The following is a 144,179-nucleotide window of genomic DNA, read 5'->3' as shown; positions in this document are numbered from 1 at the left end:
CGTTACAGAAAGCATCGAATGGATCTCGTGGTTGAACGACTAATGTCGTGATGCTCATTAATTTATGTTAGCAGCAAATAAAAAAAAAATCCAACGGATCATAGGTATATGTTCTACATCTCATTCGTATTTTACAGTTTATCTCTCCATTTTGCTAGATATATCATATGACCTCACAAACACAGCAGGTTATATCCGCTGCCAGACAGAATCATTTCGTCAAAATAGTATGTTCAGTTGCCGTTTGCTACTCAGTTATCGAGTAGATGACTATGGATTATAACTGACGTCATGATGATATATATAATATATGTAATTACCGAGATAATGTTTCCAATAGATAAATCCAGCAGCGGTATAATTCGTATGGTGGTAGCTGAGCACTTCTTCCGGATTTATCGATAATTGTACGCAATCCAAACGTATTTTATACAGCTTTGTAAGGCACGCAAGCTCTATTCGTAGTTATGTGAACTTCCAGTTTTCATGGAATGTAATTCTCACTGCGTAAAATCAACACACCTGAAAACCTGAATTTCTGCTTCAACTTTTTCGAAATTATAGGCCACTTTCACTACCCTGTCGTTCGACTTCACTTCCTACCAGCGAAATCCTTTCTGTATCGCGGTCACTAAACTATCAGCACGCATCACAGCCAAAAATGGTGACATTGATTTCTTAGAAACAAAAAAGTCTCCCTCGCCCCACTGAGCACACATTAACCTGGTTCAGCTATGCCACATCACCTACTAGAACAGATTCCCCATAAAGCACCGAAATACATCGTTTTACTACCGTTCATGCTCGAAGCGGAATAAAAGTAACCTGATGCCAGTCCCGCCGCGTCTCGATTATTATACCACGATTACTACTGGCTTCAGAGACTAACTCTCACATAAACGCATGCCGGCTGACTGAACCGAAGACGAGAACAAGACCGAGGACGACATCGCTGATGACGGAGACACCCGAAAAAGTCCTTCCGACATCCTTTATGGAAGAGACTCTCAATTTCGACTGAGATTACAGTATACAATTCACTAAGAGACACTTAAACTTTTCAATGTGTGCTGCAAAGCTATACACAATAGTCCAGCAAATTTAAATATTGTCCCAGCGGTAAACGTGCAACTATTCGACAAGACCAAGCTAAGGGTGGTGGGTTCGAATCCCACCGGTCGAGGATCTTTGCGTAATCGAAAAGTTTTAGACTTCTCAGAATTCTTTCTATTTTTCTGTCTTTTCAGTGCTAGGTTTATATGAAAGATAGGACTTTGGAGAAATTGAGAAAAAAAGTTACAAAAACATGGTTGTGCTTTTATGTTAGCAGAAATTTATTATCTGTATGAAAAAACATATACCTTGAACCAAATACAAGAATTTTTCTGAAGCTATTCTATATGACAAAGAGGAGAAGAGATGTCCATCATTTTGTGATCTACTTTTGTTTACTTTTACTAATTCCTTTATTAGTATTATTTCAAACATTACATTCATTCCTTATATCAAGGTGTTTTGTGTTAAACAACACTATCATACTAATTTGGTAAAACAAAATTAAACTTTTATTACATTTTTTTTAAAAAAGTTCAGGGATTGAATCTTGAAAAAATTGAGAGAATCTCTCACGTATCGCTCTCTGTAACTATCATAACATGCTGCACATTATGACTGTTTATTGTATACTGCTACAACTTCGATCAAATTGGGGGGATAGTAGTACATGATAAAACCCCTCTGAACATGTTCCAAGCCTGGGGGACACTATTGCTATTGGAAGTTAGGAAAAAACACCTATCCCCAACGGTAAACAAGCGAAAAAAATGGATTTTATCATCGCTCTCTCTTTGGGGCTCTCGCTCGCTGCTTCCATTTATCAGACTTGTTACATCTTGCGATACAATGACGATCGTGGACCGCAACAGATGGGATGTTTTTCTTTGCTTGCTTTGATCGTGCTTCATACTCAAAAGAGAGCGAATTCTGCAATGCCTGAATATATTACATTTCATTTACAGGTTGTGTTGATTTCACCAGATTATAAAAGAGAAGAAAATACTCTTAACTTAACTTAACTTAGAACAGCTTATTTTAAAGGAATATATCCTGAAGGCATTTACTAAAGTAAATTCTGCTATAATTCTAATCAGGAATTTTTTTTTCTTTTATCTTCTTGTATTAAACCAGACGGGTTTCTTATGGATTTGCTCATCCCTTTCCAGCCATCATCATTTTTCATCGTCTTGAACCTAAAAAAATGTGTTTGTCTCACATAAATTCAAATTAATGCTCCCACAAACCAACGAAAGTTCTTACTGTAGCGACAATCAGAGCAACACTTGCAGCGACTATCTCAGGGTGAACTACCATTACCATCGTTTACGAAAAATAATCTTCAAGAAGATCTTAATGCTAGTAGCAAAAAATAGCAAAAGGAAGTGTGTACCGACGTCCAATAAGACTACAGTCAGGTCTCCTATTAGACACATGGATGGGGGGCGTAATAGGAATCTGCGTTATAGGAGACCCAGGACTTATGGGATTTCATCACTTTGGGGGTGTCGTTGAATATCTCGTATGCCAAAAGAGATAGCACAGTACTGTCTTCGGCGAAGTTTCAGTGCTAAGTTCGTTCTACCTTTAGGAGTTGAGGATCATCCTCTTAGTTGAGAACTAGGCCGGTAGGGGCGCTTTTTCTGATTTGTGCTATATGAACCATGAGGGGATAAGAATGTAAAATTTTGTAACAGATATCTCTAGATCCTGATGTTTTGGAATGTTGATGTATTCGGCGCTAGTGAGCAAAGAATTCTTGTTTCACGCATAGCTCAGTAGCCTGACCACTTAGAAATATGGCGTCTTCGGCAAAGTTGCTCAGTATCACAAGGGCTAACATTATTTGAGCCGAAAGTTTAGAAATGTGGCCACTAGGCGGCGCTAGTGAGCATGGAATTTTTGTTTTGCGTATGGCTAAGATGGAGGAAGAAACCAATACAAAATTTCTCTACGTCACAGTGAGCCGAGATTTTGCTGTCACGAACTGTCACTGTGAGCCCGGATCTTAAACAATGGACAACATGATAAAAGCGCGTAATTAGCCTAAGCATATTTTTGCATTCCATCAAAAGTAGCAAAAATCGAATTAGAATCAATAAATGCACATTCAAAAGTAACGTCACGAGAGCACCGTTTATTCTAATTTAATGTAACGTATTGGAATGAGGCTCTTTTTACTGTTTTCATTAAAACTGAAAATTAAACGCATAGAAAACTATGGCCCTTTTTCAGTGTTTGTCCAGAAAGATCGAAGACACACAACAAATGAAAACTAGCTATTTTCACTAAGCCTGCCTTGATTGTCGTTGGCAAACTGGAGTTATCTTGCAATTTGAAAAACAATTGTATCCAATTTCGTGTGTAGTATCGGTGCCTCCCTCCCAGGTATGAAGTACAATGCAGTTCCTTGATTTGTGGACAAAACATGTTGACCATACTGTTGTAAAAGATTGACCATTCATGTATGCGTCTCTAATGTAAACTTAATGGTTCTTTTTTTCTGGTACAGAACCTGTTTCTTAGCTTAGTGAGCACTCACCCAATTCAATAGTCCAATATTCATAACACTAAAAATTGCCATTTTCGACACCCATTTTTTGTGTGGAAATTCAACAAATTTTGTATGAGCTGTAATATTTTGACAATCACCCCTTTGATCGTTATAAAATTTGTGAATGGGGTTTTAATAAAATATGCCTTTTATTTACTGACATCTTTCCTTGTCAATTCACAATTCTTGTACATGTGCCTCTGTGCCCAGAGATGTCAAGGAAATTGTCAATGCAATCAATGTCCTCCGCCACCAGTGGAATTCTAACCCATAACATATAATCTTAGTGAACAGCTGCGTGCTCACCGGTATTTCGAGTCCTTGCTGGTGTTCTTGTTTCAATTATGTTTTTTAACAAAAATTTCCCTACACTCTTCCAAAAAATCATTTAAATTTACGTCTTCTCAGATGCACATAAAAGAAGCGAGCCGTTTGACATGAAACTACATCTGGTCTGAAAATTACATGATAGTATAAAACCAAAAAAAAAATTACACGCCGGGACGTAAAAGTCGTGATCACTGACTTTTACATCATGGCGTGTAATTTATTTCGAATCTTTTCATTTTTCCAGAGCTGGGTTGTCGTGTGCGTACTTGGGTCCTCTAAACCACTTACCTTTCTTTATGAGGCATTTGCTGATAAAATCAAATCCGGTGGGCAACAACTTGGAGGAATCATTGGTCACTATTCCTTACCGCTTGCTGTTTGCATTACATGCACAAAACTCAATTATATGCACTTTTCTACGAACTTCGAGGACGGGAATAATAATTTAAACAATTGCTTCCTTTATAAAAATGCACAACATATTGTGAAGCAATGATTGCACGAGATAGAGTTCAATTTGGTTAAACAAACCAGCATTTCACTGAACACTGTTGGCAACGCGATAAATTTAACTTCATGAAACCAACGCACAACCAGCCAACTTTCACAATGCCAAAGACATTTCTTCCAAACTAGTGGAGTTCCACGTCAAATTTTACACACACTCATGGATCGAAACGGCCACTTTTTATAAGCAACTTTATCTTATGGTTCATTAAAACAAGAACATGTTGATATTCTTTATTTTTCAACTGTTTTCCTACATAATCACAAACGAATAAAATCGCGACGTACAACACCGGCCATATTTGAAAACAAAACGCAATGATGCCGATCCCAGATCCGACGGCAGAGTCAAATACCATATAGATTTACGTCTATTAACATGTAAATTCCAGTTTAAAGTTCGTATTTTACGAATAACTAAATTGGAGATTATAGCAATGACGAAAACGTTATAAGATTTTGTAAAGATACAGTGTTAGACGGAATACTCAATCTATTTCTATTTAAAATTATGTTTGGTTGCACAATTTTGAACAATAAGTCAAAATAAACATAAAGTTGCGTTATAAATGCGATCGCGTCACAACATATTTCAGTGCTGGCTAATTTAGGTCACATGTAAATTTCTAATTTTTTAAGAGTGTATCTTTTGAATACATTAACAACGTGACTCTATGCTACAATAGAATCACGTTGTTTAAGTGTTGTTATAGATGCAAGCACTTTGCCAGAAATTTGCTCTTCTTTCTTAAAAAGGCTGTTCTTTCAAGTTTTCGTTGGATAAGCTAGTCACTAATATTTTCGTATGAAACAGCTAAGTTTATTAAAAGCAGGATATCCTTAAGGCATTAATTGAAGTTAATCCAGCTTAAATTTAATACAAGAAGATAAAAGAAAAGAAATTCCAGAAATTGTCCCTTCTTTTACCTTCTTGTATTAAAACTGTTAAGTGTCTTGTGAAACTGCTCATCACTTTTCTGCCATCATCATTACTTCATTGTCTTGAATAAAACATGACTATTTTTTGTGGTCATCTTATCGAAATTCAGCTGAATGACCCCTAAAACCAATGAAAGTTTTTACTGTAGTGGCCATCGTTTTTCTAATGTATACAAGTATATGAGCGTTCATATGCCACAGCTGAACAATTGTCTATCAGGTTGGTCTTTAAGCGGGTTCTATAGAACAACACTTGTAGCGATAATAACAGAGTGATATTTCATTGCCACAAAATCTTTTGGAAGATTCTAATGCTAGAAGACTGACATTTAAAACATTATTAGTAAAGGAAGTGGGTAGCAGCGTCCGAAAGAAGACTTTACTACATCCTATTTTTTTTTTTTTTTTTGCATATTATAGCTATCCTTTTCATAATAAATTCACCCTTCTTTTGAAATACCCGCATAAACCGGAACAATACAGTCACAGTTTCCGAAACTATCCGCAACTATTTGCGACAATTTATGAACAGTTCTATATAACATCCAAAATAACAATAAACCAACCGTACCATGAACGATTTTTACAGTTCGGGAAATGGTATTTGGGAAAATAACAATGTGGGAAATAGGCGGTTAAGTTATGTAACCATTTGAAAACGACGATTTTCTCGAACAAAATTTTTCATTTACTGTTTGCCAAGATGTTGAAATACTATCTATTTATTGGCCAATTTACTGTTATCAAAACAGTCGTGATAAAGTTGAACAATAAAGTTTAATTAGAAATGTACACTATACGTTATGTTGTTGATGTATAGTATGGTATGGTATTTTTAACGTATGCTGTACTGTTCTGTTGTGGTTATATCATATGAAAATAAATGGTGGATACTGATTCGCATAAAAAAAATGATAAATCAAAGTGCAGAAAGTCAATTTTTAACTACTTTGCCACAATGCAGTGCTTTTTACAGTACTATTGCAAACATTAAAAAAATCAATCAAACATAAATTTTCACACTTTGATTAATCCATTTTCCTACGCGAATATTTCGAACTAAATCAATAAAACATACATATAGGTCGAAAAAATATCTATCACAATTTAATTATCCGATCATATTAAGTACATAACTGCAACCTGAACCTAATAATCTGTCACACGTTCCGAACGTAGCAATATATAAAAGTAGCAGTAATTAACTGACCGACACTGTCACTATTTTAATTTATATTACACTATTTTCACCACTCTGTAGTGATAAAAACATCATAAACACTATTATTCATCACATAATTCTAAATTTATCATGCACCAGATGCACCATCACTGTAGCTCTTCGTTCGAGAGAAAACCTTCCGCCGGGCCGGGCTGACATGTAAAACTCTTGCCATACATCTCAGGTCGATGCGCGCATAAAACTTCCAGCTGAGCCGTGTGGCGAGATGAGCTTTGAACGACATCCGGCAGAATACATCACAAAAAGGTTTCCAGCTGGACCAGTCCTGCGGATTCGACAGATGGTCAGTTGTTACAAAAATCTAAGTTACCAAAGTGATTACCTGCCACTGGTTTTAGTTGGTCCAATTCCATTTTTCCTATCAACGATCAATTTTGTTGCTGACAGAGCTCATGCAGACGACAACACAAGTCATTTTGCAGGCTGGTTTTGCAGCAATTTGTTTGCTTCCAACGGTGGTACCTGCGTTGCATTTGAGATGAGGAATTCAGCAAAATACTGTTTGTCACGTAATCGTCCACAAGGATGTATTCAAATAACTTTAAAACTTATTAATTCCATAATTCTACTAGGATTTGTAAAATCGACCGCAAAAACGTTCAAGCGGTTGATGTTTTGTTTTTTTTTTCACAGGCTGTCGAAAACATACACCCGCAAAACAATTAACACAGTTTCATATTCATTAAATGCATGAAGTTTTTATTGCATATAACGATTTTTTTAAAGAAAGAAGAACAACGCATATTATTAATTAAAGCAAATGTTTTTTTATTGTTCTGAAATTTACACAGCCAATATGCATGTCATAGTCGTAATAATAATGATAATTGGTTGGTGAAAATTTTTAAGCGTCACATTGAACGCAATAATGTATGTAACAGTTTGCCAAACTGTTGCAAAAAAGTAAAATATAGTTAAATGTCCCTGAATTAGTATGTAACGAAAAATCAAGCCCAAACCGTTAGACAAACTGTGATCTTACATTTCAACTATACTTCGCGAATGTTAAGCTCCATATTATCCAACAATAAATGGACATTGCAACAAAGGATTACTGTTTGGAATACGTTATAAAAATCATTTTATACAGTCAAAAGCTTTTGGTTCTATATTGTTCAACAGAAGAGCAACTGCTTGTGATACATTAACATTTACAGTTAAAAGAAACATACTGTTTGGAATGAAAGGCAAACTGTATTTTTCTATGCGGGTAGGCTGTTCTTTAGAGCATTGCAGTGTGGCTGTATGAATCTCACCAAAATTAGAGGACAAACCAAACGAAACTTAGTATGTAAACATTATTGGACGAATCTAGCATCATTTTTATCTCATAATATTTGAAAAATACATTGTTAGGTTGAAATCGTTTAATACTCTGTACAATTATCTCTCCATCTTCAAATCAGAATTAGTCTCAAAATGTTATGCATTCGGGGTAATGGCGTTCGAGGTAGTGACCCATTCGGGGTAGTGGCGTTCGGGGTAAGGACCCATTCGGGGTAATGGCTTTCGGGGTAATGGCGTTCGGGGTAATGGCATTCGGGATAGTGGCGTTCGGGGTAGTGTCATAGAGTCGCTTTTGTATTTTTTAATATTTGAAAAATACATTTTTGAGCCAAACTCGTTAAATACTCAAACGGAATCGTACAATTATCTCCCCACTCTCTAACTAGAATAAGTCTCAAAATGTTATGCATTCAGGGTAATGGCTTTCGGGGTAATGGCGTTCGGGGTAGTGGCTTCGGGGTAATGGCGTTCGGGGTAGTGTCATAGAGTCGATTGTTTTATATATTGCAAGGCAGTGACTGTTTCAAATAAAATAATAAAATAAAATGTCAAAAAAGAAATGCAAACTTCTTCATATCCGAATTGAAAATGATTTTAGATAGTGTTCCTCATCCATTTTATATTTTGGGTGACTATAATGCTCAAAATTATTCTTGGGGTAGTGATAGAAGTGATGCTCGTGGTTCATTATTATTGAATAAATTGATGAATATAATTTAAATATTCTAAACGATGGATCATTTACCAGAATTGCTGTTCCTCCATAAAAAAAAAATCATGTATTGACTTATCTTTGTGTTCAACTGATTTATCTTTCAAATCTACTATGTTCCAAGTAGATTATCCAAATAATAGTGATCATCTTCCAATTTTAATTCACTTGAATCATTTAACGCAAAATAGTAATAATGTAAGTTCCTCTTTTCCAAATTATGCAAAAAACGTTGATTGGAGTAAGTTTTCGGATTTAATTTCTGTTTCACTAATTAATTTGCAAGACTCAAATTCCCCAATTGGAAGTTATATTAAATTTAATAAAATTATGATGGATAGTTTACTTAAATCACAGAAGAAGAAAACTCTTTGTAATATTGAAAATAAATATTCGTCCTACGTTTTGGTGGGATAATGATTGTTCAATAATCATTCAATGCTTTTACAAATAAATCGGAAGCTTTTAAAAAAAATCGTCGTTTGGGTACTAGAAAAAAAATTTACCAAATTATAAAGCAGAAGCTTGGTTTACTAGTACTACTAAACTCAAGAAACAAAATTCTTGGAAACCTTCTTTCGAGAGTCTTGATAGTGACACTTCATTATCTACGTTATGGTATGAAGCAAGAAATTCAAGAAATTGTGATTATGATTATAATTCTTCTATTGCTCTATTGTGATATTCCGAATATTTCGATTGATCAATTCACATCAAAAATTTGCCCAGAATTTGTTCCTCAATCTATTAATTTTAAAACCAAACAATCAATCAGTAGTTTTGTTAGAGATTCTAAAGGTTGGGAACCTCTGTTGTTCCCACCCAGGCTTTTGTCCTGGGCCTCAGGGTCGTTTTGCGGGCTCCAAGAGGAAATTGGGAAATGGGCGGAACGACTTCCCTTATAAAAGATTACTTGGCGTAGTCCTACGTCGGAAAACACCGTGGTCAAAGTGGACCGAACAGCGAAGAGTGAGAAATAAGGGCTTAGCGATTCAATAAGAAAAAAAAGAAGGTAGCTAGTATTACATTTTAGACGTTCGTTTCATAATTTCATTATTTTAAATTCCACAAAAAGTGATAGGAAGGGATTTTGATTGGATTACACACCTTTTACTGTTGATTGGTGGCTGAAGTCGGCGCTGGACAGCGCAGGGATCGGGCTCCTCCTTCCATCCAGTCTATCCTTGAGACGAAGACGAACATCATCCGGTCAATCGTGGTACTTCCTCAAAACTGGGCACCCCTTGGAATGGCGAAGAGGGATCTGCTGGCACGCCGGCTTCGTTCGGAGAACTCCGATGGGAGGGATCTTGTTGTGCAGGGGCAACTTGGACGTCACACACCCTGATGGCTTCCGTCGCTCACACCGATGGGACCCACGGACCACTTATGGCCCACTGGAGACTTGTGGCACTTCACTTCCCCGGCTGGTTACGGCGAAACCGGTGCTTCTTCGTGGCCTTCACTTTTTCCGGCGAGTAACGGTGGAACCGGTGCTTTATCGCGGCAAACACCACCGACGGAGTCACGGCAACTTTTCACGCGGCACAACTGGCACTACAATGGCCGATTTAGGCCCGACTTTTGGTTCACTATGGAGAGAAATCAGAGCGGTTAAAAACGCGCACCACTTTCGGTGATGAAAACTGTTCACCTTCTAGAGGCAGATCCATCGGTGACAAACAGTTTTATCTCGTAGCCGTCTTCGTCATCGTCATCGTAGTCGTGTCCCGAGCGTTCACCAACACAATGACGCGGACGGTTTTGCTGAACTGTGGCTGTGTGGCTGGATGTGACAGCCGTTACGGGAGGTGGGGAATAGGGATGTTCAAGGGAAATGGGAATTGGAAAATCGATGTTGTTTTTATTAATTCAAATTCTTGTTTTCTTTTAAGTTCTTAAATTCATTTTCTTGATTATTCTTGCTACCTTATTAGTAATAGTAGAAATGATAATAATAATAATAAAAATAATAAAAATAATAATACCAATAATAATAATAGCAATGGTAATAATCAAAAGAAAACTATTTACAAGGAATATTTACAATAAAAAACAAATGTAACCTTTTTGGGAGGTCACATTCATCCCCCACTTCGGAATAACAAAAAACTTGTAGTTTTTTTTATAAGAGAAGTATGGAATGGGAATTTAGGATAATGGATTTTAGTGGCCCTCCTTTCATTGAATGTAATTTGATTTTGCGAAATGATTTTTCCGTACAGGAGCTCTTTTCCGCGAAATCACTTTACATTCAATAATAGAGACTGTCCACTAGAAGGAGAAGGTCAAGTAAGGAGTTCTTATTTTGGCAGCTCTCTTTTAGCTGAAGGTTATTTTGATTTAGTGGAATGATTTTTCCGTGCAGAGAGGAGCTCTTTTCCACCAAATCACCTAACTTTCAACCATAGAGTCTGGCTGCCAAACTACGAATCTTATTTCCTCTTAGGGTAATAAGTTCGCAGTAAACCTTTTCCTCTTGTTGGTGACTTCCAATCTGGAAAAGTGATTGTTTCCTCGGAGGGAGCTCTTCTTTTCGAGATTAGTAGTCACTGTTCAAGATCAAAGGAATTACCGGAAGAGGCGAACTTTCACGATCCATGATCGAATTGGAGAAGAAGGAATCCTTCTTCTCGAATTCGCGATAGATTCTCCGAAAGCTAGTTCTCCTACAGTGGCTCTCTCCTCTGCAATTTAAGTGATAATTTGAAGCAATGATTGATCACAAAAGGAGGCTCTTTTCCTTCAAATTACATAAAATTGCAGAGCGAGCCTGACCACTGTACTCGCTTATTACCATAAGCTGAAATAAGAGGACAATGATTGAGTTGTATCGAAATAATAAGTGTATTTGGTAAAAACAGCCTTCCAGAATATAGGTTCGCCAGAATAAAAGCGTCCTTATCCATCCTCTCACCATCAAATCTTCATAAATTAAACTTTTATTTTAAATTAACTCCATTATAGCCTATCTTAAAACTAATCTTCTATTAGGAGAGAAAATAAACTTTTCGGAAATCTCTTCCTTAGAATGGTGATAATCACCGAGATTCTCGGGATAAGAAAATACGCATTCACTCACACAATCATTCCCCCCACCTTTCATACAAATCCTTTTATACGTTCATCTCATTCATACAGTTGTCTGGGATAAAACTTTATTTCCCAAGACAACATACAATTCACTCACACGCTATCTACACTAAGTTAAGATTCTAGGGTACCCTATTCTAAATCATTTTGAGGAGGCTTAGCAAAATCGCTGTAGACCCCTCGGTTGGACCGACGAACAAATCGATCGAAATTCGCCACTTGGGAGGCGTTACGAAAAAGGAAAACATTCCCCTTAGTTCGACCCTGGCAAAAAAGGTAAACATGGGGAACAAAAAAAAAAGAGGAAAATGAAGTAGATGATGCGAACAATGTCGACGAGGAGGAAAAACTAAATACTATGGTTCTGACGACGACGACGGACAGGCATGATGAATGAGAAACAAAACAAAGCAAACACGATCCTTTTCTTCGAATCATTGATTGAATCCTTGTTAGGGAATTCGAGAGTTGATGCCAGGGAAGAAAGGCGATGCAGATGCTCACCCGGGTTTTAGATGTACGGCTGGCCAAACTCCCAGATTTTTCCCACTGAGGTCTTCCAGCTCGTAGGAAGACGAGCCAATCTTGGCCTTGATTTTACAGGGTAAATACTGCCGCCCTAATTTGGCATTGTAGTTTTCCGCAGCCGAAGACTGCTTCATGTTCTTACGGTAAACTAATTGACCTACCGTGAACGACTTGGCAAAAGTACGGTTTCGCAGGTTATAACGATCCCTGGAAACCTCGTGGGATTTTTCGAGGTTTTTGCGAACTATCTCATGGATTTTGGTGAACATCTGCTTGCGTCTTTCCTCCCTGTGTTCCGCAGAAAGTTCCTCACCGTGTCGAGAAAGACGATGGTCGGATCCCTGTTCCGCTAGCTCTTGTCCATGGGTAATGAAATACGGTGTGAATCCCGTGGAGGAGTGAACACTAGTGTTGAGCATCAGCTCCACCTCCGGGATCTTGGTGTCCCATATTCGCTGGTCCTCTCGGGCGTAACTGCGGACGGCCGCGTTTATACTGCAGTTCACGCGCTCCACGGGATTCGACTGGGAATGGTAGCGGGAGTTCAGCCAGTGTGTGATCTTGAAGTGGTCTATAAGTTCCTTGAACTCTTTCGAAACGAAAGAGCTGCCGTTGTCTGTGATTATGATTTCAGGGACAGAATTTCTATAGAACCACTGATTTTTCAAAATCACACACATGGCTGAACTATCCAGCTTCTTCACCGGCTGAATCATTACCCACTTGGAAAAATAGTCACAAATGACTAAGATATGCTGATTTCCCTTTCGACTACGTGGCAGTGGACCAATGAAGTCCATGGAAATAATCTGCCACGGTCGGGAAGCACAGCGCATTTTACCCATTTCCGGGGTAGTTTGGACATAAGAGGGCTTGACCTCCTTACAGGTTGAACAGGCCTGTATATAGGCTCTAATATCTTTGGCCATTTTGGGCCAGTAGTAGCGCTGTTGGACAAGAGCTAGCGTTTTGTCGAAACCGGGATGAAACTTATCATCATGAGCTTGTTTAAGCACTCCGGAAACTTCCTCGGTTGGCAGAACTTGCTTCCACTCAAACCGAGAGTCGTATGGCACATTTTTGACGGTAATAAACTTATAAAGTTTACCGTCTTCGACCTTGAAGTCGACATAGTCGTCAGGCCGGCGGGTAACCTTCTCCATCAGAGAAGTGTACCATACTGAAGTTGGTGAATCTTGAACTACAGCAATGCTACGCGACAGGGCATCCGGAACGACATTCTCCTTTCCTTTCCGGTGTACCACTGTCATATCGAATTGCTGAAAGTCCAAGCTCCACCGACTACACCGAGAACCGACTTTCCACTTCGTTTTGAGGATGTGGGTGAGGGCGGACGAATCCGTCACCAACGTGAAGTGGTAGCCCTCGATGTAGCCCCGGAATGCTTCGATGGAGAGGAGAGCGGCCAGAGCCTCTTTTTCAGCAGCGTGGTAGTTCTTCTGCGGGGTGGTGAGCTTTCGGGAGAAGTAGGATATCACCCTCTCACCATCCTCCTGCTGCTGAGTGAGGACTCCGGCGACAGCTACATCGCTAGCATCCGTCTGGATAGTAAACTCCCGGGAGAAGTCCGGGCTACCCAGAATCGGTGCACTGATGAGCTGCTCCTTGATGCGACAGAACGCTCCCTCTGCGGCTTCATTCCAGCCGATGATTTTTGTTTTCGACTTCAGGAGATCCGACAAAGGCCCACAAGTCTCGCTGAAGTTTGGGATGAACCGCCGGTAATAATTCGCCATCCCTAGGAATCTTCTAAGTTTAGTGATCGTGGTGGGCCTTTCGTACTCGACGATGGGTCGAATCTTGTCAGGATTCCCACGAAGACCCTCCGAACTCAAAAGATAACCCAGGAAGGGAATTTCCGGCACCCCAAACTGAGACTTCTCCAGGTTAATCATAAGGTTGGCTCTGTTTAATCTGCGTGCAATTTCCAGAAGTAGCTGGACGTGATGCTCAAATGTCTCCGTTACCACGACGATATCGTCGAGGTAAACGAAGACATAAGGCTCCAATACACCGTGGCCCAGAACCCGGTCCATCAGTCTAGCCAATGTGGCCGGACTATTTACAAGGCCAAAGGGCATTCTGGTGTATTGAAACAACCCCTTACCTTGCACGCTAAAGGCCGTATACTTCCGCGAAGCCTTTTCAAGTGGAACTTGAAGGAAAGCTTCCGACAAATCAATCGTAGATAAATACTTCGCTTTTGGAAGTTGGCCTAAGATTCGACAGGGGTGTGGCAAGGGGTAAGCATCACGAACAGTTCTTTCGTTAATCTTGCGCGCATCCAAACAGAGCCGAACCTTATGAGGTTTGACGACTGGTACACAGTTTAGTGACCAATCAGAGTTACTAGGTTCGATGATACCCGCGTCGAGCAATCTTTGCAGTTCTACGGACACCAAACCTGGGTAGCAATTTGTGGGCTTCGTAGCCGTGCGGTTAGTGTTACCAGGCATTTAGCCGCATCGTTCTAGGGAGTGTGGGTTCGATTCCCGCCTCAGGCCGGTAAACTTTTCGTGAGGAATGTTTTCCGACTGTGCCACTGGGCGTTGCATGCTAGTCCGTTGTCTAGTGTGGTGCTTCCTTCAAAGGGCATAAATGCCCACTGGAAGCATTAACGTGTCAGTGTCTTTAACCTTGTGTTTTTGGAGACATGACATACGGGAACTGTCTAACCGGAGGCTTCTTCCGCCATTCTTCGGCGAGCTCAATTTTGTGCTCCGCCAGTGGAGTGGTAGACAGTTTCCCCGGACGTGCGGGAATGAAAAGAGATTTGATGTGATCGATTGTCTTCTGCTCGGAAGCAGAGAGGACAGATGGTGTACGCAACGGAGACGGAGTGATTTCTGCCCCAGTATATTCAACCGTAGCGCACCCTACAACGGTGGGTTGGATCCGGAAGGTCTTCCAGAAATCCATTCCGCAAATGCAATTGATGGCTAGGTTTGGAATAACGAGAGTCGGCACAACCCGGACCACACCGTTCCATGAAAATGGTAGATAGACCTTCCCACGGACCGTGAGCGCTTCTCCGCTCGCCGTTCGCAGGTTGGGTGGGTCTCGCAGTGGAAACAGTTTTTTTTGGTTTGACCGTATTGTACACTGCATCATTGATGAGAGTGAGATTACTTCCACTATCTAGTAGGGCAGAAACAGTAATCCCATAAATGTCAACCGATATGTAAGAACGGTTATCGTTTGCACGTGGGTACGTTATGGTGTACGACGCCGGAGTCTCCGAATAAAGATTCTCCGAAGCCGGTTGAAAATACGAAGAAGAGTTTACGCTTAGTAGTTTGGGTTCAGCGGGCGGCGGTTTTGGCTCGCTGCCAACGCGTTTTTTACGCAGTATGGACAGTTGTTTGACGGATAACCTCGAAAACCGCAGTTTTCGCACAGTACTCCTCTCGGGAGCCTGCATTGGTCCATCCGATGCCCAAACTTGCCGCAATTGAAGCAATGTCGGCTTGATAATGGTTGATGAGACTCGATCAAGTCTTCCAAAGTGGTTGCTGCCCGTGCTGATCCGCGAGGAGTATCGGTTCCAGTTTGGGAACCCTTACGACTCTGATTGGTCTGTGTAGGAGGAGTGTGGGCCTTCGAATTTCTCGACGAGGCTTGTTGATGTGGAGTGGGTGGCTTGTTGGGATTATCCTGAGATGAGCCCTTTTTCGGTTCAGAAAAGTCAACCGTATTAACCGACTTCTCAGGTCCAAACACTTTATTGTAGACTGAGAAGTTTACGGCATCTATTTTCTGGCCTGCGGACACAAGTGTCGGAAGGTCAGCAATAGGAATGAAATTAAGTTGCTTTTTATAATCAATCCTCATATTCTGAAGAAGGATTTGGACCTTTTCGTGTTCCGGCAAAGGAACACTCATTGTCCCAAAAAGCTCTTCCATACCGTGGTAGAATTGAAGGAAGGTTTCATGGCGTGCTTGCTGCCGCTGATAAACCTTCATTTTTATTAAGGTGTCTAGGTCGGGATGCGTAAACGTCCGCCTAAGCTCTAGCACCAAATGCTGCCAGTTGACTAACCGGCCTGTTGCGCGCATGGTCATGTACCATTGCAGTGCTGGACCTTTGAAAAGGTGAATAGCTGAATCAAACAGTTCAGCTTCCGAAGCATGTTCAGCAACAGCCATCGCATGAACCATTCCAAGGAACTGGTTCAACTTCAGCCCTTGATCTTCACCATCATATTTAGCGATTGTCCACTTGGACACCGGCAAGGTGTGACGCACCTGATTGGCAGACGGAACTGGATTGAAAGAAACGAAGTTGGATGAAGGAAAGGCAGTTGAGGTTGAAGCCGAAGTTCCTAGAGGATTGTTCCATGAATAAGCTGGCTGACTGACGCTTGGAATCGGATTCCCTAGCCACGGATTCGAAAACTGCCCACTATTCAAGACCGAAGTCCCGAAGCTCGGATTTGAAAATGGTACAGAACTTGCAGCTGGATGTCCTAACCACGGATTGGTGATTTGCGGATGAATGGAAGGATTGTTCTGCAGATAGCTATGCCAGGTTGAAGGAGGCTGCGGCTGTGCAGACAGATGGCTTTGCGGTAACGAGAAAGTTACGCTAGTGATCGGCCTAGAAGGATCGACCGCCCCCGAAGAACTCTGACCCTGTGAAAGGTTCGAGTATATCGGAAGAGAGGGGAAAGAGGAATGAATAGTTGGAGGAGCTTGACTAGCCAGCGGCACATTCACTACTGGCTGCCGACTTCCACTAGGAAGCTCAGATTGTCTGCGTTGAGACTCTTCCTCGCACTGTCTTCCCATTCTAGCCATTTCCGCTTCTAACTCTTTAATTCGTGCTAGTAAAGAGCGCACACAATCACTGCCTTCAAACCGGGAGGCCACCGAAGTATTTTCTGAAGTAGTATTCACACCAGAAACTACTGTACCTGAATCTGTAATCGATCGGGGATGGGCATCAGGAACAAGCTCAGTACGGAACAAGTCCATTAAGGTTTGATCCTCCAGTCCCTCTCGATTATGAGATTCAGGTTCAGTTGTTTCAGTGTGGAAATACTGCTTCAGAAGATTCACCACATCAACAAGCATTTCCTTGAGGAAGCTTTCTGTTTCCCCCGAATCCCTAACCTGATTCAAAAGAAGGACTATCCGATGACCGAAATGCAAAAGCTTTGCTTGTCCCCTCACCCTTAAGTTTTTGTCATTCTGCTGTAGGCCTGCCGATAATTCGTCGAAATTTTGTCGACAGAACTGGATTGTCTCCTCCCAGTTCACCTGTAATTCTACTTCAATTTGATTTTTGTCCTCTTTCTCTATTTTCATCAGATCCCGAAGGCTCCTGCGTCTTCGAGAGTAGGTGGGATCATCCCGAATAACGATCGAGCGAATTTTTAATTCAAAGTCCAACTCCTCAGGTGACAAGTGGTCCACCCTTAAGCTGTGGTACCACTCCCGAATCTTTTCCACAGCGTGTGTGAATTGGATTTCAAGTGATTCAGCCATTTCTCACTTGAGAATAAACAACAAAATCGAAAAAAAATGATTAAAAATAAAAATTCAATCAAAAAATATTTACAAAAATTCTAAACCTACCATAAACTAATTCAAAAGCTACTTTTTGCTTAAAAATGCAAAAAAAAAGTAACAATGAATCAAAGCTTATTCCTAAAAAAAATATTTGAAAAAATGTACAAAAAGCAAAAAATTTCAAATAAATTAAGCATAAATGTATGCTTTATCACTAAACTAGACACCAATAAATTTAAAAATAAAAAAAATAAATAAAATAAATATTAGAAAATAATAATTTTGAGCCACTGTGTAAGTAAAGATACAAAATAATTAAAAAGAAAAAATAATAAATAAAATAAAAATTAAAAAATAATAATTTTGAACCACTGTGTAATAATGAAGATAAATTTCACTTATTATTTATTTAACTCTACTATTCAGATTAATTTATTCTTTAGCTATAAAGAGATAAAAAGGTTAATTTGTAAAGATGAATTGAAAGGAAAAGAACGACTTACAGCAGCAGTTATCATCATCCGAACGATTCCACGAAAAGAAAACACTTTCACTTATCCCTTTCTTATCCCGATACAACTCAATACAATAAATCCTGTATAATAGAACAATTGGAATAAAGGATTCCAATTCCTCCCGGAGCTTATCTGAAAAGGGTTCCACTTCAGTATTGAAGTGGAAACCTTTTCTTATTGTTTATGTTGGGCGCCAATTGTTAGAGATTCTAAAGGTTGGGAACCTCTGTTGTCCCCAACCGGGCTTTTTTCCAGGGCCTCAGGGTCGTTTTGCGGGCTCCAAGAGGAAATTGGGAAATGGGCGGAACGACTTCCCTTATAAAAGATTACTTGGCGTAGTCCTACGTCGGAAAACACCGTGGTCAAAGTGGACCGAACAGCGAAGAGTGAGAAATAAGGGCTTAGCGATTCAATAAGAAAAAAAAGAAGGTAGCTAGTATTACATTTTAGACGTTCGTTTTATAATTTCATTATTTTAAATTCCACAAAAAGTGATAGGAAGGGATTTTGATTGGATTACACACCTTTTACTGTTGATTGGTGGCTGAAGTCGGCGCTGGACAGCGCAGGGATCGGGCTCCTCCTTCCATCCAGTCTATCCTTGAGACGAAGACGAACATCATCCGGTCAATCGTGGTACTTCCTCAAAACTGGGCACCCCTTGGAATGGCGAAGAGGGATCTGCTGGCACGCCGGCTTCGTTCGGAGAACTCCGATGGGAGGGATCTTGTTGTGCAGGGGCAACTTGGACGTCACACACCCTGATGGCTTCCGTCGCTCACACCGATGGGACCCACGGACCACTTATGGCCCACTGGAGACTTGTGGCACTTCACTTCCCCGGCTGGTTACGGCGAAACCGGTGCTTCTTCGTGGCCTTCACTTTTTCCGGCGAGTAACGGTGGAACCGGTGCTTTATCGCGGCAAACACCACCGACGGAGTCACGGCAACTTTTCACGCGGCACAACTGGCACTACAATGGCCGATTTAGGCCCGACTTTTGGTTCACTATGGAGAGAAATCAGAGCGGTTAAAAACGCGCACCACTTTCGGTGATGAAAACTGTTCACCTTCTAGAGGCAGATCCATCGGTGACAAACAGTTTTATCTCGTAGCCGTCTTCGTCATCGTCATCGTAGTCGTGTCCCGAGCGTTCACCAACACAATGACGCGGACGGTTTTGCTGAACTGTGGCTGTGTGGCTGGATGTGACAGCCGTTACGGGAGGTGGGGAATAGGGATGTTCAAGGGAAATGGGAATTGGAAAATCGATGTTGTTTTTATTAATTCAAATTCTTGTTTTCTTTTAAGTTCTTAAATTCATTTTCTTGATTATTCTTGCTACCTTATTAGTAATAGTAGAAATGATAATAATAATAATAAAAATAATAAAAATAATAATACCAATAATAATAATAGCAATGGTAATAATCAAAAGAAAACTATTTACAAGGAATATTTACAATAAAAAACAAATGTAACCTTTTTGGGAGGTTACAGTTTTCCAGAACTGTGGTCAAGTTTCAACACATGAATTCAATTTAGCATTATCTATTAGGTACCAATAATACAGCGCCAGGTATTGACAATATAAAATTTATCGTTCTTAAAAATTAACCGCACGAAGGGAAAGCTCATTTACTTTCAATTTACAATTCATTTCTTTTGCAAAATGTTATTTCACTAGGATGGCGTTAAATTAAAGTAGTAAGTATACTTAAACTAGGAAAAGATGCTTCATTGTCTGATAGTCATAGACCAATAAGTTTTCATGTCTTCGTAAACATATGGAAAGCATGGTTTTAAATCGTCTTGAGATATGGGCTGAATAAAATTATATTTCATGTCCTAGTCAATTTGGATTCAGAAAAGGTTGTGGTACTCGCGAATGCACAGCACTTTTGGTTTCCCAAATTCAGCTTTCTTTCAACAAAAAATAGGTCACTATTTCGACTTTCTTAGACGTGTCTGGAGCGTATGATTATTGATTTACTTTTTAAAAAAATAAATAGTTATGAAATTCCTTAAATTTTATCCAATATTTTATAGTTTTCATATATTCATTGTTTAAGAATTTGTTTGAAATTAGTTAATTTTACTCATACTAAATCTGTCGGATTCATCTGGAGTTGTTCCCCTTAAAATTCGTTTTAATGAACTAAATTTTAAATTCTTTCTAAACTTTATTGGTATTTTTCGGTGACGGGTAATTATTTCCGATATAGAAATTTTACGTTTCAACCTACTTTATTTTAAGAGATTTACACAAAATATATCCTTCTAGTAAAATGTTGAATTCTCTCGAATTATGTCATTTCAATTTTAAAGCCCATTATTTCATTTTATAGTTAAAAACAATATTATGTGATTTGCATTCTCGAGCATTTATTATTAAATTTGTTTGGGTTCCATCCATAGTCATATATTTGGTAATGAACAAGCTGATTGTTTAGCAAAATAAGGACCTACTTGTGTATTTTTTTTTTATAAACGAGATGTTGCTCATTCGGAATAGTATGCTAAATTGAAAAAAAAATTCTTTGATTTCTTGGCAAATTGATTGGGATTCTAGTGACAAAGGTCGATGGTATCATTCCATTTTACCAATTGTGGATAAAAAACCTTGGTTTAAAAATTTATCTGCTGGTAGAAATTTGATTTGCGTGTTTCCAAGACTTGTTTCTAATAATTATACTTGTAATAGTCATTAATATCATATTAACATTATAGATTCAAATTTATGTGATTGTGGTGAAACTTATCAAGACATTGATTACATAGTTTTTTATTACAAGTATTATATTTTACCTAGGAAGAAACTCAAAGATAACTTCAAGAATTTAGATACTGCTGTACCTGTATCTGTTTGTGATATTCTTGGAATTAGATCATTTCATATGATTAAAATTTTATACGATTTTTTCAATGATGTTATGTTGTTTAATACTGCTTTGCGTTTTATTTTATTTCGTTTCAGAAATCAAGAACTACGCCTTCCTTGAACTCCTCTATCATCCCCGTTTTTGGTTACTGAAACTCCTTCTCGCGAGGTTTTGTGCCCTTTTGAGAAAGATTTCAAAGCAAATCACTCTAAGGCGTTTTTCCCTCTTTAGCTGAATCTGTTGAACACCGAACCCTAACTGTTGAACCCAGTTCTCTGCATAACAACCTCTAGCACATTATTAAACTACAGGCATAAAAGTCCATCACCTTGTCGTAGTCCCCGGGGGATTGAAAACCCAACTGTAATGATGGCTGTGTAATGGCACTACCCCATTTGGCATAACAGTCATGTGGCACAATTTGAATAACACATTTTCACACATTATTTTTCTTATCTTTGGACTCGTTACTGATCTACTTATATCCAGCCCTGTCGTCCTGCTTAGTCACGCTTAGTCGACGACTAAGAAGCTTTTCTCGGATTTTTTCTCAACGCCGTTTGGGACATCAGTTGAAAATGAAAGCTGTATTATCGACCTGAATTAATTTAATTTTGTTGAATATTGATCCGGTGCAACTCACCGCCCTGTGTAACATCAATCGAAATTGTCAACGCCCTGGAGTCTCAAATAGAGCCGTTGCATTCAACGCCCTGTACAATATTATTTAATAATTACAAGCTATATAAACGCCCTGGAGTAGTTTGACCTTATTCTATGTGGATCAGGTGCATCTTAACAGTCTGAAGACATCAATTCCTAGTAGAATCAACGCCCTGAAGTATTTTGACTTTGTCCTATATAAACCGGGTACATCTCAACGCTCTATTGAACATCATTTGAAAATTCCAAGCTTTGTTAGCGGCATAGGGTAATTTGGCATTTTTCCGCGTGGAACAGATGCATCTTAACGCCCTGTATGACATCAATTGACATTATTCCACACAGATCTTTGCGAGATCGGGAAAATCTTTATTCCCTGTAGAAAATCAATCTAAATTTCTGATCTGTATCAACGCCCTGTAGTTATTTGACCTTATTATGTATTTTGCAAGCTCTTGGGGTTTTCAAACGCCGAGTGCTAAGGACGATCTTCGGCAGCGTACAGGAGAACGACGTGTGGCGGCGAAGGATGAACCACGAGCTCGCTCAACTCTACGGCGAACCCAGTATCGTGAAGGTAGCTAAAGCTGGAAGGATACGCTGGGCAGGGCATATTGCAAGAATGCCGGACAACAACCCTGTAAAGATGGTGTTCGCTACAAATCCGGTCGGAACAAGAAGGCGTGGGGCGCAGCGAGCTAGGTGGATCGAGCAGGTGCACCAGGACCTGGAGAGCGTGGGTCACAGTCGAGGATGGAAAGAAGCGGCCATGAACCGAGTGAATTGGCGAATAATTGTTGGCGAGGCTTTATCAAGATAATTGATGTAAAGCCATATAAGAAGATGTATTTTGACGCCTATCTTGACGCTCTGTAGGACGTCAATCGAAATTTTTAAATTGTATCAACGCCCTAGAGTAGTTTGACTATATTCCACACATATCTTTGCGAGATCTGGAGCATCTTTACGCCTTGTAGAAAATCCATTAAAGTTTCCGAGCTGTATAAACGCCCAGGTGTTTTTTGACTTTGCCGTAGTAGATCAGGTGTATCTCAACACTCTGTTGGACATCAATTAGAAATTTCAAGTTTTATCAAAACCGTGCAGTAATCTGATATTGTTACACGTAGATCAGATGCATCTTAACGCCCTGTATGACATCAATCGATACATATCTGTGTCGATGCCCTGGAGTAACTTTCACATAGATCTTTGCGAGATCTGGAACATTTCTACGCCCTGTAGAAAATCAATCTAAATTCAATCTAAATCAATCTAATGCTGTAAATTTTCATGCGTCCTGGAGTAATTTGACCTTATTCCATGCATTGCAGATCAGTTGCATCTCGACGCTCGGTAGGAAATCAATTGAAAATTCCGCCCTGGAACAATTTGGCTTTATTCCACACAGATATTTGCGAGATCTAGAGCATTTGAATGCTATGTCGAAAATCAATCGAAACTACCGTGCTGTATCAACGGCCTGGAGTAATTTGAGCTTATTGTATCTTATCAGATACAACAGATGCCCTATAGGACATTAATTGTAAACTCCAAGCTAGATCAACGCCTTGGATTAATTTGACCTTTTGATGTAGATCAGGTGCAAGTGACCGCCATTTAGGACTTATTTGATAATTCCAAGCTGTATCAATGCCCTGGAGTAAGAGTCTACAAAGATCTAAGCGAGATCTGAAGCATTACGCCCTATAGAAAATCAATCGAAGTTTCCTTGCTGTATCAACGCCCTAGGGATATTTGATTTTATCCTATGTAGATCAGGCGCACCTGATAGCCCTGTTTAACATCAATCGAGATTGTTAAGCTGTGTCAACGCTCTGGAGTAATTTGTCCTTATCTTCTGTTGATTAGGTGCACCTGTAGGCGTTAACTGTAGGACATCAATAAGTAATTCCACATTATTCCAAAGAGATCAGGTATATTTCAATAACCCATATAACATCCATCAAAATTGTTAAGCTATATCAATGCCCTGGAGTAATTTGGCTTTACTCCACATGTATGTTTGCAAAATCTGGAGGATCTTAAAATGATTGATTTTCAATCGAATTTTCCGTGCTGCTTCAACACACTGGAGTTATTTCACTTTTTATGTACATCAGCTGCCCTGGTTAACTTCAGCTGCAAATTTTAAGTAATATCTCGGCCTTGGACAAATTTGACTTTATTCTATGTAGATTAAATGCACCTTAACGCCCTGAATCAATTAAAAAATCCAAGCTGTATCAACGCCCTGGAGTTTTTTGACCTTATTTCAAGTAGATTAGGAGAATCCTTTCGCCCTGAAGAATATCAAATGTAAAATACAAGCTTTTTAAACTCATAAGAGTAATCTGGCATTATCTTATGTAGATCATGTACATCTTAACATGTTGTATCAATTGAAAATTGCAAGCTGTATCGAGGCCCTAGAGTAATGTGACCTAATCCTACATAGATCAGCTGCATATTAACGCCCTTCATGACATCAATCAGAGGCCTTTCTTAGCCAAGTAGTTAGAGTTCGCGGTTACTAAGCAAAGCCATGCTGAAGGTGTCTGGGTTTGAATCCCGGTCGGTCCAGGATTTTTTCGTAATGGAAATTTCCTTGACTTCCCTGTGCATAGAGTATTGTCATTCAGTATGATGGTTCTCATCATGTTGAAATGGAAAAGAAATTGAATCTTGTTTCAATTCAATACTCTCTATTTCGAGAATCTGTGTGAATTTTGATCATCGTTCACCTGGTTTTGAAAACATTCCGATGTTTTTACGGGGCTCGATACTATGTATCCATTTATATTTTTTTTTTTAATTTTTAAGTTTTTCTTCGTTTCACATTTTAATTGGTCGGCGTTAAGTCAGAGGGGACTTGTACAAACTTGGGAAAATTGTATTATTCTTTCATTTGATACGAGATAACCTTACCTTCATTTCACAACATTCTCAAAGCACACCAAACCCGTTCCCATAGGGGACGATAGCCACAAGGAAGGACGTTTCAAGTAATACTGTTTCATATGGTATGCCATCTTCAACATCTAATCCAATTTCTCTCGCCGTTCCCTCACGGTACCTATCCATCTAGTATTCATTGCTTTCTCCTCCATGCTCCCTCTTACTTCGAGCAAAATAGACCGATATGCCGATAAACAAATTCAAGGTAATTCTATGGTGTATGTGTGGAATGTCATAAAATCCGCTTATTGGACCAGCATATTTTGGCCGGTACTCAAGATTTTAACTTGGTCCACTCTGACTGAACGCATATTTGAATATTTCTGGTCTTCAATGCTCTGACCCTGAAAAACCTTAATTTTCAAGCTGTCGTAATGTCTCTGGTTTCTGGATTGACGATATGGATTATTGAAGAATCAACGATACTGGTGTCGAAGGGTCTTGATAATCTGTTTAACTTAGAGATGCGCACCCAGTTTGACAGAGCAAGCATCAAATGGTTGTTATTTTCCTAGAAATTGTTCAGTCAGACTGAACCAAGTACACATCATCGATCAGAAAATCGTTTTATCAGAGCTTTGGATTGTGATTTTTCATGATTATCACTTAACGTTATATAATTTAAAAGTAACACAAAGATGTGTAGAAATATTCAACCAAAATTTTACCGAGTTAAAGAATTACAAAGCGTTAGACTTTACGCCCATTTTTCTCAAAATATGAAAAATGTCACTTAGTCCATTCTGACTTAACGACGACCAATTGGAATGAGCATAGAAAACAAACTAAGCACGTGCAAATGCATATTAGGACTCATGTGTTTGAAATACATATTAATTTAAGACAATTTTCTCATGAGACTCCCTCATTAACGCCTAGGAGTACAACCGCCCTCTGGGCTATAGCAACGCCCTTCTCAAAAGGGGACGACTAAGAAGCTCAAACTTGACGACAACAGGGCTGACTTATATCGAATGTATGTCATTTTCGATTCTAGATAGCAGAATTGAATCACTTTACTAAGGAGAGTATTATTCGGAGTATGAAATTGTGCACTGAAGAATAAGCTCGTTCAAATCAATTTTCTGTTGCTCTTTGATCATCTGTCTTCACTTTGTGATAATGCATGTTATTTGCAATATTTACTTGAAATCTGACTTTTTTTAAATCCTTGAGAGAGCAGGAATTGAATATGAAGAAAAGCTAATGATCTAAAACTGATTCCAAAAACCAGTTGATACAAGTTATTAACCGTCCAGTGTTATAAGTTTCACTTTGTTTCGACCATAAGCTGTTCTTTTGAGTTTCTAGTGTATCGAATCATAAGCACACCAATAATGATGTTCATTTACATCAGATTGCCATTGTAATAAAAGTCATGATTTGCTAAACTGCAAATTCAAAAGAACAAATCATTTAAGAAAGAGGGTGAAATTTAGTAATTTGAATTAATTTAAGTGCACAAATAAAATGCATTTGAAAACAAATTTTCATTCCAGGAGAATAGGAGCACTTCGACTGCCAAATTTTTTAGGTTGCAGTGCAAAGTTAAGAGGTTTACTGCTGCCACTACAACTTCTTCTATATATATGCTTAAAAAACGTATACATTCCCGTGCATAAGTTTGGGTTCACCCCCTAAAAAATATACAAAGTGTTTTCAGTCCATATCTCTGGGATTACACGTCCAATTGAAACTCTCTAAGCCACATTCAAAAGGCAGAGAGTTATTCTCACATATGGTGAACCCAAACTTTTACACGATTTGCATCATACTGAGGGGTGAACCCAAACTTTTGCACGATGACTTGAATGACTGTTTCATTGATTTTGAATAGTTTTCTGATTTTTCCGCAAAAATTTCGTGAGCGCCCTTCAAAAATATAAGATTAAGATTCTATTCCTCAGAATCTAGCAATGTTTTTTTAGTGAGTTTTTCGGAAAATGTCACAACTTTATGTAAAAAATTAGTATACAAAATTCAAAAAATGTTTTTGGAAAACTACAAACAAAGTGAGAATAACTCTTTGCCTTGCGGCTTAGAGAGTTTAAATTGGACGTGTAATCCCAGAGATATGGATTGAACACTTTTGTATGTTTTTTAGGGGGTGAAACTTATGCACGGGAGTGTACGTGAATCTCTAAAAATTTCAATTAGGTATGTGCCTGCACACATGGTGTGTTGAACTGCACACATGAGATTTAAATCTATTATTTCTTATAATCGGTTTAGGGACACAATATCGAAAGACAGAACGTCGAATGCCAAAACGTCGAAAGGGACAACATGTCAAATTACACTGCAAAACACGCTTCAGTTTCAAGCATCAGAATGCCACTCTTTATTTAAATAAATATTGGTGAATCCATTGCCGTTTTCAAAAATATCATAGCAGTCTATGTTTTGTCCCTGCAATGCCATAAAAAAAGATTAAGATATCAATTTTCGGGGTATCATTCAAAGCCTATCGATTTTTAATCACCCTAATAGAATGGCGAACGCCAACTGGCCGACTAACTTCCTGAATAAATGATCCAATTTTCAGAAACAAATCGATTATTGATCTGTATTTGTGTCCCAGTCGAATGCCTTAGACTCAATGATTGCCGTTGCCTGCTGACCGGCATGGTCGGTAATGGATATAGGCACTTTATCTGTACTCGCGAAGACTAACCTAATAAACAAAATTAAATATTAAAATTTCAATTTAGGCACCGCGATGAATAAGTAAACAACAAACAATAAAAGTAGTGCGGAAGCTACTATTTTTGGTATGACATTTGAACGCAACGGAAGAGAAGGTTTTTCTGGGTATTGAAGGTAAGGAAGATTCTGGGAATTTAAAAGAAAAACTTTCTTATAACAAGCATGACTGCTAGAAAACCTGATAGGACTGAGGTGTCGGTTTGTTTCTGTTAGTAACAATTATGAGCTTTACTATATTGAAAGAGGAACCGCACAAATAATATCAATGAAAAAATTGATTTGTGATTTGATGTGATCAAAAACGACAAATATTCTAAAAGTAGAAGAATGCTTGTTGTCGCAATTTAAATATTTTTGTGCTAAAATATACCCGAGCAGGCGTAAAAAGCTAAGTAGTAGCAAATTTTGATATGGACATCAAAAAGTGATATTAACTTGATAGATATCTTCTATCTATATATATGTCACGAAATAGCTTACTCATGGGTCAACGTATTTTAATGATAATTTCTCCGTTTTGTTCCTCAAGGGCTCAAGTAGGGAAAACGAGAATGAACGGAACTGTCATTTTGTATGGGACGATCCAAAGCGTTTTTCAACAGCCTACTTTATGGCAAGACGAAGTTTGCCGGGACCACTAGTAAGAGATAAAAGATATGTGAATAATTTCTAAAATTTATTCCTGGAGTACCATTAACCTATCATATTTAGCTTTTGTAAGATCTAACCAATATCAGCAAGCTATTCATTAAATCTGCAAACATCAATTTTTGCTATTTCACAGAAGTTCCAGGAATAAAACTTTGATAATATCTTCAGATCTTTTATCTATTATGTCAATGAAATCAATATCTCGATTTAATAGTCAGAACTTCGCTTCTGCTCGGGTATGCTACCGATAAAGCGGTTAATACACAACAAGAAATAATTAATGCACACCAACTTAGTTTTTGACTTTGTATCAATAATCTAACGTAAGCGAATTAGATCACATTAATTTACAGCCATATTCTAATGAAATAGAAAAACCGTCTGGTTTAGATATTAAAAAAAAATGACAGATATGGAAGGCAATGATACTGTTTAAGAATTTATCAGTGGAATTCGGCAAAAAGTTTGTAAACTCAACTAAAAAGCTGAGAAACAGTTATTCTTGTATGTGTTACTCTAAGCTTAATTAAAATGCGTTATTTTAATAAAAAATTTAACGTTTTTTTAATTTTGGAGAAATCTATTTCATGCAGCCAAATTATTTAACGCTCAACGCTCCGTCATCGTAGTCATCGTCATCATCGAAATTTCAAAAGCAGTTTTTCTGTTCAAAACTAAAAATTATTCAATGAAAATGTATTCACTGCGGTTCGGTTGGAGAAATGAATACAGTGAACACATTTTCATGTAAATTTTGTTGATTTTGAACGAAAAAACTGCTTTTGAAAATTCCGAAATCAATGACGGATCCTGCCCCCTTAAACGGGAATATTAGCTTGTATGTGTCCTAAAGTTCTCAACATCGATTTGGCCAACGGTTGAGCTTGAGGATTCGCATTTGTGTTCACAATAATAGTAGCAAAGGCCGATTTTCATACTAAATCCTCAATTTTGTATGATTTGTCATAAAAAAAACAAAAACATTTTTTTTGGAGTGCCTGCTAAACAGTGAAGCATCTGGTGAAATTACTCTTAGAAGTATTCTGCCTCGATTTTTCATAAGGGTCTATCTGCATTCATCGATTTCTCTTCATCGTTGCTCTCTTTGCGTTATTTCAGGAAACTTATTCTCCTTTCGTAACATATTTTTGCTGTAGGATGAAGAATCACTCTATCTTGCATCATTAACAAGAAATATTACAGATTTATCTAATTGTGTAAAGTTATTAGCAAAAAAGACGATCGAAGAAGAGAAATCGCTCTTGACAGTTAAGCCCTATTGAAGTAACAGCACAGAATTTATAAGGTGGTTCAAAATATCATTGTTTGATAAATGCTCAAAATGAAATTTTGGTTCGTTTGGATCAAAACTGAGACTGCAAAATTTGTATGGGAAGACTAAGTGATTCATTCAATAGTTTTTGTCCATGTGCCAATGGGAGTTAGTATTGTGCTGATACTGTTAGATACATTCATCAGCTACAACTTTGTCTAAGACCATTTTCAAATCGAACGTCTCTTGTGGGATGATAAATTCCCAATGAAATCTCAGCCTAATTTTCTGAGATATCACTCCGAAAGATTAACAGAGTTTCTGGGGAAATAATTGTTTTACCAAGGCGCCCAATCGCAAAGGGGCGTTAGAAGCGTTTTGATCGGTTTTGAATTAAGTGTACTGAAGAATTCCACTGTTTCCAAGCTTTCCAACGGTATTTTTGGGTGAATTTTCCGTTCAACAAAAGAAAAACCTATTTCGTAGAAGATTGCCTTGGTTTTTTTTTGTTTCCCTCCAGTTGTAACTAGTCTGATACATAGGAACAGCGAACGAGAGCCCCACAGAGAGAGCGATGATAAAATCTATTTTTCTAGCTTGTTCACTGTTGGGGATAGGTGCTTTACTTTACTGGCACGATAAACAATCCCCGAACTTCCGAAAGCAATAGTGTCCCCCAGGATTGGAGCTTGTTTAGTGGGTTTTTATCATACATGTTATGATAGTTATAGTTATAGAGAGCGATACGTGAGAGATTCTCTCAATTTTCTCAGGATTCAATCCCTGCTTCCAGGCATTTCTCCAGGAGTTAGTGTTCCTTCAGATATTTTTTTCAGGAATTTCATCCGACATGTCTTTAAGGCATGTTACCGTTGCGAAGATCTTAATTTGTTTATTTATTTTTCAGAATAATTGTAAGTATTTGTTGTTAGTTTGTTGTTTAGTTAAATTAAAGTAATTATTAGAATTAAGAAGAAATGTTAGTAAAATTGTTATATGGTTGTTATTGTGTGGTTAATAATTGTTAATTAAATGTATCATTCCGGAATTAGTTATAAGGAACAAAATTTGTTAACACACGAAACACATTGAACACGTCTAACACAAATCATGCACGTAGTGAGCCAAAAAGGGGAACACGGTCAGCCATAAGGTATGCCACGTCAAAAAGGGAATAACAGAAATGGTACGGAAAGGGAACAGGATGCGCAGGCTACTGGATTGAAATGCACAAAGCAAAAGGTCTATCTATTCCAATCTAGATCTCAGCGAGACCACACGGAAATATTTCTCAGTTAAAGTGACCGTTATTTTCTAGTGCATAATTGCATATGTGCAAATACAGTTCGAATCAGGACCCGTTATAGTTTGCCTGAATAATTAGGCAGAGACTCCCACGACCCGTCCAAACCCGTGGTGAACCCCTGTAGCTGCCCTGAAGGCCCGCCTAAGCTCCAAGGATCACCAAGGACACCAGAAGCCGACCATTGGGAAACCCCGACGCCCTAGGAAGCTGGCGTAACCTCCAACGCGGAGACCGTTGGGCCACACCAAGCCATCCAAGCCCCGTATACTTCGGGTTCAGTATAGAACGTGCCGATCAACCCCCACGTGCTCCACTTCCGGCCGGCCGACACACCTCACACCCACACAACACCCAGTAAGTGATAATAGAAGAATTATAGAAGTTGAGTGCGTTTTACTTGAACCCTTGACGAGCTTAAGCCGACCCTAAGAGTCTCTGAATTTGAGCCAGGTCCCTCCGACCGGCCGGGTAACAATTGGCGCCCAACTAAATAAAGCTCTGGTCAAGGATTCAAGCAGCCACTCTTCCGGAGTGAACAGAACGATAGGTTATCAAATTAATGAAATTCACGTTAAATACGTGGTTGTGAAGAAAATTAGGTTATCAAATTCTAACAAAAGGTTTCTGAAAAATCAAATTAGCAAAGGCAGTGAAATCAAACCGGTAGCACCAATTTGTTCTCGCCGATAACGTGAAAAGTTTCTAGAAAGCATACTACTAGTGCGCGTACCCTCACAAAAGCCCACAGTGTTGCTGTGTATTCACGAAATAGCGATTAATTAGAAAACGATTGAAATTTCAATTAAATTCTTTTGTTAATGGGTCTTGATTCGACTAAATAACCTCCATTGTGATTTTTTTCATTGAAAGTGATACTTGCGATTTGTATTGTGCATGAATAAAGCGATTATCTTCACAATAGTCTGCATTGATTTCTTGAATAGCTCCATTCAACGAAACAATGGACCTACAAACAATGTACGCGTCCATGGATGTCTCCCATCTTTCAGTCGATGAGGTAGAATACGAGTTACTAATCAGGAACATTTTGTTTCACTTCGATGAACACGAGAGTATCAAGCGAAGAAAACTCAAAGATAAATTGAAAAGTGAGAAAGAATTGAAAACGTTTGCTTTTTCCCAGCCGTGGCGAAGCTTGGATGAGGAATTAGTCACGATAAGTCTGAAGCTAAAGGTCATAGGTGGTTTGCTCGAGAACCCTAAAACGGATGCTAGACAACGTCAGAAGTTAAAAACGCGTTTAGTTCATTACCGAGTTCGTAATTATATCTTGTCTAAAGCTTCAGGTGCGGATAAATGCAGAAATGAAATCGTAAAAGTGGGACGACAAGCTACAGAACTATTTCGTAGATTTTTCCCCGAAGTGAATGAGACGGACGTTCATTCAGAAGATTCCGAACGGCTTGAATCGGATTTGAATAACGTGCTAGAAGAAGTTAGGAGCGAAATCGAAATCTTAAATGAAACAACCGCGTCTGGTAAGGAGATAGAGGAGCATTTAGAGCAGGCAGATTTGCCTAACCAAGTGCTTGAATCAAAGAAGAAAGAGATGAATGAATCGGTTAGGAGGTCTGAAGAAATTTTGAAAGTACTTTCGGAGTATGAGGAAGGCAAAAAGGAAAATCCGTTAGAGCTTATCGCGGTTTTTAAATCGTTCGTTCAGCAAACGACCGAGCAGCAAAAGCAGATGAGAGAGAAGCAGATTGCTGAAGAAGAGCGAAAGATAAAAGAAGCGAAAGATAGCATGGAACGAAAAAAAAGATTGGAAAAAGTTTTGATCAGTTTAAATGATCGTTTGAAAAGAGAGCCAGAAAGTGTTGAAGAGAAAAATCCGGTGAGAGATTTAGAGCAGGAACGAACGAAGGATCTGTTTGAGGATAGGAAGAAAGGGGAGAAAACGATCAGTTTAAATTACGATTCGGATAATTATAGGAATTATCGTAGGAAGGACAGTTCCGAGGAAAGTAGAGAGAAGACTGGTCGTAAATACAAAAAAGAGAGTAGAGCATCCAACATGCCTCATAAGTCGTCCAAACGCGGAAAGAAAAAACGACATCGTAGACCGAGCTTTTCGGCTACATCTAGTACTACATCCGGGACAGAAAGCTCCGAGTTTTCCAGTTCTGAAAGTAGTACGGATTCTAGCAAAGAGTGGAAGGGTAGGAGAGAAAGGAGAGAAGGTAGGAGAAACAGGGATCTGAAGAGAATACCAGTTGCTGAGTGGAGATTGAAATACGATGGGAAAGATCAGGGCCGAAAATTAACTGAATTTTTGAAAGAGATCAAAATGAGATGCATTTCTGAGGAAATTTCTGAGAGAGAGTTGTTTAGGAGTGCCATTCACCTTTTTTCAGGGCGCGCCAAAGACTGGTTCATTGAAGGGATCGAGAACAGAGACTTTCGGAATTGGCATGAGCTAAAAAAGGAACTAAAACGGGAATTTTTACCACCCGATTTGGATTTCCAGCTTGAGGTTCAAGCTACAGAGCGGCGACAGGCTAGGGGTGAAAAATTTACTGACTATCTGCATGATATAATGAAAATTTTCCACTCGATGACCCGCCCGATCTCTGAGCGCAGGAAGTTCGATATTATCTGGCGCAATCTTCGGTTCGAATACAAAAACGCCATGACCGGTGCAGGAGTTAGATCGTTGTCCAAACTGAAAAAGTACGGACGGATTATTGACGAGAATAACTGGACAATGTTCCACAAGTCTCATGACTATATGGCCCGTGGTAGAAATACTCAGGTCAGTGAAGTTTCTGCAACGGATTCGTCGAAGTCCAAAGCGCCTTTCCAAAATCCAAACTCTGCATCACGTGTTTTTACCAGAAGCAAATCTAAAAATGAACCTACAGAGAAAATCAAACCGTTATCGGAGACGAAAACCTCTGGGGAGAGAAAGGAAGAAAAGTCTGCTGATCCAGTAGAGGGTTCTTCTAAGGGCACTTTGATAGCGATGGCTGAAAATTATCGTCGACCTCCAATTGGAGTGTGCTATAACTGCAGATTGAGTGGACATCATTATGCTGATTGTCCCAAACCGAAGGGCAAATTTTGTCGAATTTGTGGCTTTGGAGATGTAATTACTCCCACTTGCCCAGTGTGTCAAAAAAACGAGGCGTTTTCAGCTTGAGGGGGCAAGCTGAAGTAGATCGCCGAAACCCCCCAACAAATGATCGTGTCACTGAAGAACTAGAAATGAGTGGATTTGAACCTGTCTCTGAGAACGACTACTCTCCCGTGTCCAACGTGGATGAGCTTTTCGTTCGTGTTGATGGAGATACCCGACCCGTTTGTAAAAGTGAGTGTGCTTGGAAGGGAAATAATCGGTCTTTTAGACAGTGGAGCTCACCGCTCAGTCTTGGGAGCAGGGTGTAGAAAGCTCATAAAACTTTTGAGATTGAAAATGTTTCCTTCCGATACTCACGTACAGACTGCATCAGGGTCCACTGTTGATGTGGAAGGTTTCGTGTATTTGCCGGTCACTTTCAACAATGAAAACCGCATTATTAAGACTCTCGTGGCGCCCAAACTAAAACGAAGATTGATATTAGGTTTTGATGATTTTTGGAGAGCTTTCCAAATTCAACCCGTTGTGTTAAGTCGAGAGTCTCGAAAAAAGGAAAAGGAGTTTGAGGAAAGCTTAAGGGTGGAAGAATTGGAATGGAAGGAAGGAGGGGTAAAGGAGGAAACTCTAAGCGAAACACAAAAAGCCCAGTTAAAGAAGGTCAAACTGAAATTCAAAATTGCAATAGAGGGGCAAGTCTTAGATGTTACTCCTCTTGCAACTCACAGAATTGAACTTAAAGATGAGTTTAAAAATTCACCCCCAATCAGAATAAACCCATACCCAACATCCCCTGAGATGCAAAAACGCATCAATAAGGAACTCGATAACATGCTGCAACAGCAAGTCATAGAGCACAGTAAAAGTGAGTGGTCACAGAGTACCGTCCCAGTAATTAAACCCACTGGGGAAGTACGGTTGTGTTTAGATGCGAGACGCCTAAATGATAGAACAAAACGCGACGCTTATCCACTCCCACACCAAGACAGAATATTGAGCAGATTGGGTGCAAGCAAGTATTTAACTACTATCGATTTGACGAAAGCTTTCTTACAAATACCGCTACACCCAGACTCTCGCAAATATACTGCTTTTTCAGTGTTGGGGAGAGGATTGTTTCAGTTCACCAGGCTCCCATTCGGACTAGTCAATAGTCCAGCTACATTAGCGAGACTAATGGATGACGTCCTGGGGCATGGTGAGCTGGAACCAAATGTGTTCGTCTACCTTGACGACATTGTCGTGGTAAGCGATACATTTGAAGCACACGTCCAAACCCTCTCTGAAGTAGCTCGTCGGTTGAAGGCAGCAAACCTGTCAATCAACCTTGACAAATCTCGATTTTGTTTGAAAGAACTACCCTATTTGGGATATATACTCTCACCCGAAGGCCTGAAGCCAAATCCCGATCGTATCGAGGCCATAGTCAATTACGAGAGACCAGCATCTCTCAAATCGTTGCGCAGGTTTCTCGGTATGACAAATTATTATAGACGATTCATTCCAGGGTTCAGTGAGCACTCTGCACCTCTCACTGATCTCCTGAAGAAAAAACCTAAAACTCTACTGTGGAACTCGAAAGCGGAGCAAGCTTTCCTAAACCTCAAAGAAAGTTTGATCGCTTCCCCCGTACTCGCTAATCCCAACTTTGACCTTCCATTTCAAGTTCAATCAGATGCCAGCGATAGTGCCATAGCCGCAATCCTGACTCAACAACATGAAGAGGGTGAGAAAATAATTGCTTATTTTTCTCAAAAGCTCTCTCCTGCTCAGAAAGCTTACGCAGCTTCAGAAAAAGAAGGGTTAGCAGTCCTCTGTGCCATTGAGAAATTCCGTCCATACATTGAAGGGACACATTTCACTGTGGTCACAGATGCGTCAGCTCTCACTCATATAATGAAGGGTAAGTGGCGCACATCATCACGATTGAGTAGATGGAGTATAGAATTACAGGGGTATGACATGGAGATCAGACACAGGCGTGGGAAGGATAACGTCATTCCCGACGCACTGTCCCGATCTGTGGAATTGGCCGAGATTCTGTCTGACCAAAATGTGTGGTACTCTGACTTATTCAAGAAGGTTGAATGTTCACCTGAAGATTATTTGGACTACAAAATTGAGAATCAACAACTTCTCAAACTAGTTCCAAACAAAACCGAAGTACTCGATTACCGCCATGAATGGAAGCTCTGTATCCCGGAGAGTGACAGAGAGCGGATTCTCCATCATGAACATGACGAGTCATTACACATCGGATACGATAAACTGCTCGACAAACTGAAAGCCCGATACTTCTGGCCGAAAATGGCAGAGCATGCGAAAAAGTACGTTGGCAGATGTCAGGTGTGCAAGGAATGCAAACCTAGCACCATATCACAGCACCCAACTATGGGCAGTCCACGTCTAGCCACAAAGCCATTTCAAATTTTGGCGGTTGACTTCATTCAGTCTTTACCGCGATCAAAAGCCGGAAACATGCACTTATTCGTCCTTCTCGATGTGTTCTCGAAATGGACAGTTCTAGTCCCGGTTAGGAAAATTTCTGCGGAACTGATCGTGAAGATCCTCGAGGAACAGTGGTTCAGGCGCTACTCCGTTCCCGAGATCATAATCACCGATAATGCCACAAGTTTCTTGAGCAACGACTTCAAGACATTCCTGGCGAAATATGAAGTGAAGCATTGGGCAAATTCGCGTCATCACTCCCAGGCGAACCCTGTGGAGCGATTGAATCGGAGCATAAATGCGTGTATTCGCACTTATGTGAAATCCGATCAGCGCCAATGGGACACCAAGATTTCCGCTATCGAGCATACGATAAACAATACGTTGCATTCGTCCACAAACTTTTCTCCTTATCGCGTCTTATTCGGCCATGAGATCATCACCACTGGTCAAGAGCATCGGAGAGATCCAGACACGATCGATATTTCTGAAAAAGAACGAAATGAACAACGATTAAAAGTTGATGATGCTGTGCATGCCCTGGTTCGAAAGAACTTAGAGAAGGCTCACGATCGAAGTACCAGAGCGTACAACCTTCGTTTTCGCCAACCCGCTCCTGTGTACCAAATTGGTCAACAGGTTTATAAGAGAAATTTTGCCCAATCGTCTGCTGGAGACAATTATAATGCCAAACTTGGTCCAGCGTATGTACCATGCACCATTGTTTCGCGAAGAGGCACGAGCTCATATGAGCTTGCCGATGAATCCGGCAAGAATTTGGGTGTATTCTCAGCCGCAGATATTAAGCCCGGTATCTCAAATTGATCAGCACAGATTTCTCCATCGTTCAGTCCTGTTTTTAGAATTTTAGGAAGTTAATAATCACTAATATCGAGAATTTAGAAACTCGACCGTAATCAACGTGTCCGCGTCGGTGAATCGTATTGTATAGATAGAGCAAAAATCGTTAGAGTGAGCGATATTGATGTAGATGAATGTAGGTACGTGTTTTCTGTAGTAGATCTGTCTCTGTTCGACAAAAGTAGAACTTCAATTTTTAAATAGAACGTTGTTTAGAGGGATCGTAGCTTGCGAGTGAAGAACACCACCGACCAATGAAATATGACTAGTAGTGACCAAAATTCTTCCTCGTGATAATGTAGATACTTTTAAACCGGTTATATCTGCACTGCGGTCCTAATTAATGACATCCGTTGCACCAAATCCAATCATCCCAATCCAAAAAAAAAAACATATAATAGCCCAGAATGCAGAAAACTATTATCAATTCATTCGATCGATTTGCATCAAGTAATTTCGCAAGACTAGTTTTTTATTTTGGTTCATCTTTCACGAAACTTCACAGTTTGGATAAAAAGGAAGATGATAAGGCCAATTAGCAGAATCGGGAATTTGAAGCGGTACAAATAGCATTCCGTGCATGAAAGGAATGAACTATTTGGTGATTACACGCGACAATGTCTGTTTTTGGGAAAGTCGAATGCATGAATGTTGCATCTCAAACCTGGTATGCTATTTAGTTAGGTAAACTTTATTAAAATTAATTGATAATAAATTATACAATTAATTTTGGGGGGAGATAGAAGGTGGTGTTACCGTTGCGAAGATCTTAATTTGTTTATTTATTTTTCAGAATAATTGTAAGTATTTGTTGTTAGTTTGTTGTTTAGTTAAATTAAAGTAATTATTAGAATTAAGAAGAAATGTTAGTAAAATTGTTATATGGTTGTTATTGTGTGGTTAATAATTGTTAATTAAATGTATCATTCCGGAATTAGTTATAAGGAACAAAATTTGTTAACACACGAAACACATTGAACACGTCTAACACAAATCATGCACGTAGTGAGCCAAAAAGGGGAACACGGTCAGCCATAAGGTATGCCACGTCAAAAAGGGAATAACAGAAAGGGTACGGAAAGGGAACAGGATGGGCAGGCTACTGGATTGAAATGCACAAAGCAAAAGGTCTATCTATTCCAATCTAGATCTCAGCGAGACCACACGGAAATATTTCTCAGTTAAAGTGACCGTTATTTTCTAGTGCATAATTGCATATGTGCAAATACAGTTCGAATCAGGACCCGTTATAGTTTGCCTGAATAATTAGGCAGAGACTCCCACGACCCGTCCAAACCCGTGGTGAACCCCTGTAGCTGCCCTGAAGGCCCGCCTAAGCTCCAAGGATCACCAAGGACACCAGAAGCCGACCATTGGGAAACCCCGACGCCCTAGAAAGCTGGCGTAACCTCCAACGCGGAGACCGTTGGGCCACACCAAGCCATCCAAGCCCCGTATACTTCGGGTTCAGTATAGAACGTGCCGATCAACCCCCACGTGCTCCACTTCCGGCCGGCCGACACACCTCACACCCACACAACACCCAGTAAGTGATAATAAAAGAATTATAGAAGTTGAGTGCGTTTTACTTGAACCCTTGACGAGCTTAAGCCGACCCTAAGAGTCTCTGAATTTGAGCCAGGTCCCTCCGACCGGCCGGGTAACAGGCATTTGATCATAGATTGTTCAAGAAATCTTACGAGAATTTACACGCTTCCATCCTGATCTTTCAAGGGACTGTTCCAGTATTTTTTCGAGGTTTCCTTCAAAATTTTCCAAAACGATTTTTCCAGGATTTATTTAACAAGTCATTACTAGAACAATTCCATAAACATGTTTCAATGATTGCATCGAAGAATTCTTGCATAAATTATTCAATGGATTCCATAAGGAATTTATCAGGGAAAACATCCATAATTACTGCCCATATAAGAAATTATCCCTTATGGAATAAGTAGCCTTGAGAAACTATCCAAGTAACCAGTAAAAACGATATGCGGCACTGTAACAGCATTTTATGCTCATGAAGGGTAGTAATTTGATGCATGTCAGCTTTATACGCATAAAATGCTATTATAATGCTAGAAAAGATGAAATAGCGTGTTATTATAATTCAAAGATATAACGCGAATATAGAGCCAAAATAGTGCTTATTTGATGTCTGTATTCATTTATTTGGTTTTACATCAATTATCTTGATAAAACCTCGCTAATTCACTCCATTCATGGCCGCTTCTCTCCATCCTCGACTGCAACCTACGCTTCCAAGTAGAGTAAAGTGGGGCAAAAGTTCGAGTGGGGTAAGAGTTTCTTTTTAAGATTTCTAGCTCAATTCAAAACAAATCTTATAAATGTCATGGTGGTTCGAATGCTATTCAAGTAAGAGACTTTCAATCCAAATATCATAAAAATCGATTGAGATTTGCAAAAGTTATGGCTATTTGTTGATTTTCGACGTGAATATTGTAATTTTTGGTCAAACTTTCGTAGCATGGAACCAATTGAAGATAAAATCTTTTTCAATATTTTATGTAAAGGCGTTTCTAGGCCTATCATAAGGTTGCTTTGAGGTGTATTAGTTTTTGCATAAATGCTTGTAAACAATTTTTGACCCATAGTGGGGCAAAAGTTCGAATCAGCGGGGCAATAGTTCGACCCATGTATAAAATCACGGAAAAATTTGCAAAATGCCTAAAATCCACATATTATCTTCAAATTTAGTTAAATTTGTCTGATCGTGTGAAAACTGTCACCAAAATTTTACATTTCCACTTAGTTTTGCGAAAAACTGCTATTTTTGAATATATTACAATTAACCCGGTTTAGGGCAATTTATTGATGAAAATTTAGTGTGTATTTTTCGTCAAACTTAAGTTTACGGCTGGTGTAGAGTATGCCTGTCATAAAAGGATCGATATTTTGTGTTTTAGCTAGCGAACTTTTGCCCCACACTAGATTCGAACTCTTGCCCCACCGGTGGGGCAAAAGTTCGAATAAGACAATCAATTTTGAAACTGTTATAACTAAAAAAGGGTAAATATTTTGACATAAGTTTGTTCAGCAAAATTATAGCCAATGTGTTGAAGGTTCACTGTATGGTATTTGTTTTGTTTTAATTGCTATTATTTTCCTGGAAACTTTGATTATACCACTAAGGTCGAACTTTTGCCCCACCTTACTCTATTGGTGCACTTGGTCAATCCACCTAGTTCGCTGCACCTCACGCCTTCTTGTTCCGACCGGATTCGTAGCGAACACCATCTTTACAGGGCTGTTGTCCGGCATTCTTGCAACATGCCCTGCCCAGCGTATCCTTCCAGCTTTAGCCACCTTCTGGATACTGATTTCGCCGTAGAGTTGGGCGAACTCGTTATTCATTCTTCGCCGCCACATACCGTTCTCCTGCACGCCGCCGAAGAAACGATTGGCATTCGGCGTTCGAAAACTCCACTAGCTTGCAAGTCCTTCTCGAGCATAGTCCACGTCTTATGCCCGTAGAGGCAGTGTTGACAGACTCACACTCAAATCTCAATCAATACACTCTCCCGTGAGAACAAACTCATTAGAGATCTGTTTCGCAAATCTCACGCTTGAGATTTCGATGCAAAATCACTCAATCAACTCAAACCGTTAAACATGATTCAGTCGCAAAACCCGTCAACAGCTCGTGAAACCCGAATGTTGTTGTTTACGTTAGAAAGGATTACTATAATTTTACCAGACTAACAAGAAATTATTGCCGTGTGTGAGTAAATTGTGGAAATACGAGACAATGAATCAAAAAAGGTGAGCCAACTCATCCATGATTTTTTGACTGCTGAGTTGCGTGATTGACAACTCACGCATGAAAAATCTCAAGCGTGAATTAGGTGCCTTCGTATTTCCCGACTAACATTGTTGTCAGCCGTCAACAAGGATCCGAGGTAGATGAACTCGTCCATCAGCTCGAAGGTATCCCCGTCTATCGTGACACTGCTTCCTAGGCGGGCCCTGTCGCGCTCACTTCCGCCTACCAGCATGTACTTTGTTTTCGACGTATTCACCATTAGCCCGACTCTTGTTGCTTCGCGTTTAAGGCGGGTGAACAAATCTGCCACTGCCACCGTTTCAAATTTTCTCCCAATAATGTCCATGTCGTCCGCGAAGCAAACAAATAGTTAAGTCCGGCTCTTCGCATGACACCTTCAAGCGCAATATTGAACAACAGGCACGAAAGTCCATCGCCCTGTCGTAGTCCCCGCCGAGATTCGAACGAACTGGAGTGTTCGCCCGAGATCTTCACGCAGTTTTGCACACCGTCCATCGTTGCTCTAATCAATCTTGTGAGCTTCCCGGGAAAGCTGTTCTCGTCCATGATCTTCCATAGCTCTACACGGTCATTACTGTCGTATGCCGCCTTGAAATCGATAAACAAATGGTGCGTAGGGACCTGGTACTCACGGCATTTTTGGAGGATTTGCCGCACGGAAAAGATTTGGTCCGTTGTCGAGTGGCCATCGATGAAACCAGCTTGATAACTTCCCACGAACTCGTTTGCTATAGGTGAAAGACTGGGATAGCACTTTGTAGGCGGCGTTTATGATGGTGATTGCACGATAATTTTTACACTCCAGTTGTCGCCCTTTTTGTAGATAGGGCATATAACGCCTTGCTTCAACTCCTCCGGTAGTTGTTCCGTTTCCCAGATTCTGACTATCATCCGATGCAGGCAAGCGGCCAACCTGTCCGGGCCCATCTTGATGAGTTCGGCTCAGATACCATCCTTGCCAGCGGCCTTGTTGTTCTTGAGCTGTTAAATGGCATCCTTAACTTCCCTCATCGTGGGAACTTATTGTTTCCACTGTCCGCTGTGCTGACGTAGCCATCGCATTCGCTGTCCTGACCTTCTGTGCCTCTGTTCTCTGCGTCATTCAGGTGTTCATCGTAGTGTTGCTTCCACCTTTCGATCACCTTGCGTCCGTCCTTCAAGATGCTCCCATCCTTATACCAGCACATCTCAGCTCGCGGCACGAAGCCCGAGATGTGTTGAGCTTCTGATAGAACTTCCGCGTTTCTTGAGAACGGTACAGCAACTCCATCTTCCAGGCGGCACTTTTTGCCCCAGAATAGGCGGGTTTGCTGTTTCCGCTTCAGTCTGTATCGTTCCACGTTTTGTCTTGTACCATGCTGCAGCATTGCAGCCCGCGCTGCATTCTTCTCCTCTAAAACCTCCTGGCACTCTTCGTCATACCAATCTTTTCTTGAGCTCCGGTTCACATATCCGACAATTCTTTCGGCAGCGTTGTTAATGGCTGCTTTGACTGTCCTCCAGCAGACCTCAAGAGGGGCCCTATCGAGCTCGCCCTCATCCGACAACGCTGCCTCAAGATGCTGCGCGTACGGATTTGCCACATCCGGTTGTTTCAGTCGCACTAGATTGTACCGAGGCGGGCGTTGATACATCGTTGATGACGGATAGTTTTGGGCGCAATTGTCTGTATGCAATCATTAATTATGCCGTAATAGGGTTTCTATGCATTGAAAGTACATGTATGCATCTATGATGTCGATCTAGGGCTTATGATAAGTGCTTATGGTTACTAGGGTAACGCTCAAAGTTAAGAGTTTTTCGTACATATGTTCATAATTTCCTAGTACATTCTGTATGCTATATGCATTAAGCTCCACCATACAGATTACTCACTTTTCTAGTATCGATCAGCAGAATATAAAATCATGAACATAATCAACGTTTTGCAGTTGCTATTGGGGTTGAAAATTAATAGAAACATTTAGAAATTTTGATAATTGAATTCGATTTCAATCATCAAAATTTCTGTGAGGTCGCATTGTTTGATAGCTACTCTTAATTGCCCATAATTTGGTTTTACAATGAAGATATTTATATCATGGAAAACAGTTGTAACTATTGGGGCGCTCCCTATCCGGCATCAATGGGATCCCCTTCTACACTGCCTCAGAGTCGACATATGTGCTTGAAGAAGAACTTGTATACCAGTTTTGCGACACTTAAACCCAATTTATGAACGGTTGCTTGCACACACACCCATTTTATTCTTTCTCCCCACTTTCTTACAGCCTATCTCCTACCTTCCACTATCTATTCTTCTCTTCTTCTGGTGGCGGGCCCCTTCTTCGTTCTGCTACTACATATCCGTCCTTCCTTCAACGTCACAGGTTCACTCCTTTCCTCAGACGGATGACTACCGCGACTCCTTTCCTTGCTTCCTTCCTTCAGTCTTCACCTTCCTAGGCCTTGGCTTGACGATGCAGCGTTGCTGCTGGCAAAATGGCGTTTACAGACGTGGCCTCAAACACAATGCACTACTTCACTCGTTTGCAGTCTCGAGGCCAACGTAGGAGCACTGCGGCACACTTCGAGGCGGTAGGACCACTCAAGGACTTCGGGTCTACTACGCGCACTCGACGGCTACGCACTACATCCAGGGTGGTTAACGGTGAAGGCCAAGGTCACTCCAAGGGAACACCAAGGGTAAAACTAAGGGTCCGACGGGCATTTTGGAAACACAAAGGGGTGTCTTAATAATTGGGAAGATTGGAGCTCTAATCGAGGGTCTTTTTCCTGTATGTTTCCACTAATCGATACTATTTAACCACTAGGGTAGATGTACCGTAAAATGGGGTGTTAGGGACTAGTGGGGTTTTAAGGGATTGAACTTCTTCATCAAGTTTGACAAGTCATAAAAACGTCGAAAATCGATATATCAAACATCTGAAATGCTTGATTTGTTCGGAGAGTTGTGAGCTGCATTATGTGATAGGGTATGTCTATTAAAATATAGTATTGTAGAGTCTAGATATTGAAAACGAATCAAAACATTTTTGTTCGAATTTTATAGGCTAAATACATTCAACTACAAAACTATGAAACAATATTAAGAAAAATATGTGAGTAATTTAGAATATAAGTATATTTGATTGAAATCACAACGAAGACAAAAACTTTTATAAATTTCATCTAGATTTCGACTTTTGATTTTTCTTATGGAAAAAGTCTCTTTATGAAAATAAGTGGGGTGTTAGGGGATTAACTTTTCTACTTTTTACAAGTTTCTAAACTCATTCGATTTATGCCGTAATATATTACAATATACTTTTGGCTTGTTCCATAAAGTAGAACTGCATTGTAAAAGTTAATAAGTATATTTTGTTAGTCCTTAATACTACCAAAAATGATTAATCTCGAAAATCGGTAAAATTGGTAGGAAAATCTTGATAACAACGTATCAAAGTAAAAATGGGATTTTTCTTGATACTATTTTCAAAACTTGTTCGATCACACTGGTAAAATGTTTGGAAAGTTTGAATTATTCTTTTATTTGGAAATGGTTTTGAAGCCATTGATCCTTTTAGAGGTAATCCTATGAAGTGGTAAATAATAATATTTGTCATTTCTCAGAGTCTATAAGTGAAGAGTTTCATGAAGAGTGAAACCAAATCTACCTTTCGAACTGTCAAACCGTCTACCTATCGAACAGACCAGCATAACAAATAGGGGCTATTTTCGAAGACGAAGGAGAACAATTATTCAAAGAAGCCTCTTCGCGCAACTCTCTGTATATCCCTTTCGGGACGAACCAGCACAATTGTGCTGTTCAGCACCCATGACATTGAATGATTCTTTTAGCTAATAAATCATTGTTTTATTAAACTTTTTCGGTTTCGATTATTGAATTATCATTGATACTTGTAATTAAGCACAACAGCTTTTGTTTACATCGTGTTTAGAAAACACCAGCTCAGGGTAAACAAAATGTAAACAAACACCGTAAGAATTGAAAAAGTTTTATCTGTCGCAACTTTTCAACTATTCGTTTTTTCTAGGTATGCACAGATATGAATCGAGAGTGAAAGAGTCATTCTTTGAAATGGTGAAGACCAAATGAGAATTGATTCACACAGTGAAGATTTCTAGAGGGACAAAGTGGGACCAGCACAATTGTGCTGGTGCCGGCACTTACCCGGTCGATGTTCGTTGTGGCCTACCTATTTTCATTTTCAGTATTTTGATCAAGTTAAGTGGCTGAATCTGGTTCCAACGTTCACAATAGTGCATAATATTGCATTAAAACATGAATGAGTGATTGCATACGAATCATAAAAATGATGTACCGTTCGAAAACTATGTAACAGAAACTCATAGCTTTGATTTAAAAACTTTTATTTTCTTATACGTCTATATATGATTGGGATTCACATTTAATGTTTTAAACCTCCTATAGCAAAGTTTAAGACAAATTAAAAGTTTAGGGGAACGTTCAAAAATTACGTCAATCATTTAGGTGAGTGGAGGTGTATGAAAGTGCGACAGTGCATGTGGGAAAAAGCGTGATAGTGGGCATGGGGAGTGTAGTGACCTTCCATGGTTCAACTGACTGAAGCCCAACAGATAACATACGGAACAGGGACCTCTATATGCTTGAAATACGAACGGACAGCGAGATGCGCATCAGGACAGACGGCTGACTGGACAACTGTAGCTTCAGTGAGGTTTTCCGATTTTTAGTGCACGAACAAATACAAGTCAGGGACTTCAATGGACAGAACATTTTTGTATTTCAATAATAATTTAATTTCAGGTCTTTCCTCTCCAAAATCTCTTTTAAGACTGCTCTATTAAACTTGTCATTATATGCTCGACTCCTGCGATCTGTTATTTTCTCGATTACTGTGATTGATCCTATTTAACTTAAAACATTATTTTCATTATTAATCTTATTCCCTACAGGGAGGATTTAGTTAGACTTAAAAATAATGGACGTAATTTTTGAATCTCCCCTTGCATTCATAATCTGTCAATACCATGTTGACGCGATAATCCATTTCGGTGTTGTACAATGTATGCCGGTTCAATATCTACCATAATATTTATGAAGTTTGACAACTGGAGCTGAAAATCTTTACTTACTATTTGTTTCCGAACTGCAGAGTCCTTTAAATGGCATACTATTGATGTATGCAGCCCATGCTGGTCTTCTTCTTCTTCTTCTTCTTCTTCTTCTTCTTTTTCTTCTTGGCATTACATCCTCACTGGGACAGAGCCTGCTTCTCAGCTTAGTGTTCAATGAACACTTCCATAATTATTACCTGAGAGCTTTATTTGCCAAAGTTGCCATTTTCGCATTCGTATATCATGTGGCAAGTACGATGATTCTCTATGCCCAGGGAAGTCAACGAAAATATCCTGGACTGACCGGAAATCGTACCCAGACTCCTTCAGCATGGCTTTGCTTTGTAGCCGCGGACTCTAACCACTCGGCTAAGGAAGACCTCTGCTGGTATTACTCGCAAATATTTTTTTTTTTTTTTTTAAATCTTTATTTGAGTGTATTTTAACACACGAGGGCTAGTTCTACACTTTACTCGCAAATATGTTGTTTATGATGTTGATGTACGAAATGCGTTTTAAACTGGGAAACTTTAAACTTTTGCAGTACTGTGAACTACTCTACTAAACTATTAAGCAATGTATGAAGCTCTGAAGTCTAGATTATCCGCTCATATTTAAAAAAAACATCGTTTTGTACCTCTTACCTTAAAAAATATATTGTCCAAATCTTGAATTTTGAGACTTAGATAAGCTGATATATTAAAAATTAAAATCTGGACTTCATTGCCGTGCGTATAGTGTTGCAATGTAACTAGTTGTATCGATCAAAGAAGTTAAGGTTCAATTCCCGCTACAGTACTTTTTTTTTGTCAGAAACGTATTACGATTCTGCCCTTTAGCGTTGCATTCTAGTCCGATGATTCGTGTGATGCTCCCTTTAAAGGCCATAATCGTACATAATGCTTTCCAGGAAACTTTCCACGGTAGGATTGACAGCTAAAAATGTCCATGCAACCGAAACGAAAGGAAAAACAAAACTTACGAGTATGGTCGAGCTTTACATTTTCCTTTGTAATCTAACAGTCACACCAATTGCGAAACTTTAAAAACTCATGTCAAATTAAAAAGCCTGCTGATTGCAGCTGTCTTATGGATTGTCTTATTAGAAGCATTGTCATTTCTATTCTGATAGTTTCCAAATATTGAAATACATCAAAAAAAAATTGATTGTTCGATGTAGTTTTTCAAATAGCTGGAATATATGTATGTAACTATTTCAAAAATTAAATTCATGGTTTAATATGGTTATTGACCTGATTTTGTCAATCCTTTTTAAGGCTACGTAGCCCGTCATTCGTTTTGGCAGCAATGATGAATTCGCAGCTTGCAATTCCAAAGTGATAGAACTCAGTCACCTTAAGTAATATTGATTCAGAAAAGTATTACTACTCGTGCTTACATGCGGAAAGTATGCTGATACTTTTTCAGCAATGTCAGTTCGAAACCAAGTGGTTTTCTTTAATTTGAAATCGTAAGACGAATTAACCACAATCATCGATGCCCAGTACAAATTTCAATGACGGCCTACTTCGCCTTGGATTTTCAAATGACGTAAATTTACATAAAGCTGCTTATGCAGACTGAATATTTTGACGTTTCCATTTAAGTACAATGAATAAAATGAATGATTCCAGTTATTGCAATTTCTGAGAAAACTTTCCGTTTTGCGGTCCAACGAAAAGCTACCGCAGCTGTCACATCACTGATTTGTACTGGTAAGTCATCAGTAGGCTTCAATGATACCTTGGATACCGTGGATACCGTCTTGATGATTGTTGTTTGTTGCTATTTTCCACACCGTTTTCTCTTTCAAGCATACTATGATTGAATTGTTTGCTTCAATGATAGAATGATTTTGAAGCCTGCGGTAGAACTTTGACAGCTGCGGTAGAACTCGGCGGCTACCGCAAACCGGAAAATTTTCTTAATAACCGTAATATTTGGAATAAATCAGTTCCATGTTACCAACCTTTACAAAAACATCGTTTAAGCATCATTTGAAGGAGGGCTATGTGATTTCAAAAGTGATAGTGTATATGTTAGGTAAAGTAAGTGAAAGAGGTAGAGGGAGTCTCTAAAACAATAACTAAATTTTCGAATCCAGTACACGACTCTGATAACGGCCTTATAGTGGAGGTCGAATTACGCATATCTGTCAAATGATACAAACTGTAGTGGAATTAAATGATATAGTACTAAATTCGGTTTTCATTTATCTAAAGGTATTCCACTAAACAATTCGAAGGTTTATTACTATTTTCAATTTTAATTTTTATTTCATAATTATTTTTGAGAAAAAAAAATCCCATATAATTTTGAGGGTATAAACAAACATTTCAAAACCAAGATGTTTTGATTGAGACAATTATTTTTCAAGTTATTCACACATGTATATTAACCCATTTTTTAGACTATTTCTTTAATAATCTCGATAAACGTTATCGTCACGTAATGCTTTGAATTTTAATATATGAATTATTTGTATCTCTTGTACATTGTTTTCCTTCCTTTTATAAAAATCATATAAGTCAAAGTATTTTTTTTTTAATTTCTATGTACATTAAAAATACAAAATTATTTTTGAATTTTTGGGTCACCCTATCCCACCAAAGAGCACCCTAATGACGAAATAAAAAAATACGGGTCCAAAATTTTTCAAAAAGGCATAACTGGAACAATTTTATAAAAAATAAAAAAAATATTTTTATTTTTCGAGCATCGACCGCCTTGGGGACGGACCAGCACAATTGTGCTGGTCTGAATTTGACCCTAAAAAGTTCATGGAGTGATAGAAAAGCCAAAATAAAGAATGTTTTGTTCTACGAGATGATGAGTTTATAAGGTAAATTTTGAAATAATCACTCTAATATGGTCCGTCCCGAAAGGGATATAGGCTCTGTTATTTATGAGCTCTTTTTGATAAACTTCGCGGCCTCGTCGGGCACTAAACGCATTGTGTTATAGAGTGAGCGTCAGATTTCCGCTCCATACTGGAACACTTTTCTTCTTTAGTATTCTTTCGACTATGCCACTATGTGTTGCATGCAAATACTTTGTAAAGTGTAGTGTTTTATTTACAGGGCAAATTGGCCATTTCATCTATTAAAATTTAAAGCTTGTTAAAAATCTCCTTATATTATAGATTATTTATGAAGTTGCTCTGCATAGCTTATAGGATTCGTAAATTATGTGATTTTGTTGCATTTAAGTATAAAAATCATTTCAAGACAATTTTACGATGTATTGATAGTTTCCAAATACGATTAAGAACTATGAAAGATTTAACGGTTAAAATAAAACGGTTTGCGTTTGCAGGAGTTCCAAGTTCAATAATATTGATGTATTATCTGATTAAGGTTGAACGTAACTAATGAAATAGAATGAAAGTTATTGACCAAAAAGATTATGTTTTGTTGTTGACAAAATATGGTTTTATTTACGAAACTCAAATTCCTTAACACCCCATTTTGCATTTCCGTCAAAAATCAAACATTTTCATGGTTATCTCAGAAATCTGTTATAGGATCCTTATAATTGTATTTCGCTTTTGATATACACGACGAGATAATGGTAGGGCTGTCTTTTGTTCAATTATTGACATACTAGAAGTTGCTTGAAATTCGAGCCGAATTTTTTTTTCATCCCTTAACACCCCATTTTACGGTACCAATAGTGGAGGTACTAAGCACGATTGATCTGCATTTAACCGTCTAAATTCAAGATGCGCAATTAATGCACATGTTAATGTTGTAACGGGAAGTAACGACCATTGACTTAATGAGAAAAATGATTTCATCGTAGTAATCCACGGCATGTCAGTGAAAAATAATATCTCCACTATTGGTACACTGTTCCTTTAGTTGCGGTATATTTTTAATTTGTGTTCCTAAAGTTGCGGTATCCGTTGTTTTCTAATGGGATCCTCCACTATAGGAACACTTTACCGCAACTATTGGTACAAGCAAGAACAGTTTTAGCAATTTTAGTCATATTTCATCAGTTTTAAAGCAATTTGAATGCTGTTTTCAACTATTCCGTGTATCAACAAGCCAATACGTCGATTGGCAGTGTCGGTTCTGTGGCTAATGAAATAAAATCAGTGAAAACGGCACTACCGCAACTATAGGAACTCCCACAACTAAGGGAACACTTACCCTACTTGTCTATTCTTCTACTCTTTGCACATTTTTTTCTCGCATACTCTGAGATAACGCCCTAAAAGCCATTGGTAGCCACGTGTGTAGCTCGTTGTTTCTGAGCAAATGAAAGAATAAGCATCCAAACCAACATCACGGACAGGTAGATAATGATCCTTTCTTCCACATAGTGTTGTTAAATAACATGAAAATCCATTCAGATACTCAGAAACAACGAGCTACACACATGGTTACCAATAGCTTTTAGGGTGAGATCAGAAGTTATGCGAGTTTTCTACGCTTTACACATTTCTTACATTTCTGACAGGCATCTATCTCGCTCAAATAATGGCTCGATAATGATCCAGAGCAATGATGGATGTGCTTTTCAGAATCCTCGCTCTAGAGTTTCCCGCAATATCTGGATTCGCCCCATCATGGCTCCGTTTACGCCACCCCCAATGGTCGCCCATTCTGATCGTCCTTTTATGTCTGGTGGTGAGTAGAGGAACTTGCTTCGATGTGGCCGCATGCTATCCAGTGGGCGGTGGGTGGTGATGCTCAAGAATACTCAAACACCTTCTTGGTTTTTTTCATAGAAAATGCTTCCGACAACACATCGCGAAAATCTCAACAATCTTGGACAGACAGACACATATTTAGTAAGTAGCATATGTCAAAAGTTTATGGTTTATTTCTAAAAACTATTTTTGTTATTACAATAGAATCTCCATAATTCGATATTGAAGGGACCATCAAGTTAAAGAGGTATCGAGATATAGGACACAAAACCAGTACAATTGGGATCCAAGGGACCATTGAGATAGCCACGAAAACCAACTTTTATGATAGTTCTCTAACTTGATATTGAGATACGGAATATCGAGTAAGATAGAGTTGACTGTATTATAGTATTCTATCAAAATTTAATTTTCATTGTTCGATAAACATCCAACCAGTAGTGATTTAAAAAATATAAGGAAGATGATAATACATGTATTCCACCAGATCTTTTAGAAAGATGCGCTCAAAAGTGATCAACTTCACCCCATTTTACGGTAATATTTTAACTAATTCTTAAAAGATTCCTGAAGAAATTGATTGATTGAGTTTTGATTTGAGTTTGCTTGAGAATTTTCATAAGAAAACGCTTTAGGAATTTTACTTGCAGTAATGCCTACAAGAATTCTGCCGAGGATTCAGAGATACAGAGATATTTTTCGAAGATTCTAAGAGAAATTCCTACCCTGATTCCTGTAGAATATTGCTCAGCGATTGCTTCAGTAACTTTTCCCGTGAATAAACGCTTAAAATGTTTTCAAGAGTAAAGAATTTCCTTCAGAGATGCTCAAAGATTGAACAGGAATTCCACAATTGTTTCTTCAATGATACTTTCAACGATTAACAGCCGAACAAAGCGGCAATTCAACTATCAAAATGGCGATTCTAAAAAAAAAAGTGCTGGAACTTGTTGCAAACCCACCTAAATTATTCAAACTCGTTATATAATACTCGGCCTTCCTTAGCCGAGTGGTTAGAGTCCGCAGCTACAAAGCAAAGCCATGCTGAAGGTGTCTGGGTTCGAATCCCGGTTGGTCCAGAACCTTTTCGTAATGAAAATTTTCTTGACTTCCCTGGGCATAGAGTATAATCGTACCTGCCACACGATATACGAATGCGAAATGGCAACTTTGGCAAAGAAAGCTCTCAGTTAATAACTGTGGAAGTGCTCATAAGAGCACTAATCGGAGAAGCAGGTTCTGTCCCAATGATGACGTTAATGTCAAGAAGAAGAAGATATTTTTTATTGATTTTCAATATTTTGACCCTTAGGTCACTTATTTCAATGTTTAATGAGACAAATGAATGTTTTTCTACGATATTTTTTGGATTTGAAATAGTTTCTGAAGAAATTTCGTATGGAATGGCTAAAAGAATTGAAGAGAAATTTAACTTATTTGAATTTAACTGTATTACTAAAAATTCAACACATTTCAAGTATCCTATAAGGGAGCAGAAAATTTACACGAAAATGTGTTCAACATTTTTATCGAATTATTTATAGTTCGAACAGAAAAACTGGTTTTGAAATTTCGATGTTGACGATGATTACGATGACGGATCCTTTAACGTTAATAACATCATACCACAGACAAAAACATACCATCCACCTTTTCGACTTTGACATACATCAACAATTTTGTACACTTTTCTATTTGCATAACATTCGCGATTCTTTTATTGGAGTTTTATTACTTCAATGCTTCTATTTTGTTTGTATCTCCACTAGTTGGACCAAATTCCAATTGGAAAATAGCTGCATGAAAAAATCAGACTTCAACCTACAATTGACACCCACAGCTGGAGCAAAATCGTAACAATCACGAGACTGTTCAAACACAAAGTGGTAAATCCGAAAAAAAAATACGGCGGACATCTTAATCATATGTTTGTTTATACTGTTAAAAATAAAAAAAAATACTTCCTTTCATATGCCAAAATTCCTACACTGTGAGCTAGAAGAAACTCAATCTTTGTCGCGTTAAACTTATCTACGCAATACCCCTCGTCATAGCGCCCCTCTCATGACAACCAAAACGTCAAACGACGTACACCCCACTGTCAAAAACATACATTTGCACAACTGTTTCGAAATTCAACACTCCAATTCCTTCGTCGTATTTATCTTCATTGGGTGCTGATACAGTTTCGCCAGTGGTTCGCTTCAGCCGCCATCTGCAAATAATATTTTTATTATTGCTCGACGAGAGCCGTCCATCAGCTATCGTTCGTTTGTTTGTTCATTCGTTCTAAAGTGGTTGATCTGTTGATCTCGATCGTCTTGAAGAGACGTTCGACTTCGCTATAGCGAGTGAGTGTTGATCGCTGCTGCAAGTGTGCAAGAAAATAACAAAGCAGGCCAGAAAGTAAGTTCTTCCCTATTTTTCCTAATGTCAGGTGAAGAGTGTTGAAAAGTTCGGTCCGTTTTCCAAATTTTTGGGTGATCTTTTTTCAAAATTTTGTGTGTAGTGTTGGAGGTGGTGTTTTTTCGGACAACTTGAACGTTGGTTGGCAGCTGCTAGAGACCCCGTGGTTACCATTTTACCTTGTCCGTCTTTTGACTAGGCAGCGCACACACAGGTAGGCACACAGAAATGGCCTCTTGGAGGCCATTCAACTAAAAGGCGAACACGTACGACGTGCAGGCAGGCGTTCGTGAGTTCGTTCATCATTGGTTGACTGTATTTCGTAAATGCGTTGTTTGCAGGTTTTGATTTAGAGTGTTTGTGGCAGTCCTTAGGAAAATATTAATTTTAAAATGTTATCCAGATATAAAAGTACACCTTTTAAACAGGATAACTGTAAAAAGGGAGCCGTGACATCACGACGTCCAGAAGGCGGAAATGTTGATTTCTCTGATTTGCATTTCTCGACTAGTAGGAAGGACGTATTCGTGCAGTGAACCAGTGGCTTCCAAGCAGCATTTTCAATACGGGTTGAAACCGGGAATTCGGATGTATAGCGATTTAAATGATTTCCTCATCTTTACTATGTAGTGAATTCTGCCTCATTTTACTAAGTAGACATTTGTAACTATTTATAGTTGTGTTTTGTAAAATTTATTGTATTAAAGGATGTTCATTGCTATGGAAATAATTTAAAATTCAAGAATGATATTCGGTATGGTATCGACAATCATCATAAACATATCTGTAATTGAATTTCTGTACAATATTAGAAAAACCCATTATTAATTGCATACATTTAGGCGTTTCCTTGTTTTTTTTTAAGAGCGCTCAAACACTGAATTCTTCTGAATATTACCGAATACAGTCAGGTTTCCTATAAGACGCTGCCACCCACTTTCCTCCCACGTAAATTTCTCAGCAGTTGTTCATGGGATAAAGCTGATTTTTCGTATGTGACTGAGACAAAGTATGAGCTTACCTAAAAAATTTCAGCAGAATCGATAGGACAGTAGATGAGAAATTGCTGTGGGCGTAAAGTGTGACAAGTTCACTAATGTGTAAATTACGTGTACATTTCCACAAAAATCCATATTTTTACACAAATTTTACATTTTTGGTCTACAACTAAAAGTGATATCTTCTGAGATCTAGATTCATGAATAAGATGAACTGAGTCTAACTTAGCACTTCCATTTTTCAAATAAAAGTAATAAAAATCAGGTTTATTCAGTTACTCTGAAACCATTAACTTAAGCTTTCTCTTCAAAGCAATTAAAAAAATTTTGAATGGACATCGTTTTGCTTAATTTCGTTTGCTCATTCTGAGGTAATTTTACTTTTCTCTTCTTTGCGTTTTATTGATTTGACATCGCTTGGTCTAATTTTGATCTCCTATTCTATTTCATGTGCATTAAGGGTATGCGAAATACCGAATGATTCCGTCAAATATGCTTCGAAACGAAATTCCGCGGAATTCCACGGAACTCGCACTGGCGAAATTTGAATTTTGCTATTTCGTTTCGTTTCGCCAAATTGTTAAAATATTTCCACGGAAAATTGAAAACAAACGGAATAAAACGGAATTTCGCGAAATTCGAGTTTAATTTCGAACAAAAAATAGCAAAGCGTTCGCTCCTACTCCTAGCAGCAACAGTCAAAAATGGGTCCGTATCATGGATCAAATCGACTCATATCATGGATCAGAACACTATAACAGCAAATTATCTGCGAGGCAAACAATGGTGTGCTAGTGAAAGCATGCGTTTTGGCGTTTCTTCAGGAATCGCCTTATCTTAGATTCATAACTGTGGTATGGGTTTGCCCCACAAATATGAATCAACGCTTCTAGGCATATGTATGACAGTTTATTTCCTACGAATGGAACAAATGTGTTTAAGCATGTTATTGTTGATTGCGATGCTGTATAGATTTATGGTTCGCGTAGGTAAAATGGGTTCTGCGTAATTGCTACTCCATTTGATGAGATATTCTCCGTTTAATCCAACTTAGATCCATATCTGTGTGCTATATATAACTGTGGGATGACTGTAGTATTGACTGGTCCGCAGGATTGATAAACTGCACTGCCGTTGTAAATTTTCCAAAAACGCCCATTTGCCTTAAATTCCTCGCGGCGAATAGCCCAGGAAAGGAACAACTGCGTTTGATGAACGACCGCAATGTTACCTTCCATAAGAATGAAGAGAGCAAAACCACGGTTTCCTCCGGGGAACATCGCGTGTCCTTTTGAGCAAATCCGTTAATATATCGCAAAAATTGTTTGCACACAAATGTCAAAATAAGCTGCGGAGCGTGAGTCCCTGATGTTCTGAATTTGCTAAGGTGGTGCAGATTATTGATGCGGGCATTAGTTCTCTCTCTTGCTTTCCCACTATGACGTCACTTTTAACTCTGCATAAGAACAGCGGGAGAATAGAAAAAAAAATCTTATAGCACGCATCAATGAGTTAAGGGGGCAGGATCCGTTATTGATTTCGGAATTTTCAAAAGCAGTTTTTTCGTTCAAAATCAAGAAATTTTACATGAAAAAGTGTTCACAGTATTCTGTTTTCCAACCGCAACACAGTGAACACATTTTCATAGAATAATTTTCAGTTTTCAACAGAAAAACTGCTTTTGAAGTTTCAATGATGACGATGATTACAATGACGGAGCGTTGAACGTTAAGGCTCTCCACGATTTCGTTGTTGTGTCATAAAACTCTACATGTAGCAGCGAAATCGCAGCGATTGTTTGTCGCTGTCACCGTAAAAAATCGCGTTGATTTGGGTGATCCAAAGCCACACCTCAAATCTTCAAGAGCACAAATCTAAAGAACCAGACGTCCATTCAAGCTGAAAAATCTATCTATTGGTTACTCGATGGCCAATCGATCAAGTGTGCAGCTTGAACCGCTGTCGGGTTCGTTAGATTTGTGCTCTTGAAATTCTGAGGTATGCCTTCGATTTATATTCACCTTAAACAAGGAAGATGCATACATTATTTTATATCGAAAAATTAATCTAGGTTTATTCACGCTGTACCACACCGCCAACTCCTCTCTCCTCTTATAACGTGACATAATTTCCTCACGACCCCCAATTTAAAAAAAAATGTGAATATTGATAATCTATCATTACAAGTATTGGAAGCCAAATGCCGCAAGGCAAAGGTCTTAACCTTTTCAATACCGACATCAAGTTTCAAAATTCTCTAGTTTCGCCATCTTTCGATCGATTTTGATGATTTGTTTTAGTAAAAATCACAAATCAGTTATGAATTTGATTCATGCATTGCAAGCACCATCAAAATTGGTTCCGGATTTTGATTCAAGATTGGTGGTATACCTAGGGTATTTCACAATAGAAAAGCGCAACAATTTTTTTTTTCCAATTTTCGCACATCTAGATCTAGATAAAACAAAATAAGCCAAACATTTAATTAAGCTCATTGAAAGACGGATTGTCTGAACGAACATGGGTGAAATTGTCAATCTTATTTGCGGTTCCTCTATGCTATGTAGTCCAGGTTCAAAACTATTTTTTCGAAATTTTCAAATATTTTTAAAATACTCTCGAGGCTTAAAATTCAGTGAAAATGTGATTTTGTAGTCAGTTTTAAGGACATATGGGAAGGAATCCCTGTCATGGCAGTGAAAATGGCTTCCTCACATATACAAACACATTTCCGGAAGTCCACATTATTTCTCAAAATATTTCACTTACCTACACTAAGTTCACTCCCAAATTGCTAACGAGACATCAGAACACTGTTACCTTACGATTTCCGTAGGTTTAACACTAGTAGCTGGTAGAAATTTCATGAACCGTGCTAATTTTCAACACGGACGTTGAACTTTGCTACAATTGTTTACACTTATCCGCATGCGAACGAAGAACACTTTTCTTCGAATTTTACCATTTTCGCTAAACGTAGAACCTCCAACACAGTTTACTTTCACTACTTGTTAATAAAAGAACAATTTCTGTTTGATTTTTGATGAAAACAACTTAAGATTTCACCAAACCGTGCTAAAAACAATCACTTAATCACAGCATTTCGCTTTTTTTATTTTTCTAATTTTACGCCGGCTGCTGGCTTGCAGGGCTGTCAGATACGTTGATGGTTACGTATGATATCAAGCAATCTTAATTAGGCGAAGGGGAAAAGACTCAAATTGAAGTAGCGATTACTGGCAACAACGTCTTATCAATTATAATTTTACTATTACCAACAAATTATATAGTTATGAGTGGATTCAAAGGAGTTTCACCTTAAACAAAGAATCTGAAAATGAGATAATATCAACAATCCTTATTTCTTCCCGAAATCGTCCAGAAATTCCTTCACAGATTTTGGAATAGGATCATTTCTCCAGTATTTGCTCTACAAAATAATAGAAATACCTTCAGTATTTCCTACAAGGTTTACTCTTAAAGTTTGCATTCATCCAGATTTGATCCCTCCAAGAATTAATTCACAGTTTATGCAAGGCTTTTTTTATTAGGATCTTCTAAATTACCCCAACAGGCAATCCTGGTTATGTTGCTGTCGCAATATCTCTTGAAGTTTATTACTTTTGCAGTTCTTTTAAAATTATCTTGATTGATTTCTTAGGTATGTGTTGATGGATTTTTTAAAATTAAAGTTAATTCAATACTCCAGCAAATACTAAAGCAAATATTCCAGTGATTCCTCTGTTCTACTTATTTTTCTTCTTCTTTCTGGCGTTGGAGTCTGCTGGGGAAGAGTCTGCTTCTCAGTTTAGTGTTTTCATGATCACTTATCGACTGGGGATCACATTCATTCAAGCCACAAAGCATAAAGTACAGCAAAAAAAAAATGAATATCATTATTCCATGTTTTATGGTATATATTAGCATATCCAAATGATTAAAAAAATTGAAAGGCGTTGCTAAAAATCAAATTTATTTTGGACTCCTCTCAATATTTTTAAGATTGTTTTGAATGTTTGTAACTGCTTTTCGACCCACTTCTTAGTTGCTACATTTAAATTAAGGCTCAAGAATCCATCATTCAATCATCAGCTATCATCAAAAATTAAAAAAAAAACAGTTTTTACGTTCAACTTTCAAGATATCCTCATGAAAATCTATCATCGTATTACATATAACAAGTGTAATGCAATGATAGATGTTCATGAACGTTGCTTCAATTTTGAGCAAAAAAACTGGTTTTGAAAATGTGTAGAACGATGATGGTTATTTTCCTCTCAAACCCACTCATTGCCTTGTGTGAGTGTCAGATATGTTGAAATGAAACCTTAAAAAGTTATTAAGAAGATTTCAAACAAACAGAAAAGAGTTTTACCAAAACATGCGAGGATTCCGCTGAGCAACGCTAAGGTTTCTATATGGTAGAGGATTTAAAAAGACGTTTTTATGCCTATTGTCAAATTTCCAGCTTTTGACAAGAAAAAAAAACTTAAACGTGTATTCCGCGAAACAAATTCAAAAATTTCGTTTCGTTTCGAAAAATTCCGTGAGATATTTGATTTCGTATCGAGTTACACGAAACATTTTTAAATTTCGTTTCGTTTCGTCATTATCAGCGCAAGATATTCCTCGTATCGTTTCGTTTCGTATCGACATGGAAAAAATCCATATCGCATACCCTTAATGTGCATCTTGGTTTTAAAAAAAGATTGACTCGTGATATTTTTTAATGTAGCTTATTATTAAGAAACTTTTGATTTTTCTGAGCATGATTTTTTTTGAGTGGATACTGTTATGCACCGACAGCGTTTGAGATACATATCGTTGAATTTGCATTACTCAGTCAATGCTACATTTCAATAGAGAAAATTTATTTTTTTTTTTGCAGTAAGCTTTCCCTTACTCGATATTTTGTATCTCTAGATAGATGACTATAGTAAAAGTTGACTTCCATGTCTACATCGATGGTCCTTTGGAATAAAACATATGGATGAATAAATAAATATATGAATAAAAAACGCATTTTTCACAAAGCATACATACGACAAGATCAATTCTAGTTAAACATATCGTATCGTTCGTTTGGGAGCCACTGCAGAAGTGTAACAAACAGCACACATATTGAAAGACCATCAGCGATGACCGATGACCGATATGTGTACGCGGTGGTCTTGGTCGTGGTCAACGTCAACAGTCCGTGTTTTTTGGGTTCTTCCCAATCTGTCTCCATTCGATTATGCCTTCGGTGTTTGCGGCTGCTGCTTTTATTTTGTATGTTGTGTGTAAATATCGCAAGGTGTGGAGCTACCTACGATTTCGTAAATATAGCTTCTCGTGTTTATTTTGGTGCACCACAAACTTACGTATGGGATAGCGGAAATTAGTGAGGCAGTTTTTTTTAATGAATGTCCAGTTTGTGAAATTAGTGAACTGTTTTCTAAAAGTCAATCAACTTTATTTTTGATTGACAAACTATCAATTAAACCAATAATTTTCCTAGGCAATTCTCCTAATGCTTCCAGAACTCAGCTGAAACCTTTAAGTACCGTAAAACGGGGTAACTTTGATAGTTTTTTCGAAGAAAACTTCAATATTTATGCATGCTGATGCAAAGAATTACAATTTATATTTTTAAAACAAGTACTGCCATCCTAGCTATCGATTGCACTTGATAGATTGCTAAAATATTAATTCTGAATAGATATATTATTTTTCATATAATCGAAAGTCGGATTTCTGTTTTGGGGTAACTTTGATAGTGGAGTACAGTCACCCCACAGTTATGGATAGCACACAGATATGGATCAAAGTTGCATTAAAACTGGAATATCTTCTCAAATATAGTTGGAATTACCCAAAACACATTTTACCTATGTGAACCATAAATCTATATAGCATCGCAATCAATTATAATATGCTTAAGCATATTTTTTCCGTCCGTAGGAAATAAAATGTAAACCGTATTCCCAGAAGCATTGATTCATAACTGTGGGGCAATAAAAACCATACCACAGTTATGAATCAACGATAAGACGTTATTCATATACGCGTTATGTGTGAAACTATATAGATTTATGCTATGTGGTTTCACACATATATTCAGTTGACAATGACAAGGTTCATTAAATGGAATCAATTTGTGACATAGATTCTTAAATTAATGTGTCGATACACATATAGAAAATTATTACAATTTTTGCAGTGTAGAGTTTTATTTGGACCCGATTGTATTGTGGACCCCCTAAGGAAGTGATTTTAGTTTTGTGTCCCAATTAATTAATTGCACAGCGTAACCAAGTCAAAAAATATGTCAAAATGTAGAGAAAAACTTCCTCTACGAGATAAAAATGCCCAAACGGTCATGTAGGATGCAATAAACGTCGAAAATAATTGAATTGTGAAGCACTGTTTTTCATTATTTTGGACACACCAATACATTTTGGACCCTCAAAGTAGGGGGAGATCCCCCAGTGCCGGACAGCACCCAATACCGGACAAAGTCGAAACATTGAGTAATCATGGTCCAATCAAGATGGTGTTTTAGTAGAAAAGAAAGCTATTATGTAGACTTATGTTTGCGTAGAATAACACATCCTTGAAATATGCATGCCTTTTTAAAAAAGTAGAAAAGTTTGAAAATCTTTAAAAAAATGACGTATTCTCTTAATTTTGAGCCTATTTAGTAATTATTTTGAATATGAAAAAATACTTTGGATCACACAAGCATGATCGAACATAACCCTAATTTGATAGTATTAATGTATTTTGTACCATAATTGAACTAAATATAGACAAATTACAAGTTTCGTTAAGCATCTCCTGTCCCTCAGTTTCGGACAGCTGTATTTGTTATATGATATCTTTGTAATTATTGCGTCAGTGTCTCAATATACTTTAATTTTTCATGGGTTCCGTCGATCATGGTATCAAACATGCAATAAAATTAAGAAGAATGATTATTCAGAACAACATCGTAAAATGTACTATTTTTTCATCATATATGGAAGAGGTTTTTGATAGGCATCTTGCAAACTAAGAAAGACTCAAATTATTCTTGTAAATGTTGCAAACTATTCCTATAGTGTACACATTCAATGATGTTCAAATTTGCAGAAATCGAGGCATTTCCAGATCGTGTCCGGTATTGGGTGCCACCTTTCAAGATCGATCAATTTGGTACTAAAATACATCATCAAAATGCATTGTCAAAATTCATATTTATTTTTTTTAATTTATTTTTGTACACTATAAAAATGATAATATTTATCATAAATGGGTAACACGAGCCCATAAAATCAATAGTTTTCGAATTATGAATTTAGTGGCTTAAGTGTCCGGTACTGGGGGTTCTCCCCCTATATATTTTGGACCCCCGGCATTTTTTTATCGTTTGGCGATAAAGTCTATGACACTGGATGTATAATATGCTTGCCCATAGTCTAGTCAATCGATCGACAATGGAAAACCGAAGAAATTCTACGCTGTTTGTCCACAAATTTGAAAAAAGTTTTTGTTTACATTTGAAAAATTTATGACGGCTTCATTTTCTGTGTATAACGTGGTGTAACGGTTGCATGGATGCACCGATTAAATTAAATTAATCTATATAAATAAAAATGGAATGGTGTTTGTATGTCACGAAATGGCTCAAGAACGGGCCAACGGATTTACATGAATCTTTCACAGTTGAATTCGTCAAGGACTCCGACGTGTTTGTGTGAAGGAAAAGTTTAGGAAAGTCTTCGGAGTAGTCAGGAAAACGGGAGAAAACTAATCTGCAATTTTCTATGGGGGATGGACATGACGTTTAACAACAGCCTACCCAATGGCAAGGGGCCGTCCATAAATGACGTAGCATTTTTCCACTGATTTTTTACACCCCCTCCCCCCTCGTAGCATTTAGTCACAAATGATGATACCCCCCCTTGGAAAATACGTAGCATATCATGAAACATCCCCCCCCCCTAAATTTTTAATTCGTTTTCCTCAGCGATTGGGCTAAAATGAAACATTAAAATCAATCCAGAAATGTCTACACAAATATAGAGATTAATTGATATAAAACACTGAAACATCAGGATAAACTGACGAATGATAGTTTGATATACCGTAACGCTAAAAAATCCTTTGGAAAATAGTTTAAACAAGCATATTTCCTGTTTAAATTACGTAATTTTGATTCCTAGTAATTTAATTTGTAGTACTTTTGCTGTTGTTCAAACTTATACAGTTTACAGCTGAAAATGCAGAAAAAAAGCTGAAAATCTTGCTCGGATTGATAAAGCTAACAGCACTCAGTTTGGGTTCATAAATTTTCATAATATATCGAACAGAAATTTTGTTATAAAGGGTTATATGGACTTAATGGTTCCCTATTTCACTATACGTGATAATTTGATTATCTTTAAATTTTGAGTCATTCTGTGTGTTTAAGTAGTTTAATATCAAATATAACTTGATGTCAAAACATACAAAATTATTCAAAATGTGAAAATTTTCTAGAAAACATATGGCCAAATAGGAAACCACTATAGCCATAACTAGTACACTTTCCCTAATAGGCATTTTTTAAATTGTTCGTGGTTGAGAAACATATTTTAGGGAATTTGATCAACAAAATAATAACAATTCGAGTCTAGTACACGACACTGAAGACGGCCTTACAGTTGAAATCGAAATACGCGTATCTGTCAAAGGATACAAACTCTAGTGGAATTAAATGGTATAGTACTAAATTCGGGTTTTTTCATCTACTTTAATTAATTTAATTTGGAGTGGATCCTCGTCATTATTCTCTAAATTCAAATCCATTCAGGAAACAGTGACCAGATAGAGAAAAAATAACAATTGTAATATTTGGAATGTTTCTAAAATTAGCGATTTTTATGCAACCACCTTTATTAAAAGTTCAGCTAAATGTCATCATCGTTCTCCATACTGAAATATTCTTACTCAACTCATAATGAAACAATGAATTAATCAAAATGCTCTTTCGTTGAATTACCGAGTGATTTAGAAATCTGAAAGATAGGTCAATTTTGATAAAACTCGAATTGGATGTCCTTATTTTTATCCAAGCTGTTCCATCAAGAGCATTGATATATCAATGATATATTGATATATTAATGAGCATATTGTATTCTTTCAAAGAGTTAAAGCTTCAACAGAAAATATGAAAAAAAACAAAAACGGTTGCTTCTATGTATTGTAAATGGTAAAATAATATTTTCCAAGTCGATATAGCATCGATTTTTACTTACCCTATTAAGCTTTTAATTTGTTTGTTTATAAATAAAATAGTTTAGAGACGAATATAATATAATATTTACATAACTATTCAAAGCTTCATAAAATCTGTTTGATTGTATTTATCAGGAAAATTTGAAATTTCTTAGAACTTTTCAACATCATTTCATAACCCAATTTGATAAAGCAGACAAAGAAAAAAAACTGTTTGTCAGTACTCTTTTTACCAAAATTATTCAAAATGCTATGTCCACTAGTAGGGATCCCTCCCTCTCCCTCGTCACATATCGTCACAAATCCGTGAAGACCCCCCTCCCCCCTAAAATGCTACGTCATTTATGGACGACCCCAAAGGGCAAATCGTCCACTGGAAGCATTATCGTGTCGGTGTCAAACAAACGATTACGTCGTCCGGTGTTGAGGACGGCCTTGCGAGAGGAATATTAGATATCTGGAAAAGGAAGGCAAGGAAAAAAGTGGACGTGTACACGACAGCAGGAAATAGAGGGAGTTTTTGCTTGAGCCTATCTGGAAGTTTTTTCTTTCACGGAGTGTCACGAGCGAAGCGCCGATCCTGAGGCTTTGAAACGGGGGATCTAGACTGGGAGTAACACGGCCTGCAAGTTACAGAATCCATGTTGGTAGCATACTTCGTGGACAGGAGTACCTAGACAGATGAATGACCATGAGCATGCTACTCCGTTATTACAAGACCACTATACTTGCAAAAGAAATTAACGGTTGCTACTTAAGATTAACAGCCCCCTCAGTGTACAGGTATGAAGATCTTTGTGCTAAGCAATACCGGCACCGGCTGCGTCAAATGCAGGTCAATTTGGGTTGGAGAGGAAATGTTGACCTGTTACTCGCTATAAATAACCCGTTGAGTCCTCTGCATATGCACGAGAAAACACTGGGAGTTTGCAAAACGGGAAAGTGTTCAATTACAGGATTTGTTTTGGTGAAACGATTATTGTTATTTATATACTTGGTGTTACATCAATTCATTAGATATTACGCCTATTTTCTCGATCCATGACTGTGTCCCTCCAATTTCGATTTTGGTCCACGCTCTCCTGCTCCTATTGCACCCTCGTATTCGAAGCGAACGCCATGTTTGCAAAGTTGTTATCCGGTTGTCTTGCAACATGTCCTACCTAATGAACCCTTCCGGTTTTTGCCATGCTCTGGATACAGGGTTAGCCGTGGAGCCTGGCGCGATTATGGTTCATTCTCCGCCGCCACACACCATTCTTCTGCCCAACACCAAAGATGGTTCTAAAGCACCCATCGTTCGAGGACTCCAAGTGCTTGTAGGACCTCCTCGAGCATCGTCCACGCCTCATGTCCATGGAGGACCACCGGTCTTATTAGCATTTTGTACATGGTGCAGAGCCGTCAGCAAGGGTCCAAGGTAGATGAGATCGTCGACCATCTCGAACGTATCCCCGTCTGTTGAAACACTGCTTCCTAGGCGGGCCCTGTCCCGCTTGGTTCCGCCTATCACACGTACTTTGTTTTTGACACATTCACAACCAAACCGGCTTTTTTTGTCTCAAATTCCAAGCGGGTGTACAGATCTGCCACCGTTCCAAATGTTCTGCCGACAATATCCATATCATCAGCTGAGCAAACAAATTGGCTGGGTTTTATGAAAATCGGTCCTCGGTTGTTAAACCTGGCGCGATGTAGAACAGCAGGCATGGAAGTCCATCACTCTGTCGAACTCCCCGGCGGGATTCGAACGAACTGTATTGTGAGCTTCCCGGGACAGCTGTACTCGTCCATAACTTTCCATACCCCCATACTCGTATGCCACTTTTTATTTGATGAACAGGTGGTGATATTCATCATGAACCTCTGCACCTGTGTTCTCCGTGCCATTCAGGTTTTCGTCGTAATGCTGCTTCCATAACTTCACGTCCGTCCATCAAGCTTCTTCCATCCTTATCCCTACAAATTTCGGTTCACGGCATGAAGCCTTTTCGAGATGCGTTGAGCTTCTCGTAGAACTTTCACGTTTCTTGTGAACGATACAGCTGCTCTATTTCTTCTCATGCCGCTTCTTACAAGCGGCACTTTTTGTTCCGGAATAGGCGAGTTTCCTGCATTCGTTTTCTTTTACATTGCTCCACGTTTTATCGCATTCCTTGCTGCAGCAATGCAGCTCGTAATGCATCCTTCTGCTCCAAATCCATTAGTTGTCAAACCAATCGTTACATGTCCTCCTTTCCACGTACCCAACGTTGCACTCGACTGCGTTGTTGCTGGCTGCTTTTATTGTACTCCAGCAATCCTCAAGAGAGGTTTCATCAAGCTCGCCCTCTTCCGGCAATGCTACCTCCCGATGCTGTGCTGGCAACCTTACGTCGTATGCGGTAGCGTCGTTTGGTTGTGTCAGTCGCGCTAGGTTATACCGAGGTGGGCGTCAATACCATACATTGTTGATGACGGATAGTTTTGGGCGTAGTTTCACCATCACTAGATACTGGATCAGAGTCAATGTTAGCGCCACGATAGTTTCTGACGTCGGTTATGTCGAAGAAGTGCCGTCCATCGATCAAAACGTGGTCGATTTGTAATTCTGTATGCTGTGGTTGGTAATACGCTTGCTTCTTATAAGGGCCCTCGGGGTTAATAAAAATAATAACGATGCGTCAGTTGAAAAATTAATCTATCCATCAATGAACCTAATTTATTGAAAAAATTTTCTTGATAAATATAAAACGAGTTATTATACTTTCGTAGTTCTCTGGTTTTATTCTGGTCAATCACGTCTCTAGCATAATCATATAAAATCGTAAAGTCGATTTAATTCAAAATTCCTGCATAGAAAACCTATAAACCTATAATGTTCCTTTCTCATAATCTATTTTACAGCAGTCAGCTCAGAACAGATAGAAGTGCCAAGAAAATGAAGATGCCAGACCACAGCATTGGATGTAGTAGCTCAAACAACGGTTACAGCGGTAACTACAGCGACAGCTACGACTCCGATCCAGACGGTTACATCACTCCACCGAACGAAGACAACTCGAACGGCGGTGGTCCCAACTTAGACGAAGACTTTTCCGAATACATGTGGATGGAGAACGAGGAAGAGTTTGACAAGCAGGAAATGCAACGACTCGAAGAGGAAGCCCTCATGGAGCAGTGCATTGAAGCAATGCTTCAGGATGAGCTAGACGCCGTACAGGACACCAACCGAGACCCAACGCTAGCAGTGGACAGGTTTGTGGATTGGTAGTTCTGTAAAAGTGTCCAATAATATAGCGTTTTTCTTCCCACCAGCCCAAAGGATTTGTGCTATGCCCTGTCGAGCCTACAGGTCCAGTCCAATGACCCGAAGGTCGCCGTTGAGCAGTCAACGTTGAACCCTCTGGCAGCCGAATTCGTGCCATCGGTGCTATCGTCGACGTCAGTTTAAAACTGAAACCGTTGGTGATCTACAACTCTTTCTCTCTCTATCTTAACAATTCTTCTCTAGCGGTAGGCCAGCAAGCGTAAAGAATACTCAATAAGCAAACAAACAAAAAAATCATTAAAATGTTTCATACTCTCACAGTTGTATCAGTCATCGTCGTTATACATAATAGAAATCTTGTTGCATTTACTTTTCCGTGAAAAGTAAAGTTGAGTATTGTTGCGGGCGGGACTAACGAATCGCGAAGAGCTTCTTAGATGAGCGTGGACTACTGGTGAAATTCGAAAGGCAAACATGGATTAAGAGGTTAGATATCAAGTTCAATCGTACACATATGAATACTTATTTAGGCAAATGACGTACAAATCCAATGTTTTTAGTTATCTTGATCTCAACCAGAGCGTGGAAGACTTGAGAGCAAGATATTACCAAACTAACAAAAAAAAAATCATACGTCGTAATTCAGGCAAAAAATGTAGCATCCCTAGGTATTGTAGAATAACATATAAAAAAATGAACAAAATTTAGGCAAAACAAAATGGCGGCATTGTTTGTAATTAGTTGAAATTTGGCAATCATTTCCAACGTACAGTCTACATTAATATTACAACGAAACAGTCTGGTCATTAAATGCGAATAAATAATAAGTGTGATTCTTTATTATCCCAGAACAATAATGTTTCAGTATTTCAGTGTTACAGTTTTGCAATAATCCAACTGATTTTAGTGAGTAAATAACGATACATCTCAATCAATACGAACATGGAAGTTTTCCGAAATTATCTGCTAAAAACTTATTAAACGTACACAGAATTTGTTACAAAACGAATGAAATAGTTCCTTTATTCGAAAAGCGTACTGCAAAAGCCATTATTGAATTGCTGTAATGTAGTTGGATTTACCACGATCAATACTGAATAGGATAGTTGAAGTCGTATAGTATGCTAAACAGTCTGGACAAGAGCGATTCGGCGCCCTCTTTTTTGGCATTTTCTAATTGTAGGGTCTCTATGCAGTGTTCAGCTGTTCTGCAAAATCCAAAACCCATTTTGCACGTTAAGTATGATGATCTTCCAAAAATTTAAACACTATTTGACTCAATATCGTTACAACTTCAACCAGACTTCTAAACCTTTTACGAGTTATAAAGATGGACAAAATAATTTTGGTTTTTTGATACATATAAAAAGCATGACCGTTGTTTCAATAAGGCTATCCAAACTAATGTAGTAGGACATCTTGATTGAGATGATAGCATATGTTAATTGGAACTCATAAAATGATGGATAGCTACCTCCGTATCCGTAGGCCTATTACTCTAACAAGCTGCGTTAATTACAATTAAAAAAAATACAGACAAAACACCCAAAAATGCTGCTAGTACCATTTTTAATTCTGTGTTGGTCAGTTAAGATAAAAATCGAAACGTCAAAACTCGCATCAAAACTCAATTGTCTACCCTTTACATAAGCGCGAATGATGAAGTGGAGCTTTTACCCAATTAAAATAGTTAGATGAAGATAAAGAAAGGATAGGTTAACAACTTGAACGAGCTAGGCATCGAGAAAACTAACGACGGCAAGTCTGAAACCACTTATGGATAGAAAAAGGATTGCAAATCCTATTTTAGGAAATAAAGTTCCATCCTGTGATACGTTGCTTCTTTGGGAACGAGAAGTTTCACGAACCTTATCTTTGATTTCACTTTCTAAGTATTTCCAAAGTTGAATTTACAAACATTTGTTGCAATCATTTTGTTCAGTGCTGTTTTGGAAGCGTACAAGAATGTTTCCAAAATTAACTGTTAAAAATCTTACTCGAAACAATGGAGCCTTTTAATCTTTTGTTTTATTGAACACGAGAAGAAATTTATTACGTTCAAAATTATATCGACCCTTGTGCATTTATGGACAAAGAACAAACGCGGTGACGAAGAAAACCAAGAGCATCTAATCGACAACAAATAAAAAACAGTTTTAGTCCTTCCCGTTAGACTCGTTTTTATGATTGTGATTGTTTTTCTATTTATTTAACAGTAAGGTAGCAGCGCAAAAAAAAACATATGTAACTTTAAGCCACGTAAGTTCAAAAATAAGTATCAACAGTGTGATAGTAAAAATAAAAAAACAAAAAAATATTAAAACTCTTAATACGCAATTTTGTTTTACTTTGAAAGAACTTTCACTAGAATATAAGCAAAAGGTCGATACATACTGAAAAGCACATGAGCAACCCACGAATTGCCTTTTCAGCATTGCAGAATTTCCCAATGAGTGCTTTTAAAAATTAGAATAAGAAAGGTGATTTTAACCGAGCAAGTTGAATGGTTAGCGTCCGCGGCTACAAAGTAAAGCCATGCTGAATGTGTCTGGGTTCGATTCCCGGTCGGTCCAGGATCTTTTCGCAATAGAAATTTCCTTGACATCCCTGGGCATAGATCATCATCGTACTTGCCACACGATGCACGAATGCGACAATGGCAAAGAAAGCTGTCAGATAACAACTGTGGAAGTGCTCATTGAACACTAAGCTGATAAGCAAGCTCTGTTCCAGTGAGGACGTGATGCCAAGAAGAAGAAGAATGTGGTTTTGGTTTGCGTCTATTACACAAACTACACGGTCACGAAGCCCACAAAATTAGCGCAAACTGCACGGATAAAAATCTGATTCCCACACCATGATTTACAAGTCATAAAATTCATAAATTGGTTAGGCCGTGATTCAGGAGGACAAATCATGGTTCTTGGAGTCATAATCATGATTCTTCATACGCGTAACATCCAGAGCAACAACACAAGGCGGTGCACTTTGCTTCAAGTCATTCGCATCGATCACTCATCATTCAACACGATAGATTAGTACTGTGGTAATGTACGTGGCTCTCAATCAAAAGATTCTTGGTTCGCATCTTGCTCTTGTATTGTTCTTTTTTTGTTATCATTTTATCGGGTAGACTGACAGAAATATAAATAGATCCGAAATGGATGCGCGAATCATGGCTTTCGTGCATTCGATGCATGATCTCGAGCACTCAGCTGCAACTTGTGCCGCGTTACGACAATCTGACTCATGATATCGTGAGTCCAAATCATGGTGTATTTTCATAAGATGAAAACACACACCGGAATTCTGAAAACCGGGTGCATAATCATGATTTTGGATTCTGATTTCTATCCGTGTGGAAGTCATCATCCTAGTTTCCAAAATGGCATCGGACTTCGATTTCTATCATCTTCTCGTCAAGCCCAATTCAAAATATGTAGCTACACGCAGTGATTCTGTTTTGAATGATACAATTCTCGATATCTTTTTCAAATCGACATATGTAGCTTTCATACGGTTTTGAGGAAATTAATTAAGAAGAATCACAACCTGTCTTCTAAAACTGTTTTTAAAAGAATCCCCTATTTAACTTTTTTTTTTACCATGTACATCGCATTAATTTTGCATGCAATCAACTCGCGTGAAAACACTAGGTAATTTCTATCGTTGCCCACAAAAATTGTATGATAAAATGATAAGCCGTTTTATTCAAATACTTACGAGATTTTACAACTCAAGTAGTGTTTTGTTTTGATTCGTGGTTAAGTCACTTTGCCTCCCCATACAACGGAGCGACGATAGTTATGGTTAGGTTGCGAAAGTTGAAAATCTTACTTATGCCGTTTTGCAAATCCTGAAATTAAACGTTCCAAAAGGAAAAAATCTAGTTGGTTTAGAGCGGAACGTGCCCAATTTCATCTGCGAAACACGTAGCTTAAGCGTAAGTTTGTTAACTTTTCTGACTTGAGTCTGTTTGAATAAGTTTTTGAGAATTTCTCCACACCCGAAAGCAATGACACGAGAGCATTTTTTATTTTGATCGAATATAAAGCATTGAAACATGCATCTTTTTACTCTTTTCTAATCAAAAAGAAAATTAAATGCTCATAAAACTATGGTTCTTTTTCCATATTTGTCCAGAAAGATCGAAGGTGCACAACAAAATAAAACTAGCGATTTTACCCAAGCCTGCCTTGATTGTCGTTAATATACAAACTGAAGTCATTTCGTGATTTCAAATTATTTGAATAAATGAAAACTGGTCTAGAAACCTTTGATATTGACATATTAACATACGGAGAGCAAATAGCGTGCAAAATCAGAGAAATAGATAAGGAGGATATTATATTGTATCCATTGTCGGCTGCTTGGGCACGTCAGGAATTAATCATCAATATTAACCTCCTTTTCCCGAGCAGCCTAGATAGCCGCGTAGTGTCGGTAGCGGTTGTTTCAACTGGCTAAGAATTAACACTACGCTACGGACTACCTGTTCCGGTGGTAAAAGTCCACTTCACAGGTGACCCCTAGTTTATGGGTGATGCGTACCGTGCCTAGGAATGAATGGTTAGGGGAGTCTAAATAAAACCTAACCGCTAACGGAGCCTGTGGGGTACCAGGGCGCCCTCCACAGTATTGAGTCCTTCCTGTGCTACCCGGAGCAATGGTGCAGGTGACCTTGTGTTTCTCCGAGACAATCGGCTGCCCTTCTTCAGTCTCTATCCTGAGGCTTAATAAGGGTGGGATTATGAATATGTTGACATTTAATTTAAATTATCACCTATATGGATTCGCATCATGCGTTTTACAAGTGTATTCTGTGCTCTTTCGCCTTTGGCGACTTTAAATAGATACCGATCTGGATTTTTCCGTTGCTGGTCTTTTTCGTGCTGAGAATGCAAAAAGCTTAATTCTGCCTAGTTTGGGTAGTGGCTACAATTAGGTTAGCTCAGATCAATCTTCAGCATAAAAGAACAGCAACGATCAATCTTTGCAGACTCATGCAAAATGGTGCAGCCCAAGTGGCGCTAGTTCAAGAACCCTACTTTCGTAGAGGGAACTTCTATCTAGGTAACCTTGTGGACCCAGTTTTTGCTACTTTCAGCAAACTTGAAATGGCAAACTCGCTCAACAGGAAATACATCTATTGTTCGGTATATTTACTACATGATGAACCATCCCCAACGGATGATTTCAAACGAGTTGTCGTACACTGCGTAACAAAAGGCCTTCCGTTGATTGTGGGTAGTGATGCCAATGCTCATCACATCATCTGGGGCAGCTCAGATATCAATTTGAGAGGCTCCAGTCTGGCAACATAGGCAATCGCCCAACCTTCATGGTTTCTAATAGAGAAGAAGTGTTAGACATAACGAATTGGCATGTATCAGATGAGGAATCATTATCTAACCATCGCTACATCTTTTTTGAACATTCAAATGTAACTGCGCAGACTTTGCGTTTTAGGAATCTCCGGTCAACAAACTGGGAACTCTATATTGAATTGGTTGCGACCAAATTTCATGGATATTCTCCGTCCATTGAAAATCCAAGTGATCTGGATGATGCCGTTGATACTACAACCAGTGCTGGGAATGGCTTGAATTTTCGCGAAAATCACGTGGATCTCCCAGTACAGTAGTTCAAAAACGTGAATCGCTGGAAATGAATTGGCTAGCTCGCGATGGATGACTTCATTGGCCCTGAGCAGGCTATTCCAATTTCGAAGTGCTGGGTGAAGCTTCAAATAAACTCTTGGGCGGCAACTCAGCACAAGCAATATTGGAATAGTTTGGAGTCATGTCGTCAAACAAAATTGTACATTACTGACATTAGCCATCTCCAAGGGTGACGAAGTATTTAACAAATCTGTCAAGCAGAATTGCAGTCTCTTGGTCAGAGCGTTGACAGGTCACTGCCGACTCAACTATCACATGGCAAATATTCAGCGTGCTGACTCATTTGTGTGTGATAGTTGTGACTCCGATTATGGAACATCGTATCACCTGATATGTAACTGTCCAGTTTTTTCGCAAATGTGATTCCAATTACTTGGTAAACACTTATTAAGTGAAACTGAATTCAGAAGCCTGAATCTTCAGGACATTCTGTTATTCTTCACCCGCTGTGGTAATGAGCTATAGGCTCTCTTTACGCTCATGCGTTTAGCAGTGCCCTTTTCAGGGTGCTGTTCGAACCCAATGTGGTATGGAGCTACATGTGTTTTTTTTTTCTAAAAATGATTAAAAGTTATACTGCCTATAAATGCATGTCAGTCCCACGTTTGCTTGATTTCCTATTCACATGGGACAATTATGCGTTTATGGGCAATATAGTAAACAAAGGATTTTCATGAATTGAGTGGGCTTATCGGGCTTATAAAGATTTCATGGATGTAGGGGTTCCTGGGGTAATATGCACCACTTAAGGAAAATGTGCCGAAATGAACACTAAACAACATGTATGTTGTGTTTTAACACACGAATCTAGTTGGTTTGGGCTCACCCTACATGGTGTTGAGCGAATATTGATCATAATTACATTAGTTTGTTGGTAATTTTAACATTTTTCAAGCACTACTTTTGCGTGAGTTAAGATTGATACGGGGCACGATGCACCGCTTTTTGGGGCATGATGCACCACAACATTGAGGCAAGATGCACCATCGTGTTTTATACGTAATTTTATTTATCGTAAAAACACGAGTTTTTGATGATTTTCGTCTACAAGATGATACAATTGTGCATAAATACGTTAGTAAAGACTTCAAATGACCTAATTTTTTTGATTGTAGTTTATTTTGGAATGGATCGTTCTGCCCCGACCAATGGAGTGCATGTTGCCCCAACCGGGCGCCTAACAGAAAATGTTATAGAAAATAGAAATCGTTGTGTTATTTCACCAAATCATGCCATCAACAACTTACCCAGTCTCTAATCATCTGTTTTATGGTGAAAGGTTGTAAAAATTCACGATTCATCGCTTTCAAAACATTATGTGAAATGATGAGAAAGTTACATCAGAATCGTGCTTTTCGAATTTATTGTTATATCTCCCTGTTAAGTTTTTCAAAATGTATCAAATTCTCAGGGTGTCAACAATTTGCAACGTTTCATCAATCCGCATAATGTTTTTCTCTCAAAATTCGTTTATTTCAGAGAAATTGACAAGGTGCGTTTCGCCCCGACAGTGCATATTACCCCAGGAGCCCCTAACAGTCACAATTTTCAACATAAGACTCTAGTTCACGGTGCTCCCCTGACCGTTATTATCAGAAAAAAAAATCTCCATAAAATCTGTGCTCACCAGTCGTTTTCTATAGCTAAGCTGCATGTCTGGGCAAAATTTCAAATAAATCGTAAGGCCCGTTTTGCAGTTACGCCTTTTTTATTGTATAAGTCTACTAATTCAAAGGAAATCTGAGATATTTGAACGGATTTTCATTGGCCGTGATTACCAGAAGAAATTTACCATCAAAATTTGGTTCAAAGTTGGTTTGTTTAGATATTGGTAACCTCTTGGTGGAGTTTTGAATGAGAAAATAGGCGAAATTTGAAATTACGCCCTTTTTGAGGTGCAACCATTGAAAACACTAATTTCAAATAGATTAATTAGGCATTCTAATACCGATAAGCATTTTCAAATAATTTCAATGACATATTGCAACTAGGGTAAAAGCACCGGTTTTGGCCAGCCTAAGAGAAAATGTCAATAAAAGTTAAATAGGAAGCCGTATTTATACTACAAATATGTCAAATTCAAGCTTTCAATCAATATTATGTGTGTAAAATATCAAAACTGAGCTATAACCATTTTTTGCTATGAAAATCCCGTTGATCAATATAGGCCAACGGAACCAGTTTCGGCCAGAGATTTAACTTCGGTTCCTAAATTAGCCATTTGCATTGATTTCTCATGAGAGTGGCCAACTTAGGAGTGCCCTGGCCAAATTGGGTGTATGGAAGTTGAAATTATAAGGAAAATGCATTGTTTTCCTCATATTTTGAATCAATTTGGACGAGTAAATGAATGTAGCTCTATCATGTGAATGTGATCTACTGAACACAAAAGATTTCATGCTGATTAGCTACAGTGAGAGGCAAAATAAAGTGCCCACCTTACCAGTTTTCGAATTTCTCTCATTGATTTGGTTCAAATTAAAGTTAACACACCTAAATCTTTTGTGATATTTTATTTTTGATGTTCTTTTAAAGTTGCACTTACGAAATTTTGATAAAAAAAAGAATTTTACTTAAAGAAAAAGAAAATCAATTTGTATTGAAAAAAAAGTAGTGACAAAAATAAGTGCCCACTTCCTTCTTGGCCCCAGAAAAGATGATTTAAGAAAAATAAAAAGCAATTTAATAGTTAATGTGTCCTCCTTTGGCCTTAAGGACTTGCTGGAGGCTCTTCGGCATGCTTTTCACCAGGTTTTGTAGGTGTTGTGGATCTAGTTCTTCCCAGGCGCGCTCCAAGGCTTCAAAATAATTATTTTTGTTGGTAACACCAGTTTTTTCAACCCTGGCATCGAGAATCGCCCACAAATTCTCGATGGGGTTGAGGTCTGGGCTTTGTGGAGGCCATTCCAGCGGTTTAATCCGACAAGACCGGAAAAAAGACTTGGTCTTCTTTCCAGTATGCTTCGGGTCGTTGTTCTAGAGAAATATGAATTTCTCTTCAAGGCCCGTCTGGATCAGCGAAACCTCCAGATTTTCCAGCAAGATGTTAATGTAGGAATCTGCCATCATTATTCCGTCGATTTTCACGAGGTTTTCTACTCCACTCCATGAAAAACACCCCCAGACCATCACATTTCCTCCTCCATGCTTCACCGTTCCTTGGATGTGGTGCTCTGCATCACACACGAGCCCGCCGCTCTCGGTTAGACAGCTCGAGCTTCAGGAGCGCCACATCCAAGGAACGGTGACGCATGGAAGTGTGATGTGATGAAATGTGATGGTCTGGGGGTGTTTTTCATGGAGTGGAGTAGGAAGCGTCGTGAAAATCGACGGAATAATGACGGCAGATTCCTACATTAACATCTTGCTGGAAAATCTGGAGGTTTCGCTGATCCAGACGGGCCTTGAAGAGAAATTCATATTTCTCTAGAACAACGACCCGAAGCATACTGGAAAGAAGACCAAGTCTTTCTTCCGGTCTTGTCGGATTAAACCGCTGGAATGGCCTCCACAAAGCCCAGACCTCAACCCCATCGAGAATTTGTGGGCGATTCTCGATGCTAGGGTTGAAAAAACTGGTGTTACCAACAAAAATAATTATTTTGAAGCCTTGGAGCGCGCCTGGGAAGAACTAGATCCACAACACCTACAAAACCTGGTGAAAAGCATGCCGAAGAGCCTCCAGCAAGTCCTTAAGGCCAAAGGAGGACACATTAACTATTAAATTGCTTTTTATTTTTCTTAAATCATCTTTTCTGGGGCCAAGAAGGAAGTGGGCACTTATTTTTGTCACTACTTTTTTTTCAATACAAATTGATTTTCTTTTTCTTTAAGTAAAATTCTTTTTTTAATCAAAATTTCGTAAGTGCAACTTTAAAAGAACATCAAAAATAAAATATCACAAAAGATTTAGGTGTGTTAACTTTAATTTGAACCAAATCAATGAGAGAAATTCGAAAACTGGTAAGGTGGGCACTTTATTTTGCCTCTCACTGTATGTAAAACGGTGTATAATCCCCTATGGCTACATCTGGCGTATGACCAAAACCGGTGCTTCTACCCTACATGTCGCCAAAGTATTTCACAATTGATCAATTTTTCATAGGCTCAAGCGCTGTAAGGCATTACGGAGCAATTTTTGTGACATTATTATTAGTCAAAAAATATTGTTATAGCCCAACTAGCCACCCCTTTGACTGCTCCGGCTAACATTATACTGCGCTAAAACTTGAACAATCGCTTAGTAATGGACTATTGGGTAAACTATGGAACTCTAGACCACTGTCAATACTTTTGTGATCATTTGTAGCATACATTACTACATTTAGATATTGCATGAATCTACAATATTTCCTTTGGGTTTCTCGATCTTTTCGATTACACAAACCGATAAGAGCCCAGGATAAATACAATAGTGAAAGAAATGTATACATCAATTTACTCATTCTCAGGCTGACTCGCGAAGAGAAAGCATCAGTACTTGAAATACGCTTAAGAGAAGTAAGAAACATGCGTTATTATATGGTTTCATTGATTTTAAAATCATAACACTTGCAGAGCTTAATGTTACATATCTTCCTTATGTATCAAAACTCTTTTTAGAATATTCTAAACCTTAACCCCGAGTTTCATCACACTGAACGCACTTTTACGGTGAATGCTATTGTCCCGAATATATTATCACCTTGAACGATATTATCCCGTGATAATGAAATTCTAAGTAATGATATTCTTGGAACTGGAACTCACGGTGATGGTCTTCAGGTATTCGGGCTAATGGATCTCAAAGTTAAGGGGTATATTAAAAAAAAAATTAAATATGATAAACATATAGTTGTTCATGGATTCTACGTAAATTCCAGTTTTGGTTACCGGAAAATTGTAAATTGTTCTGTGGCCCTGTTGATTACCTGCCGGTCTACCTACCATAATATGGTTTGAATCCTACACAAACTGAAGATTTATATGTTTACTTTATTTTTTTGATTGCTAGCTGTGCTTGTGAAGTAATGACAAATGACACACCAGCTGCTATGACCCTTTACAAACGAAAAAAATCATTTTTTGGTAGCTCCACAAAGTTTTTCAAACTGACAAAGACAAACAGTCAATATTAAACTCTGTAAATGCTACGATTTTGAAATCAATTAAACAAAATAATAACGGATGTTCTAAACTTTGCATTACATTCTTCCATTTTGAATCACTGCTTTCTGCGTAGTTGATTTTATTCCATACACTGCTACCCATTACGAAAAACTTAACTCTTTAAGAACTTCTTGACGTATGCTTCGAATGTGATTTACAACAGGTAGCAATCAGTAGCATTTAAAATAATCTGAATCGTGAGTACATTGGTTCACCAACCAATCCAGAATATTGTGCTACAAGAACTAATTTGGTTACATGATGAAATTAGCTCCGTAAAGCCTTAAAGCACTTGAGCCTATGGAAAATCAGTAGATAGTGAAAGACTTTTGTGGCATGTGAGTGCAATGTGTCATTGAAAACATTTGAACATGCTCAACAGTATTAGAATGCCTAATTATTCTTTTTAAAATTGGTGTTTTCAATGGTTACACCTCAAAAAGAGCGTAACTTCAAATTTCGCCTATTTTTTCATTTAATACTCCACCAAGAGGTTACAAATAACTAAACAAACCAACTTTGAACCAAATTTTGATGGTAAATTTCTTCTGGTAATCACGGCCAATGAAAATCCGTTCAAATATCTCAGATTTCCATTGAATTAGTAGGCTTATACAATAAAAAGGCGTAACTGCAAAACGGGCCCTACGATTTTTTGAAATTTTGCCCAGACATGCAGCTTAGCTATAGAAAACGACTGGTGAGCACAGATTTGATGGAGATTTTTTTCTGATAATAACGGTCAGGGGAGCACCGTGTACTTGATTTGAATTTCATTTGAAGCCTGACGATTAAAACGAAGCCAACAGATTTTTTTAGAAACACAAACTCACAAAAAAAGAGAAGTAACCATACAAATTTACTGGAATAAAATATATATACATGAAATACAAATAATTCAAAAGAAAATTCCATCAAATTTGCTTTATTTTCTCGTTTTTGACAATCTCCCGGGATTGCCCGGGAAATGTCAATTTTATTTCCCGTTTCCCGGGAAGTCGAATCCTAGGAAAATTGCAAACTCTAGTTGGGTAAATGTACAACTGGTGCTGAGAAAATCATCATTTTGCAAATTAGTTGCATAAATAACTATATACTGTTGAACAACATGGTCATGAAAAAACTTTGTAAAATTAACAAGATATTCCATAAAGGAACCAATTGCCCAAAATCCCTAAAGCTCCGGGTCTCTATTAACGTTGTTCCGTCGTGCATTCATAACCGTTCTATATGGAAAACCTATATATGAAATGCGTTGCAATCAGGGAATAGCTACATTAGAACCAAAACAAAGAAACATTAAAATAAATGTTTCGATACTCGCTAATGTTTTCTAGAACGCTTTTTCTATTTGGACTGTTCGTTTCATGTAGGTAAACAAATAAATTGAGCAACCAAATTTAACTTATTTTTATATCACTTTATTGAACCCACTTCAGAACTTACACTTCCATACCCCGATCGATCATAGTCTTAACTAAACAAGCCAGGCTTGTCGTACACAGCAACAGCGAGGTGATCAATTATCACCACCACTCTTAGGCAAACAATTGCATAACGGCCGGATCACAGTCCTCACGTCAAGACTGCTGTTTGAATTGGCACGCCTTCACTGCAATCAGCTGCAGCAGCACGAAAATCGGCGAAAATACCTCACTGTACTCCAGTCCACTGAACCCGGACAACTTCATCACCACCAGGTACTTGAACCCGGTAGTCAAGAGGAGGAAATGGATACTCCAAGACAACCGGTGCAACGCCTGTCGGTGCTTATTGCCCAAGTACATCCGGATACCGACGATCACACAAAAGTACGCATTGAAGAAGTCTCCACAGAACAGTGGCGAAAATATGATCAACCATTCGGTGGTGCCCGTGGTCTTGGTCGGAAGCGTCCCCATCGTGGCCTTCACCGTTAGTATTATACTGAACACCAGAAAGGCCAACAAATTGACCAGGATTTCGAACTGCGTTATCCCGATCCACTTGACCACGTCCACCAGCTTGAAGTAGGTTTTGATCTCGACCTCGTCGGACATTTTTCTCCGTGAGGGGGCTATCTTGACGGCAATTATAAGATATTTATGAACGAGAAATTGGGATGAAATGGGCGGTTCCAATGGTGGAACTTGCTTTAGGCGGCTGAGTTGGTTGGCTTGAGTTGGATCGTACGGTACAGACGGATGTGCAGACACGAGTTCATGCGGCGTTGTTCGCTGAAATCATCGTCGTCCTTCAGAGGATGAAGATCGTCTGCGAAGATAACAATTAATTAAAATCAGATCTTTAATCGATGCTCTCTAAACTGTTAGAAAAAAATCGTTGAAAAAACTTTGGTGGAACTTCTGTAGAAATTCCTGATGGCTGGGATCTCTGAAAAACCTTCTGAACTTGATAGGAGTTCTTGGAGGATTTTTCAAATATAGCTTGCTAAAAAAATTATTGGAAACACAACAAATTGAATCTCTGGATACTATGTTGCAGGGTTTTCTGAATAAATTCATCAAAGAGCGGATTTCCTATACTGCTATACTGTGTTGAGATATTGATCTACATCTTATCATAAGTGTATCAAAACTTGATCAAATTATCGAATTTTATTTTAGCCTTGTAGAGATAAGACAAGGACATCAATTTTGATCTTTTTAATGCTAATTTGTTACCGATGATTTTTTTTTCTAATAATAACAGCTAGCTGAGAATTGTGGCTTAGAGAAGATGGATATTTAGAGATTTACCTGTAACCGTTATCGTAGAAGTATTGACCTCGTAGTCGAATGCTTCTGGATATTTTGCCTTTATCTTGAGCGCGAGATTGATTCCTTGATTGATGGCCCTTCCAGTACAGTGCAAAAATGCTTCTCCCAAGGCAGAATTCAAGATATCCAAGCACCTTTTGTATTGAAACTGCAACAATGAAACAAAATCAGTTTAGGTAACCAAATCAAGTAGCAGAAAACCATCACCGTAAAATCCGACTTGACGGTCACGTAGATGTCGTTTTCCCGTGTGTAATACTTCGGCAGGACGCGTTTCTTTACGATGTGCCGGTCACTGAATTTCCTTCCTCCGGTTTGCGGTTTCTGGTCTGCCGAAGACGATGTTGGAGCCGCACCGGAATGGGGTTTGGTTTTGTTGCTCCTCCTGCCGCTGGTGCTGGATGCTAATTTTACAGCGACATTTTCCTGTCCGGGGACATGTTTTCCTTCGGACATTCTACGAAAGTACACTGGATTCTACTTGCTAGGCGGCGTATTCCATGGATAAGACGAAATAATTCCAAATGGATTACGGAAACGCATGAAATTACTGCAGAATGTTTACAAATAGTATTCTTAGCTACTACTGTCAAACTTCGGCTAATGTTCGGTTTGTATTTACTTTAAGAGGGCTAACTACGGTGGAGAAAAGACAATGAGGCTATCATGGATCGCACATAAATTTTGGTCGATGTGGCTGATAAACACGCGCCAAATAAAATCCCACGATCGCGCTAAAAATATGTACACTCAGAAACACGGGTAGTCATAGAATGACTAAATTTTAGTAATTTATGACTATTTTCTATCAGCCTCTCTTTCATTCTACAGGGAATTTTATTCGTATTTGTCAAAAGTTTTATCCAAACAAGTATTGCGCGGAATGGATCATTAAAATAACCAAAATGGCCACTATGGAAAGCGTAGATAGCGCCACCGTAGCCTTGTGTGTTTGACAGAACCAAAGACTTATTAAAGACCTCCATGTCCCTTGCAGTTGCCCAAAATTTTATGGCTCATGAGGTAATCTAGAATGCCGTGAAAAGTGTTCTGCGATCTGTCAAACTTGGGTACCTTTTGCACTACCGAGGGACCAAATGCAGTACTAGAAGTGGTACCCAATCTGAGCCCGAGTGGGACGGACCTGACAGAACAGCAATGCTGTCACAATGTTAAATTCCATATACAGTGACGCCTTTGTTTTAATGCGGTGAGCACTGGCAAAAGCTACCTTTAATGGTCCATTACACTCAGGCAAAAATACTATGAATATCCATTGTTTTCCCTTATGTTTATTTGCCACAAGAAATCGGTAAACATTTCATTGATTCACCTTATGAATTGATCTCAATCATGCCAATGCTGTGTTCTGCTCATTTCAAATTTAAGAATTCTTTCTATCAACAGTATAAACTACATTACTCTTAATAAAACAAATCATTATCTCACCAGTCGTTTTTTATAATTAGTTGACTATTGTATACATAGACAAAGAATGGAAATCTGATTTTTACACGTTGGTTCAGCCATTTTCTAACACAAATCAGATATTGAACCAATATGCAATTGGTATATTCGGATTTTTAGACAAACATGCAATATAGTTGACGTAAAATCGACCATTACTCTACGTTTATTATAATCTACATTTTTTTATCTCAACAATCGTTCATTTCCACAGTTCCTTCCCATGACTGGGCTTCTTGGTTGAGCAGTATGCTGGCTGTCAACGATAGGGAGCTGCTTTCCGGTCGAATGACTGCTCCTTAGCTTTCTCTGGTTCCGTTCATGTTCCGCTGTTACCATCTCCAAACTATCGACAGACTCTATTTCGAGGAAGCTCGTTCTCGAATCGCCGTCTCTGTGATAGAACTGGCTGTTTACCTTCGTTGGCTAGTCAGACTGAAAGTTTGGTAAAAGTAAAGATTTACGTATTAAAATTCACGTGCATTACGGCACACTTTTTCGAAATAAAAATCTAAAATCGATTTCTCATAGCCGTACATGTGAATGGCGATTTTTTTTAAAGGCTCATATTCAAACTTACCTCTTAACCGTCAGCTGTAGTACACCAATTTCGAGTCTGAAGTCACAATTAACTTATCTAAAATATTATTGAATATAGGCCGGCACAAAGATCTCGATTTCATTAAGTTCTAGCGAGGATTCCGGCAGCGTAATTGCAAATTTTCATAATAACAACCTTATGAGTTTTTCACACTAGTGATAGCTATGTGAATCGTAATCTAGCTTGATGAAATCGATTACTTCAATTAAGTATAACATGCTTCGCAATTATGGTTTTCATTGAACTAATATGAAATCCATAATAGCCTTATGAATTTTGGTATCATTAAGGAAATGACTAATGACGGCAATGAAAATCATAAGGCGCGCAATAAAATGTGTGAATCTTCATTATGTTCAACTATTTTCTCAATTATGAGTATCATTTCAATGGTATGGAATCCATATTAGCCTTATGAAAGCGATTTTTATAGATTTTTCAATGCTTCATAAGGGAAGATTAATGAAATTCGATAATTAATTTTCCTGAGTGTAGGAACGGCTTTTTTATAATTCCCTAATTTCGCGCACTGTTCTTCGCTGAACAACAAACAAATAAAACAAACTATATTCGTCTTCACATCTGACTATTTCTCTGAAAAATATCTTCATGCATAAATACGTTTCACGTACAAAGCGGAATATCTGCAAACCCTCTTTACAGGGATGTTATAGGCGGACGTCATTTTAGTGGGAGGAAATGTTTGTCCAAAATTGTTGCGTGAACAATTCTGAAATTCCGAAAAAAAATCCACGTGGTTTAGAGAAAGCCCCAAAAGATTATTTTATAGATCTGTGCACACAAAATTTACTTAACATTGTGATCCACAAGTAACATTGCCAATGTATGTTTGATTGCAACTCTTGTCTATATTATACAATCCTTATAATCTTATTGAGAAAACAACAAATAGAGGTCTTCTATAAATAACGACGCACTCTCGAGGAGTGATTCACGGAATCACGGATTCACGGAAGTTCCTTGTATTGTATGAACAGTGTAGAATACAAATCTAGAAAGATTCGCGAATCAGGCGAAACTGACAAAATGTACACAATTTAAGAAAATATAGCGTTGAAATTGTAGCTCGATTGTCTACCCGCATAATTACGAACCATACCGGTACAATTCCCCGTAGTGTTCACAACCATTTGATACTATTTGTGAACAGTTTTACGTTCCATCTTGAGTTACAATAAACCAATCTTACGCCAAACGTGTTTTACAGTTTGGAGAATGGTAATTGGACAAATAACAATATGGGGAATAGGCGGTTAAGTTATGTAACAATACAAAATCGTCAAATTTCCAGAACAAAATTTTTCGTTTATGGTTCCCCAAACAGTCAATATACTGTCCAATTTTTGTTCTATTTACTGTACGGAAAACAGTTTGGAATCAGTTGAACAATAAAAGTTTTAGAAAACCAAAAATGTATGTGTAATTGTTGGTTTATTGTGAATTATGGTAAATTTACCCTATGCTGTACTGTTCTTTTATATTTGTATAATAAGTAAGGAATAATAAATACATAAATGAGAAACAAATGAACAAGTAGCGAGTGTGTTCTGATTATGCTTCAAGTCATTTACAGTTTAATAATATTAATAATGATATCTTGAAATAAACTGTTTTGTTGGAAGCACATTCAGAAATCACACTACTTGTTTCGTTCTTTCTAATTATTGGTATTTTTGTATTATTGCTTACCCAGTAAACACACTATCGTATATGATGGGATATAAGAGTACAAATGTGGAGGCGATATACGTACATCTTGCACGCAGCCTTATCGCGCATGTACGTATATCGCCTCCACATTTGTACTCTTATACGCTATCGTATACGAGTTTGTGTTTACTGGGTATCTTTCAACTCACGTCATATTTTCTGTTTCAAGCTCATATATCTACTATATTTTACAAAAATTGTCATGTGTAGCTACATTTTGATCCGATGAACCCCGGGTAAATTGAAGGAGGCTGATAACTCTCGATCCAGCGGTTATACATCATTAACAATAACAAATGTCTTATGATGTATAAATATTAGTGTGGGACACAATTTAGATTCTCGCTCCAGTCCACTTTTTGGATTGCATTTAGGTCCCATACCAACTGTGCAAAATTTCAGATTGATGGAGAAACTGAACTGCCAGCCGTTCAAAGTTTGTATGGGATTTACTATGAGAAAACTTACTTTTGCAAAGAAAAATCGCCAGAGGTCGCCCATTGAGCTCTATAAAAATTCTGAACACAGACCTCGAAAGGTATTTTTACGATGAAGAATATTGCCGAAGACCGCGAAACAATCCGATGCTTGTGAAAAAAGTTATTCAATGAAAACCTATTGACAAGGCGACGTTGATTAACTCGTAAAGGAATAACAATAATAAGAAAATCGGGAAAAAATTCACAATAGTCTATGCTTAATAACTTTTTTCACAAGCATCGGATTGCTTTGCGGTTTTCGGCAATATTCTTCATCGTAAAAATACCTATCGAGGTCTGTGTTCAGAATTTTTATAGAACTGAATGGGCGACCTCTGGCGATATTTCTTTGTAAAAGTAAGTTTTCCCATACAAACTTTGAACGGCTGGTGCTAAAATATAGTTTCTCCGATCGAGCTTAAATTTTGCACAGTTGGTATGGGACCTAAATGCAATCCAAAAAGTGGACTGGAGCAAGAATCTAAATTTTTCATATAACCGTGTCCCAGGCTAATAAACATCCGGCAAATCTGTGCTCCAACGGCATCTTCTTTACCGCTTTACCGCACGTCACTTGCCCTTCTGTTGCATCGGTTTTGTCCCGCAGAGCGTGATAGTAAATTTCCAGGCCCTTTCCTGGATCCGCCGGAGTAGTTACCGCCCACGAAACACGCTGCGGGCGGGTAGCAAGGTCGGTTAACATTAACTTACTTCCGGGGATAGGTGTCGCTCACAGGTGCTTTGATTGCCTTTCGATGGTGTCATAACTGCAGTTGCGGAAAACATGAAAATGTTAGTGAATCATTCAAACAACTACATGTGTTAAACAAATCTATAGCTTACCCAACAAATTGATTGGAAGGGATAACACGTATGACTAGCATTTTATGGTTGCTCTGCAGTCCCGGGTGCTTCCGGCGCTGATATTGAGTTGAATCCGCAGCGGCATACGGTGGGTGTTGTGTCTACTGCATTGCTCCCGGTGTAGAGGCTTTGGTCGTGATTTTTTTTAGTCCTAGTAGAAAAATGAATTAATTCGGCTGATCTGATAAAACTAACGACACAAAACTCACCAGTTAAACTTATGCTGGCTCACGTTGGACATTTTACAAACGAATTGTATATGAAAAAAAAACAAACTCTTGCAACCTGCGGATTTTTGTTTTTTTTTTTTTTTTGGATGGCAAGCGAAAGAAAACAAACACGCTCAAAATATTGTACGGCAGATTTGAAGATTTCCCAGAGCGGAAAAAAAGTAGTCAGTCTTTCAAAATTCCGTAAACAAATCCCATACATTTTGTTTAATTTCACTTTTTAGGCTATTTGTGCAAAAATAATTCAAAAGATTTATTTATAACATCGTTTCTCAAATAACACAGTCACCGTAACCGCCTGTGATTATTTTCAAGCGTGCATACCGTTTCACAAAAGGTAATTATATGTTGCCACTGTTTCGAAAGAATTTTCATTCTCTTATAATTAAACATTATCTGGACTCTTTCATGAATTGTCACTGTTTGGCAAAGATTACTAAAACTGTTGTATATGGTCTACAGTTTTAGGTTTCATATGGTTAAACATAAACGTGACTGTTTGTGAAGCATTAACATTAACAGATAGAAGATTCTTATTGTTTGAAAAGTAAGGCAAACAGTATATTTCTATGCGGGTATTCACTGCACTTGAACATTTCCCCTATCGATAATTTAACTATTCAAAAAACGCAAATTTGTAGAAGACGAAACTTCACCTCATGCCAAACCACACACTTTATTGATTATGCATGTGTTTTTGTTTATCAAAGTGAAGGGCGCATCTGAAATCGAAATCAAAACACGGCGAGAGTAAACGGCGACACTGCAAACAAAAAATAAACAAGGCGTACATGGCGGGCTTAATTGAAACCAGAATGAAAACACGGCGCAAAAGTGATGGGCGACACTGAAAATAATATCGATTACAGGCTCATAACATTGGGCGATACTGACATTCTTGAGTGCGTTTAAGGCGAAACCTTATAATATTTTTTTTTATTACGAAATAGCTTGGGAAATTGTAGGAGATGTGTGTGGTATTGATGAGGATTTTGAAACTAGGTTTATGAAATGTGTATTAAAGTGAAAAGGTTAAAGTTTGAGTATATTTTCTCCAATTGGGATTAAAAATTGCACATGAAAATTTCATTGGTTATTTTCTCATTGTTATTGATTTGTCAGATAGGCCCTTATCGCGAATCCCTCTCGAATTCTTTTTCCAAAGTTTCATGAAGATTGAGTGAAAATTGAAGCTTTGAGAGCATTTTGAATAACACGACCGACGTAATTGTATTTTTTGTTCTTTTGTAAAATATATGGAGAAAACCAAATGAAATTCAATTTCGTTTTCAAATATGAGAACACACTCACACACATATGACACTAGTCCTAAATTGAAGATTTTTCAATCAAGTTTCAGTAAATCATAGATTCATCTTGCACAAACTTGCGCAACATATGTTTTCTAGCGTTTGACTAACAAGATTGAATGTGACAATTCTGAGTACGATAATATCAAGTCCGTCGCACTCGGGCTCAGATTGGGTACCACTTCTAGTACTGCATTCGGTCCCTCGGTAGTGCAAAAAGTACCCCAATTTGACACATCGCAGTACACTTTTCACGGCATTCTAGATTACCTTATGAGCCATAAAGTTTTGGGCATTTGCAAGGGACATGAAGGTCTTTAATTTCCCAAGTAACCACGAAGCTGTATATGAATACTTTATGTTTGCTCTATAGTGTGCTATCAGATTTTGTTTTAAAGTGACATGATCTTTAAGAGCTTTATAAAGCATAATTAAAGTGGGAAAGGGCTCCACAACAACCGAATTAATGCAATACTTGGTAAAGCAGTTTTAATGCACAAGCCCTACTAAAGCATTTATGTTTGTATATTTAGGGTTCATTATGTATATTAGCTTAAAATAATGGTTTAGGGCTTGCGTTAAAAATAAACAAAACAATGAATGCATTGGCTACCTTTGGATTTCTTTAGGGGTGGTCCATTAATTAGGTAAGACATTTTTGGTGGTTTTTCAACCCCCCCTCCCCCCATGGTAAGATTTTTTGTATGAAAATTAAAAATAATTTGTATGGCGCGTAAGAATTCTCAAACCCCCCCTCCCATAACCCCTTAAGTAATTAATGGATGGCCCCTTACCATATCAATGATTTTGTTGGAATCAGGTTTCGAATCCACAACTAGGATGATGGTGTACTGGATGCCTGGCGCGTTGGTGTCCCGTGCTAAAGCTGCTGATGTCATAAGGTAAGATAAAAGTTCCTTATTAACGAAGCCACTGTGTGTGTTAACATTACTATTCGCCCAGTTATTGCGAATAGAAAGAATTCTCTTCGGCGATGGATTCCATTTCCTCACCAAATGAAACATCAATAGAAATAATTTGATCTCTATTCTTTCTCGTAGAGGAAATAACAGAACTTAACCCACAAAACAAAGCCCTAGCGCATTAAACAGATTTCAGGGGAGAGAAATTGATCGACATTTCCTCTCGCTCCTTATGAATAAAAGAGTCTCATAGATAAAATACAGCAATTTTGAATGAAAACATATACCCTTAGATCATGAAATGGAGGTTCGAGATGAAAGAAAGTCATTTCATTATTCTTCCATATCCTACAAAACGTAATGAGCGAGTGCGAACGTGCTCGTTCGTCTTACTTATTTATTACAGATTTGAGTGCGTTTAATGAGGTTATGTAATCTTGTATGACAGCATATGTAACTGTATATTCACTCTAAACGCCTAGCATAATGCTATATTTAAATTATGCTACAAAGCATTTAAAATGATAATCAAATGCATCATTGCTTGACAGTTATTGAATAAATGCATGATAACATTATTAATGCAAAAAATGTCAACTTTCGACCAAATTAATGCTATAGTATAATGCTTGTGGTTACTTGGGTTGTCTTTGATAATATATTAATGAGTGTAATGAATACTTCTGTTTGGGTGCTAATCAAAAAGCATATTTGTATAAAAATTATTTCATAAGATACAAATATAACGATACTGAAGAATTCCATTTTCAAACCATTGACTAGTTGGGCTCAAGTGCCGTATAGCTTGACGAAGCCAAATCACATGTTGATAACATGAAATTCCGATATATTAAAAAATCACCTCAAAACTGGTTAATCATACAATGATGTTAAATAGTTCTAGAACATGAACAATCTAGTCAACCAGAGCAAAGAAACTTTATAAAAATATGAGAAATATGATGACTTTTTCCATCTTTTGTACGGAGAGGAATCACTGTGTGTTGGTTTGATCATATTTAATCTGAACTAGTAATCCTTAAGGGGCCCAGATAGCCGTAGTGGTAAGCGCGCAGCTATTCAGCATGACCATGCTGAGGGTCGTGGGTTCGAATCCCGCTGATCGAGGGACTTTTCGTAAAGGAAATTTTCTCGATTCCCAGGGCATAGAGTATCTTCGTACCTGCCACACGATATACACATGCAAAAATGGTCAATCGGCAAAGAAAGCTCTCAGTTAATAACTGTGGAAGCGCTCGTAAGAACACTAATCTGAGAAGCAGGCTTTGTCCCAGTTGGGACGTAACGCCAGAAAGAAGAAGAAGAATCCTTTATAAGAGAGATTCGCGGAAGCTTACATTTCTGTCAAAGTGTGAGCCAATCGAGCAGTGAGCGCTGTCAAAGTGTGAGCCAAACTAACATGCGTTATGTTTGTTTTGAACTTTTCTTGAGGAGTAATGTAATCTGCTTAAAATTATACCGGTAAAAGTAATTTTGCATGAAGCAAAAGAATGATATATTTTTCTTTTTTTAAATTTTTGTCAATGCGATTTTTAGTTGTTGATATTTTTGGCTGTTTATTAGTTTGGATATGTAGCTCAAAGATCTATAACGAAACAAAATACACTTTTTAGCAATGAGGAAGTCATGTCCGTGTTACAATATTATTCTCGACGCCGAGCAAAATCAGCACTGCTGGTCTGTTGCCAAATCGTTCCATTTTAGTTCCGCTTATCTCTCTATAAAGGATTACTAATCTGAACTATTTTTTATTTGACCCCCGTTAATTTGCACATCGTTCAAATTAAAAATGATTCAAATATAATTTAGCTAATAGAACGGAGTAAAATGGAATGAAAAATTGTGGACTGGAATGCAGAATCAAAACAAAAAAGCCAAAGGGGTAACCAGAAGTAGATTTTCTGTTGCTCGTAGAATTACTAGAATTCAAATTAAAAAGGAATCCCGATTGTTTGCATGATGTATCGTTCAAATTAGCAGGGCTGCACGGTATGCGAATAAAGAGCCAACATAGTGATTATTCAATATCTATATGCATCAGGCATAGACGCATTAATGATTCAGAAAAAGGGTTTGTTTGTGGTGAAAATTGTGTTATTATCATAATGCTTATGGTTACTTGGATTGGGTATTTGGGGAAACTTGGAAGTTGAAGTCTGCGGTCATAGGTTTGAATACCGCAGGTCGTGGATTGTACACGGAGAAATCAGACTACCCAAAAAATAAGTTCTTTTTACTCAAATTTGGGTAAACTGCATTTAGTTTTTACCCACGGTTGGGTTGTTTTGCCTCTCTCGCAACAGCAATGATGTCAAAAACAGAGAGACGCACCGACCCAGCGTCGAAGTTCAATGGAATAAGCCAAATTTGGGTTCTTTCGAGTTTACCTAACGTTAAGTCACAGAGAAACAGACGTAACACTTAGAACAAATCTCGATCAAAATCATAGTCGCGAAATCATGTACGCCCAATGCTAGAAACTCTGTAGTTGGCCAATGGACCAACAGGTGGCGGTAATGTGTAAACGTCAAACACGAACAAAAACGACGCGAGCGCTGCGGGTGGTCGATTGACCACCTACCCAATATTTGAATCGATCGTTAAAAAGTTGGTCGATGGACAGCGATGAGAGTGTGACGTCTGTTTGTCTGTGGTTAAGTTGTTTTAACCCATCACGGGACTTCGAAAGCTAACGCTGGGTAGATTTTTTTTGCACTGAGTCGTTTGTTTTGCCGCTGTCAAATGGAAACAACCTAATGATAGGTATATATCAGTTAACCCAAATTTGGGTTATCCCACGGAAGAGCCGAATTGCGTCAAAAGAAGTCAAAGTTGGGTTGATTTGCGGCTCCGTGTATAGCAATGGAAAGTGTCTCGACTTCCTGGGACATAAAATATCTTTGTCCTAGCCATACGAAATACAAATACAAAAATGGTCAATTGTCAAAGAAAGCTCTTTGTTGATACACTGAACAGAATTACCCACCACGAATAGAATGATTTGTCATTCACGAAGCTTGAAATCTCTCTCTTCTTCATTTTGAATGATTATGGGACGATATGATTCACCCGCAGATTACTGGACGAAAATCATCCTATTCTGTGATGGTTTTCAACATATATCCATATGACAAAAAGTGCATATTCGAATTATGATATCACCAATGATTAATATGCAATATTTGATAATAATTCTTTTCATGTCCCAAACCGAAAATCATTCAATTATCGACAGAAATATTATATAGGAAGCTAATGATCGTAGATAGAAATCATCCTTGTCAGTTTTATTGCAAATATGGCGGTTGCAGTTATTCTAGCGTCTCGTGTTTGGAGTTTCTCGAGAGGATTTTACAGGTAAATGAACTTTGAAATAAAATTATCGATAAGCATGGCATGTATTAAATGATTCTCAGATCAACAAACGGACTCCAAAAGGATTTTTAGACCACGGAGATGGAACCGCACGTGGAACCGCATCATGTTTATTTCAAGCAGGAATCGCAACCTACATGAGGATACCATCGGTTTACTGGTGTACTCTTTACAGCTGTTTTATTGATGACTAATAAATAAATGATTACAAACATAAAACCAGCAACGGCCAAAAATCAATTGTTTTTATTTTTCTCATTTCGAATGTTTTTTTTTAATGAACTACAAGTATAATAAAACATGTTCACATTTTTGTATGATAATCATCCAATTGTCAACATTTTTGGGAAATATGAAATTCATTTTAAGAATGGATGATTTTCCTGCGATGTGATTTGTAAACAAATGATTTTTGTGAAGATGAAAATCATCTTGAATGTGTCTGAAAATAGGTCTGGGGCTCGGATGAGGCAAAAATCATTCAAATTGTGACGGGAGATTTCGTTCAGTGTAGTTGTGGAGTGTACTCATAAGAAATCACCTGGAGTGAAGATCACTAAAAATTTTGCAAATAAAAAAACACTTTTTAGTTTTTTGAGACTTTTTTATATTTTCCATTAATACTCAAGTGAGTTCTAGCAACATGTTCAGAAGGTTGAAAAAACTAGTCAATAATGGGTATGGAATTCATTTCAGTTATCCGTATGGTGATATCAAAGAGACAACTGTGTCATAGATATATACAATGGTGTTAGGACGTCTGTTCTTTTCACGTTCTTGAATTAAAACTAATTAAATGTCAGTTGTTCTCGTATACATATAGGGAGCAATTCATTATTCGTATAATATCAACATACACAATATCGTCTTTAAGTTTGCTTACTTCAGCAAATAAATGGATTATTAAGCAAGTCGAGCTGACCGATTCTCTTATGAGCTCACTAGTCATCAGTTCACATGATATACTCCTAAATTTCATCTACATTGAGTATAAAATGGCAGCATCACTTAGAACTAAAGAAACAAAAATCTACTAATTCAATACTAGAAATAAATTTAAATAACAAAAATATGAACCGATTGTACCTTCGATTCCATAATTGACATCTATCCTAGCCAGGCAAAGCGTAAAGTGGCGCTGCTGTGGGCAAGTTATGGCGGGAAAGAATTCATTGTTGCTAAATTGTCTTTAATACAGCTCTTATAATGCTTGATCGTCAGGACATGCCGCCCTTAGACGGAACATTCAACCGCAGAGTCAGGATGTTTTTTCCGGAAGTCCTCACAAGTGGGGGTCACAAACGTTCGGAAGCTATCATAGCCGGGTAGGCCCTTCTGTTTCTGCTGATGATGATGATGCTGATTGGTCGGCCCTCCGGTGGCACGTTTTCGATGGTTGTGACGCAATCCAACCGTGTATTTGGTATCGAATTCCAGACTCGAAAACTCGTATGATGTTTTCTGCTGAAATGAGGGAGATTTGGATTAAAAACTTTTCAAATTATAACAACCTTTTTTGTACATGGCAACTAGAAATTTATTAATCAATCCTTCAATTCCTTCCTTGCTGTCTCAACTATCAATATTGTTCCCTACATACCTGTTCTTGTCATTACACGGAGAAAATTTTTTACCTAATTTTTGAGTTTACTTTACCCAAAATTAAGTATATCGATTATAGTTTCAACCCAAAATCTCTCGGTTTTCTCTTTCTCCCACACGAATGTTGTCAAAAATAGAGAGAGCTGCATCTACCCAATGGGGGTACTTTGGCCCAATAAGCCAAATATGGGTAAATGCAACTTTTCTTATGTTTGAGTCGAAAGAACTCAATTTGGGTTAAATAAACCCAAAATTGAGTATATTTTTCTAATGGAATTAAAGCCAAACTACCTAGTGGGGACCTTGGAAATTTAGCCAAAATTGAGTTATTGGGCTCAACTACGGAATTGCGTTGAAACAACCCAAAATTTAGTTGAATTCCGTCTCCGTGTAGGTTCATCAAAATTTGGTATTGACTGTTTAACGATAAACTTGCGACGATCGACACGCCACCATATTTCATATAACGGAGATTATTAGAACTAACTTGGAGGTGATGATTTAGAGGTTATTTGGCAATTTGGAGATTAAAATCACCTCCAAACACTAGCGATTTTGTGGTGGGATGTTGACGTTTGATCACAAATTGTAATTTTTACGAATGATTAGACTTCCATGACGAAATTTAGAAGCTGCCAAAAACGTACTGATGGTACCTTTTTCAAACACCATTCACCTTTCATCCTTGATTTTATTCACTACCAGCTAGTTTTGTTATGAGAACATGATCAGCTGGAGGATCAGAACAATGACGATGACTGAAAACATCGGAGGACCAGCTGGTTTTGTTGTGTACACAGTGTACACAAGACCAGCTGATGAGTCGAGAACAAACACTGAGCCGGTCGGAGCAAACTGTCAGGAACATCAGTATAATAGGCCAGGGGAAGTGGTTCACCTAGAGTGAATTTATGTCAAAGAAAAAGTAGATTTTGTATGAGAATTGACAGGAAAATGAATGACAAGTTCATCCACTTCTCCTGGCCTATTGCATTGGCGGCGGTGATCGAAAAGGGGCAGCGAAATCGAAGGCGAAATCTGAGAAAGACGAAATTCAGATCACTAAAGTCTAAGCGGCGACGGTAACGCGCAGAAGATATGCTGCCCTTCTACGCCTACCGTTTTGATTCATATTACGAACACTTAAGGCCTTAGTGAAGTATACCTCAGCATACAGCATACAAAATAAATCACTCTGTATGATTTTCAGCGTTATCGAGCGTCGGAAACCCTTAACTTTCGAATGGTGGGTAAAAAATACGCTTCCATAACTTGAATAATTTTAAACAAATCGTAATGTGTGACCTTTAGCATGATTTTTATTCCGGACGCTTCCTTACTTTTGCCTCATATTCCGGACACTTTGATTCTAATTCCGGACAGCTCATTGAAATCATTAAGAGAAAAGTCAAATCATCAGTTGAAGTCGTCAAGCCACTAAAGAGACGCCTAGGGCAGTTGGATGTTATAAGTTTGCATAGATTTTTATGGAAAAAGTTCATTAAAACGAGCCTTGAAAATGAGAACTTTTAAACGGCAAAAATTGAAACATTTCGTGTGAAATGTTTCCCATACAAAGTAGATTGTCCGGAATTTGAAGCTGTCCGTAATATGATTCAAAACGGTACTTGTCCCATGTTCTATGTAAATCTTATGGAAAGCGGGATAAACAGGGATTGAATCCTGAGAAAATTGAGAGAATCTCCAACGTATCGCTCTCTGTAACTATCATAACATGCTGCACATTATGAGAGACTGTTTATCGTACACTGCTACAACTTTGATCAGATTGGGGGGATAGTAGTGCATGATAAAACCCCTCTAAACATGCTTCAAGCCTGGGGGACACTATTGCTATTGGAAGTTCGTGGATTGTTTATCGTGCCAGTAAAGAAAAACACCTATCCCAAACGGTAAACAAGCGAGAAAAATGGATTTTATCATCGCTCTCACTTTGGGGCTCTCGCTCGCTGCTTCCATTTATCAGACTTGTTACAACTTGCGATACATTGACGATCGTGGACCGCAACAGATGGGATGTATTTCTTTGCTTGTTTTGATCGTGCTTCATACTCAAATGAGAGCGAATTCTGCAATGCCTGGGGAAAAATCGTCCCCTTGATGCTACAACTAGATAACTCGAAAATTGAAATTTTTGACTTCAATATGTCAAAACATTTTTCTCAATTAGATCTGGAAAATATTCACACTCTCATAAGCGTGTGATTAAAAATACATAAGTTGAAGTTTTTTTTCCAATCATATTCTCTGCGATTAACCATCACCTTGTAAAATGGTCATATTTTCAAAGTTGCGCATCTAAAAATTTTGATTTTTGAGTTATCTAGTTGTAGCATTAAGGGGACGAAATATGCGTAGAACGGCAGTATGCGCGCAATTCAAACGTAACGTCAAAATTCAAGTAGGCTTGGATTTTTTCGTATCGACATTTTCAGATAATCGCATTACGTGGATTTATCTTGCAGAGTACAATAGAAGGAGTTGGAACAGATGCCGTTCAGCTGGATCAGATTCGTTCAAGCCGGCTCGCAAGGCTTACAAGAAGGCTCTTCGTTCTGCTGAACGATCCGGCTGAAAAATAACCTTTCTACGAATGTTTCCAGTTTGAGTGAAGCCAGTCAGCTGAACAAAATCCTTGCAAAATCCAAGGATTTCCAAGTGAACGAAATTCGCTTACCCAATTAATGAATTTATTTCTTCTGATGCAGATGGTTTAGAATGTTTATTCAATACACACTTCCCCGGATGTATGGACATCTATTGATGAACCAAATGTCTTTTCACGAGTCTGGCTTCGGCTCGCAGTATAGTATAGAGATTTCAGGTTTGATAAACTGTTTTGGAAATGCTACTTTTAAGCAGTTTCGCTACGGGTATATGCCCAGATCCTGGCGTGACATACTGTGAAGTTTATACCGAAAGGAGGAACCCTGCTGGAGTAAATACAGTCGACTCTCCACATCTCGATGTTCTACATCTCGATATCTCTCCCTATGTCGATGATTTCTCAGGTCCCTTCATTTTGTATACGATATCTCTCTCCATATCTCGATATCCTCCTTATCACGATATCTCCATATCTCGATGAGTTCCTGTTGATTTTTCGTTCACAATTTTCTCTCCGTATGTCGATATGAACAATATCAAAGGTCACTAGATCTAATTTTTGAGATTCAAAACAAATAAGAAACGCGGAATGACGTCTGATTATTTATTATTTTCCTAGTAACGGAGTGATTTTCAATCTAGTATCCCTTAAAATGTTGTTTGTTGTCTCGATCTCTCCCTATCTCGATGGTCCCTTCAATATCGAGATGTGGAGAGGTGACTGTAGATGATTATTTGTATGGTACCGTCGATGGGGGTGACAATGGGTCTAGGGAGTCAGATTGGGTCAAAACGGAAAAATATGATTTATGAAATAGTTCAGCTAACAACGCTGATATTACTAAAATTTATAATTCGTATGTTTTTGCGTTATGCAAAATTTTCTACCAATAGTTCAAAGTATAAGGATTATCATAGTGATTAAAAATGTTGGAAAACATTATTTTACTTTTGGTTTTTCGTATGACTTCCTTCCGATAGTTTTTGTTTCGATATATCGAAAGAAAAAAATATCGAAAGGTTTTTTTTTTTTAAATCTTTATTTGAGTGTATTTTAACGCACGAGGGCTAGTTCTACACTCGAAATATCGAAAGGATTAAAAACCACAAAGTACTATATTGTTGCGTAGGTGTTGATTATTTTAATGCTTTTTAACGTTCATGATGATCATTAATAATTATTTTATTGGATTGAAATATTAGTTCTGCCAAACATTTCAATTTGAGAAGTCACGAGCAGGAAAAAGGAATTAATTGATGAAACTGATTCGATATATCGGATCGTCCCTACATGATTTATTAGTGTTTTCATATTACATATCACGGAAGTGAGTTGGATCGTTGAAATAACGGGATTATGACGTCAACAACTGCCTGAAATCGTAGAATGTCGCACCGAAATTTAACTACTTGCGAAGGTAAATTGACACTTATATTGAGCTGTTCGGTAATTCATTCCGCATGGTTATTAAATTAATTAACTCATTACGCGTGGTAAAGATGGACAAATTATGGGTGAAATTATGAAAAAAAAATCCACGTGCGCGGCTGGGATTTGAACCCAGGACTACGATAGGCAAACAGTTTCAACACCAAATAAATCGCACTCGCTCTCTCCGCGTGTGTAGGAACATGAGATGGATGGATATGGGTTATGAAAGAGGTCCGCGTGGTCTGTAGGGATTTGAATTCTAAACTTGTAACCAACTCAGTTATTGGGTCACCAAGTGACTCAGTAGCTTAGTTGGTAACGCGCTCGTCTAGCATACAAGAGTTCTGGGTTCAAATCCCAGCCGAGCATGTGGATTTTTTTCATAATTTCACCCATAATTTGTCCATCTTTACCACGCGTAATGAGTTAATTAATTTACTTGCGAAGGTTTAAAATAATCACTGTTTCTATCAACCTTTGGGGAAACTGAATAGCTTTTATGCCAATGGGAATGAGACTTTGAAGACAATTTGAGGGGAAAAACAAAAAAAGTTGTGTAAACTTGACGATAAATGCTGAATTTACTTTTTTTTTCTCATAGCTCTTCAATTTTATGCAATAATCGGTTTTTAAAGTGGGTTCATCATACTTGTGATTCATCTTAGATGTCTTTTCGTCTTTTTTGCATCGTGTTTCATGAATATTTTTCAGCTGTGAATGGTTTTGCTATCATATTCTCTAGAATAAGTTATTTAAATTACAGTGACCCTTTGTCTCCCCCTCTATGGGGTGAGATTGGGTCATTTTTCATTCACTTATAGCGCCGCAGTGAAAAAATATTTTTCTATAATGTTTTGGATAGTTGTTAAAGAACCACCAAAGTACATACATACCAAATTTGAAGTTTATTGGAGTTAGATTGCGAAATTTATTCAATAAATAAATCGTACATATCCTTTTTTGACCCATTCTCACTCCCAACGACGGTATTTGATATTGGGCATCGCGCAAGCCTATCCGAGCTTTCTTATTTGACGAATTATTGATGAAAGCTCATTTCGATTGACCTGCTTGAACGCGATGAAATGAAGTTGATTGAAACAAGAAGCTGGTGTATGAAAGCGGGAAAGAGATAGGCAACAAAGGAGATCGGTGACGAGTTTCGCGTTGAGGAAGAGTGTTCGTTTTTGGTGCGCGGTGAATTTGTTTGTGTCGGCAAATGGCCGCCGAAAGACGTATCCATCGCAGAAAAAAGGAGCTTATAAGCAGTAGTTGCTCAGACGCAAGAAGCTATGGAACAAATCGATATGCGACGGTTTTACGAATCTGTCAATGATGTGCGGAGAAAACAGTAACACTGTCTCCCGCCATTTGCAATGACCGCGAAGGATACTTGCTGGTGGATAAAACAATGGTGGCCGCCAGGTGGAAAGAGTACTTCGAGTCATCGTTATACGGGGATAACGGAAGTGGATCTGGTAGCAGAATCCAAATCGATGACGATGTGCAGGCTGTGGAACCTCTAACACTAGATGAGGTAAAGCAAGCTATCAACGGGCTGAAGAACTATATAGCGCTACTGGGAAGGACGAGCTTCCGGCCGAACTTCTCAAACACGGAAGTGAGCAGCTGCACGAACTCCATCACCGTGTCAATTCGGGGATATGGGAGGAAGAACAAATGTCTACTAGGGTAGGTGTACCAGTTATGGACATAGTGGTTCCCTATTTCGCCATACGTGATTACTTCAATGTCTTCAATTTTTTGAAAATATTTGTGTGTTGTAGTAGTTAGATTTAAGATATATCTTGATGTTAAAACATTCAAAAAGATTTTAAAAGTGAGAGTAATCAAAATTTTACGTATGGCCAAATAGGGAACCACTATGGCCATAACTGGTACACTTTCCCTAGTTGATTAGATGGTCTCATTTGCCCTTTGCACAAGAAAGGGCAGCGAATGGAGTGCGCTAATTACCGTGTGATAACACTCCTTAATTCGGCCTACAAAATCATGTTTGGAATTCTGTTCAAAGGATTGAGACCGCATGAGGAGTCCTCTGTCGGCTAATACCTAGCTGGTTTTCGAGAGGGCCGATCGACGCCGGTTCAAATGTTTACCTTGCGTTAAATCCTAGATAAATTCCGGAAAAACAACTTGCAGACTCATCAAATTATGTGACGACGACGAACGACGAAGCTGATTAGACTGATTCGTGCAACGCTTGATGGATCGAAATCATGTGTGTGGGTGTTGGACGAAATTTCATCATCGTTCGTAACCTTAGATGGATTGAGACTGGGTGACGCTCTTTCTATCTTGCTGTTAACCATAGCGCTCGAAGGTGCTACCAGGATAGCCGGTGTGCAGAGAAGCGGTACCATTATCACACGTTCTCATATGCTACTTGGCTTGGCGGGTGATATCGACATCATCGGGATTGACTGTCAGTGGAAGAGGTATTCGTGCCTTTCAAGAGGCAGCGAGGATCGGATTCACGATCAACACCACAAAAACGAAGTACATGATAACTGGTGGTCAACTTGGGTCCGGACGTGTTAGTGGTAGCGAAATGATGCTAGGTGGTGTAAATTTTGAAGTGGTGGAAGAATGTGTGTATCTTGGAACAGTATTGACGTGCGATAATGATGTTACCCGCGAGATGAAAAGACTCCGTAACCAGCTGAAGTCCCGTAGCCTGCATGACGCATGAGTCGTGGAAGTGAAGGAAGTCGACCGGAGAGCTTTCGGGGTGTATTAACGTAAAGTGCTGCGAACAATACTCGGCGGTAAATTAGAGAACGGCATCTGGTGGCGTCGCATGAATCACGGGTTGTATCAAGTGTATAAAGAGGTGAGTATTGTCAAGCGCATAAAACACGGCATGCTGTGTTGGGCAGGTCACGTTGCCCGTATGCCGGATTAACGACAAGCAAAGATAATATTCAACAGAGAACCAAGACGAGACCGCCGACTTCGTGGTAGGCCACGCACACGATGGCTTTTCACTGTTGAGGAGGACTCAATAGCACTTAACATTCAGGGTGTCCCTCCTTTTTTGTTCTTCGACCTTCTGTCCTTTCGATCTTTTGTCTTTTCGACCTTTTGTCTTTCGACCTTCTGTACTTTCGACCTTTTGTCTTTCGACCTTTTGTCTTTCGACCTTTTGTCATAGATTCGCCCCAGCGAACTTTTGTTGAAACTTGGGACCTCGAACCCAAGTATATGAAATGGATTTACACAACAGTTCTAGAAAGATTCGCGAATCAGGCGAAACTGACAAAATGTACACAATTGAAGAAAATATAGCGTTGAAATTGTAGCTCGATTGTCGATTCATTGCACTTAAACTTTTCCCCTATTGATAATTTAACTATTCAAAAAACGCAAATTTGTAGAAGACGAAACTTCACCTCATGCCAAACCACACACTTTATTGATTACGCCTGTGTTTTTGTTTATCAAAGTGATGGGCGCATCTGAAATCTAAATCAAAACACGGCGAGAGTAAACGGCGACACTGCAAACAAAAAATAAACAAGGCGTACATGGCGGGCTTAATTGAAACCAGAATGAAAACACGGCGCAAAAGTAACAGGCGACACTGAAAATAATATCGATTACAGGCTCATAACATTGGGCGATACTGGCATCCTTGAGTGCGTTTAAGGGGAAACCTTATAATATTTTTTTAGTACGAAATAGCTAGGGAAATTGTAGGAGATGTGTGTGGTATTGATGAGGATGTTAAAACTAGGTTTATGAAATGTGTATTAAAGTGGAAAGGTTAAAGTTTGACTATATTTTCTCCAATTGGGATTAAAAATTGTACATGAGAATTTCATTGGTTATTTTCTCATTGTTATTGATTTGTCAGATAGGCCCTTATCGCGAATCTCTCTCGAGTTGTCTGACCAATATTGGCATATAGATGTCTTGTGTGGTGGCAAAAGGGAGAAATGAGAACAATCCAATCGAAATTTGGCCATCTCTAAAGGATGTGCGTGATGGCGATGTCTGGTGTGTTCTTTACGACAGTTAAAATAGCTAGAAGACGTTCTGCGCTAAACCTGGTGTTCAGCCGAGAGACGATTTTAAAACAGATCCAGTTAACTTGTTCACTTCGCAAAAGATATGGGCATTATCAGTCAAATATATGGAAAAGTCGGACTGGTGCTGAAGTGAATAAATCAAACAGAGTACATGTTAGCCCAAGTAACAATTTAGATTCTAACTAGCTTTATTTATTTTTATGATAGTTTTATCGGAGATTTGCATATTCTTCAAGGTTTTATAGTGATTTTCACTCAGTAGAAATGATCTTGAACCGTTTTTGGTTTTAAATACTTCTTCAAGAACACTTCGGATGCATCAAATAAACTTCATTTTCAATAAAAACAAGTGACCTTGACAACAGTTTTATGAAACTCTCGTACTTATCTGAAAGAACGCGCTCGAGCGAGAGTAAGAACTCTTGGCCGAGAACATCATAAATTTCTCCCCCATCAATCAACGCACTAATATGTACATTATTGATTGAAGTATTATAAATCCTATCGTTTACGGGGGCGCCTTGCGTGGATTTTCGATCTGTTCTTCATGTAAGTCGTTGTCGAACTACGGCGACAACTTACTAATAAGACAAACAACCAGTTCCAATGGTCTCCCTCCCCTTGACCATGATATAGGAGCGGAACTGGATCACTGGACACGTCCTTGCAAGGTGGACTTCTGGATGTGGTTAAATGTCCGATTGCTTTCCCTGCTCAACATCTGGGCCTTATTAAGAAGTTATCCACAGCTGGAAATACTTACCTTCAGTCGTTTTGAAGCTTTAAATTTCATGCCGTAACAAAATCTAGCATGAACGCGTTTCTCCAAAAACGAAAATTGTAAATAAACAAACGTTAAAATGTGCTTCTCTTGAATAAAACGAACGAATCTTATCACGTTCTTCAAGAAGATCAGTTTGTCTTCATCAAGATCGCCTTAAGCCTAAGAACTCTCAAGTGATATTTGTTACGCTTGCCCGAGTTCAGCAAAATTTATCATGGTTCTATGATGGTGTTGAGTAAAATTACCGCCATGATTGTAATTATCGATGCTTTGGCAAGGGAGCCATGATGGGAGAATCCATGTATGCTGGATTGTTCAACATTTTCTGGCACCAAATTGATGAAATTGTTTTTCTGAAAATGCAATATTGTTGAGGCGCATTGTGCGTTTCGGGTGTTTCATGCATGATATTCATGATGTAATAAGCGTGGCAACCGAAAACACAGGTAGGTATCGAAAAAAAAACAGAAAGTTATCATCACAGATGTTTTAATTTGCATCTTGTTTTATTATTGATTGATAATTTTATGAAGAAGTATTTATAAATTCGTTAGCCAAACCAACATGATAAACATATTGTGAGTTTAACTTGTCTTGAGAACTACTTGTGGAAGTAGATCATCATTACTTGTGGAAGGTTTATGGAAGTGTTCAGGATTGTCATAAGTGATGATTACAAGTTTTAAGAGATACTTGACAGTTGCCCTCCAACACCGTCTCTAGTATGGGCCACTTTAGTCTTATGAGAGGTTTATCATTGGGTTAGTGTAGGTTTGTAGAATTACTGGTTTTATTTCTAGTTTTATAGAATTGGTGTAAGAGAATACTTCAAAAATAGCATAAAACTAACTTTGCTACTTGGGAGTAGACGGAGCCGGGCGCGATAGGGTTTGCCTAGGAAGCAGTTCGAGGTGGTGCATGAGGTCGTCTAACTTGGATACTTGCTGACGACTCATAACTGCGTGAGATGAGAGATACGGATACACATTCTTCGTGACAGTCCAGCCTATAACGGGCTTCGGAAAAAAGCATGATCTAAGAAGATTCATTTTCGCATTTCTGAAGAAAATTTTATACGAAAAATTGGTAGATTTTTTTCAAGATTCCTCAAAATACCGATGAAGTAGTTTACCGCTAAAACTTTCAGAACTACTTATGAAGTGAATCTTTGAGAAATCAACACAGAGTCAATTTTGATTTCTTATTTGTTTCTTTGTTGTCTGCCTGCAAAAACAAAATCAACTTACCTTCACCACAACATCGTGCGAGCTGGCGCTCATCGGTTTGACCAGGCACTCCCGAGTGCCACGACATAAGTGTAACCGATAGCGTCCACTCTGGTTCCGGTCCAGCCATGTGAGTCTCACAGTGAGACCAGTTTTGCGTGGAACAAACTTGTAGTTTATCCTTGATACGTTGCCGCCAGATTTTGTGCGACGTTGATAGCTGGAAGAAGAGGAAGGTTCGAAATTTTCAGCTTCAAAATGTAGAGTCAAAGTACTTACGCAGCATCATTCATCAACATGTTATCCATACTAGCTTGCTTGCTGATACTTCCGGGGTCCACCGTAGTGTTCATCAGCTCGCTACTGGCGGCCGACTTCAGCCGCCTCTTGCCGTACACGCTGACCGCGTGAATTTGAAGATAGTAAATACTGTTCGGTTGCAGTCCTTTGATCTCGTAATGTCGCATTGGCTGTAACCAAAAATAACTGTATTCTTGAGTCTGCCTTTACTGCGACAAATACCTACCGCTGACACGGTGGCCGTTTCTTTGAACAGAGATGAGTTTCCGGCCCGTGCTTCACCGCTTGCATTCAAATATAAACTCCAGCTAATCTTGTACTTCTCAACCGGAAGATCCGATCGCGGAAGTGACCACATAATTTTTCTACTATACAAACCATTGGCGCTCGGCACCAACGGCCCCAAGGTGAGATTCTTCGGTGGCTGTGGCGGATTAGGTTCTGCAGAAGAACGCGAAAAAGGTTAACAATGTCATAACATCCAAATGAGTGATTCTCGCTGAAACCAAGCCATCACTAGAGGAGAAGCGTTTTGGAAAACTCAAATTGGTGGACCTCTCGTATGCCATCACATCAAAAAGTTCGCGAAAAAGTTCATTTTTGATACATCATCAAGTGATATGTCTCACATTTCCCTTGAAACACATATGTTACTCAATGGCATCGTATGAAAGAGGGAAGTTTTATGCAAATGACGACAAAAAATGGAATTCTAACGATCTGTGCCGATGACGGCCTGGTTTCAGCGCGAAGTACTCAACTGTGGACGCGCCCTTACTTCTACTTAGCTGAAACTCCTTAGAAATAGTGGAATATCCGCGAGTACCCTTCTCGTTGACCGCAGCCACCCGTACTTGGTACCATCGACCGGGCTTCAGCTTCAACTCCCCTACAAACCTTTTGAGGTTACCCGTCCGCTTGATCTCATAGACCATCGTTGCCTTGTGATTCTGCCAGTCATTTTCCAGTTTTCGCTCGGCAAAGCTAATGCCGATGTGATGCCTTGATTCCACCACGTAGTACGTGGCACTGGAGTCCTCTTCCTCTACGGCTAGGTCCCACTGAATTTCAGCCATACGGATACTGCGGCCAGCGTCGCGTAGAATCACGTGCACCGGAACCGGTGGCAAACCGCGCACTTTGCTCAAGCCGATTGGATTTTGACAGCTCATGCCGCAAGAGTGGGGACAACACTTCTGCACGCCAGGGCAGTGGTAGTCCGTGCTCCGGCAGGTGTTGAGGCAAATCGCTTCCAGACGATTCTGAGGGTCCTTTGGACAATCACCGTACTTTTTGTAGGATGAATCCTCCAGGTATTCCCGGATGCAGTTGCTTTCGCACTGTGGAAGAAGGTTGATTTTGTTAAAAATATGATACATCTGTCGGCGCAAAGTTAGTTTGACAGTTTAAAACGTGATTTTGAATGATTAGTGGGATAACAACCAAGTTGATGAACATAATTGACATCATTTCTGCTTCATCACAACTTAAACTTTCCCAATCCAATCCCATTTTTTAATGAACTTGATTAAACACTTGAACCTCAATGTAAATACTTGATCTGGAAACCTATCATCCAGCTTAACTTCATAAATCATAAGGTATTTACAACTCTCATGAATGGTGTGCGAAATTGTGCGAAGATTCCAAGTGAACATTTTAGTTCATTTGAATCCAGTCGGAGTCTACGACAAGGTGATGGATTTTTATACTTGTGCTTCAATATTTGTGTCGTGTGTAGTTTGAAGAACGATTTTCAACAGATTCAGTTAGTTTGTTTGCTTCGCGGATAATATGGGCATTGTCGTTCGAACATTCAAAAGCCATCTACCGAAACACACCCTTCACCCCTATCCGCCGAAAAAATCCACTAGTTTGATACAGATATGTATTTTCGTTAGAATTTTTGAAACATGGTCTTCAGAACGTATGCTCTAGAAATTATATATTTTTGCTCTGGAAATTATAAAAGAATCACCTATCTGCTGTTCCCAAAAATTATTTTGATGTCTTCAGTAATCCCTCAAGATATTCTTTAAGAAATTGATCCGTGTAACTCTTTCAAGATTTGGTTTGAATTACTCCATAAAGTTCTGCGAAAATTTATTTTCTTACAGTTTTTCTACGAAAGCAAGAAAACTTGTTACAACTCATTCAAAGATTATTTTAAAAATTCTCCCAGAAAATCCCTTTTTTTTTTGGAATGGACACAGAATTTTCACTTAACCATGGATTTTGCTAAGGTAGGGATCCCAGGAAATTATTCAAGGAAGTGTTTTCCAGTAATTTGCATTGAGTTGTTCAAAGATATTATCCTGATAATTTCTACAGGAATGCTGATTGGGAAGTTTGCGTTTTCTTCAGAGTTAGGAAGAAAAGTTATTATAAGAACCAATCCAGAAGTCACATAAAAAAGATCTCATAACGGTTTCTGCAAAAATTTCCCCACGCTTTTCTCTGGGATTCCAACAGATATTTTTTCAAATTTCCCTGTAGTTAATAAGAGGATATGTTAAAAAGTTTCTCAAGAGTTCATATTAGGAGTATCTCTTGCTGAATTTGCAGAATTCTCTGGAGGAATATTTTATATTCTGCTCAAAGAATTGCTGAGAAAAACTCCAGAGAAAATAACTGGTAGAAGTTTCTAAATAAATTTGCAGAAATGCTCTTATGAGGTGTTCGATTACGATGGCGGAATTTCAATAGCGACGGCTTCTCACTATGGCGGTTGGCGTCACTCGGATCACGGACACAATGGCGAAAAGGAAACCGGAATCCTGGTCACGGCACCAATATGTTGGGGCAGGTTCGCGATTTCCGTTGAAATTGGAACGGTGAATAAAACGGCCACTTGCTGCTAGCTGGGGCGAAACGAAAGAAACCCAAGTAACCACAAGCATTATAACATTGCACGTATTCTACTGCATATCAACACCATTGATGCAACATTGCTTTTATTCAACAAATTTCAAGAGCTGTCAAGCAATAAAGCATTAAACCTACATTAAAAATGTATCAATGCACTAACATCACTTTATAAATTGTACTGCTGCATTAATATTACTTTATAAGTTGCTTCATTGCTTTGTCGTCCTTTTTGCATTAATTTAACTGTAAAAGTGCCCTTTTCCACTTTTAAACTACTTTAATGGTAGGCTTACGGCAATGCAGCTGCATTATATATGCAATTATATAATGCTCCATGGTTACTTGGGAATTGAATACACTCTGCTGCACTGCTGCTGCAGCTGAGTACGCCTAGCATTCATCGAATGGGAGATGTCATTGCGGTGAGCCCGAACATGAGGTGATCTAAGCTCTTATGGGTGATCTTAGTGTATTTAAGTGTATTTCTTGATTATTAGAGTAGTTGAGGGTGATAATTCTGAAAGAATCCTAGATGGTATGTCAGAAGAAAGTTCCTCAAAATATATTAACGGAATTTTCACAGTTTTTCCCAAAGATGTACATAAAAGAAGTTTTGGAGAAATCCCTCAATGTATTTAATAAAAAAAAACCTCTTATGAAATTCCTCCAAAGTGATCGATGGAAGAATCCTGGTTAAATTTAATAGAGAATAATAATTTCTGAAATAAATATCCCTGAAGCAAACTCTAGAGGAATTAAGAAGGAAATATTCAATAGAATCTGCTGGGAAATTGAATGATAGTGGAGTTCTTTGCAAAAAAAATACTCCAAATAATCTTTGGAGTAGTTTAAGGAGAAATCTTTGCAGCACATGTTAGTATAAAATTGATGAACTTGTGTTTTCAAAGTATTACTATTACATGAGAATCTAATTTGCAAACCCCTGTACACATGTAGGAGTAGTGAAGTACTAGATTGTCTTTGTTGCCTAAGTATCTGTCGTGCGTCCATGCTGTGCATAATATCGAACTGTCAATTGTACGGATGGAAACAAGGCACAGCATGGGCGTATGAGAATTAGATAAAAATTCTTATGCGGGAAAACACCGAAGTTGTGAGTAACTTTCTATTATAAGACCAACAAATTTTTACGTTATATTTAAATAAATTCCAGCTTTTTAGCATGTGACAAATAAATACATTCGTGGTTTATTTTGTCCTGCTGTAAGATCGGTGCCCGTCGTCGCTGTTTCCAACAATTACATTTGATAGTGTCAAAAACTGGTCAGGGTGAAATTGCTGGTCGTCAAGATCTCTACCAATAGAATCTTATAACTTTTTTTTTCCCAATTCAGTTTTCCAAACCGATAATGGACATCTCACTCACTAAGATATTTTGCGCGTTTTTTTTTCTTCTAAGAGATATCACTAAATCACTAAATCTAAATCGGCCTAATTCTATGTAGAACAGACTTTACGGTACGGTCATCTATGCTCATACTTGGTCGTACAACAACTATGTTAAGAGGAAAATAACCGTCATCGTTTTACAAATTTTCAAAATCAGTTTTTTTGCTCAAATTCGAAGCAATGTTCATGAAAATGTATCATTGCATTACACTTGCTATCTGTAATGCAATGATAGATTTTCATGAGGACTCCTTTAAATTTGAATGAAAAAACTGGTTTTTCTTATTCGATGATTGCTGATGATTGAATGATGGAGTCTTGAGCCTTAAACCTGGGAGGGAGAATCCGATACAAAATTTCTGTACATCATAGTGAGCCGAGATTCCGCTGTCACGAACTGTCACTGTGAGCCCAGATCTCAAACATTGAACAACCATGGAAAAAGCGCGTAAGGGATTGTTCAAATATTACGTAACGCAACAAGGGGAGGGAGGGGGTATGACATAGTGTTACGGTTCATACAAAAATTTAAAAATTTCCATACAAAAGCTGTTACGTGGGGGAGAGAGGGGGTCCAAAATTGGCAAATTTTGCGTTACGTAATATTTGAATGAACCCTAACTGAAAAAAAAGATCGAAAGTACACAACAAAAGAAAACTAGCGATTTTCCCCAAGCCTGCCTTGATTGTGGTTGGCAAGCTGGAGTTATCTTGCAGTTCAAACAAACGTCTTTCAGCAATAAAAAATAGTCACAGAATTACTAAAGGTTTTGCATTAATGACTATTTTCTATCTGCCACTCTTTCATTATGCTGTGAATTTTTATACTAACTGTCATTTCGACTGGGTTGAAGCTTAGCGATGCTTCAACCCAGGCGAATTGACAAATAGGAATAAATTTCCCTTTGGAATGAAAGAGAAGCAGATAGAAAATAGTCATAAATTACTAAAATTTAGTCATTCTGTGACTACCCGTGTTTCTGAGTGTTGTTTTATATTTCGTGTGTAGTATCTGTGCCTCCCTCCCAGTGTTAAACCATTTCATATATTTTGGTATTAGGCCCAGTAGCGTAGCTAGGGGGTTCGATGGGTGCGGTTCGCATCGGGCCCCGGGACCTTAGGGGCCTCGAAATCATGATGATAATTTCTATTTTTAACAGAACATAGCGTTTTTGGATTCGAATATACATCATTCTGTTAATCATAATTTATCATGTTTTATAACTTTAGTTTGAGGAAGCCAGGAACTGGTTTGTAAACTTTTAATTATAAACTTCTGATCGAAGCTGGTCCCCATGTCTTTTAACACGAATGCTTGTACTCAATATTGTATACATTCTTTAAAAATACCAAAGCGTTTTTGATAGCTTGAACAAAGGTCTCTATAGTCCCTTTCTATACAAAACTGTTTCTGAAGTCACTTTTTTCGTTTTTGGCATTGAGATGAATCCTGATGTATACTTATGGAAAATGAACAAGAATTCTTCTAGTGAATCATCTAGAGCCTCGCTCCATACATTGTTTTAAAGATAACTCTAGCAATCCTCCCAGTAAAAATTGTTTTAAATATGATTTCTCAAGATATGTAAAATGAATTTCGTGAGAATTTATTCCAGGAAATTCATTATCTAGCAGTCTAGCAGTTTTCTCCAGTATTCCTTTCCAGATTAATAATTGTAGAAATATTCCTACAGGACTTCCTTCCAGGAAAATTTTCAAAGGTTCATTTTAGGGTTGAGGAAATTAATGTAGAAATTACGGTGTGCGGTGTACGGTGCAGTGTTGACAAACATCAATAAACTTCTAGTTCTAGACAAGGATTTGGACATGGTATAATCCTGAAAGTTTGTGAGGATACTTAAGATATATCCCCAAACTAGATTTCATAACCAAAACTCGTACCAATTCGTTGATTTGGTTGAAATAATTGAATTTCTGGTATATATCAGGAAATTCCTTAGGAAATTGCATACATTTAGGCGTTTTCTGCGTTATTCTTGAAATTTAAACATTCATTATTTCTATAAATATTGTATTGTTAAGAATTTGGCAAGCATATTCGAACTCAGGGAGCTCAAATTTATTATGTAGTTGTTTTGAAAACTATAAATAATGGCATTGATAAGTGATCAATTTCACCCCAAAATGAGATCGCCCGATTTTTTATTTTAGACATATTTTTTAGCACTAAAATTACATTTGTTAGAAAATTTCGTTACTTGAGTCAATGAGGCTCACCTTCATACTTGTTTTCCTGCATTCAGTTGTTTACAGTGATTTAATACGGTGAGCACTGAAAAAATTACCTTCAATGATCCATTGAAGTAGATTGGAGGATCATTGAAGGTATTCATGGGTCGTGGAGTGGGGTAGCAGGGTAATCAATGCTGGAGGCCCTGATAACGCTAGATCTCCAACTGTGCAATGAAGGTACCGCTAGCACATTTAGGAAAAATTTACGAAGACGAAGGCCTTCGGCAAGGACCTTTTCGGTGAAGCACTTCGTGTAGACAGCGATATCCCGGATCTCGATGCGATGGAGCGTAGTCAGGGCATGTGACATAACAATGCAGAGAAAACGGAAGCCATCAAACAACCGGCGTCCCGTATACTGGTGGAACGAGGCACTCTGCACTCTTCGCGCTGCTTGTCTTAAAGCCAGGAGACGATATCACAGAGCGGGACAGAGTCCGAGAAGAGCGGAGAAATGTATTCCATCTAGCTAGAGCGGCTTTCAACCGAGAGATTTAGCTGAACAAGTCTCCCAACGCGGCACTCAAAGCAGCGGTCCTTGCGTATCCAGATATGGTTAGGAAGGTTATGCAGAAATTAGACCTATCAGAAAGGCAGTTCGGATTCCTGAAAGGAAGTTCGACGGTGGGCGCAATTCGGACGGTACTGGAGAGGGCCGAGAAAGCATTGAAAAGAAAAGCGTAGAGGGGATCGTTACTGTGCCGTGGTCACGATAGATGTGAAGAACGCGTTCAACAGCGCCAGCTGATAGACCATTGCCACAGCGCTGCACATAATGCGGTTTCCCGGCTACTTGGGCCAGATTTTGAAGAGCTACTTCCAAAACCGAGTACTGAGGTTTGAAACCGACGCCGGTCCGAAGGAGTTAAGAATAACGGCTGGAGTTCCACAATGTTCCATACTGAGTCCAACTACTTGCTAACAGTTAGCAACCGCAAAGCAGTCATCTACGACGAGATCACTATCGGGGGACATGCCATAGCATCACAGCGAATGCTGAAACGCCTAGGCGTAATGCTATCGGCTGAACTTCAACAGTCACGTCGATTACACAGCATAACAAAAATGATATGTTTGCGTGTCTCAAGGATCAAATTGGGTCCTAAAGCCCTGTCCCAATTTTAGTGCCAAACGGTTAAGTTTAGGCCAAAAACACATGTTTACTCAATTTTCTAATGTTTTCCGTTGGTTTAAGCCCAAAAATTTTTTTTTTAGATTTTGTCACATCCTTTGGCTTAAACTCAAATTTTGGGTGTATTTTGTTTTCCGTGTCCCTTACGAAATGTCAGATAGGAACAACCCCAGTGGTCGAACTAAAACCCCTGTGGTGTTTTTGTCGACTAAGCGAACGTCAAACATGATCAAAAGTGTCAAGGTCCATTTATGGACCAGATTTTTAAATTAAAGTTTAAACATGATATAGCCATTATTTGAGCGGGAAAAATTGCTAAAGTAATTACAGTAACATGCTTTTTCGTGTTATTAAATAAAAACAAGATTTCATTACAAATTTTAGGACCCAATTATGTGTCTCTGGTAGATTTGGGGTTGCTGAATCTGATGCCATTGTCCGAAATGTTCCAGTATGTCACAATTATTAGCTACAGGTTGCCAAAGTTGCATTAAACACTGGTTTTATTGATGTTTACATTAAATTTAAAGCATAATTTATTTAACTGTTTTGTGATTTAATCCACCAAGCATACATAATAAGACTTCAACTTTCAATTTAGATATTATTTGGTAAAAATTACTCGATTAAATTTAGATTAAACCGAATTTTTCAACATACTTGCAGTCTCCAAACACAATTCTTCGTTTCTCTTATATGGAAAAATACAATACTTTTTCAAATAAGCAAAAAAACACTTTTCCGCATCGAAAATAGTATAGTCTTTGTTGATAAGCATTGTTATACACAGAAAGTTAGAATTCTGTGACAAATTAAGCAAATAAATTGCTTACAAGCTGGCAAACTTGCATGCAAGTTGGCGAATATAGTCAATTTTTGCAGTTTCAACAGCAAATATCTCAAAAATTAGACGTGCTATGATATTTTTGAAAACGGCAATGGATTCAGTAACCCTCAATTGAGTGTACCGTGATGAATCAATACCTGGACGGTTAAGACGACAGGAGTTTTCAAACTCGTGTTTAACTATGTTTTGTTAGAATGGTCTTGAAAATTTATTGTTCAACACATTTTTACAAACCAGAACTTCATGAAAGTGATAAAATTTCCAGTATTAAACATGATTTCCACAAGAAAATTGATAAAATATTGGTGCTTACCTTGTCCTTAAATCCGGACACTGGATGCATAAGATGTTTTTAAATCCGGACACTGTTGGATCGAAATCCGGACATCCGTGTTAAAGCTTGAAATATTTGAATATTGCTTATGAAAATCATTTCAAACTCACTTAAATATCACTCTACAATCAAATCAATGAACGTATTCCCCTCACGGTGTTGCAAATAATAGCAAGTAAGTGATAATAATGTTTTGGTTTCCTGAACTGGATCATGTATAGCTCGAACTGAAGTATATGTGGCTTGAGTGTCAATAACGAATGACACATGCGATATATCTTGCATTAAATCAAACCCTGATTACTCACACCGCTTTTCATGAATTATTTTTCAAATCTTCTCTTATATTTCCATTAAAAAAATCACTTTCACTTGTTAAAATAACGCCTTCCAAATCATGTCCGGATTTAGAAACACTGAATCGTAATCCCGGACAGTCTATTTACACACCATAAAACACAAATTGCCATAATACTCTTCAACAGTGAGGCTATCAAACATTCAAAAAAGCTTTCTGTAACCATTATGTTCACAACACTGCATAAAAACACGGTGCTCAAATTACCGTTATTATCAAATAAAATATACCATTCAAACGGCAGTCAGCAGTTGATTCCTGACGTTGTTCTGCACCTCTGGGCCGATTTTTAAAAAAATCCTTAGGCAGAATTTTGAGTTACGCCCTTTTGAAGTTTATATGATAGAAATCACACGAAATATGCCACTTTAACTTGTTTAAACAAAGAGATTATAATAAAATTTTGTAGTTTCAATTTTTTATATGGTTTTAGATATTGAAAAATACATTTTTCTAAAATTTTTCTCGACCGGCATTTGAAAAGGGCCAATGCTTTGTTTGATTATTACTAATAAGCCAATACACGAAAAATGATATCTACCATATTAACGCCTGTTAGTGATTTTAGGAAATTGTCCAAAGCATTCAAATTTGTATGAAAAATTCTTGGATAGGATATGCAGATACGCCCTTTTGAAATGTATGGAAAGAATGTGGAATATGGGATATGGTGGATTCTGCCAGGGTGGGTGTACGACTGTCAGCTACGAACAAAGCTCGTCTCACAATCATCTCTCACGCGGGCCGGCCCAAACAGCACAGGACTAATATGCGCTATAAAGTCGAACAAACATCGAAAGTGTATCGTGCAATTCTTTTGCGCGCAGTTTTTGATTACAACATTGGCATTTGTAAAAATATGTATAAGAACAAGTAGGGTGGATCAGAATAGAATAAATTTAAGTAGAGTAAAATTGAATAGAATAGAATATAGAATATAGAATTATGTAGATACAGATATGTAATGTTCGAATGTTGCGATCAACTTTGATGTTCAGCTATATTGATGTGTATATATTTCAATTATACTTTGGCCCTTTTATAATGTCAATCTAGACAATATGTGTACGTGTAAATTTTGTGCAACTTGCTAAATTGAATGAAATAAGAACAACCGCAGAGGTGTAATGATTATGTATGCACCTAACCGTTGATTATAGATGAAATGGAATTCACCATGCAATATTCTTTCCATACACTTCAAAAGGGCGTATCTGCATATCCTGTCCAAGAATTATTCATTCATATTTGAATGCTTTGGACAATTTCCTAAAATCACTATCAGGCGTTAGATTGTTAGATATAATTGTTCGTGTATTGGTTGATAAGTAATAACTTATCATAGCATTGGCCCTTTCCAAATGTCGGTCTAGATTTTTTTTATAAAAATGTTTTTCAATATATAAAACCAGATAAAAAATCAAAACTACATTTTTTGTATAATCTCTTTGTTTAGACAAGTAAAAATGGCATATTTTCAGTGATTTCTATCATATAAGCTTTAAAAGGGCGTAACTCAAAATTCTGCCTAAGGATTTTTTTCAAAATCGGGCCAGAGGTGCAGAACAACGTTAGGAATCAACTGCTGACTGCCGTTTGAATGGTATATTTTATTTGATAATAAGGTAATTGGAGCACCGTGAAAAAATGTTTCACAAACTTTTTCTTCAACAAAACGTTGTTGTCATTTGGCTTGTGCGTCCATAGATTTTGAACTTGGCTTTATATAGACCGCGACGAAATGACGTCCAACAGGAACAACTAGTTTATTATTATTTTTATCAATTATTTGGCAATGGTAACTAGATTGAAAATAAAAGTACAATGATCTACAATATTGAAAGTAAAGAATATGAGTAATATCCAAATATATAAGTGTTGAAATCTAGCTTTAATTTATTAATATTGTTAGAGTGTCCGGATATTGGTACCGTCCGGATTTTGATTCATCACGGTATAGCGGTATTTTGGTGCTTGAGACAAAAACGTGTTCCGCAGTGTTATGCATGCGAGAAGGCGGCGAAGGCCAGCAATGCGCTCACAAGAATTATGCCCAACATTGGTGGTCCTAGAAGCTGTAAGAGGCGTCTTCTGGCTGGCGTATCAACATTGCTACTAAGATACGGTGCACCAGTTTGGAGCGCTGCGCTACAGACCAAGCGGAATCGGCAGAACTTAAACAGCGCGTTCCATCTCATCACCATGCGGGTGGTGAGCGCGTATAGGATTATATCGTCGGAGGCGACATGCTGTTCGAACACATCGACTTGACGAAATCGTTCGCTGGCTATTGTGGTAGCAGGAATGGGATGCCTCCGAGAAAAACTCATCTCGAATCTATCGGCCTGGATGAACAGGGAGCTGGAAGAAGCAAGCTTTCCCCTGACACGGTTCCTGCCAGGTCACGACTGCTTCAAGCAGTATCTGTATCGATTTGGCCATGCGTTTTCACCATTTTTCCTGAGTGTTTGGAAATAAAGAAACGCCAGAACATGTTGTCTTAAACTGTCCGAGGTTCAACATAGTACGAAACACTGTGGCGGCTACTTTTGGTGAGTATTTCAGCGTATAAGGAGTGGTTCACGAAATTACATGCGATCCTGATCTTTTAATATGATGACCAAAACATGGTGGTGCAAATAATATCTGGCTTACAGAGCAGCGAAACGAAACGCAGAGAGCAGCGTTTGACGTTGGGTCGTCGTGGATCGGAAGCCAACATCCCAACGGAATCGTTGGAACGACCTCGGCACTCGACAAGTCAGGCTGTTGAAGAGAGGAGACCATCGGTTGCGATCGGAGTAGGCTAGCTGAGTAGATCGCGGCTATGGTCGTCGGGGCTCCTGTGAACCGGAAGTTTCCCTCCACCGGAATCGCAGGACCGACCACGGCATCTGCCCGGCCAGCTTTGGAGTAGGCTAAATCCACCGTAGTAGATCGCGTAGTAACACCGGCAAATTATGAAACGTGCATCCGCAATTGCGATTCTGTTTTTGCACGGGGGATGCGTACCGTGCAAAAAAAGTTTTCAGTTCAAAATTTCAAAAACCGTAGAAAAAAATTAACACCATTTCTCGACGTTTCATGCAAAAATAAGGTTTTGGCGGAAAAAAATGTATGGAAACTTTTTTTACACGGCCGTGTAAAAAAAATCCGTGCAAAAACAGAATCAGGTGTATACCGTTGAGTAATAGACCGTAGTAGACCGTTGAGTGAGAACCACATAGCCTAAAGCCCATATGAACTCCCTAGATAGCCGCATTACTTTCTAGCTTTGATAGAAGAGATTTGGATGATGCCGTACCAACAGGCATCATCCAAATCACTTGGATTTTCAAAGGACGAAGAGTATCCATGAAATTTGATCGCAAGTTCCCCTTCTGTTGATCGAAGGGATCCTAAAACGAAAACATCTATCAGACAGGATATATGATGAGCATTACCATCACTGTCCGCAATAATCGGAAGGCTTTTTGCAATGCAGTGTATGACAACTGGATCGAAATCATCCCTTGATGATGATCTATAATGTGGTAAATAAACCAAACAATAGAAGTATTTTATATTAAGGTCATCAACAGAAACATCAGTTATTCTGTGCATGAATGAAATCATAGGTTATTATAAATTAAGAAATTAGGGATCTGAAAATCACATTCGGTAAGGCTATCTTCAACACAATTACAAATCGAATGATGATTTAAAAGAATATGAAGCTAACCATAATGTTTGTTCAGAAAAAATACAAAATTTCTTGGTTGTCATCCTAAAACTCAAACTCCCTTCAAACTGCCAAACCAAAAAAAAAACACATAAAATAAGCCAAAACCAGGAACAAAAACCATCATATTACGCAAACATCAATCACTGGACATCAATCAATTCAGAGAGAGATAGACTGAGTGTGTGAGGGAAAAAGTACCATCATTTTGTCGTTTGTGTTCGTACATTTGGAACGACACCGAGCAATCAGCAGGTTGTCAGTGTGCCTCCGATTGGCCACCGGCTGTCCCAATCCATCCGCTGCGCCCGATCCGCTTCCTGCTCCGGCGTTCAACAGCGACGAAACATCACCAATCATGTACTGGATTAGGATCAATTTCAGCACTCCGATGGCACACGACATCTGTAAGAAGGGGAAACACAAAATGCATTACTCATTAATCATATGTACAAAAAGGTACAAGGGATAAGTAGGGGGATTATGGAGTGTAATGAACACATAGGGTGAAATGGACATTCCCTTGTTCTCTGAGAATTTGCATGTTTAATCAAAATTTGTACGGAAGTTTATTTTTTGCTCCAATTTTTCCTTGAAATGTGACTTTAACTTGTTCACGTCATCAAGTTGGTAATAACCAAAGCCGCGAAAAATCTAATTTTTGAGCGAAATAACGCTATTATGATTAAGGAGGATTCCTCTAACACATAAGAACGATTGACACCAATTACTAATATTTTATTCACTAAATTATTGGAAAGTGTTCATTTTACCCCTATATCTTTTTGCCAGTTTTGTATTTGATTCAACTTTTAATCTCGTTTTTTCTGATATTTGATATGATAATGATGCAGAACGTCGTATTTATATAAAAATTTAAAACTAGCCGAGTGTTACTGAAAAATGTGATTTCATGGTCCTAAATTAAGCACTCGCCTAATGTGACCATTATGCTCTTCTTCCCCCTACTTTAGGCTGAGGGAGGATTGCACAAAAAGACGACTGAAAAAAAAGTGTGGATAAACGCCACTTTCCAATATGTAAGTACAAATGTATGCAAACCGATACGTTTAAGCCGCTCTGATTTTATTCTTTACTGCAGCAATACCGACTAATGGGGTCAAGGTATAAGCACTTTTGAACAGGAAAAAACTTTAAAATCGCTCGATCATGTTACGATGATTTCCGTCATAAAGTTCACTTGAGGAACTGGTTTACACGGGCAGAAAAAAAATGTACTCTAAGTTTGAATTCAAACTGCACTTGCCTTCCCATGAAGAACGTTTATCAGCCTATGGTACAAGAAATAGCTTATAATAATCTCAAATGATCTATTAAAACATGGGAATGTGCGATAGAGGGTAATGATCAATCATAGAATTAGCGATAATTATGATTAACCAAAAATGCTAGCCATTAATTACATATTTTAAGATTTAATCGCTAATCATAGTCATCGCAACATTAAGTATCAATAATCATCATGATCATAAAGATCGTTTTTTTCACTCAGTGGAGTATGGTGGGGCAAAAGTTCGACCTTGGTAGAACAGTGGCTCGAAGTTAACCAACTTGTTTAAAGAAGTATGACGGAAGTAAAACTTAAAAATACTGTAATACCAACTTGTTTAAAGAAGTATGACGGAAGAAAAACTTATTGAAAACAATAATCTTGGATGGGATTACAAAATTATGTTGAAAATCCAATAAACTTCTATATCCAACATCAACAGATTCAAAAATAACAATTCTGGTAACGATAACTGACTCTGAGTACCAACAACAATGTAATCGAGAGGTACCGGTTCCCATCAATCTTTTACTCTTATTTTTGAGCGCACAATAAAATATGTGCTGACTTGTACAATTGAGTCAGGTTGCCACCGTTCGTCAATGTAATTTCGAGCACGACGACACTCCAAGGGAAGCGATTTTCAGCTGACTACCGGGAGAGACATAAGATGTGGAGGAATGCGCACAGTAAGCATTCAGAAAAGGCGGAAAAATGTGATTCGAACCGGACATAGAACCCTTCTTCCTGGAGAGAATGTCAAACTGGAAAGCGTTCTTGAGGAATTTGCATTGATGGAGAACTCCAATTTCATTTTGTTATTTGTTGATAAATGGATGACAGCCATTTTTGCGATTCATGACGCAGAATAGCATTCTGACTTTATACAACGAATTATAGTCTTTCATGTCAGAGTTATTCAACAATTTTATGTTAACTACACAATGAAATGTGTTTTGTCTTTCATTGTCTTAAATTAGCAGGGCTGATCAGTGTTCACATCATTCAAATTAAAGGTAAAATTGTTATTCTAATTCGGGACAGTCCGGGTGCACGACGTTAGGCTTAAGTACGATAGGCATAAGTACAATAGGATGCCAAACGTCATAAATCATAGAATATTTCTTCTTCAAATTGAAGGCTGTTCTCCATAGTTATACTGTCGACAAATTTATTGGAGTAGATGCTACTAATGTTTTCATCAGAAATTTTTACTTCTCTTTAATCTTCATAAGGAGATTTTTAGCCCTGAGCTAGTTAATCTCAGGAGAAACGGCTTTATGCCTTATGTATTTATGCCTAACGTCCAGTATGCTCAACATCCTTATGCTTAACGTATTCATGCGTAATGGAGTATACTCTGAAAATATCCCTCATTTTCGAAGACTTTTCTTAATAGAAATTTTGTAGCTATTGTTTTAAAGATTATGATCTGAATTCATCTTTATTTCAAATAATAATCATAATTTGTAATCTTATAACTTGTCTGTACTCAACAGCTGCCAAAAAGTTGTGTTAAAAACATTATTGAGTTTACAAGTTTCAGTGATGAAGTTTCGGCATATGCCACAGAAACAATATTGTCGAGCCGTCCATGATTTTTATTCATATATGAAATACACCAAAATAAAGTTTTCCTAATTTTTATTTTCAATTAGTGGAAACATTTGTTTTATTTTAAAAACACTTATTTTCTGGTATTTTGAACAATAGTTCTATTGCGTTCCCCCATATATTAACTCAACTGTTATTTGTTACTGTTCGATTGATTGTCCGACATTTCCCCGAAAACCATTTCCCCGAATGAACTATTTCCCCGAATGTACTGTTTTCCCGAAAACTTTTTTCCAAAAACATTCGTTATTCAAAATTTGTTAAATATTTTTTGTACTGTATTTAGCAAGTTTGATAATCGTTTCAAATGAATGATTTTCTTATGAATGGTTTGGATCGAAAAACGAAATATATGAAAAGATTGTGCCAGTTTTTACTGGCGAGTCCGCTTTTAAAAAAAATTGTTTAAAATTAAGTTCGGTGTTCAAATTTTATTGAGCTAAGAATCTTAATAAAAATGCATAAAATGTAGAAGGTAGGCTTTGAGAGAATGTTTAAGATATGAACAAATCAGATGCTTAATATCGTAAGCCCGCACATAATTCATCTAAATGACATCTGGTTGAACGGGCAACGGCAGAATTATGAAATAAAGTTTGACTGGTAGAAAACAGTTTGAATCCTGCAAAGACGTGACCCAAAACTTAGAAAGAATAAATGAGTCACTAAGTTGATTTGGGACGCAGTTGATTTGACAGTTATGCACACCATGTTCAGGATATCATTCAATCATTACTTCCGCGTAAGTAGTTTGTGTTTTTTAAAACATGAGCAGGTTATGTTTTTGTACTACGATTGATAACGTTAATAAATGCTTGTTTTAAATTTTATAAATATCCCTTCTTTAGAACAAAGGTTGTTATATTACTGGTCAATGAAAATTAACAGAGCTACTGTAAATTCAATCAGATTTTTTGCTGGTAATTATATGCTATTACTTCAAATGTCATTATAAGAACGAATACTACAGATTCGAATATTTTGATCCAACTTTTTCAATGCTTTCGATCTACTCTCAATTAAGGTTTGTTTTCAAATCGATTTTTTCTATTTATTTAGTGATTATTAGCATTTTAATTTTTTATTACTAACATGCTCACTGTATTTGAAATTTTCGACTTGATTACATATTAAGAAAACGTTTTAAAAAAATGTTGTTCAGCAAAATTGTTTCTATCCAAGACACAACAAAGAGTTTTATCTGGAAAGCTGATATTGATTGTCAGAAAGTTAATAAAGAAACAAGTTGTGTTTTTAAAGAATCTAGCAAGAAGACTCGAGGTTAAATTATGTGGTGCAATATACAATAAATTCTTAGGATAAATGGACTTACTATAGTATAATGAACTTACATTTAACCTAGTGGACATATGGCATGACAACGTTTGGCCAAATAATGCGAAACCATTTGAAAGAATAACCTATTATTAAAAGAAGGGAAAATTAAAATTGAAATATTATCAGCTAAGTGCCACTAAATATTGAAACAGTAATATAAAGAACAGCCAATTATTCTAAGAAAGCAAAACTAAGCCGAAGTTCATTCGGTCAAATGTCTATAAGCCATATATCTATACTCCAAAGATACCGCTTCCATTCAAACTGCCTGTCATGTGCTCGCTTTTCTCATCTGGCTGTCACAGAAAAAATCTAAGTTTTTTTGAGTCAAATGTACATTATTTTGGACATTTGTTACTTTAAACACATTTTTATCTAATATTACATCAGCTAGCACGTTAAATACTCTTTGACAGTAGGATCATGATTAGCTTTTTGTATGTCAATTACATTGCGATTTTTTTCAGGGAAATGGTACATTCGGGAAAATAATTTTCGGGGAAATAGTTCATTCGGGAAAACGTCATTCGAGGAAATTGCATTCGGGGAAATGTCGGACAATCGTTCGATTTATACTCGAATTAATGTAGGGGTTCTACCAAGATTCTGCGATTATCTTGCTGCCAGAAATCTACTCAGATTCTTCCAGAAGTCCATTATGATTTATGTAAGGGCCAGGGCCGGATTTACAAATGTGGGGGCTCGGGGACCATTGTCCCAGAAAAACATTTGGGGGTTCTTTTCCCAGAAAAACATTTTGATAACTTAACGTTCTAAACTATTCTATAACGCTAAAAAAATGCTAAAAATCACTTGTTGGGGAGGAAATCACATTTGCCACGATAAACCAAAGACTGAGAGCAACATTCTCAATAGCAGCTTCAATGATTTTGTGGGATCATTTGCAGTAGTAACACAAATTATTTTACGCCAAATTTCAACTTTTTTGACAGCAGTCCCACCCCCACCCTTTGTCACGTTTTTTGTATGAGTCCACCGAATTTTTTGTACGGCTTGTAGGAGAAATGTCTGGCCTGATTCTATTATAAAGAATCCAACTCTTATCTTCTGGTTCCAATTAGGATACGTTTTGTTTTTCTGTTTACTGTTTGGTTCATTTTCTTTTTGATTCCTGTCTGGTTTTTTTAAGCATGAGGTCCCTAATGTTCCTATATTCAAGGCGCCTAATAATCAGTGTGAACCTGAGACGAGACTCGCGAAGACGGTCTTCTTTTTCTGTGATGGCTGAGTTTTTTTCTAATTCTACTTTGTGTTTACACCAATAATGCGCAAGCCGTTCAAACCCTCACATGAACCTCTCAGCAAAAAATGATTGCGTTTGCATCACACCGAATCATAAGTAGCCTTTTGAGTGAAATTTCATGCCAGTAAACGTAGCAGATATTAGAAATAGCTAATCTTGTGTTTAGATTTATCAGCAACTTTGAAAAAACTGCTCCGCCGACTGCAGTTTATTGTGAATACAATATTTTCACTTCTGCAGCCATAAAAACGGTGGGCTGCATTTGACGTTTCGTGACAGCGGAATCTGGGCTACATATGACGTTGATATTTTTCCTCTTCGCGAGTCTCTCTCAGGTGTGAACGATAGTCATTTTCAAAATAAATATTTAAATAACCAAGTTCTATAACTGCAGATTTATAAATTGCATTCGAACCTAATTCTAAACTTCGTTGAGAAAGCTTTCGTTACAGGTAACAGGTGGAAAACATACATTAAAAAATCATTAGAGATTTAAGCAAAAGGATGGCACTTAGAGAAGGACTTGTTTATCCAAATCGTTTTTGAATCTTCTCATTTCTCGTGAAGTCAACAAAATCCCATTTTGAATAATGTCATAAAATTTTGTTTTATTAATTTTATTTGAATAAATTTCGCCCATTATTCCGGATTAATATCCAATGAAATTGAATCTAAAAAAAAGTTTTAAAAAATTTAGTGTAGATAATAAAAAAAAAAGTAAAGGAAATCTTAACATTTTTATGCAAGATAAAAGCAGTTTTCTAAAGGTAATTTTAGCAGAACAATGAAACAGAATGTAGTGTCGTAAAACGGGGTTACTTTGATAATGCGTGTAACTTTGATAGTGCAGGACCCATGACATACTGATCGAAATAACATTATTCCTGTTAATTAGTTAAGTAAAACGAGTGCAAAAGTAATGAGTTAGTATGACATTTCATGCCAGAGCTGTTTTCGCTATTTTTTAAAATCCTGAACATTTGAGGCTTCACGTTCAAATTTTGAAAAAATGAAAAATTTTGAAAAAAAAAATGATCCTAAGCCAGTTTTGGCATTGAAAGAGGAAAACAAATTATTACTTCCTAATTAGAAAAAATCTCAAGAACTTGCTATGCAGTTTGAAAGCACGCATACTTTTAATTTGAGACTCACTAATTCAAATAGAAACTCTAGTTACCGTAAAACGGTGTAACTTCGAAAATGCGGGTAACTTCGAAAGTAGTGTACTCCCAACATACCAAACGAAATAACATAATTTTGGTTAATCAGTTAAGCAAAACGAATGCAAAAGTATCGAGTATTAGTATGACACTTCATGTCAGAACTATTTTCGTTGGAAGCAATAACATTTGAAGCTTTGAATTCGAATATTAAAAATCGATAAGATTTTAGCATTTTTGAAACCTTTAAAAACAATCTGTTCTACGAACATTGTTTGTTCAAATTTGCGTTATATTAGAACAAAAATCTCTTAGCGATAATCATTTGTACAAATTGGGGCCATTTTTGTAATCGAAGTCAGAAATTTCCATATAATGTTAAACGCCTAGAGGTATGCAACGCTCTATTTGCTGTTAGTAAATCATTCGGTTTTGTTCGAAATATACTTTTTTTCTATTCCTAAAATGTTTTATTTATGTTGAATTCAATGTCTAAACATGATTGGTATATTTGAACAAATATTATTTATACCCATTCATACGGACCGATAATGGTGTTTGTTATGCATGTTTGAACTAAAACCACTGTGATGCAATTTTTTACATCCTCATCAAGAAACTTCCAGAGAGCAGCTTATCATTCTTGGTTGATATATTTAACCAATGTTTTCAAATGGCATATTTTCCTGACAAATGGAAAAATGCCAAGGTTGTACCAATTTTGCTCTTTTAAATATAGAAAAAGCAATCGACAGTATTTAGCATGAAGGCTTGAATGTAAAATTTAAAAAAAGTAGACCAAAGTAATCTATCTACGATTTGAAATCGTACACTTCTTGTTATTTATTAGAACTCCAAGTCTGAAAGACTTCCTGTAAGAGCAGATGTTCCTCAAGGCAGCATTTTGGGATCAATATTAAACAATGCTTTTACATCTGACTTATCTGAGTTACCTCAGGGATGTCAAAAATCTTTGTTTGCGGATGACTGACCCAGGTGTCTCCGCCAAAAGACAAAGCTTTTATATCATCTGTATCTATTTGCATCTGATTGCAAAAAAAAAAATAAATATTTTTACTTCATATTTGAAAAAGTTGAAGATTTTTCCTTATGCTTCCAAAATTCAAATTAAAATATGCCCACATAAACCAAAAGCTCTTCATTTAAAACCTTCAAGTAGACATGTTGTCACTTGATAAATTTAAGTATTGAGGGTTCATGCTAGATAAAAAATTATCTTTCAAAAATCACATTGAAGGCACTCAAGCCAAACGTAACAAATATAGAATATGCCTATGTTTTAAGAACAAGCTTTTGATCTTTGAACAAATTTTCAGGCCAGTCATGTTGTATGCTGTACCAATATGGAAGAACGCTCTGCAGAGGACTCGAAATAATATTTTGGAAATAATTCCGAAGCTTCCTCCCTTGTATAATATTAATGAGTTATATAAAATATCTAATGTTGAAACTACGGAACAATTGTCGAAAAAATATGAATAATATTAGACTAATATCGTTGCAATTTTCTATTGACACGATAATTGCGTTCTATATTTAAGTAAAGTTAATTGAAAGTGTTTTTTTCTCTCATAAGCAGGAGAAATCAACTCACCGGTAGGAATTCTGAACAGGCAAATAAAATGTAATATGTTTTTAACAAAATGTAAAAAAAGCTTAATTTAGTTTTACCAAATTAAAATGATAGTGTTTCTCAACACAGAACACCTAGATATGAAAAAAAGGAATGTTATGTTCGAAATGATACTACAGTCAACTCTCCCTTACACGATATCCCGAATCTCGATATTAAGTTAGAAAACCATAGTAAAAGTTGGTTGTCGTGGCTAACTCGATGGCCCCTTGGATCGTAGTTGCACTGGTTTTGTGTTCTGTAACTCGATACCTTCCTAACTCGATGGTCACTCCAATATCGAGTTAGGAAGAGTTGACTGTAATAGAGGAATAAAAAAATGGTAACTAATGCTTAGGTAAATTATTAGATGAAGAATGCAAATCATTGGAAACAGCTTATTGGTCACATTGCCGCTTATGTCAACTATGCGAACATGGGCGCAGTGGCGCATAGCCGAGAAAACCTAAAAAAAATTCAACTCCTTAAATTGCTTAACTTTTTTCTAAAGATTTCTTAATTAAAAAAAAATGTTTCCTTAAAATTTTTCATTGATCGGAATTGTGTTTCGATGTTGACGTCGTCTGTTGGTCGGAAAAGTTAGCAAAAATTGATCGCTTGAATTTTTAAAATACGTCCCAATGCTTTAATTTCCATAATAGCCTTCCAGTTTTACACATGTTATTTCCATAATTGCGACAAAAAATCTTAAAATTATTATCTAGAAATAATACACCGAAAATTGAATTTTAAAATTGCTTTTAGCGATCAACGCTCCGTCATCGTAATCATCGTCATCATCGAAACTTCAAAAGCAGTTTTTATGTACAAAACTAAAATTTATTCGATGAAAATGTGTTCACTGTGTTTCAGTTGGAGAATAGAATACAGTGAAAAGATTTTCCTGTAAATTTTATTGATTTTGAACGAAAAAACTGCTTTCGAAAATTCCGAAATTAATGACGGATCCTGCCCCTTTCTATTCTATTCTATTTCTATGAAAATAACTTTGAGCATCAACTAAAGTTGATGAATTATAGATATCTAGCAATTTGGGGCACTTTAGATGTTTTGTTCAAGTTTTGTATGAACGTGCGCCACTGCGCACATCTCTAGATCTCCTGAAACACTTTTTCTCGTCATTTTTTGATAGCTTTTTCTCCACTTAGGTAGTATGAACGGCGTAAGTATAGATATCACAATTGGTATGCTGTACTGTCCATTCGACAGCGTATTCAATTCAGTCTATTGTTTTCAAATTTTCAAGGTCGAATCAGCTCTGATTTTCAGTACCTACTATACAAAATCCGAAGCTGATGATAGAAAGAAAACAACAAAAATGAAGCTAGTACGGTTGGGAAACAATAGACAAAAGACTTTAGCAGATTTGAACGTTGTAGATTTGAGCACATGGAAATTGTGATGATTATCTGCTGTGTAGACACTAGGGCGGTTCAAAATTTAAAAATCATTGAGAATCCAATCTCTCATATACTCCTCACCATCCTTACTATAAAAATAGTGTTCTGTGAAATTTTCAGCTTTGTAGGTAATGATTTAAAGGTGGCCCAAAGACCATGTAGCTTTATATGGGAATTACTATGGAGAAATTTTGAGATATGTACCAAACACGCTAGTACTGTAATGTAAGTAAAAACTTATTATCCCTTAGTAAAAACTAATTCTTCAAACCTTAATGAAGACATTTGCTGAAGAGAGAAGCTCAATCCGACCGATAGCAGAAGAGAAATTCATGAGTTTGTTTGCTATTATTTAGCATAATATGGGATTATAGCCCTGCAAACATGTACAAAAATACCAAAAGAAATTAGCTCAAAAGGGATTTATTTCTTCAACATCCTTCATTAAGGTTTGAAGAATGAGTTTTCAATATGGGATGATAAGTTTCTACTTACATTACAGTACTAGCGTGTTTGGAACATTTCTCAATTTTTTTCCACAGTGAATTCCATGTAAACCTACATTGTCTTTGGGCCACCTTTAAATCACCACATAGAGAGCTGAAAATTTCACAGAACGCTATTTTTATGGTAAGGATGGTAAGGAGCATATGGGAGATTGAATTTTCAAACAATTTTAAAATTTGAATCGCCCTAGTAGACACTATATTTTAAAATTGAGCGACTTCACATCTTTTTGATTATAGCCGAATGAGATTTTACAGCTTTTAGGAAAACACAAATTTCACGCTCTCTGTGCCAACAACAGGAATGCACTGTATGTTTAGACGCAATCCAGCTTGCGGTAATCACAATCAAGATTGCGGTAATCGCCGCACCACACGCGTCGACAATATTGGATTTACGCTAGAGATAATCTGATAAAAATACAAATTTCTACGTCAACATTTGGCCTACCTTGAACATGAGCTCGGTGTTTCAAGCAGTCAATGAAATCAATAAGTTAGTCCTTATTTTTGTCCGAAAAGTGTTACTTCCTTTGCGAGCCAGTCGCAAATTTTCTAAGGTCGACGCATCTTATCCATGCTTGGCGCTTATCGTACCGATAAAACCCCAACCTCCATCACACCCCCTGACCGGGCTATCAACACTAAATGCTTCTGTGTTTCTTCTTCCCACAGCGGCACACGTTCGGTGCTAAATACCTTTGATTGCCGGTTTCCTCGCCGTTTATTACTTTTGAGCTTGTATCCCCACAGTCCGCAAGGTCCGATAAAGCAACTCGAAACTCAACGAGAGTCCTCTTGAAAGCGGACCAAAAAAAAACCGGCCTTACTTCGTTTTGATAGTTATCGTCGTTGTCGTCACATCGGCCCCCAAAATGCAAATCCCATAAATCAACCGAACGACACACGTTTTCACTTTATTTGCACCAAATTCTTCGTTAATTGCATTTCCGTGCTGCCGTTGCTAGGGCTGACGCTGGCTATAGTCTCCTTCTTTGGCCAAAGCGTTCTGAGGCCATCACAGCATCGACCGTATCAGGGCATCACAATCTTCTTACTCTTCATCAAAATGGGAAAAATCACTTTCCAAAAAAACTGCACATTCAATGTTAATTCAATTTCACGCACGTAAAACTTTCCCAAAACTTGGCGGTTATCCGCTGCAACCACGCTGGTAATCAACTAGGACAGCGTGCTTGTGCCTTTCCTCAAGTAGGCGGCGTTCACTCCAAGAAACACGTCCGCACCAATCCACTTCTCTACTGCAACTGGCGCGATTCTTCTTCGGCACCTTCGATGATGCACTTCTTGCGGCAAAGAAACGACCGCACTCTAATTAGTTGGCAGCACAGGGAGCAAAACACATCACACCGAGCTCCACCTTATTTGGACCCTTCCTCCTCACTAGAGATATGCCACACGAGACTTCGAATAACGAGTGAGCTGAACGCCAACAGAGTCACCGACGGAATGAGACCGAACTGACCAGCGTACGAAAGGATAAGAGCTCCATCGCGCGAAAAAAGGCTCCCCACACGAACCAATCTAGGTAGGCGGTTGCACTTGCGTTGGCTCTCTGTTTCTTTTCAGTGCAAGCAAAGTTCTTCGTTGTTCTCTCACCGTTAATTTGAAGTTGTTTCGCCCTAGTATTAAATATGCAAGAAGCTGCCTCGCCGAGAAGAATGTGATCGCGAAGCCACCGACTGCGCGGTGCGTGATTTATTCGAGAGAATAAATCAAAACAAATTGCTCCAAATATCTTCTGCGTGAGCACGCAGTGTAATGGGGAGCAGAAATTTGCAATCTACTCACTCGATGCACTTTGGAGACAGGCACTTCGAGATGCAACGCGAGAACGAAAACAACGATGATGACGCTTTGCGATTTGCATCGGTAAACTTAACTTTAACTTAACTTTAACTTAACTTTAACTTAACTTTAACTTAACTTTAACTTAACTTTAACTAACTTAACTTAACTTTAACTTAACTTTAACTTAACTTTAACTTAACTTAACTTTAACTTAACTTAACTTTAACTTAACTTTAACTTAACTTTAACTTAACTTTAACTTAACTTTAACTTAACTTTAACTTAACTTTAACTTAACTTTAACTTAACTTTAACTTAACTTTAACTTAACTTTAACTTAACTTTAACTTAACTTTAACTTAACTTTAACTTAACTTTAACTTAACTTTAACTTAACTTTAACTTAACTTTAACTTAACTTTAACTTAACTTTAACTTAACTTTAACTTAACTTTAACTTAACTTTAACTTAACTTTAACTTAACTTTAACTTAACTTTAACTTAACTTTAACTTAACTTTAACTTAACTTTAACTTAACTTTAACTTAACTTTAACTTAACTTTAACTTAACTTTAACTTAACTTTAACTTAACTTTAACTTAACTTTAACTTAACTTTAACTTAACTTTAACTTAACTTTAACTTAACTTTAACTTAACTTTAACTTAACTTTAACTTAACTTTAACTTAACTTTAACTTAACTTTAACTTAACTTGGCCACATCCCCCGGGGCACCTGGAACCTACTATAAAGTGGTTATGGCAGCCGGTGATGCTGGAAATGCTTCGGAAAGCATAACCTTTGAAAATCATGAAGTTTGATGCCCATATTGATATGGTTCCGGATATGTTCCTAGTTGACCACTTCCCCCAGGGCACCTGGAACGTTCTATAGAGTGGTCTGTGCATCTAATGGTTCTGAATACGCTGCAGGAAACATCATTTTTAAGGTTGGTGTCCGCTTGGATATAGCTCCGGATAATATTTACATGATTGGAAATACAAACATGACTGACCATGCTTTCCGGAACCAGTTTTACGGAAATGGTCATATTTCTGAAGATTTCCAACCAATCTTAATGCGTCCGGTGGCATTCAACTTCCTATTAGTTTACACCACACAAAAATACAAGCGACAGAAAAAATGACATTTGGACATGACCTCAGAAAATCCGGAACATCTCCGGTGTCCAGTGGCCAATATGCATGGCCAAGGAAGTTCCTAAAACTGGACCAAATTTGCTGTCGACTGCTTCCAGATGCATCCAATTTCATCCATTTTTCATAAAGTTATAAGCATTTGAATTTGGGCAAAATTTTGCCTATCTCAATCATTTTGCCTATCCCCTGTACATGTTGAATACATCATAATACATTCGGTTTTAATGATCAATATCGAAACTAAGCCCAACCTACAGACCTCTCCCCCTATGTAATTTTCGAAGGAGTTATCTTTCATCTAATTTATTTCAATATAATGTGGACATTTTTTTTTTTTTTTTTTTTGTATGGTTTTCAGTTGGAGCTGCCTGACAGCTTAACTTGTCAAGGCTGAACCCTCGGTCTGGCTTTTGCCAAGTTTCCCCTCTACCAGGACCAATACTCAGACGGACTAGGCAATGGCGCCCACATGAACACTGTTTTTTATTAGTATTGTGACGTGGTAGTTTTTTGAAAAGTACCCATATTCCCTTGCTTCTGAGAAAAGGAAGCATTATGAAAATCAGCAGCTCCATTAGAATTTGTTTGAAACAGTAGTGTAAAATTTGTTTAGTTAGTAGTGCATTACTAATACTGTCTAGTCGAAATGGTTTTGAATAATTTGTCATTCAAATGCTATTCTGATTACTATTGTCTTTTACATAAGATTAGAGTTTTAAATGTCAAGTGTCGTCAAGCCTTAACAAAATAAGGCTGTTTAGTAGTAGTTCTAGTTAATTTCACTTTTTTGTTGTTAAAAGTATTTATTGGTCATTACGTTCATATATCCTTAAAGAAAAAAGTCGCTTTCCTTGTCTGTTCAACAATTTTTCGAAACTAGCAAGTGTACCCTAATGATCGATCTCAGCGTCTTACTTTCCATAGTCATTTTTATAGTGAATATTGAAGAGTAAAGTTTCCTTAGGCTTCTATTACAGTCTCCTACAAGATTCACTTTTCGGTGGCAAATGCAATGCTTCACAACGCCTACTTTCTACTTGTAAATTTTGCGAAAATGAAGCTGGAATTAGATTATTTATACCGCTGTTACAAAAGAGGTATTTCTTTTTATGGCAATGTAAAAACCATATTAAAATAAGATTGTCGCCACTTATTTCTACTCAGTGAATCTACTAGTAATTTTCCTAAGAGTTCCTAAGTATTCCCTACGTCGTATATGATAACGATGTATCTAGCTAGCTAATAGTAAGAGTAAGAGTGGCTACGGATCATTCTGGTTAGCAAAAGGCAAACTGAACGTCACCAATAGTATTAATGTCCACTTCGAATAGATTAATTATTTGAAATGGGCATCAATTCTATCAATGACGCAGGATGTCCATTGGATCACATCCGAGATATTATTGCGTCTGTGCCATATGAATTATGACGCGGCTTTAAACAAAAAAATGCCAAAATGTGATACCCCCACTACAGGTTACGCCTTTGGTTTCCATCATATGGGCTAATGGATTATGCCCTCCCATCGCGGCAAGGTCGCATAACCAAGGGGAGGATATTTCAATATAATGTGGACATTGATACAAAACTGGCGATAAAATCTGTTTTGAAATTATATGTCAAGCATTCTCACAAATTTTCAGACTGACACCATTTTCAAATCTCGCGCTTAGTATCATACAGGCGTATCTGCAGTGATCGATTTCTCTTCATCGATTTTCTCTTTGAATTTGTACACGAAATTCAAACAATTTTCATAACATTTTACGGTGCAGCATGACGAAGGATGATGGTTTCTATTGAATCAAAAATAGCAGTCAAAAACGTGAACCTGGGCTAGTTATTAGTTAAGCAGGAAATCGATGAAGAGAAATCGACCATTGCAGTTACGCCCTTATGATACTGAACGCGAGAAATCTTTGTTTAACCTTCCCTAGTCCCTAACAAAAAGATACAAATTGTGACTTAGGGTCGTTTTCGACCCGAAAATTCAAACAGCTCACAAAAATCAGTGTGTTGATCGAATTTAGTTCAGTTGGGCTTAAATGAAAGGCACACATGTTTAGTTTCAGAAACCCTCCCGGAAATCCGGATTTGGTCACTGTGGCCACTGGGAACCTGCTACATAAAAAAAAAAACAAAAAGTCCCTTTAGAAACCCTTACTTTGACATCCTGTAGTTTCGTAACAAAACAAGTAATCTAAACCGTCTTCATATTGTTCAATAGGTATTCACGTGAATTCAAATGTTACGAATAAAGGAATTAAAAAAAAAAATGGGGAATATTCCGTGCCTTAGGGGAGACTGGTATGCTCGAGCGATTTGATACCTTTTTTCTTTTTTCGGCTTGCAATCATTTAGCTTGTCCTATAAACTTGAGAGGGCCTTTAGCTAATAGTTCAAAACTAGGGCTGCTTAGACTATCAAGAATATCAATGATTTTGAATATTATGAAATGCAGCTAATAAGTCAACCATCATGAAAGTCAATCTGTGAATGCAATTTCGACCTACCTTCTGCCAATGCAAATAACCCAGCAAATCCTACGATGACGCGCCTTCGGCCCAAAGTCCCAACCCGTTCTCATCGTAATCGATAACCTATATTCCATTAATTGCCGCATCGTCAATTTTCCCTCTTTTGATGATCGCACAAAATAAACACTCCGGACCGGAGTTATTTGCGCCTCTTGCATTCGTCAACATCGTCATGCCGTTCCGCCATGAATACTTCACCTTCTCCAGCTTCATACGACTATACGGACTTCGACGCAGTGTTGCCACATTAAAAATCTGTATTTTTTTCCATGAATTATCAATATTTCTGTATCCCAAAGCAAAATATCTGTATCCCTAAAATATGAGATAGAAATAAACATTGCACTAGAAATAAAGGAAATACCAATCTTTTGTAAGTAAAAAGCAAAAATGTCACATCTCAGTTTAGATTTTAAGATCAAAAATGAACAATTAGGGGAACTTACGTATTATCGGCCGATTTGTTCTCTTCGTCATGGGGGGTTTTTATCGACCGAAACTTCTGAAATTCGGCAGTAAGATGCACTTATATGGTGAAAGTATTGGTGCATAATTTGAGCCCAATATGTTTTAGAAAACCACCCAAGACGAAGAGAACAAAGCTGCCGAAAATGCAATAAGTCACCCTACATGTTTGCTAAAAAAATCTGCAATAATCTGAATAATTTTAGCAGAATTTCGTATACAGAATCTGTAAATCTGTTATTTTTCCAAACAATCTATGATCTGTATGCACAGATTCTTGGTCACAAAAAAATCAAGAAAAAAAATTGTAAAAGATAAACAAATCTGTACATGTGGCAACCCTGTTTCGACGGTTGCTGCAATGCATATAAGCAAAGACCTCACACAAGTCGAGGCCATCCGGGCTGATGTTTATGAAAAATCAGAAAGCGCCACAAGCGACAATCAGGAGGACCACTACACGACATCGACAGAAACGGAGATTGCATTTCAATCATAAAATCGTCCTCATCATCATTATCGTTCGGTTTGGTCGTTCGCCGATTTGCCGAGACCAATCGGGATTGGTCATCATCGTCACCGAAATCGCTTTCGCTTGCTTGCTGACCGAGTTCCGAGATAATGTCGAAATATAAATACGGAACCCTAATTCATTCCGCAGGGCGATTCAATATGTTTCGTGTGCTGCTGCTGCCGATTTGGGGACAGGTTCGATTGGATGTGTCATTTTTTTACGGCGTGAATCATCCAATCGGGAAATCGAAGGCCAGATCCAAACGGTTTATGGCTGTGATAAACGATACAATGTATTTAGTCAATTTTTCTTTTGATTGCAGCTGAACTGAAAATCTAATATCCAATCATATCTCAACAGAAAGGAAACATTCACGGTTCATCAATGTTTTTTCAGACGGAACTTATGAATTTGATTTTTTGCCAAAAATCTCGAACTTCTTGAGTAGAATAAACAATTTTAACAAAGATGCCATGTTTCTAAGTGATCAGGATCATGAGATATCTTCAACACACAAGTTTCATGCTCACTAGTACCACCTTATGGCAAAGTCCCAAATCTCAAGATAGAGTAAACAATTTCTAAGTAGTCAGGATCTGGAGATGCAAAACAAAAGTGTCATGCTCGCCAGCGCCGCCTGTTAGCAAAATCTCAAATTTTATGGCTTGAACAATGACAGCATTTGGCTTACTGAACAAATTGGTCAACGGCACCATTATAAGCAGTCAAGATTCGGAGATATCGACAAAAATGCATAAAAATTATGATCCTAAATGACCATAGGGTGATGTGCTAGTATCCATCGTATTAAGCATTGGTCAGTGAGAACTGAAATTTTCCCAGTATTGCGGTGAATGATGCTGATACAAACCGATGCCAAACAATTCTTTCTCAAAACGGCTTTAGTATTGTACAATAACATTTTGATAAATCTAGATCTCTTTTTGGAAATAATGCAAAGAAAATGCATCTTACCGTATTCTCAGTCCGTCGTATCGTTTTCAACTCCGTCGCAATCAGTTTCCAGATTCGTCTCACAACTTACGGCTCACTGTGTGTATTGAATGGTTAAAACACAACATATCAACGCTATAATAAAATGTTTTACTAGAATATATAGATCTACGGGCATCTCCCTCCATTCCTTCAGCATGATGGAATATACTAATTTCCATTAAAATTAATTGTTCATCATCATAATTCAGCCCAAACATATGAACACAATTCCTTTTGACCGTACAATTATGTAATTTGCTCACAGTACAGCGAAAACAACACAATCAAAGGAACCGTATTTTTACGTCGAGCGTCGCGCACACATTGATGCGCACAAGCTTTTTTTTCTCAGTACGACGGATTAAACTTTGTTTACATTCTCAATTATACGCGGTGGTTGAGGAAATTTCGTAAAATTTGGGGATTTATTGAAGTTTTACGGCGTGTGATTGGAATGAAATCCTTCAATGAAGAAGTACGAAGGTTTTCCATAGTGAAAATAAGTGCCCGGCGATGTAAGTCACACAGGGGGCGGGAAGAAACTTGTGTTGGAAAGTGGTGTGACTCAGTCGATCGCTAAGCATTTCTCTCGAATCGTGTTCGTCCATGCGATTTCGGTGAAAAAGTGCAAAGTGGATAATTGAAGTTATTTACCGAAATACAGTAGTTTTATTGCATTTTTGGTGTACAAGTGTACGAACCATAACAACTTTCACAAAATTATACTTGGATAATGAATCTATGTTGCAGGTAAGTTTGAATATCCGCCGTAGTGGAACATTTAAAGTTTGATACGACGAATAGTAGCGCTTACGACGAAGTAGAACAAAACCCTACTATTCTTAGTTGATACTCCGTGATTGACCAGAGCATTCGAAGTTGCACAAAGATTTAATGAATGGAGCTTGGGATTGGCTTACCATGCTCAATGTATACAAATTGAGAACTCCAGTTTTAGAAGCCGGAGCCAGCCACGTCCTTGCGGTCATCGGGGAAGGCAAGGAATGTTTGTTAGACAAGCATTGTTACTCGAGACCGAGTATACCTCTGCATCTGCACAGTTATTATGAAAAGGATATTGGGTTTGTGGGATAAAGTAAGTGGTGATGCGATCCATGATATATTCACGGCTTACCGAATTCGCGATAAAATTCGATAAACACATTGTACGACGGACAAGTGTTTGTCGTCCACCCACACATAAGCAAGCGACGCGATCTTAGGATCAAACAACGATCGGTGATACTTTTCCACTTCACTACGCAAGCGACGCGCGATAGGTTTGTTCCTGATCCCATCACCCGCCCTCATGGGGTAAGACACTCATTAATATTGGTATTAATATCCGTTAATACGGATTAATATATATTATTTTTATGATATCATTGAGTTACCTACGATTTTCCTAGAGACATCTGACAGAAGTATCTTGAATTTAAGTCAATGGTGGGGGTTTATAAACAAGAGGCTAGGGATTGTGGATTGTATGTCTTGCCGATCTGACATACCATAGGAGACAAATTGCTTCGGAATCGAGTTGCGGAATGGCCCGGAAATCGTAGAAAGATGTGGGGCATTGATGACAATGGAGCTTCACTGAATGTGATGCATCGTACAATGTGCCAGTCTCCTTCTAGCCAGACTACCAGATGGATGTTGGCATCAAACAGTGTGGTCTGTGTTGCATCTGACGGATTTCTCATGTACCGTTTTGATTCATATTACGGACACTTAAGGCCTCAGTGAAGTATGACCCAGCTTGGACCGTACAAAATAAATCATTCTGTATGATTTTTTAGCGTTATCGAGCGTCGGAAGCCCTTAACTTTCGGATGGTGTATAAAGAATATGCGTCCGCAACTTGAATAATTTTAAATAAATCAAAACGTGTGGCCTTTTCATGATTCTTATTCCGGACGCTCCCTCACTTTTGCCTCATATTCCGGACGCTTTGATTCGAATTACGGACAGCTCATGATAATCATCAATGGAACAATCAAATCATCAATTGAAATCGTTCAACCACTTAAGAGACGTCTAAGGTAGTTGGGCATTATAAATTTGCAATTATATTTTTGGAAAAAAAAACCTAATAAAACGAGCCTCGAAAATGAGAACTTTTGGACGGCCAAAATTGAAACATTTCGTGTGAAATGTTTCCCATACAAACGAGAGTGTCCGGAATTTGAAGCTGTCCGTAATATGAATCAAAACGGTATTTTGCTTAGACGATCTGACGATAAACACAACTTGTTTTTTCATATAAATAATCAATTCACCTTGGCAACTCCAGCAACAGGCATACAGCAAAACTCCATGCATACTTGATAATCTTCTCAATATCAATATTAATATCATTAATAAATATTAATATTTTAATACTGGATCTAGTGTCCTGCCCCATGCCCGCCCCCGCAGGAGTAAGTGTCAAGGTCAAACAATTTAGCACATTTTTCGATAAATCTAGGGTATTTCGTCACGTGATATGTCTCATATTTCGCTTGGAACACAAAGCAAACTTAGTGGCATCGTATAGAGAAAGAACAGGTCCGTCCCACTCGGGCTCAGATTGGGTACCACTTCTAGTACTGCATTTGGTCCCTCGGTAGTGCAAAAGGTACCCAAGTTTGACAAATCGCAGTACACTTTTCACGGCATTCTAGATTACCTTATGAGCCATAAAATTTTGGGCAACTGCAAGGGACATGGAGGTCTTTAATTTGTCTTTGGAAAGAATATAGCTTTCATTTGAAATCGAAAAATTTTTGGCAATCATTTTGAATTTCGTTTTTTCACCGCTAGTTTTGAATTCTGAGATCACCATCAGAAAGCTGAGGAAAAATTGCGTAAGATAGGCTACAGAAACTAGGTGAGCAATGGTATTTACCCTATCAAATGAACGATTTTCTAAATCATGTTCTACGATTTTGACGCATATGGCGAATGCAATCAATACAAAAATCTTTTTTTGTACTACAAAGAAACAAGTTTTCAATCTTTGGTGTTTTATCGAGTCGAGTAAAGAATATGGATATTATTTTAAGTGAAAAAATCGGGCGGCCATCTTGGATTTTGACGCCATCTTGGTTTTAAGTAGTAGAATGATTTTTCACCTTGTTAGCACTCAACCCAGATGGTTGTTAGGGGCCCAGATAGCCGTAGCGGTAAACGCGCAGCTATTCAGCAAGACCAAGCTGAAGGTCGTGGGTTCGAATCCCACCGGTCGAGGATCTTTTCAGGTTGGAAATTTTCTCGACTTCCCAGGGCATAGAGTATCTCCGTACCTGCCACACGATATACGCAAGCAAAAATGGTCATTGGCACAGTAAGCTCTCAGTTAATAACTGTGGAAGTGCTCATAAGAACACTAAGCTGAGAAGCCGGCTCTGTAATGCCCGAAAGAAGAAGAAGCACTCAACATGTTGAACTTTAATGCTACCGTTACACTTATTATTCTTCTTGTTCTTATTTTTCCTGACGTTACGTCCCTACTGGAACAGAGCCAGCCCCTCAGCTTTAAAAACAAATTATCAAATATGATTCTTCTGCATATCTTGGAGTTGAAAAATAGCATTATTTCTTTCATTTATTTGGTCGCCACTACAAACTGTCAAGGAATAAATAACTCCTAAGGCACATGCCAACAAGGTATCGAAGAAGCGTGGAAGAGACTCGCGAGGAGAAGAAGCGGCCTCGAAAAAACTGAGAAACGAACAGGGTAACTACGTGCTGAACGGAGCAGGAAACAATGAAGAATGGCAAACCGTCAGCAGCCAGAAGAAGATAGGAAAGAAACACGGCACAGGAAGTGAAAATAGAGGGTACGAAGAAAGTGACAAGCTACCCGTAGCGTGAGTGGTCAAAGGGGGACGCTATAGTTGTTAAGGCAAACGACCAAATCACGCACGCAGCGATTCTTCGTAAGGCCAGAGATGATCTGAAGCTCAAAAACTTCGGAGAGAACGTGGTCAGAACGAGGCGTACTCAGAGAGGGGAAATGCTCTTCGAGCTGAAGAACGTCCGGTGATCAAGAGCTCAGCCTTCCAGGAGTTGATTGCTGAGTCGATGGCAAACGAGGCAAGCATAAAATCTTTAACTCAGGAGGCGGTGGCTGAGTGCAGATATCTGGACGAGATCACATCCAACGATGATCAGGAGTTGTGATCACTGTGCGATATTGAATATGTGGAAATGACAATTCGACTTTTAAAGTCGTACGATGGCAAACAGTTAGCAACGATTCGGCTACCATCGGCCGCGAATTGTCGGTTTGCTCGCTGAGACTCGTCTCCCGAGCCGAGAGGCCACCGACGAGATGCTTCAAGTACATGGACTACGGATATCAGGCGGCAATCTGTAATGGTCCGGACAGATCCGAGTTGTGCAGGAAATGCGGGGGAGAAAGGGCACTTTGGGAAAGACTGCACGAAGCGACCAAAGTGTTTACTCGGTAAACCGAAGGAAGGAAACGCCCATCACGAGAGTAGTGGTGGTAACTCCAAGGTTGACGCTCGGAAAATTCACCTTGAGGCGGTGAAGTGCCGGAGCTATCGCTTCCCAACTTGTACTGTAGAATGCATTCTTTACATCGAGAATGACGATCGCCCAGTAAAGTATGCCACTCCTTTCATGCTCGATTGCCACCTCAGCTGTCTGAACGACCGACTGGATAGCGTCCAAAGTAGATTTACATTTCCTGAATCCAAACTGGTTGTTGGACATGCCGTCCGCACCTTCCGTATACGGTACTAGCCTGTAGAGAATCAACCTCTCCAAAAGCTTGCCCATCGTATCTAGTAAACGGATAGCTCTATACGCCGACGGGTCACCTGGTGATTTCCCCGCCTTTGGTAGCAGCACCAATTTCTGTCGCTTCCATACATCCGGGAAGATTCCTTTATCTATGCAGCATTGCATCGCGGTTCTGAACATGTCCGGATCTGCATTCACTGCCGCTTTTATGGCAACATTTGGAATTCCGTCAGGTCCCGGTGCCCGGTCAGGTCCCGATAAGCCAGGAAATGGCCGACTGATATCATCCCTTAGGTAAAAATTTGAAACTTTATCTTGGACATCCGATCCATGCGAGGGTCGTCCTACTTTTGAAAGTGGTTGAATCCCTGAATTGTATTGTTTTGATTCAGTTATAACGTGTTGATACACGTCAAAATGAGCTTTAACTTTGACAATGACCAATTCCTAGGAAGTAATTTTTGAAGTTCAATTTGCTTTTCAGGTTCAGCTTTTGAAACAGCTGAGTTTACATTTAATAAAACGGAATTAAAATCCTCTGTAACATCGACAATATTAGGCGAAAACCAAGTCTTTATTTTACTCAAAATTTGATTGAACATTTCGTCCATGGTAGCATTGCGATATTTACTACTAGAAGCATCTAATCGTGAAGATTTTACTTGAAAAGAAATTTCCAAGAATTTAGCAAGGTCTTGTATTTTTGTATATTATATGTAGAACCTACTGACTCACCCGAGGAAGGAGTTTCCTTTGACGACGCAAACGAAGATAGTGGTGAAACTTGTTCCTCAAACACCATTCCTTACTGCAAGATCCGTTACGGGAGCCTTCTGGTTAATCATAATCATGCACTTCATGCAGATTTTAATCTTTTCCGTAATCCACCGAACTCCATTCGAATGAAACTTGGTCATGAGACCATGGCTAATCGAGCGTAAATTTGTCCTTACTGATTTGTGGCCGTCCAGTCCGAAGGGATTACAGCATAGCGAATAGTGTTCGTAGTATTGAACTTTGTCCATTTCAACAGCTTCGGTAATAACGAGTACAGTAATCAGTTTGATCATCGGGGTAACATTAATCGGAATGACCCATCTCATAAAAAGTTCGCATTATCATTTATTGATGGAACATTTCCAAATCATGAATGGTTCTTCTCTTTCTTATATTCATCAGCTGATAAAAGTGATGATTTTTGCGAAAATTGCGTTTACCTTATGCGTAAATTTATCAACTTTTCGAAACAATGATTTCAATGGTTAAGGATAATACTACCAAACATTCCTTAGCAAACATCGAACTATTATTCAAGCCTTATTCGCCCAAAAATGGAGAATCTATTCAACAACAGCCATTTTAATAACGTAATTTAGTACATGTTTATTCAATTACCTTACCTTGGCTGTTAAACAGTGGTAACATTATAAGAAGACTTTAAAATGTTTATTCAAATTTAATCCACCAGGTATACAGCAATCATCAAGAGATGCTTATTAGGCGTATGTTTTACAGGATTTCATGACGTGTTATTTCTAAATTGCCGAAGAAAAGTTGTAGATGCCATTATTACTCATGATTACTAGTGTACAAAACAGAAGACTTTGTTCAGCATTAGTTCAACAACAACACATGTTGAACACAGTCTGTTTAAGTGTTTTGTTCAACTGAATTAGACATCATATTTATTTATAGAATTAATTGTATAAACGTACAAAAAGAGGTTTGTTCGATGTTTCTTCAACATTTATTTTATAATGGAAACAGCAAAAACATTGATAGTTATTTGCGCTCTTCATTAAATACTCATATCTGGATGCCTAGAAATCTGACGCTTTATTATTAAATTTCAATTAATTATACATTGTTACGATGTCGGGGCTCGAACTCAGGACCTTCCAATTTACAGGCGTCTGTATCTCCACTGCTCCATCCAAGGTTACATAGATCAGCAAGTGAAGAGCAGTATTTAAAGAAAATAAGATTATCGAACAGATTGTCATACATATGTTGTTTAAACACTGTCTAAGTAGTTTGCCTGCCTTCGGTGTATGTGAACATCATTGTTGAACATTGCTTGTGAAAAGGTCTCAAACGCAAGCTTCATTACAGTTCAATAGATGATAAATAATCACCTTATGAAAACATGTTGTTGAACTAACATTGTATAAAGGCTATTTTTGGAATGATGGTGATAATAAGTGTTAAGGACTTCTTCAACTTTTCTTTCACAATTTATTTATTCTCGTTATAAATCCCTGTTAGACAAACGCTGAATAAGCTTTTCTGAATGTTCAATGGATAACTGGTGGTGTAATTGTTGAATACACATTGTAGAGTCTATTTAAAATGTTATTACTGTTTAACAGCCGAGGTAAAATCAATGAATATACATGTACTATATTACGTTAATCTAATGGTTTATTATTGAATAGATTCTTTATTTCTGGGAGCATGAAGCTTGAATAATAGATTATTTTTTACTAAGACAACAATCAAACAATCAACAGCTGAATAAATCAGCTCTCAGAAACTTTTCTTAAGGGAGAAATTGTTTCTTTGTAAGTTGAACAATACTTGTGATTGAGAATTTGATTAATTGGTAATAATGGTTCTAACCAAACTTCTGCAGTTTTTGAACAGCGATAAACCTACAACTATGTTTAAGAGCTTTTATACTACGGGTGGTTGAAAAGTTGAATTCAAAGCTTCTCAATGCAAACATATCATCACTGCCGTTTTGACCCATTTAAGTTTATTGAAAAAGTAACGAAACAAGTGTTTCTAAAAATTGTAAAAGCTTGTTATTCAATTGTATGTTGCATATGGAACAACAGAGTTCGGATCTATAGAAACAGCTCATCTTCAATTATAATAGAGAGGCTTTTAGACAACCAAACTAAATTATCAACCAACGTTGCTTCAATTTTAGTTCTACTTGCTATTAAAATTCCATGAAAGGTTGGAACTAAAGCGCTGCTAAGAATATATGCAACATTTGATCATCATTTTATACAAGTTATACTTTTGTTCAACAACCACGGCTATTGTAAAGCTTTAGTTAAGCAGACAAGTTTATTAATCGCCTAGAATTGTTTCTCAGGTAGTGTCCTGTTGTTCCTCAACTTGCTAGCTGTTGAGACCTATCCGCCACCCAGTTCCCTTTGTTGGGTCTCAGTAAGTTGGTTGTTGTGCACTTTCATGTGCCTACATACCCATTAATAATGAGTTGGGAAAAATTCTGAAATTCACTCTACAGTAGCCAAGCAAAGCCAATCACAGTCAGCGAAGCCAGTGAAACTCACGTCCATCGCTGCTGTAGGCAAAGAGCCTTGAAAATTGCAAAACACCCGTTGCTAAGGGCAACCATAAATTACTGTAGGAAAATGTTCTATTTCCCGCTGCATTTCCCGCATATAGACACTAAAGTTTTGTAAAAAATTCGCCCAACATAGGCTACTTGATGAGATTCACGTTTTTGAACTACTGTACTGGGAAGAGCCACGTGGTTTTCGCGAAGTTCAAGCCTACTACTGTTACCATTTCCAGCACTGCCCATTATCAAAGGTACTCCAAAGCCGAAACTCGACTGTCAATGATATGGAAAATAATAGGTTCATTAAAAACTAGAAATAATCTGGTATCCTTCTCTAAACTATTTAAGTTACCCCGTTTTACAATACATTTTTGTCAATACAAATTCATTTATAATAGTCCCTTCTCCAGTTTTTTATAATCTTAAAAAAACGAAATAACTTCATTAACTACTATGCCATCTATGACAGAAAATATAAACGGAATTTTCTTACCCAAGTATTTGATAGATTTTCTTCATGCAAACTCCAAGCTGCTGGAAACCCCACTCCCTTATACTTGATACATTTAGTTAAAACTTTCACAGCAGCTTTTGGGTTCCAAATGAATAATTTTTGGGATTTTATTTTTGCACTTTAAAATGAGCCATCTTAATGTCTAACTTATTGCATCTGGAACTCAGTCCCAATGAAAGCAAAGGTAAAAGGTAAATCAAAGCTCCTATTTACATTCCCCACGTTGCACTTGATTGTCGGAAATGTTAGCAAAGCACCCCTGAATCACCTGACTCACGACCAAACGGCCAATAAACGTAACGACACACACGGTATTATTATTATTCAAGTCCCCATTCCAGCACAGAGAAACAGAGAACAGAGTGAAACAGGGGTGGCATTCATACAAAAACAATGAATTCCGAGAATCAGGAAAAGTTCAAGTCTATATTTGAAATCCGGCACGCATAGGATTTATACCAAATGACGATGAATCCGTGCAATACCTTCTTCAGTCAGTTCAGTGCCGGATTGACCTGGGTATTATTTAGAATCCAACCGAGACATAGTTGTACGCCATAAAAATGAAGGGGGCACACTGTCCACTTTCTATCGAATTTCCCCACAACTGATTTAGTGCAGCTCGCTGCACAGTGGCACTTGGCTAGACCAAATCTCAATATTTGAAATTTTTAAGAATTGAATAATATTTTCACAAAATTTTTGACTGGCCGTGTAAGACAAGTCAGCAAAATTTGATTGCTTTATGTTCAATATCTATATATCTTGTAAACTTCAAATATCTGTAACTCAGCGAAATCTTAATCAACATAACTCAACAGATTAGCGTGGGCCAAATCTGTGCAAAACACCGATGTTACTAAATCGATTTAAATTCGATCTGTTACCGAATCCTTTGAGTGGGTGTTTTTGAATCGATTCGTTTTTCAAATTTGCTTGGAAATCATAACATCATACACTCAATGTAATACCAAATGCTTTTGGATTCGATATTTGATTCCAACTATTATATGGTCTCTCAGAAATTTAAAATTATACATCAATAACTAAAGGTTGATAGATGATGTTATGTCATTTTTACCTTTTCGAAAATCGATACAAAGAATCGAATCAAGAATATCAATCAATTCAAAAAATCGATTAAAGTGAAGATGAATCGAAGCCAAAGTTCAAATTTCAAGAGCACGGATCTAGAGAACCAAACATCCGTTTGAGCTGAAATCCTAATTGATTGGTCACCACCAGCTAGTGACCAATCGATTAAGTTTTTAGCCTAAACAGGTGTTTGGTTCTCCAGATCCGTGCTCTTGAAAATTTGAAGTTTGGCTTCGATTCATGTTCACCTTAATCGGAACAAAAAAATCGATTTTTGTAACATCGATTTAAAAGTAGCGATAGACGATTTTTCAAAAGATGGTTACAATCCTTTAATTTTCTGATAGTCATAAAGTTTTTATTGAGTTGAAAGATATACATAGCTTGTAACAGGAAAGGTATCATTAAAAATTGGAATTAAATTTTCAAAAAATTTCAAGGGTTTTCCCATTTTTGAACCAAACAAATAGTTATGTTTTTTCAGTTTGTGATTAGAAAAATGTCACAACTCTAAGTTAAAATTCAATAAACAAAATATTGTTTTGTCAAAATACCTACAAAGTAAGTAATGTTTTATCCACGGAGGCGCGGCACTGTGCGCTGGCTGGTGTTCTGCAGGTTGACTACAGGGTGTCCGCAAATTATCCGTACAAA

At 38.0% G+C, this 144,179-nt stretch overlaps 3 protein-coding genes and 2 long non-coding RNA genes across 11 annotated transcripts; 1 reads left to right on the top strand and 4 right to left on the bottom strand.

The window, feature by feature from the left end:
* Positions 1–6,462: 6,462 nt before the first annotated feature.
* On the bottom strand, positions 6,463–7,271 carry LOC110681583. Its single transcript, XR_002503283.1, has 2 exons — positions 6,949–7,271; positions 6,463–6,891 (listed from the first exon to the last, which is right to left on the bottom strand). It is a non-coding gene; the product is annotated as an uncharacterized LOC110681583 (long non-coding RNA).
* Positions 7,272–52,846: 45,575 nt separating this feature from the next.
* LOC5580184 (polyadenylate-binding protein-interacting protein 2) lies at positions 52,847–68,721 on the top strand. Of its 3 annotated transcripts, none has more exons than XM_021857720.1 (3): positions 52,847–53,110; positions 66,238–66,585; positions 66,646–68,721. In XM_021857720.1, the coding sequence occupies exons 2-3, from the start codon at positions 66,269–66,271 to the stop codon at positions 66,779–66,781; spliced, it is 453 nt and encodes a 150-aa protein (XP_021713412.1). In that variant the 5' UTR covers positions 52,847–53,110; positions 66,238–66,268; the 3' UTR covers positions 66,782–68,721. The 3 variants fall into 3 exon arrangements, with proteins under 3 accessions (XP_021713412.1, XP_001655603.1, XP_001655604.1); XM_001655553.2 differs by having other exon boundaries at positions 52,847–53,324; positions 66,235–66,585; XM_001655554.2 differs by having other exon boundaries at positions 52,850–53,110; positions 66,235–66,585.
* Positions 68,722–78,826: 10,105 nt separating this feature from the next.
* On the bottom strand, positions 78,827–80,784 carry LOC5580186 (transmembrane protein 203). Of its 2 annotated transcripts, none has more exons than XM_021857719.1 (3): positions 80,394–80,784; positions 80,166–80,334; positions 78,827–79,680 (listed from the first exon to the last, which is right to left on the bottom strand). In XM_021857719.1, exons 1-3 carry the CDS (start codon positions 80,640–80,642, stop codon positions 79,562–79,564), a joined length of 537 nt encoding a protein of 178 aa, XP_021713411.1. In that variant the 5' UTR covers positions 80,643–80,784; the 3' UTR covers positions 78,827–79,561. The 2 variants fall into 2 exon arrangements, with proteins under 2 accessions (XP_021713411.1, XP_001655606.2); XM_001655556.2 differs by having other exon boundaries at positions 80,394–80,659.
* A 4,118-nt stretch (positions 80,785–84,902) lies between these two features.
* Positions 84,903–85,620, bottom strand: LOC110681581. The gene is made up of 3 exons (XR_002503282.1): positions 85,538–85,620; positions 85,308–85,479; positions 84,903–85,231 (listed from the first exon to the last, which is right to left on the bottom strand). It is a non-coding gene; the product is annotated as an uncharacterized LOC110681581 (long non-coding RNA).
* Positions 85,621–91,777: 6,157 nt separating this feature from the next.
* Positions 91,778–128,012, bottom strand: LOC5580187 (anosmin-1). 4 transcript variants are annotated; one of them, XM_021857717.1, is made up of 7 exons: positions 126,813–128,012; positions 116,336–116,539; positions 103,990–104,551; positions 103,438–103,652; positions 103,192–103,381; positions 102,933–103,135; positions 91,778–92,651 (listed from the first exon to the last, which is right to left on the bottom strand). In XM_021857717.1, exons 1-7 carry the CDS (start codon positions 126,819–126,821, stop codon positions 92,421–92,423), a joined length of 1,614 nt encoding a protein of 537 aa, XP_021713409.1. In that variant the 5' UTR covers positions 126,822–128,012; the 3' UTR covers positions 91,778–92,420. The 4 variants fall into 4 exon arrangements, with proteins under 4 accessions (XP_021713409.1, XP_021713410.1, XP_001655608.2 ...); XM_021857718.1 differs by having other exon boundaries at positions 91,778–92,648; positions 126,813–128,011; XM_001655558.2 differs by having other exon boundaries at positions 102,933–103,131; positions 103,191–103,381; positions 126,813–128,007.
* Positions 128,013–144,179: the final 16,167 nt, after the last annotated feature.

The sequence above is a fragment of the Aedes aegypti genome, chromosome 1 (assembly GCF_002204515.2).
Source record: "Aedes aegypti strain LVP_AGWG chromosome 1, AaegL5.0 Primary Assembly, whole genome shotgun sequence".
Classification (NCBI taxonomy): Eukaryota; Metazoa; Arthropoda; class Insecta; order Diptera; family Culicidae; genus Aedes; species Aedes aegypti.
The sequence above is the reverse complement of the archived record's forward strand: the minus strand, read 5'-3'. Positions and strand labels throughout refer to the sequence as shown.

Excerpts from the sequence above, each read along its gene's own strand:
- LOC5580187 (XM_021857717.1), bottom strand. Across the intron at positions 103,136-103,191 it reads CATGTTGATGAATGATGCTG|CCAGCTATCAACGTCGCACA; the intron begins CGTAAGTACTTT and ends CTTCCTCTTCTT. Across the intron at positions 92,652-102,932 it reads CGCACGATGTTGTGGTGAAG|CAGAAAACATCATACGAGTT; the intron begins GTAAGTTGATTT and ends CCCTCATTTCAG.
- LOC5580186 (XM_021857719.1), bottom strand. The coding sequence starts at position 80,642 with ATGTCCGAAGGAAAACATGTCCCCGGACAGGAAAATGTCGCTGTAAAA. Across the intron at positions 80,335-80,393 it reads CCGTCAAGTCGGATTTTACG|TTTCAATACAAAAGGTGCTT; the intron begins GTGATGGTTTTC and ends TCATTGTTGCAG. Across the intron at positions 79,681-80,165 it reads TTCTACGATAACGGTTACAG|ACGATCTTCATCCTCTGAAG; the intron begins GTAAATCTCTAA and ends TTATCTTCGCAG.
- LOC5580184 (XM_021857720.1), top strand. The coding sequence starts at position 66,269 with ATGAAGATGCCAGACCACAGCATTGGATGTAGTAGCTCAAACAACGGT. Across the intron at positions 66,586-66,645 it reads CCAACGCTAGCAGTGGACAG|CCCAAAGGATTTGTGCTATG; the intron begins GTTTGTGGATTG and ends TCTTCCCACCAG.